General features: G+C 46.0%; 5 protein-coding genes across 7 annotated transcripts in view; 4 read left to right on the top strand and 1 right to left on the bottom strand.

The window, feature by feature from the left end:
* Positions 1-10909: 10909 nt before the first annotated feature.
* Positions 10910-45374, top strand: LOC135810139 (uncharacterized). Its single transcript, XM_065323604.1, has 19 exons — positions 10910-11288; positions 12062-12400; positions 14735-15067; positions 19364-19563; positions 20205-20379; positions 21042-21491; positions 22865-23203; positions 28008-28340; positions 31360-31559; positions 32287-32461; positions 33113-33562; positions 34936-35274; positions 36299-36631; positions 39534-39733; positions 40460-40634; positions 41700-42149; positions 43133-43335; positions 43916-44100; positions 44376-45374. Exons 1-19 carry the CDS (start codon positions 11120-11122, stop codon positions 44410-44412), a joined length of 5085 nt encoding a protein of 1694 aa, XP_065179676.1. The 5' UTR covers positions 10910-11119; the 3' UTR covers positions 44413-45374.
* A 4088-nt stretch (positions 45375-49462) lies between these two features.
* On the top strand, positions 49463-75663 carry LOC135810140 (uncharacterized). Of its 2 annotated transcripts, none has more exons than XM_065323605.1 (13): positions 49463-49966; positions 50753-51178; positions 52371-52567; positions 52767-52956; positions 68628-69196; positions 70678-70876; positions 71366-71482; positions 71829-72115; positions 72409-72605; positions 73722-73762; positions 74008-74104; positions 74557-74668; positions 75131-75663. In XM_065323605.1, exons 1-13 carry the CDS (start codon positions 49690-49692, stop codon positions 75230-75232), a joined length of 2811 nt encoding a protein of 936 aa, XP_065179677.1. In that variant the 5' UTR covers positions 49463-49689; the 3' UTR covers positions 75233-75663. The 2 variants fall into 2 exon arrangements, with proteins under 2 accessions (XP_065179677.1, XP_065179678.1); XM_065323606.1 differs by lacking the exons at positions 49463-49966; positions 50753-51178; positions 52371-52567; positions 52767-52956 and adding exons at positions 63103-63596; positions 64369-64794; positions 66148-66344; positions 66550-66739.
* Positions 75664-76235: 572 nt separating this feature from the next.
* Positions 76236-93664, bottom strand: LOC135810141 (macrophage-expressed gene 1 protein-like). Of its 2 annotated transcripts, XM_065323607.1 has the most exons (15): positions 93322-93664; positions 92779-93005; positions 91704-91870; positions 89898-90035; positions 88765-89004; positions 87629-87789; positions 87141-87300; positions 85455-85550; positions 83920-84058; positions 82395-82531; positions 80723-80969; positions 79275-79351; positions 78186-78464; positions 77566-77603; positions 76236-76990 (listed from the first exon to the last, which is right to left on the bottom strand). In XM_065323607.1, the coding sequence occupies exons 2-15, from the start codon at positions 92981-92983 to the stop codon at positions 76858-76860; spliced, it is 2217 nt and encodes a 738-aa protein (XP_065179679.1). In that variant the 5' UTR covers positions 92984-93005; positions 93322-93664; the 3' UTR covers positions 76236-76857. The 2 variants fall into 2 exon arrangements, with proteins under 2 accessions (XP_065179679.1, XP_065179680.1); XM_065323608.1 differs by lacking the exons at positions 91704-91870; positions 92779-93005; positions 93322-93664 and adding an exon at positions 91208-91321.
* An 11444-nt stretch (positions 93665-105108) lies between these two features.
* Positions 105109-121101, top strand: LOC135810143 (uncharacterized). The gene is made up of 13 exons (XM_065323609.1): positions 105109-105979; positions 106936-107229; positions 109636-109811; positions 111323-111497; positions 112099-113054; positions 113449-113653; positions 114269-114385; positions 115258-115568; positions 115824-116020; positions 118356-118396; positions 118675-118771; positions 119052-119163; positions 119500-121101. The coding sequence occupies exons 1-13, from the start codon at positions 105877-105879 to the stop codon at positions 119734-119736; spliced, it is 3021 nt and encodes a 1006-aa protein (XP_065179681.1). The 5' UTR covers positions 105109-105876; the 3' UTR covers positions 119737-121101.
* Positions 121102-128363: 7262 nt separating this feature from the next.
* The window catches only part of LOC135810144 (E3 ubiquitin-protein ligase RNF123-like), a 40534-nt gene continuing 36770 nt past the window's right edge, over positions 128364-132127 (top strand). Inside the window, exons 1-3 of the mRNA XM_065323610.1 lie at positions 128364-128729; positions 130785-130863; positions 131387-131460. Of these exons, the coding sequence (XP_065179682.1) occupies positions 128591-128729; positions 130785-130863; positions 131387-131460 (292 nt within the window). The 5' untranslated portion in view covers positions 128364-128590. The remainder of the gene's footprint in view (positions 128730-130784; positions 130864-131386; positions 131461-132127) is intronic.

Consider the following 132127-nt stretch of genomic DNA (forward strand, 5'->3'; position numbering starts at 1 on the left):
ATGATGATGATGATGATGATGATGATGATGATGCTCTGTGTTCATTGCTTGTTTTTGTATTGATTTACTTCCTTGACTGCTTTTGTGTTTCATCATTTTCCGGTTGGTTTTGTGTTGATTTCCCCTGTTCACTTTACATAATATTGTAATGATATACATTTGCTTTGCCCGTAAAAGAGGCTTTTCTCATGATGATGAAATTGGTGACCTGTTTTCGCGGCTGCCGTAGCTCCTACCAGAAAAAGTCAGTCAAGAATTTCAGGAGCTATTGTTTGATGGGTCGTTAGATAGAGGCCGGTGTTTGTGAGACTGCAATCATTTAATGTTTCTTCCTTAGTGGTGTAGGTAGATTCTGTTTTGTAAGCATAGTAGGACTACTTTTGTTTTGTAAGTCAATCTCATTCTCCACGCTTTGCTGTCTTTTGGTTATGTTTTAAAGTAGTTTTTATGACCTGATGTTTGTTTTTTATATTTGTAGTTCTATTGTTGACATCTTTTGTCTTTTCTTTGGGTTTTAAAAGGTTAACTTCATCCTCGTGTTCCTATTGCCTTGTATTGGAATTTGCCCATAAAAGTGGCTACGGTGTGATAATGCATTTCTATAAATTATTTCGTGTTTTAACATTATTTTCAGAAAATTGCTCTTACAATACCTTGCGTTTCATATTCATAATATTGTTGCCCGTAAAAGCGGCTTGGCCACATGAAATTGGTTATCCTCCATGCCGTCTTTCATAACGCCCAGTTCAATCCTGAACAAATCGGAATTTCGTGATGCTGTTTGTATTCGATATGGTTTGTCATTGGAGGGAGTGTCCAGTTCCTGTATTTGTGGGCAAGACATGACAATAGATCATGCCATGAGTTGCCCGGCGGGTGGTTACCCAATTGCAAGACATAACGAGATCCGGGACATTCTGTCAGAAGCTATTCGGGAAATACTACCAGATGTGGAGAAGGAGCCTCTTCTCAAGCCGTTCGAAGGAGAAACACTACCACATCGAACTGCGAACCGGTCTTTGGAGGCGCGTCTGGATATCAGGGCGCGGGGCTTCTGGACCCGGCAGCAGGATGCCTTTTTTGATGTACGGGTAACACACCCGAAGGCAAGCCTGCTGTCGCGTACAGACGTCCTGCGTCAGCTGAAGACCCATGAACAGGCCAAAAAGAGAGAATATTGTGCCCGTGTAAATATTGTAGAGAGAGCATCATTTACACCGTTAGTTTTTTCAACTTCAGGCATGTGTGGGCCAGAGGGGTCTCGTTTTTTGAAAAATTTGGTATCGCTTGTTGTTGAGAAAAATCCTGAGTTACATTATTCTGTAGTCATGGGACAACTTCGATCTGTATTGTCGCTGTGTTTGCTCCGCTGGTGTATTACCTGCATACGTGGTTCGCGGGCATCATACAAGCGCCAGCGCCACAGCTTTTTAACAAGCTGCCATACCCTTAGAGCACGTTGATGTGTACGGGTGTCTTATGTTTGTTCTTTTATTTTCCATTATGAGCCGGTCTTCTCAGATTGGTGGCCCCATGCCCCATGCTCATTGTGTTCAACTGCACTTTGCGTTCCTTTTTATATTGAGTTCCAGTGCACTTTGTGTTCATTTTCCTCTCTTTTTTCATTCTATTTGAATTTTGATGTATTGCGTTTTTGCTTGCCCGTAGAAGAGGCTGTTCAAATGATGATGATGATGATGATGATGATGATGATGATGATGATGATTATTACTCTGTGTTCATTGCTTGTTTTTGTATTGATTTACTTCCTTGACTGCTTTTGTGTTTCATCATTTTCCGGTTGGTTTTGTGTTGATTTCCCCTGTTCACTTTACATATTGTAATGATATACATTTGCTTTGCCCGTAAAAGAGGCTTTTCTCATGATGATGATTATCGCTGGCTCGCTGGTTATGGGTCGATTGCGGTGCCTGCTCTCGTTCACTTTACTCCGTTGGGCAGTGACCTGTTTTCGCGGCTGCCGTAGCTCCTACCAGAAAAAGTCAGTGAAGAATTTCAGGAGTTATTGTTTGATGGGTCGTTAGGGGTCGTCCGCAATTATCGAAAGTTTTTTCCAATCCGTAGTAGCTTCGAAAGTGGGTGGGTGGGTCAAGGACAGTTACGGATTGAAAAACTTCCGAAATGACACGTGCGCGTGCGCGTGCCACGTGTACGTCTACGTGTAGCCCCTGTTTTCCACGCGCGGCTAGCTGCGCGCGAACTGTCTACTACCGTACTGGCAATATATGTTGCCGCGTAACGCGTAACGCAGGGGGGTGCGGCGTAACGCGCGACCAGGCTAGTGCGACAAATTTTCGTTGAGTTCGTAACGCGCGTCCGGCGGGGTGCGGCGATCTTTTCATTGCAGTTTGCACTGCACAAGAAAAATGATGCGGCAAAAGCAAAAAAATGATGCGGCAATAGCAAAAAAAGTGATGCGGCAATAGCAAAAAAAGGACTGCGGCAATATAGAAACCTGTGTAACGGCTCCTGTGCGACTTTGCATGTAACGCCCTGCGTGCGGCAAACATGTGCCAATGTAACGCTTCATGGCCTCACTGCGGCAACATATATTGCCAGTACGGTACAAATATTTTTGTAGTTCTGGCAGTTTCTGCGCCCACGCGCGCGCTTCCTTGGCTGCTCCTAGCTGGGCCGGGGATCATAAAGTTCGGCGCATTCGACGGCGAGTCGACACTTTCTATTTTTGAGTTTCACTGTCTCCTTCGTCCAGAGTACCGTCTTCCATGCACTCCTTTGAAGTCCTTCCGTCTAGCGCTGGCGCTGACGACTGTTATTGACTATGTCCAGACAGGCGACGTTGTTTGGAAAGGCGGTGAAGAAGCATCCCTTTTTCAAAACCGCTGGTGACTCTGATTATTACAGAACAATAAATTGCTTGTGGCAGTTGTCCAAGACGACGAACAAGGATGTATTCTTTGCCGAAGCGAAAAAGGAATGGACGAGTTTGTTCCATATGTGTTGGGTTGTGTGTCCATCAATAATATTTTATTACGGACTGGGGGGCCGGGGGTGGGTGGGTGGGTGAGGAAAAATTTGAAGCTACTACGGATTGGAAAAAACTTTCGGTAATTGCGGACGACCCCTTAGATAGAGGCCGGTGTTTGTGAGACTGCAATCATTTAATGTTTCTTCCTTAGTGGTGTAGGTAGATTCTGTTTTGTAAGCATAGTAGGACTACTTTTGTTTTGTAAGTCAATCTCATTCTCCACGCTTTGCTGTCATTTGGTTATGTTTTAAAGTAGTTTTTATGACCTGATGTTTGTTTTTTATATTTGTAGTTCTATTGTTGACATCTTTTGTCTTTTCTTTGGGTTAAAAGGTTAACTTCATCCTCGTGTTCCTATTGCCTTGTATTGGAATTTGCCCATAAAAGTGGCTACGGTGTGATAATGCATTTCTATAAATTATTTCGTGTTTTAACATTATTTTCAGAAAATTGCTCTTACAATACCTTGCGTTTTATATTCATAATATTGTTGCCCGTAAAAGCGGCTTGGTCACATGATGATGATGATGATGATGATGATGATGATGATGATGATGATTTCTTGTTGAAATCGCGTCCGAAAAGGGAGTATCGTCATGGTTGACTGTTGCCCCGCGGTGGCAAGATGGAACCATCCTGAAGAAATCCGACTTCCGTGATGCCCTGTGCATCCGCTATGGGCGAAGGTTGAGTGGGCTACCCGATTCATGTGTTTGTGGTGTGCCTCTCAGCCCCGCTCATGCACTTACCTGTGCCACTGGCGGCTATACCATTGCCCGTCACAATGAGGTGCGGGACTTGGTTGCTGGACTACTGAGGGAGGCTGGAGTGGTGGACGTAGAGACGGAGCCCCGGCTATTGCCCTGCAGCAGTGAGCATTTGCCTGGTGGTCGTTCCCTCAACCGATGCGCAGAAGCTCGTCTGGATGTGCGGGCTCGCGGCTTTTGGTCGTGGCAACAGGACGCTTACTTTGATGTGCGGATCACTCATCCCGCAGCGTCTGTGTTGTCTCGATCACAAGCCCTGAGTCAGCTGAAGTCTCACGAGCGAAACAAGAAAAATCAATACGCCAGCCGTGTGGTTAACGTGGAGCGCGGCTCCTTCACGCCACTTGTGTTCTCGACGTACGGCTTTAGTGGCCCAGAAACTACTCAATTCCTGAAATCATTGGCCTCCCTGTTTGTTGAGCGCCATACTGAACTGAAGTACCCACTAGTAATGGGCATACTACGCACCCGTTTGTCTTTCTGCTTGCTGCGATGGGCAGTCACCTGCTTCCGCGGTTGCCGCGGTTCGTACGGCAAGAGGCGACAGCCGAACTCATTTCTGGCCCAGTGCCGCCAGGCGGAGTAGGGTGCTGCCTTTGGCCTCAACTTAATATAATGCTATTTGGTTTTTCCCCTTTTATTACTCTGTGTTCATTGCTTGCTTTTGTATTGATTTACTTCCTTGACTGCTTTTGTGTTTCATCATTTTCCGGTTGGTTTTGTGTTGATTTCCCCTGTTCACTTTACATAATGTAATGATATACATTTGCTTTGCCCGTAAAAGAGGCTTTTCTCATGATGATGATGATGATGATGACATCCTCTCAGATTCAAGGTGATGGCCTTGGCACCTCACGGGCTGGAGCGTCAACATCCAACATTCATCCCACAGGTTCTCAGGTGGAGCTCCTGGCTACCCTAGATGCTTCGGGTCCTGAGTCCTCTGGACAAGCGGCAGACAGCGGTGATGCCGGCACCTCGTCATTACCGGCCGGCGATTTCGGAGGCGCGGTTGGTCGGCCGGCTCATCGCATTGGTGGGCGGAGCGGGGTGGATCCTGCGCCCTCCCTGTTGCCAGGAGCTGCTGCTGTGGGGCAGGGCTCGGCCCAGCCTGCTGCTGCTGCTTCTCCGGCTGCCGCGGTCGCTCGGCAGACTTCTACATCACAGGTCTCTCCTGCGGGTGCCAGAGTTAATACTATGAGCAGTGATGATTCCCTATCTTCGAACACCTCCCTCAACAACGACATATCCCGAGCGTATGAGAAGGTGGTGACCTGGCGGAGAAACTTATTCAACGTTCCATTGGGCTCGGCTGGTGGTGATTTTGTTGACGTGCTCACTGGGCTCATCAAGGGTTTCACCAATGGCTCCTCATTACGACCAGTTGCATGGAAGGCCGTCGGTGTTGCCTGCCACCTGCTTCTCCAGCGTCCGCATGATTCTAAGATGATGTCAAACTATAGCGACCATTTACGGCGTCGACTCACTCTATGGAAATCTGGCCGAATAGATGATCTGACTACTGAAGGAGAGTCCCTTCAGGATCGTCTCAAGCCCCGGTACTCTACCTCGTCTGGTGGAGGAGAGAAGAGTGATATCACATTCAGCAACCTGGTATTTTCGGGAAAAATTAAGTCTGCCATTCGCTACCTGTCCAGTGATTCTTCCAATGATGTGCTGGGTATGACAGATGTAGTGGACGAAGAAACTGGAACTACCGTGAAGGAGGCACTGTTGCAAAAACATCCACCTGCTGCCGAGCCCCCGGTTTCGATACTTCTCGCCGGCGACCCGGAGCCAATCAACAGTATAGTGTTCCAGAAAATCACACCGGAGCTCATCCGACGTCTGGGCCGACAGATGAAGGGGTCCTCGGGCCCATCTGGTCTGGACTCTGACGCGTGGTGCCGGATGCTAACCTGTTATCGCAAATCGTCAGATGGTCTCTGTACTGCTCTTGCCAGCTTTGCCCAATGCCTGTGCTCGGAGGACTTGGATCCGGAACACCTATCCGCATTTACCGCCGCTAGACTTATTCCATTGGACAAACACCCAGGTGTGCGGCCGATTGCGGTGGGTGAAGTGTTCCGCCGGCTTGTGTGTCGTGCCGTTATGCGGGTGCTTGAGTCCGATGTACTGCGTGCTACTGCTCCCATGCAATTGTGCATTGGGGTGCCGTCTGCCTGTGAGGCAGGGGTTCATGCAATGCAGGAGTTGTTCGCACGAGAGGACACGGAAGGCATCTTGTTTGTAGATGCTACGAATGCGTTCAATTCATTGAATAGAAACGCGGCCCTCCATAACGTGCCCTATGTATGCCCCGCTATGGCAAAGGTGTTCCAGAACACGTACAGTTCTTCAATTCGTCTCTTCGTCTCCGGCGGCGGGGAGATTGAGTCACTGGAGGGTACTTGCCAGGGCGATCCGCTGGCCATGGCTCTGTATGGTATCGCTACAGTCCCGATGATTCGGCGCCTCCAGGAATCCAATCCATCTGTGGCTCAGGTTTGGTACGCGGACGACGATTCTGCAGGTGGCCGCGTTTCTTCATTGTCCACATACTGGGGAGACATAAGCCAACTGGGCCCTGACTATGGATACATTCCAAACCCACAGAAATCAGTGTTGCTGGTCAAGCCGGAGCATGAGGAAGAGGCCCAGCGCCTCTTCTCCGCCACTGGAGTTACCATCAAGACCAGCGGCAACCGTCACCTCGGCGGAGCGATTGGCAGTGAGGAGTTCTGCTCTGCCTTCATGGCCAAGAAGGTGGATAAATGGAAGCAGGTTCTGGATTCCCTGACGGGGATGGCTGTCACTCAGCCTCAGGCCGCATACACCGTTTTTACGAAGGGTCTGTCATCCACATGGACATACCACTTGCGTTGCTCACCTTGTTCGGCTGAGATACTGGCCGAGCTTGATGAGAGGATCAATGATTGCCTGATACCTGCCCTTCTGGGGGATGGCGTTCGTCCTGGTAGCCCTGAGAGAGAGCTGATGTCATTTCCAGTGCGTCTTGGTGGTTTGGCCCTCCCTCTGTTGCAGGATAGTGCACCAGCAGAGCTCGCAGCATCCTTGAGCATCACAAAGCCTCTTGTTCAGCTACTGTTGACTGGCACATATGCGAACCCTCCAAGCGTGCCTGGTGATATGGCAAGGAGCGATTTGTCGGATACTGCCCAGTCAGAGGGCTCCGGTGATACAACCCAGGAGGTTGCCGACCGAGTGAGGCTCTCCAATCATGATCCCGTCCGCGATGCTGTTGGGGACACCCGCCAGCTGGCACGCTCGACTCGGACAAGCAAAATGCGGAGCCTATGCAGCCGGCAACAAGACATTAAGGCGGACTTGAGCTCGGAGCAACAATTTCTTGTTGAAATCGCGTCCGAAAAGGGAGTATCGTCATGGTTGACTGTTGCCCCGCGGTGGCAAGATGGAACCATCCTGAAGAAATCCGACTTCCGTGATGCCCTGTGCATCCGCTATGGGCGAAGGTTGAGTGGGCTACCCGATTCATGTGTTTGTGGTGTGCCTCTCAGCCCCGCTCATGCACTTACCTGTGCCACTGGCGGCTATACCATTGCCCGTCACAATGAGGTGCGGGACTTGGTTGCTGGACTACTGAGGGAGGCTGGAGTGGTGGACGTAGAGACGGAGCCCCGGCTATTGCCCTGCAGCAGTGAGCATTTGCCTGGTGGTCGTTCCCTCAACCGATGCGCAGAAGCTCGTCTGGATGTGCGGGCTCGCGGCTTTTGGTCGTGGCAACAGGACGCTTACTTTGATGTGCGGATCACTCATCCCGCAGCGTCTGTGTTGTCTCGATCACAAGCCCTGAGTCAGCTGAAGTCTCACGAGCGAAACAAGAAAAATCAATACGCCAGCCGTGTGGTTAACGTGGAGCGCGGCTCCTTCACGCCACTTGTGTTCTCGACGTACGGCTTTAGTGGCCCAGAAACTACTCAATTCCTGAAATCATTGGCCTCCCTGTTTGTTGAGCGCCATACTGAACTGAAGTACCCACTAGTAATGGGCATACTACGCACCCGTTTGTCTTTCTGCTTGCTGCGATGGGCAGTCACCTGCTTCCGCGGTTGCCGCGGTTCGTACGGCAAGAGGCGACAGCCGAACTCATTTCTGGCCCAGTGCCGCCAGGCGGAGTAGGGTGCTGCCTTTGGCCTCAACTTAATATAATGCTATTTGGTTTTTCCCCTTTTATTACTCTGTGTTCATTGCTTGTTTTTGTATTGATTTACTTCCTTGACTGCTTTTGTGTTTCATCATTTTCCGGTTGGTTTTGTGTTGATTTCCCCTGTTCACTTTACATATTGTAATGATATACATTTGCTTTGCCCGTAAAAGAGGCTTTTCTCATGATGATGATGATGATGATGATGCTTGTCCTACTGGCGGCTACACCATCGCACGCCATCATGATGTTCGCGATTTGCTGGCGGGTGTACTGTCGGAGGTATTGCCTGACGTGGAGGTGGAGCCGGTGCTAGCGCCATTTGATGGGGAGGATCTTCCCCATCGTACAGCCAACAGGAAATTCGAAGCTCGCCTCGATGTGAGGGCGCGGGGTTTCTGGTCCAGGCAGCAGGAGGCTTTTTTTGATTTTCGGGTGACTCACCCAAAGCCAAACCTGCTGTCGCGTCCAGAAGTCCAGCGCCATCTCCAAAAGCATGAAGGCATGAAAAAGCGGGAATACGGAGCGCGTGTTGTGAATATAGACCGAGGCACATTCACCCCGTTGGTTTTCGCCACGAATGGCATGTGTGGCCAGGAGGCAGACCGCTTTCTCAAGTGTCTTGCAGCCCAGTATGTCGATAAACACAGTGACTTGGCCTACTCGCTGGTTATGGGTCGATTGCGGTGCCTGCTCTCGTTCACTTTACTCCGTTGGGCAGTGACCTGTTTTCGCGGCTGCCGTAGCTCCTACCAGAAAAAGTCAGTGAAGAATTTCAGGAGTTATTGTTTGATGGGTCGTTAGATAGAGGCCGGTGTTTGTGAGACTGCAATCATTTAATGTTTCTTCCTTAGTGGTGTAGGTAGATTCTGTTTTGTAAGCATAGTAGGACTACTTTTGTTTTGTAAGTCAATCTCATTCTCCACGCTTTGCTGTCATTTGGTTATGTTTTAAAGTAGTTTTTATGACCTGATGTTTGTTTTTTATATTTGTAGTTCTATTGTTGACATCTTTTGTCTTTTCTTTGGGTTAAAAGGTTAACTTCATCCTCGTTTTCTTATTGCCTTGTATTGGAATTTGCCCATAAAAGTGGCTACGGTGTGATAATGCATTTTTCTATTTCATGTTTTAACATTATTTTCAGAAAATTGCTCTTACAATACCTTGCGTTTTATATTCATAATATTGTTGCCCGTAAAAGCGGCTTGGTCACATGATGATGATGAGGCTGTCTTTGGGATGGTGATGCCAATGGCTGGATAGTGATGAAGAAAATGGAAAATTTGAATGATGCTGATGGTGGAGATGATGCTGTCGCCATGGTCACAGTGGGAGCAGGACTGGTACATGTATGTCAGTGACTCAATGTCCATACAACTCTGTGTGTAGTAATGCTGTTGACGATGATGAAGACGAGGCGACAGCAGCTCTGGCACTGGAGCAAGTCACTCGTCCAGCTGTTCCAGCTGCTTGTACGTTCCAGGAGTGATCACGGTGCCTGTTTTCGTTCGGTATGTTTGATGCTGGTGAAGCACCGCCGTAAACTCAGATACATACTTGGAATCATCTTTCCCAATAAAATTTCGAATAATGCTCTTTATGCTAAAACTGCTCAATGCCCAATAAGTGCAGTCTGTAGACGCCGGCGCTTATTATGGTGTGGACATGTCATTCGTGAAGGGAAGGACGCTGTGTCCTACAAAGCCCTTCACATTGGCAATGAATATAACAGATATAAAGAAGCCCAGAGGTCGCCCAGTGACCAGATGGGTAGACAACATTAGGAATGACCTTTTACTTCGCTGCGGCTGCGGACTGTGGGCCCTGACACAGCAACTCAGTAATCGGCTGGACGCATGGCACCGCAGAAAATTGCGGTACCTGCTTGGTGTGGTGTACCCTCACCACATGTCGAATGCCAAGGTGTACGCCTCAACGCGACAAGGCCCAGTCAGCACTACCTGTCGCAGACGTCGGCTGCTCTGGCTGGGCCATGTTGTTCGCGAAGGACGTAACTCAGCATCCTACCAAGCACTGGAGATGGCAATTAATACCCGGGACATCAAGCGCCCACGTGGCCGACCCCATCTCAGATGGATTGACAATATTAAAAGTGATCTAAAGCACGCCAATATTGATATTTCTGACTGTTTTGAACTGGCTCTAGACAAGAAAGAATGGCTGATGCTTGTGGAAAAATGTGCTGCGCTTGCGTAGTTGTTCTTGCTGCGATACGTTCTAACAATAATGAGATGCCTTTTGTCGGCTCTTCTGCCTGGATTTCGTTGACAGATGCGTTAAGCCCATGGATCCTTCCATGAGTGACATGCGAACTGTAACTATTATTATTATTATTTTACTTCTCAATATGTCTCTTTTGGAAGCGGAGCAACTTGCCTCAGACAGAACGCACTGGCTCGACGTTGTCGACAGATGCATGACCCTCATTGGATTTTTCATATGAGCTATGCGTGCTATATTATTAAGCACCTAGGTGACATCTAGCCTCTAGCCTAGGTACAATTCCCCTTTCCTGCTCAATACGAGCCGCGATGCATGTCGCCAACAGGCCAACAATCTGCTGCCACCCTACCACCAAGACTGTCAAAATGTCATCAGAGACTGGGCAAAAGTGCTTAGTGGTATGTCATGCAGTATTCAAGTACAATGTAGGTGTGTTGCGCTAAGGAGGTAGTAGCCTGAGTACTACTGTCTGACTCAGAGTAGGGATAATCCCTGTGACAGGGATCGGTGGCATGCAACTGTCGTCATCTGTCGTGCCTCATGATATTCGCTCTTTGCCGTACTATACCGTGTGGCCATCAGGCATCATCTGTTTACGGATGCTGTGTTCATTTACGCTAGTCGTGATTCGTCTGGAACTGACTTCGTTATGCCTACTACAACTTATTACTTACAATGATGCTACAGCATTTTGGCAACAATACGCGTACGCGTAACAAACAATACGCGTACGACCTATAAAACAGAGTGTTCAGGGGAAGAAACACAAAGCACTCGTTGCATGGGTGACTTGGAAGCCATCACATCCAGGATTACTATAGTGAAGTTCAAGAAACCATTCGTGGTGATATTCTTGGCCATTCCCACTGGTTCCCCTAGCCAGCGCAGGGCAGAGCTACTCTCAATTTTCTTATGGTGGAGGACTGTCGTGCGAGTGAGCACAGAGCGCCTGGCAGCGGCAGTATGGCGGTACGGAATGCCTTGTGCAGGGCATGTAGGGTGTTGTTCTACGTCAATGTCCTACTGTGGTCACATGGCAGTCTAACCTCCGCGGGCGACAAGGGCGCATGTACTGACCAAGGTAACTTGATGTGAATTCTCGAAGTGCATCTGAATTTAATAGCGGCTCGGGGAGTGCTACATAGCACTCAGTCCCAGTGAGGCTGCAGTGAAAGCCTCTTCCAAGGCATGCTAGACCTTTGCTCAGAAGAAGGAAAACCACTACTAAATTGTTGATTGCATGTATATTATAGATTCAAGCAATAACATTATTTTTGGGAAGGAATGGGAGAGTTTGGAATCCAAAGGATCAGTCGGGGAAGTGAACTGCCTGGAAAGAGACGAATATGCCAACTTCTAGTTTCGGTCTGGTGGCGCTGTTCCCATAGCTCAGATGGTCAGAGAACTGCTCGTGACAAGCAAGGCCCCGGGTTCGAGTCCTGGTGGGACTGGCATTTTCTTCTCTTTTCAAGCAGTTCACTTCCCCAACTGATCCTTTGAACAATATTATTATTATTGTTGCTTGAATTTCTGGATGGTCGTGTTGTCGTCCATCCATTCATCATCGATACTGGTACAGAAATCTACAAAACATTGTTATCCATCTACATAACAGCTGTTTACTCTCCGAAGTATTACACTGTATAGGTAAGTGAATGGAAGCCTTGGAAGGAATGCCCCTGATTTCTAACGTTACCACATACAGCAGTCGGCGGACAATGTATTTGCATATACATGTACTTGTACTGAAGTATAATTATGACACAGTATCTCTATTCAGGCTCAACAAGCTTTACTCGACTTATATAGTCATGTGTTGACTATAGGTGGAATCTTGGTATTGTTTATGAACAGCCAAGTCCTGGCCATCAGGAATCTCGATACAGACGAACAGGGATACGGATTGGATGAGCTTTCACATCGGCGAGAAGCTTTGCCTTGTGTGCGCAGTTCATCCTAATCCGTACAACGAGAGCGTTGTTCCTGTTCTGGAGTGGAGTTTGAACGGCAACACAAGTGCCTTGGCAAAGAATACACAGCAACTCGCCGCATCGTTCAAAGAAACGGGAAAGAATGGATGGCTGTCTGTGGTTCAGATCGATTCTTCAACAGACCAAGACATAGGAGTATACGTGTGCAAGGCGTCCTTTCCTTCCCTCCAGCTCCAAGCAAATGTTACACTTGAGCAAAAACGTGAGTTGACATGTGTTTTAACGCTTGTGGCTGTACGTAGAAAAAGTGTATGAATTTTAAAAACATTATTTATATTTCATGATTCGTGTATAGACTCGTCGCACGGCGTTTTCGCGTCCGTAGGAACACCAGCACCCATAAAACGCAAACCTGCTTTCAAAAGCAAGTTTCATTCAGGCAGCGCATGTACAGCTTGCAACTATCTATAATATGTTTGTAGCCATGTTGGCCATCATGGCAATTGCATGCCCAACCCAACCCTGTGCAAGACCACCAGACATAAACCTCTCAGCAACTGAGGCCACAACTACTAGGAATAGCCCATAACAGATTGTCTAGCCCACAGTTGTACCAAAAATCACGAAGTTTTTTCAAGAATGCATGCTAGATAGCCTAGAGCCTATACTAGATGGAAGCTAGAGCCTATGCTAGATGGAACCTAGAGCCTATGTCAAAAAAGTATTCTTTCTAGACCAAAGAGTGGTATATTTGATAACATTTAATAACGATAGAAATATTTACGATACTTCTCCAGACGTTTCGTTGTTCTGAACAACATCGTCAGTGGATAAAGAAAAAGGATAAAGATTCTCTATCCACTGACGATGTTGTTCAGAACAACGAAACGTCTGGAGAAGTATCGTAAATATTTCTATCGTTATTAAATGTTATCAAATATACCACTCTTTGGTCTAGAAAGAATACTTTTTTGATATTACAATGAGAGTGAATAATCAACGACTTGTCCACCAACTCTTTGACTAGAGCCTATGCTAGATGGAACCTAGAGCCTATGCTAGATGGAACCTAGAGCCTATGCTAGATGGAACCTAGAGCCTATGCTAGATGGAACCTAGAGCCTATGCTAGATGGAACCTAGAGCCTATGCTAGATGGAACCTAGAGCCTATGCTAGATGGAACCTAGAGCCTATGCTAGATAGAACCTAGAGCCTATGCTAGATGGAACCTAGGGCCTATGCTAGATAGAACCTAGAGCCTATGCTAGATGGAACCTAGGGCCTATGCTAGATAGAACCTAGAGCCTATGCTAGATGGAACCTAGGGCCTATGCTAGATGGAACCTAGAGCCTATGCTAGATGGAACCTAGAGCCTATGCTAGATGGAACCTAGAGCCTATGCTAGATGGAACCTAGAGCCTATGCTAGATGGAACCTAGAGCCTATGCTAGATAGAACCTAGAGCCTATGCTAGATGGAACCTAGAGCCTATGCTAGATGGAACCTAGAGCCTATGCTAGATGGAACCTAGAGCCTATGCTAGATGGAACCTAGAGCCTATGCTAGATAGAACCTAGAGCCTATGCTAGATAGAACCTAGAGCCTATGCTAGATGGAACCTAGAGCCTATGCTAGATGGAACCTAGAGCCTATGCTAGATGGAACCTAGAGCCTATGCTAGATAGAACCTAGAGCCTATGCTAGATGGAACCTAGAGCCTATGCTAGATGGAACCTAGAGCCTATGCTAGATGGAACCTAGAGCCTATGCTAGATGGAACCTAGAGCCTATGCTAGATGGAACCTAGAGCCTATGCTAGATGGAACCTAGAGCCTATGCTAGATGGAACCTAGAGCCTATGCTAGATAGAACCTAGAGCCTATGCTAGATAGAACCTGGAGCCTATGCTAGATGGAACCTAGAGCCTATGCTAGATGGAACCTAGAGCCTATGCTAGATGGAACCTAGAGCCTATGCTAGATGGAACCTAGAGCCTATGCTAGATGGAACCTAGAGCCTATGCTAGATGGAACCTAGAGCCTATGCTAGATGGAACCTAGAGCCTATGCTAGATGGAACCTAGAGCCTATGCTAGATAGAACCTAGAGCCTATGCTAGATAGAACCTAGAGCCTATGCTAGATGGAACCTAGAGCCTATGCTAGATGGAACCTAGAGCCTATGCTAGATGGAACCTAGAGCCTATGCTAGATAGAACCTAGAGCCTATGCTAGATGGAACCTAGAGCCTATGCTAGATGGAACCTAGAGCCTATGCTAGATGGAACCTAGAGCCTATGCTAGATGGAACCTAGAGCCTATGCTAGATGGAACCTAGAGCCTATGCTAGATGGAACCTAGAGCCTATGCTAGATGGAACCTAAAGCCTATGCTAGATGGAACATGCTGGACAAAGTCAAGCACATGTATGCATACATGCACAAAGGTCATTTAAAAACTAGTGACCTGTTTCATAACCCTCTGCATGGCTTCATGCATGCACACTCGTACTACCCCCCCCCCCCCCCTATACACCATTGTATGCATGTTGCTTATGAAAAGCTATGTCCTTGTGACATGCCATTACCTGTTGCAGAGTACTACTTCAAGGAGGGATTGCCCAAATCGTACTACATTGGGGAATACGGAGACATACAGAATATCACCTGCCATTCGCAACATGATCTCTTCCCCGTTTGGTGCAAGCTCAGGAAGCTCAACCTAGACTTAAGCGAAACAAATTGGGCAGTGCAGTGTATTGAGCACAATCTGCAGTACAATCGCCATGCTTCGCACAATCGAGCAACATTCCCTGTTATTGTCAATGAGAGGACTGCTGGCTGGTGGAAATGTATGCTGAGCTTTAGCCATCAACCTTTTGTAACCCTTCCCCCAATAACCTATGTGCCAATCCAACTCAAGATCAAAGGTCAGAATTTGTGTAATGGTTAACTGAAGTACTATGATATTATGATGTTGCTTCTTCAAAAGAACAGGATTGATACCTTCTCACCAGACCATTGGCCTGGCTCTTACAAGATATGAAGAATATTTTGAAAAGGTTAGACCCTGTGAAACAGAGAAGATGAACAGAGTACATTACATGTATGTAGTTCAGTAGTCCAGAGTAGACATATTGGAGCATGTCAGGTTTCACATGATGTGTGAGAAGGATAAGACAGAGGAAGGGAGGAGGGGCAGGATAACGCGCGGGAAACGTCAAAGCGCGCGTCGCCACAGATGCAGGATGACAGCAAATGCTCCGGCACCCAGCCATAGCGCAAACACGGAGCATCTCTAAACTCAGACTTGGAGAGACGAAAGCCATGACAGGATAGAGGACGTGACATTTTTGTTGTTGTTGATTTTTATTTTACTTCGCAAGGCCAAACGGGCAATGGTGCCCAATTCTATGGAAGTGAATTTCAAGGGTAGAGAGCTACGGGGAGAGAGCTACATGAAGAGAGAGAGAGAGAGAGAGAGAGAGAGAGAGAGAGAGAGAAAGGGGGAGAGAAATAGAGAGACACAGAGAGAGAGAGATAGAGGGAAGCAGTGAGGTTAGGGGCATCGGAGGGTGGTGAGCGCATCAACGTGTGGTTGGGGGCAGCAGCGAAGAACAAATTGCTAGCGATTTCGTCAGCCAAGCAGAGCTACCACGCACGGAAGCAAGTTCAAGCTGAGCCGCATGTATTGCGCCTTCACCGCTCACAAACCCACAAACCCCTCCTTCAGCTGTTGCTGTGATGCCCGAGCCGCAGTGCGGACTTGACGTTTGGCGGTCTTGGTACGTCTGCCACACCAACTAGCGAGGGATCTGCCTTAACGATCGTTTCCCTGAGCTCATTAGTAACAGCTCGGGAGTGTGCATAGTGCCGTGGTGAGATTGGGCGGTGGGAATCGAGAAGCCCAAACCGCCATCCCGACAAGCGAACGAGAGCATATGTCGCTCCACACTGGACGGAGGGAGTCGACCAGCGAGGGCTGGAATGAGGCGGTCCCTGATGACAGCTTCCAGACTACCAAATTCCTCAGATGACATCTCCAGGGTCCGGAACAAGAAGCACAACTTGCCTTGTAGACCATGGAGAGTTGAAGTCCGGGCTTTGTAGGTTTAGACCTATCATTACTACACTTCATTCGCTTAGAGTAGTCTCGCTGGCCGAATGCTGCTATATGCAATCTGTCAGATTGACAGCATGAAACAAGGTGAAGGACACTGTGTTCGGAAACAGTGACCTTACTACAACCTTCTGCGGTTGGCAGAGCCCCTGTCCCTGCGGACCATTTGAACCATATGGGTGTTGAACCCGGTTCTGACCCTCATTATGCTAGGGGAATTTTAGACTTCTCCTTACGTTCGTCGTGTATTCTTTGATCGCTCCTGGATGTCGTCCTGGTAGTCATGTAGCTACTTAAACCTGAACTTTTTTGAAACTTCTTTTTTTCCAACTTCTGCCCATGGCGTCCTTCTCTCAGCTCGTCAGCTGTCAACGGTATCCTGCCACCACCATGACACTGTCGCGAGAAGGTGCTCTCTATAGGCGGGGTTGGTGACGTCCCGACGCGGCCATTGGTAGGCCTTCACCACGTCGTAACACCCCGGCTACACGTTGGTCACGTCAACTAGTTTTGTTTGTAAATCACTTGTTTGTTGATCTTGTTACGTAAACTGGTATTGGTCAAGAAGATTTGAATGTACAAAAAACCTGAGCAATTGCAAGTGCCTCATTTTTGCTACACGTTGGTTACATTCTTTGGTACAGCTGGTGACTAACCTGTATGTTCATTATCTTGTCAAGGCCTACCCATGGCCGCGTCGGTACATCACCAACCCCGTCTATAGAGAGCACCTTCTCGCGATAGTGTCATGGTGGTGGCAGGAACTGTTGACAGCTGACGAACTGAGAGAAGGACGCCATGGGCAGACGTTGGAAGAAAAGAAGTTTCAAAAAGTTCAGGTTTAAGTAGCTACATGACTACCAGGACGACATCCAGGAGCGATCAAAGAATACACGACGAACGTAAGGAGAAGTCTAAAACTCCCCTAGCATAATGAGGGTCAGAACCGGGTTCAACACCCATATGGTTCAAATGGTCCGCAGGGACAGGGGCTCTGCCAACCGCGGAAGGTTGTAGTAAGGCCACTGTTTCCGAACACAGTGTCCTCCACCTTGTTTCATGCTGTCAATCTCACAATATGCGTGAACTATAACAAGGTTTATCTCATACTGGTTTTGAACTAGTATTAGGTTATATAGTACATGTACCGGTACATGTAATCTGCACAAGGCCGAATGCTGCTACATCTACTCAGTAACTACTTACCGTTGTTTCCCATGAAATGTGCCATGGCATACCTGTTCATGGCATACCTGTTCTAGTTTTGTAAACCCAGTTGAATTTCTAACTATAATAATACACAAGAGAGAGATTGGAAGCTGTATCGCAACTCTCAGTTTCATGTAACGTTATAACTCTCAGTTTCATGTAACGTTATAACTCTCAGTTTCATGTAACGTTATAACTCTCAGTTTCATGTAACGTTATTACTCTCAGTTTCATGTAACGTTATTACGACGAGCATCAGGCAACTTGGCTACTCATGCTGCCCTCTGTTGCCCCGGCATGCGTTCAACCAGATACAACAGCAACTCGTAACAGTATGAGACCAAGAACTTTCTCCTCTGAGATAAAACTGCAAGAACAAAAACTGTAAACTGCTTCCTACAGTTCAAAACTGACAACTAAAAAACTTCAAAGGCATGGAAGTATACATTCTAGAATGACGAAAGCGAGAGCGCAATCGCAGCCTCCGAGTATCCACAGGACTGGGCACAAATGCAAAGACGAGTGAATATATTACGACTAGATAGCATGGAGACAGCACATGCATCAAACGATACGCTACTAGAATCTCAGACAATGCAAAGGTTGAGACTGGCCTGCGGTAACAATAGTCAATACATCAGGCGCCAGCAGCATGCACTAGAATAAAAGGAATGAAACCTGAGTACAATGAAAGGTCATGCAAGATTCACCACAAGCTGGGAATATTCCAGAACATATCCCCCTTCACTCACGAGCACAGGGTCAGCAAACAAACTGTGACGAGTGAGTACTACTACGGTACTGTATGATGAAAGAAAAACTTCATAGGTTGAGAGAGAGAGAGAGAGAGAGTACTGTCACAGGGCTGCCTGTAGCACTTCAGATACACAAGGCACAAACTACTCGGTGTCCAGAATAGGTACTAGATGGTGGATAGACCGTCGGTAGATCTTGTCGCCGATCTTAATATCCACTACTCGGACAAGCTTGTCTGCACCAGGATGCACTGCTGTGACTCTACCCATGGGCCATGTTCCACGGGGAGTGTTTGATGTAAGACACAGCATGATGTCACCTACGGCTACATTGTAGGGCTTGGCGGATAATGCCGGCAGAAAAATTGGCAGAATTCGGTACTTTTTCTGGTAAGTTTCATGCATGTTTGGTATGTGGATAAAGAAATGGAGCAGAATTCGAGGAATTGCCCGCCATAAGGTTTGTATGGTTCTGCCAATTTCGGAGCAAAAAAAGCAGAATCTGCCACCTTTTCGAGCATTATCCGCCAAGGCCTACTACATTGCGACCTTGACGTTGCCACTTACGACGGACATTCAACAAGGGAACATACTCATCTCGCCACCTGTTCCACACGTCTGCTACAAGCCGCTGAACATACAACCAACGTTTGCGTGGGTCTCTGCTGGGGTGCTCGTCTGCTTTCACTTCCAGAGCCATTGGTGGGTCGAGTCGTCCGACGAGGAAATGTGCTGGTGTTAGAGGCTGCAAATCAGCTGCATCGGCACTTACAACTGTCAGCGGGCGCGAGTTCATCACAACTATAATAATAGTTAGAAGTTTCCGTCTGAAATGGAACAGTTGGTGGGGTGCTTGTAGAACGTTCAGAGCCTTCTATTTTGTTCGACTTTGGAGTGATTCATGTTGCCTGAGATGAGGAGTGCTAGGCATGAAACTCCGAGTTGCAACAAAACTCGTTGCAACAAAATTTGTTGCAACGAGTTTTGTTGCAACTCGGAGTTTCATGCTAGTTGTGCTCATTGTCATTCGGCCGAATTTTGTGATGATCTTGAGATAAAAAGATTTTACCAAAATGCAAAAGCCAACAATGTTCAATGTCATTGCTTCTGTTCGTCACTAACACTGATTGCACTGTCCACAGAAATACAACCAAAGTCTGCATGGATTGAAGCAAGGGCAACAGCGTATGTGGAGGGATCGTCGGTTGTCCAGCAACACCTACCCATTGCGATGGATGATGAGACAGATCCGAAGATTGTCTACCTGGTGGGCTGGTCAAGCAATATCATTGCCATCAGCATATCTTGTACGCCGAACATGGCCACATACCCCACCCCAGAGGTGTGTATGACATTATTCCTTTCATATACCGTACTGGCTTGATTATACCCTTTGATTTCTTTCTCGAATAGTCAGCGTCTAGTCTAGAAAATGCTCTCTCTTGAATAGTGCTCCCCCCCTCTCGTAACCAAGCAGATGTGCAAGTTTAGTGTTGGATTGCTAATGCTCTTGCTCATGTCACTGCATTGTTGGTTTCGGGATCAAAATCGAAGTTCTTGTTGCAGTTTCTGGTGAGTCGTGATAGCTTTTAAAAGGGCCATCCGTAATTATCGATCTTTATCATGAAGAGAAAAAGTTTCTTCCATGGATATGGCCGGGTGGGCTGAAGAGAGTTTCGTTATGAAAAATATTGATAGCTGAAACATCAGTCCATTCTAGCTGTCAAGTCATATTTTTCGTTCATGGGGGTGGGTGGGTGGGGGAGCTGGAGGGTCATGACTCAACTTTTTCGTTTCGCGAAAAATATCGATAATTCCGGATGGCCCCTTAGTAGAGTAAACTTTAGACCTGTTCTTCTTTTACTTCTCCATTTTATGCTACAAGACGTTTAAAGTACCCGCATTGAAATTAACTCCTAAATCTGCGGAAGAACAGTATACCAAATATAATATCCTTTGTCTTCGACGTGTTCATAACAACAGGTGCGGTTGAGTTGGAGCAAGCTAGAAGTGTTCAGTGACTCTGAAGTCAGCGTCACAAGAAATCTGACCAAAACTTTACCTCCAGGTGGATATCTTCAGCCAGGCATACTACTGAGCTGTGAGATCGAGAACAAGCTCGGCAAAGCGGAACGCACGGTCGAGCTAAGAGCAGGACGTAAGTGTAAATAAACTACATAAATAAACAAGAGTCAAGAGTTTCGGAGACAGCAGTTTGAATATAGCGACACAGACGACTAGTTGGACTGTAAGCATTAATTTCCTAAATGTCCACGTGTATGAGTAAAATGTGAATCGATGATCGCAAGGCACACAACGAAAGGGAAAGAGAGGATTTGTTCAGAAATATTTTCTTGTTACATTCATCAGTGAATCTACATTACTATGGAATGGGGATTACTTGGAACAAATCTTATATGCACTTGATAATACCGCCATTCTTATATGGACAAATAAAAGTGAAAGAAGGGGAAAATAGAGCTAAACAAAAATGTAATTATTCCAATTGTCCCGCGCTGAATACATGACAATCCCTGCATAATGCCTTACCGACCTGGACAATGTGATCACGCCTGCCCAGTCAGCTGGCGTGCCCCCTTTCGAACCCAGACAATCTTTTCAAGATTGGTCTATGTTAGGTGTCTTGCAGAGGCAGAGGTTTTTGGTTATGCTTTCCGTTCCCGTCCTGTCTCCTTCATGCTAGGTGCAACTGACTACCATGCTCTGTGTACTAGTCTGCGTATAGATTTATAATAGATGTGTGTGTTTGTGTATGCGTGTGTGTGTGTGTGTGTGTGTGTGTGTGTATGTGTTGATCAGGTACACCTAGTTTGTCAGTTCAGGAAGCATGGGTCAAGGATCGGCCAGGAGGGAACACCACCGATACCAAGATTGTTCTGCACGTTTTCGGGGAGCCTCTGACTGAAATCACGGCCTGTGTAAGGATGAACTTGCTAAGCCATGCGTCGCGCTGTCAGAAGAAACTGACAGGAAGCACGACATACGCAGACCTGCCTGTTCACAATGCAGATGACCCAGTCAAGATCTTCTTCTCCTGGACTGCAGGCCAGCAATGCCAGTACGAGGGACATCAGTATGGCATTGCAACATGGAATATTCAGACAAAAACGCTGCAAAGCGGCGGAGTGAGCCGAAACGACACATTCATCTTGCGTTTACCCAGTATAGTACCGGGAGCCAAGAAAATAGTCAAGCTTGCGTTTACTTTCGGTGCTGCTCTTGACGGATCAATATACAGATCTCTGCCAGGTGAGCTTTTTAAATGATGTTGACAAGCAGGGAAGTTGCTGGAGTACAGGAGGGTAGCAACAGTTATCTTGCCAATACATTGAATGTACTTGTCAAATTGAGAATAGAGTGACTCTAACACAGCTCACATGAGCACCCCAGCAATGATGTATACAAGTGATATGCATGAAAGCCAGCTGTATACCATGGTATACCGTATCGAACTGTAGATGTGGGAGTTCACCCTTTCCTCACTAGCTCAACACTTGCCATCTGCATTTTGGCAACAGTACGCGTATGGCCAATAAAACAGAGTGTTCAGGGGAAGAAACACAAAGCACTCCATGCGTTGCATGGGTGACTTGGAAGCCATCACATCCAGGATTCAAAGTTCAAGAAACCAGAATTCATTCGTGGTGATATTCTCGGCCATTCCCACTGGTTTCCCTAGCCAGCGCAGGGCAGAGCTACTCTCAACTTTCTCATGGTGGAGGACTGTCGTGCGAGTGAGCACAGAGCGCCTGGCAGCGGCAGTATGGCGGTACGGAATGCCTTCTGCGGGGCATTTAGGGTGTTGTTCTGGGTCAATGTCCTACTGTGGTCACATGGCAGTCTAACCTTCGCGGGCGACCAGGGCACATATACTGACCAAGGTAACTTGATGTGAATTCTCGAAGTGCATCTAAATTTAATAGCGGCTCGGGGAGTGTTACATAGCACTCAGTCCCAGTGAGGCTGCACTCTGCAGTGAAAGCCTCTTCCAAGGCATGCTGGACCTCTTTGCTCCGAAGAAGGCAAACCACTACTAAAATTGTTGATTGCATGTTTGTGTCTTTCCCTCAAACTAGTAAAGAGATGAATATGCCAACTTCTAGTTTCGGTCTGGTGGCTTTGTTCCCATAGCTCAGATGGTTAGAGCACTGCTCATGACAAGCAAGGCCCCACCAGGACCGGGTTCAAGTCCTGGTGGGGCTGGCCTTTTCTTCTCTTTTCAGGCAGTTCACTCCCCAACTGATCCTTTGAACAATATTATTATTATTGTTGCTTGAATTTCTGGATGGTCGCGTTGTCGTCCATCCATTCATCACCGAGAATGGTACAGAAATCTACTAAACATTGTTCTCCATCTACAAAACAACTGTTTACTCTCCTAAGTATTATACTGTATAGGTACATGTAAGTGCATGGAAGCCTTGGAAGGAATGTCCCTGATTTCTAACGTTACCACATACAGCAGTCGGCGGATAATGTATTTGCGTATACATAATTATACTTCAGTACATTGTACTGAAGTATAATTATGACACGATATCTCTATTCAGGCTCAACAAGCTTTACTCGACTTATAGTCATGTATTGACTATAGGTGGAATCTTGGTATTGCTTCTGTACAGCCAAGTCCTGGCCATCAGGAATCTCGATACAGACGAACAGGGATACGGATTGGATGAGCTTTCACATCGGCGAGAAGCTTTGCCTTGTGTGCGCAGTTCATCCTAATCCGTACAACGAGAGCGTTGTTCCTGTTCTGGAGTGGAGTTTGAACGGCAACACAAGTGCCTTGACAAAGAATACACAGCAACTCGCCGCATCGTTCAAAGAAACGGGAAAGAATGGATGGCTGTCTGTGGTTCAGATCGATTCTTCAACAGACCAAGACATAGGAGTATACGTGTGCAAGGCGTCCTTTCCTTCCCTCCAGCTCCAAGCAAATGTTACACTTGAGCAAAAACGTGAGTTGACATGTGTTTTAACGCTTGTGGCTGTACGTAGAAAGAAGTGTATGAATTTTAAAAACATTATTTATATTTCATGATTCGTGTATAGACTCGTCGCACGGCGTTTTCGCGTCCGTAGGAACACCAGCACCCATAAAACGCAAACCTGCTTTCAAAAGCAAGTTTCATTCAGGCATGCGCATGTACAGCTTGCAACTATCTATAATATGTTTGTAGCCATGTTGGCCATCATGGCAATTGCATGCCCAACCCAACCCTGTGCAAGACCACCAGACATAAACCTCTCAGCAACTGAGGCCACAACTACTAGGAATAGCCCATAGCAGATTGTCTAGCCCACAGTTGTACCGAAAATCACGAAGTTTTTTCAAGAATGCATGCTAGATAGCCTAGAGCCTATACTAGATGGAAGCTAGAGCCTATGCTAGATGGAACCTAGAGCCTATGTCAAAAAAGTATTCTTTCTAGACCAAAGAGTGGTATATTTGATAACATTTAATAACGATAGAAATATTTACGATACTTCTCCAGACGTTTCGTTGTTCTGAACAACATCGTCAGTGGATAAAGAATAAGGACGTTTCGTTGTTCTGAACAACATCGTCAGTGGATAAAGAAAAAGGATAAGTATATGTTATCGCATGGTTGCAAGGGCCTTATGGCATATTATTGCCCCAAGAGGTTAGCCCGAGGGCCGTAGGCCCGAGGGCTAACCTCGAGGGGCAATAATATGCCATAAGGCCCGCAGCAACCATGCGATAACAAATAATTTATCACATGGCCCACAGAGCAGACCATTGGGCTGCTGTTGAAATTAGCCCAAATGCCAACACATTATGACCACAATGTAAATTGATGTGCTATCATTATCAAAACAGGAAAAATGAAGATATTTCTCCTACGCCCTAACAAAAAGTCTGCTACAGGCCATCAGAGAGTATACAGTACTGAAAGACGGAGACAGAAAAAAAAGTGCCGGCACCGCATCGTCATAGCAATAGACATGGCAACGACAATAAAATACAGCAGAATCATAATTTCAGTTGAAAAATTAAGAGTGCTACCACAAAGAGTTTCTTCATGTTTACATGTGTATCAGGAAGTTGTCAAATACAGTACTGCAACAAGTGCAAGTATTTGACGACTCCCTGGTGTGTAATTCTGAGGACAATTTTTCTTCTTTTTTTCAGCTCCAGATAGCTGTATTTTTCATTGCAAAACATTCCTGAATTGTTGTGTTTGTTGTTCAAGCAAAGGTGAAGGCAGAGGACAGGTCAGATGAGCCTGGTAAGAGTTTTGCGTGGCACATGAAGACCACACACAGGCAGTGACTTTGCGAGGATTTGAAAACGCGCGACGCTGAGTTGAATTTGTGTTATTTCAAATAATTGTTTGTGATCACAGTACCACTTCGAGCAGAACTGAATCTTATCCACAAGCTTACCGACGGTCAGGCTGCCAACATGACTGAACAAATGATCCCTGCAAGCACCACACGGCAGACGTCCGAGGCCATGTCCATTGCCGGGATGTCCATCTCCAAAAAGAATTCCATCTTCGTCTCAATGCTACACTGCGACTCGTCGTAGAGTCGTGGTCTACAGTACAGAGTCGTCGTACCTTACACGGCTGTTAGCTGCACTTGGATCGCGGCAACTTAGTTTTCTGCACGTGAACCATGAAAAATCAATGCATGCTTATGCATGTTCATGCATAACCAGTCAGCTGGCCTGCTCGCCCACGCATTTGACAGGTAACAATTCCATCAAATTTGAGATATCGCTTCGTTCTAAGTCTCAAAACAGTTCTAAAGTCACCAAACCACGCTGGTAATCGATGGCTATTCAATGTTAACATCTTCAGGAAGACTTCAGCCGTTTCCCGAGAGTTTGGGCATCGTTGCCATTATTTTTCACGGTGTTCTTCTTCCTCCTGTCTGGAGCTGCAATTGCATCCTGGAATTATTTGAAAGGTATTTCGTGCGGGCTGTGGGGGGGGGGGGGGGTTCCAACAGGCATAAACTGACATCGCTATAGGATAACTGGTAACTTTCACCCTTCAAGGAGGTAGAGCAATGAGAATTTTTTGTGGCGGTCGTCCAATTTTTGTGGCGGTCGTGGCTGTATTTATGCACTTCCAAGGCTTTCATTCTGCCTGATACTACTCTCTACTGTATGGGAATCGTTGTTTAGGCACATGTAGCTGTCTTATTTGGTAGATCTGCTGTTTTCAATCACTTGGGACACTTTGTCTAGCCTATTTGTCTTTCGTTCGTGCCATCTATCAGTTTTGTGGGGTGCCTTGACTTGTATTTGTGACGTTCTCGAGTACTAAGTAAAGACCCTAATTTTTGACTGGAGACACGTCTTGAATTGAATTTGCTGGGCGAGCCCTCGTTCACGCAGTTGTCCTTATCGTAATAGTCAATATCTGCTTGCTGGACGGACTAGCGGCTAGAACAGGGATGACCAAATGGTCCAAGTGTGTACTAGTACACGATTATTGTTTCCATCACGAAACGAGCGTTGTGGAATTGCAGTCGTCTGCCTTTGGCACTGAGGACACGGAGGAGAGTTGATTGTTACTTCTGCTCAGCAATGAAGCGATCATCAGCTCTCTTTGTTCTAATTATTGAGAGGACATACCGGCATCGCAATCAAGTAAAGATTAGGCAAACCTCGCCAACCTCCAAAGAGAGTCGAAGATATTTTCTCCAAATGCAAAGACGATCTTTGTGAGTTTGTGACTTGCATTTGCGTGCATACATGAGCAAGTCACGGACCACGGCACGTGCGCGGTTACCATGCCATCTCGAACCGACGCCATCTTTCTTAACCCTTTACCGGCAAGTTACTTTTGTATATGAAATCCATAACATTTAGAACGATACCAACGACCAACGCATATGGCCGATTGGTTTGCAGGCCTGCCTGCGAATCATGAGGTCCCGAGTTCGAGACCCGCGCTGGTAGCAGGGAGCGTGTAAAGAATTTTTACGTGAGTAAAGACTTTTTATGCGTGGTGAACTGCGCCGACACCCACGGTCAACTGGGTACTCACAGCTCGGAGTGAGGGTAACAAGGATGCAGTTTACAGGGTTTATGGGCCGTTACACGCCCGATTGGTTGAGAGACTCACCTACTCTCCCCTGACTCACTTGTGAGGTCTGCATTCGCCACTAAGGTGTGCAAGGCATAGGCATAGTGGTGGCCTGCGGAAGCGAAGGCTAGTTTGTGTGTTTCTGAACATTCAAGCGATGCCAACGCGAATCCCGCGAATTATTATTATACCAATAACTCACAACGAGGCCACATTTTGTATGTGCAAGTTATGTTTTCTTGGAAGTCTAGTACTACTTCTTGACCATGGAAAAATTTATTTTCTCATACCACACACATACGCTGCTAAATTGGCACCTCTACGTCTAAACACGGAAATTGTACACATGCAAATCGTCAGAGTTCCGACATTGACATGATACTACCAAAACAAGTCGACTTCGGAGCGGAAACAAACGCCATAGCCATCACAAACTTCAGTGGCCATGCCTCGCTCGCAAATGAGAGCAGCATCGCCCCAGAATCGCTGTCGGAAAGCTCCGTAAGGTCGCACGCACGCCGCGCTGCGCTGCCGTCACTCAAGTACGTAGAAAGTCGATGGGCTAAAATTCCGTCTCTGGGAGACTGTCGACACGGGGATCGCTCTCCATGGCTTCCCCACCATAAGCACCATCAGATTCTTCCAGGTACATCACGACGACATCGTCTTCAGCGGCTGGCGCTCCCCATATTTGCGTGCGAATTTTCTTGGCGTGCGCACCGCTCCGTAATTTGAAATTCGCTTGCATCGGCGGCTGGAACGAAATATTTTTCTATCTGTCGTCGGTCCCAGAGCGAATGACTGCTAGGTCGTCGTCGGAGAAGTCATCCGAGGACGAAAGGAACTCACTGCGCAAGAGAAATGCACCTGACGATGTTTTGACGGAGGCGGGCGGCATTGTCGGCGCGCGTGTATTTCCGTAAGTTTTCGATCGCGCAGTTCTCAATGAAATCAAATGGGACACGCGTGGATCTCTTCAGCTACCGATAGGATCATACCTAGGCTGTGTGAGGGCCACGGGAAATTCCCGTGGGCTGATGCTTCCCGTCATGCCAGGCATAGTTTTGTATGCCTGTCGAATGCGTCAACGTTGACGCATTCAAGTATGGGGCTGCCGGTAAAGGGTTAAAGTAATAACTATTAGTTGCCGCTTCTTGACAGCCGTGCTTAGTCACGCGATCACTGAAATAAACTATTTTTTTGCGGGCAAATAAACTATTTTTTTGCGGGCAATATCGCATATTATTGCCCGCGGCGCGAAAGGTGCTGATTCGCTGGAGTACGGGCAACAATCACGTGCCATGTGATAAAGATTCTTTATCCACTGACGATGTTGTTCAGAACAACGAAACGTCTGGAGAAGTATCGTAAATATTTCTATCGTTATTTAAAAATGTTATCAAATATACCACTCTAGAAAGAATACTTTTTTGATATTACAATGAGAGTGAATAATCAACGGCTTGTCCACCAACTCTTTGACTAGAGTCTATGCTAGATGGAACTTGCTGGACAAAGTCAAGCACATGTATGCATACATGCACAAAGGTCATTTAAAAACTAGTGACCTGTTTCATAACCCTCTGCATGGCTTCATGCATGCACACTCGTACTACCCCCCCCCCCCCCCCCATACACCATTGTATGCATGTTGCTTATGAGAAGCTATGTCCTTGTGACATGCCATTACCTGTTGCAGAGTACTACTTCAAGGAGGGATTGCCCAAATCGTACTACATTGGGGAATACGGAGACATACAGAATATCACCTGCCATTCGCAACATGATCTCTTCCCCGTTTGGTGCAAGCTCAGGAAGCTCAACCTAGACTTAAGCGAAACAAATTGGGCAGTGCAGTGTATTGAGCACAATCTGCAGTACTATCGCCATGCTTCGCACAATCGAGCAACATTCCCTGTTATTGTCAATGACGTGACTGCTGGCTGGTGGAAATGTATGCTGAGCTTTAGCCGTCAACCTTTTGTAACCCTTCCCCCAATAAGCTATGTGCCAATCCAACTCAAGATCAAAGGTCAGAATTTGTGTAATGGTTAAGTGAAGTACTATGATATTATGATGTTGCTTCTTCAAAAGAACAGGATTGATACCTTCTCACCAGACCATTGGCCTGGCTCTTACAAGATATGAAGAATATTTTGAATAGGTTAGACCCTGTGAAACAGAGAAGATGAACAGAGTACACTACATGTATGTAGTTCAGTAGTCCAAAGCAGACATATCGGAGCATGTCAGGTTTCACATGATGTGTGAGAAGGATAAGACAGGGGAAGGGAGGAGGGGCAGGATAACGCGTGGGAAACGTCAAAGCGCGCGTCGCCACAGATGCAGGATGACAGCAAATGCTCCGGCACCCAGCCATAGCGCAAACACGGAGCATCTCTAAACTCAGACTTGGAGAGACGAAAGCCATGACAGGATAGAGGACGTGACATTTTTGTTGTTGTTGATTTTTATTTTACTTCGCAAGGCCAAACGGGCAATGGTGCCCAATTCTATGGAAGCGAATTTCAAGGGTAGAGAGCTACGGGGAGAGAGCTACATGAAGAGAGAGAGAGAGAGAGAGAGAGAGAGAGAGAGAGAGAGAGAGAGAGAGAGAGAGAGAGAGAGAGAAAGGGGGAGAGAGATAGAGAGACACAGAGAGAGAGAGAGAGGGAAGCAGTGAGGTTAGGGGCATCGGAGGGTGGTGAGCGCATCAACGTGTGGTTGGGGGCAGCAGCGAAGAACAAATTGCTAGCGATTTCGTCAGCCAAGCAGAGCTACCACGAAGGAAGCAAGTTCAAGCTGAGCCGCATGTACTGCGCCTTCACCGCTCACAAACCCACAAACCCCTCCTTCAGCTGTTGCTGTGATGCCCGAGCCGCAGTGCGGACTTGACGTTTGGCGGTCTTGGTACGTCTGCCACACCAACTAGCGAGGGATCTGCCTTAACGATCGTTTCCCTGAGCTCATTAGTAACAGCTCGGGAGTGTGCATAGTGCCGTGGTGAGATTGGGCGGTGGGAATCGAGAAGCCCAAACCGCCATCCCGACAAGCGAACGAGAGCATATGTCGCTCCACACTGGACGGAGGGAGTCGACCAGCGAGGGCTGGAATGAGGCGGTCCCTGATGACAGCTTCCAGACTACCAAATTCCTCAGATGACATCTCCAAGGTCCGGAACAAGAAGCACAACTTGCCTTGTAGACCATGGAGAGTTGAAGTCCGGGCTTTGTAGGTTTAGACCTATCATTACTACACTTCATTCGCTTAGAGTAGTCTCGCTGGCCGAATGCTGCTATATGCAATCTGTCAGATTGACAGCATGAAACAAGGTGGAGGACACTGTGTTCGGAAACAGTGACCTTACTGCAACCTTCTGCGGTTGGCAGAGCCCCTGTACCTGCGGACCATTTGAACCATATGGGTGTTGAACCCGGTTCTGACCCTCATTATGCTAGGGGAATTTTAGACTTCTCCTTACGTCCGTCGTGTATTCTTTGATCGCTCCTGGATGTCGTCCTGGTAGTCATGTAGCTACTTAAACCTGAACTTTTTTTGAAACTTCTTTTCTTCCAACTTCTGCCCATGGCGTCCTTCTCTCAGCTCGTCAGCTGTCAACAGTTCCTGCCACCACCATGACACTGTCGCGAGAAGGTGCTCTCTATAGACGGGGTTGGTGACGTCCCGACGTGGCCATTGGTAGGCATTCACCACGTCGTAACACCCCGGCTACACGTTGGTCACGTCAACTAGTTTTGTTTGTAAATCACTTGTTTGTTGATCTTGTTACGTAAACTGGTATTGGTCAAGAAGATTTGAATGTACAAAAAACCTGAGCAATTGCAAGTGCCTCATTTTTGCTACACGTTGGTTACATTCTTTGGTACAGCTGGAGACTAACCTGTATGTTCATTATCTTGTCAAGGCCTACCCATGGCCGCGTTGGTACATCACCAACCCCGTCTATAGAGAGCACCTTCTCACGATAGTGTCATGGTGGTGGCAGGAACTGTTGACAGCTGACGAGCTGAGAGAAGGACGCCATGGGCAGAAGTTGGAAGAAAAGAAGTTTCAAAAAAGTTCAGGTTTTAAAAGTAGCTAAATGACTACCAGGACGACATCCAGGAGCGATCAAAGAATACACGACGAACGTAAGGAGAAGTCTAAAACTCCCCTAGCATAATGAGGGTCCGAACCGGGTTCAACACCCATATGGTTCAAATGGTCCGCAGGGACAGGGGCTCTGCCAACCGCGGAAGGTTGTAGTAAGGCCACTGTTTCCGAACACAGTGTCCTCCACCTTGTTTCATGCTGTCAATCTAACAATATGCGTGAACTATAACAAGGTTTATCTCATACTGGTTTTGAACTAGTATTAGATTATACAATACATGTACCGGTACATGTATTATATAATACATGTACCGGTACATGTATTGTATAATACATGTACCGGTACATGTATTATATAATACATGTACCGGTACATGTAATCTGCACAAGGCCGAATGCTGCTACATCTACTCAGTAACTACTTACCGTTGTTTCCCATGAAATGTGCCATGGCATACCTGTTCATGGCATACCTGTTCTAGTTTTGTAAACCCAGTTGAATTTCTAACTATAATATTACACAAGAGAGAGATTGGAAGCTGTATCGCAACTCTCAGTTTCATGTAACGTTATTACTCTCAGTTTCATGTAACGTTATTACGACGAGCATCAGGCAACTATAATAATAGTTAGAAGTTTCCGTCTGAAATGGAACAGTTGGTGGGGTGCTTGTAGAACGTTCAGAGCCTTCTATCTTGTTCGACTTTGGAGTGATTCATGTTGCCTGAGATGAGGAGTGCTAGGCATGAAACTCCGAGTTGCAACAAAACTCGTTGCAACACAATGTGTTGCTACTCTAAGTTTCATGCTAGTTGTGTTCATTATCATTCGGCCGAGTGATGATCTTGAGATAAAAAGATTTTACCAAAATGCAAAAGCCAACAATGTTCAATGTCATTGCTTCTGTTCGTGACTAACACTGATTGCACTGTCCACAGAAATACAACCAATTTCTGCATGGATTGAAGCAAGGGCAACAGCGTATGTGGAGGGATCGTCGGTTGTCCAGCAACACCTACCCATTGCGATGGATGATGAGACAGATCCGAAGATTGTCTACCTGGTGGGCTGGTCAAGCAATATCATTGCCATCAGCATATCTTGTACGCCGAACATGGCCACATACCCCACCCCAGAGGTGTGTATGACATTATTCCTTTCATATACCGTACTGGCTAGGGTTTACCGGGTGTTAGCGGCCGTCGTGAGTTCCCTTCGGGAACGGACACGATATTTTACTTTTTATTTATTTATTTTTTACTGGCTTGATTATACCCTTTGATTTCTTTCTCGAATAGTGCAGCATCTAGTCTAGAGAATGCTCTCTCTTGAATAGTGCTTCCCCCTCTCGTAACCAAGCACATGTGCAAGTAGTTTAGTGTTGGATTGCTAATGCTCTTGCTCATGTAACTGCATTGTTGGTTTCGGGATCAAAATCGAAGTTCTTGTTGCAGTTTCTGGTGAGTCGTGCACGCGTGATAGCTTAAGGGCCATCCGTAATTATCGATCCTTTTCACGAAGAGAAAAGTATCTTCCATGGATATGGGTGGGTGGGCTGAAGAGAGTTTCGTTATGAAATATTGATAGCTGAAACATCAGTCCATTCTGGCTGTCAAGTCAATATATTTTTCGTTCATAGGGGTGGGTGGGTGGGGGAGGGTCATAACTAAACTTTTTCGTTTCGCGAAAAATATCGATAATTCCGGATGGCCCCTTAGTAGAGTAAACTTTAGACCTGTTTTTCTTTTACTTCTCCATTTTATGCTACATAACGTTTAATGTACCCGCATTGAAATTAATTCCTAAATCTGCGGACGAACATTATACCAAATTATCCTTTGTCTTCGACGTGTTCATGACAACAGGTGCGGTTGAGTTGGAGCAAGCCAGAAGTGTTCAGTGACTCTGAAGTCAGCGTCACAAGAAATCTGACCATAACTTTACCTCTAGGTGGATATCTTCAGCCAGGCATACTACTGAGCTGTGAGATCGAGAACAAGCTCGGCAAAGCGGAACGCACGGTCGAGCTAAGAGCAGGACGTAAGTGAAAATAAACTACATAAATAAACAAGAGTTTCGGAGACAGCAGTTTGAATATAGCGACACAGACGACTAGTTGCACTGTAAGCATTAATTTCCTAAATGTCCACGTGTATGAGTAAAATGTGAATCGATGATCGCAAGGCACACAACGAAAGGGAAAGAGAGGATTTGTTCAGAAATATTTTCTTGTTACATTCATCAGTGAATCTACATTACTATGGAATGGGGATTACTTGGAACAAATCTTATATGCACTTGATAATACCGCCATTCTTATATGGACAAATAAAAGTGAAAGAAGGGGAAAATAGAGCTAAACAAAAATGTGATTATTCTAATTGCCCCGCGCTGAATACATGACAATCCCTGCATAATGCCTTACCGACCTGGACAATGTGATCACGCCTGCCCAGTCAGCTGGCGTGCCCCCTTTCGAACCCAGACAATCTTTTCGAGATTGGTCATTGCAGAGGCAGAGGTTTTTGGTTATGCTTTCCGTTCCCGTCCTGTCTCCTTCATGCTAGGTGCAACTGACTACCATGCTCTGTGTACTAGTCTGCGTATAGATTTATAATAGATGTGTGTGTTTGTGTATGCGTGTGTGTGTGTGTGTGTGTGTGTGTGTGTGTGTGTGTATGTGTTGATCAGGTACACCTAGTTTTTCACTTCAGGAAGCATGGGTCAAGGATCGGCCAGGAGGGAACACCACCGATACCAAGATTGTTCTGCACGTTTTCGGGGAGCCTCTGACTGAAATCACGGCCTGTGTAAGGATGAACTTGCTAAGCCATGCGTCGCGCTGTCAGAAGAAACTGACGGGAAGCACGACATACGCAGACCTGCCTGTTCACAATGCAGATGACCCAGTCAAGATCTTCTTCTCCTGGACTGCAGGCCAGCAATACCAGTACGAGGGACATCAGTATGGCATTGCAACATGGAATATTCAGACAAAAACGCTGCAAAGCGGCGGAGTGAGCCGAAACGACACATTCATCTTACGGTTACCCAGTATAGTACCGGGAGCCAAGAAAATAGTCAAGCTTGCGTTTACTTTCGGTGCTGCTCTTGACGGATCAATATACAGATCTCTGCCAGGTGAGCTTTTTAAATGATGTTGACAAGCAGGGAAGTTGCTGGAGTACAGGAGGGTAGCAACAGTTATCTTGCCAATACATTGAATGTAGTTGTGAAATTGAGAATAGAGTGACTCTAACACAGCTCACATGAGCACCCCAGCAATGATGTATACAAGTGATATGCATGAAAGCCAGCTGTATACCATGGTATACCGTATCGAACTGTAGATGTGGGAGTTCACCCTTTCCTCACTAGCTCAACACTTGCCATCTGCATTTTGGCAACAGTACGCGTACGGCCAATAAAACAGAGTGTTCAGGGGAAGAAACACAAAGCACTCCATGCGTTGCATGGGTGACTTGGAAGCCATCACATCCAGGATTCAAAGTTCAAGAAACCAGAATTCATTCGTGGTGATATTCTCGGCCATTCCCACTGGTTCCCCTAGCCAGCGCAGGGCAGAGCTACTCTCAACTTTCTCATGGTGGAGGACTGTCGTGCGAGTGAGCAAAGAGCGCCTGGCAGCGGCAGTATGGCGGTACGGAATGCCTTCTGCGGGGCATTTAGGGTGTTGTTCTGGGTCAATGTCTTACTGCGGTCACACGGCAGTCTAACCTTCGCGGGCGACCAGGGCACATATACTGACCAAGGTAACTTGATGTGAATTCTCGAAGTGCATCTAAATTTAATAGCGGCTCGGGGAGTGTTACATAGCACTCAGTCCCAGTGAGGCTGCACTCTGCAGTGAAAGCCTCTTCCAAGGCATGCTGGACCTCTTTGCTCCGAAGAAGGCAAACCACTACTAAAATTGTTGATTGCATGTTTGTGTCTTTCCCTCAAACTAGTAAAGAGACGAATATGCCAACTTCTAGTTTCGGTCTGGTGGCTTTGTTCCCATAGCTCAGATGGTTAGAGCACTGCTCATGACAAGCAAGGCCCCACCAGGAACGGGTTCAAGTCCTGGTGGGGCTGGCCTTTTCTTCTCTTTTCAGGCAGTTCACTCCCCAACTGATCCTTTGAACAATATTATTATTATTGTTGCTTGAATTTCTGGATGGTCGCGTTGTCGTCCATCCATTCATCACCGAGAATTGTACAGAAATCTACTAAACATTGTTCTCCATCTACAAAACAGCTGTTTACTCTCCTAAGTATTATACTGTATAGGTACATGTAAGTGCATGGAAGCCTTGGAAGGAATGTCCCTGATTTCTAACGTTACCACATACAGCAGTCGGCGGATAATGTATTTGCGTATACATAATTATACTTCAGTACATTGTACTGAAGTATAATTATGACACGACATCTCTATTCAGGCTCAACAAGCTTTACTCGACTTATAGTCATGTATTGACTATAGGTGGAATCTTGGTATTGCTTCTGTACAGCCAAGTCCTGGCCATCAGGAATCTCGATACAGACGAACAGGGATACGGATTGGATGAGCTTTCACATCGGCGAGAAGCTTTGCCTTGTGTGCGCAGTTCATCCTAATCCGTACAACGAGAGCGTTGTTCCTGTTCTGGAGTGGAGTTTGAACGGCAACACAAGTGCCTTGACAAAGAATACACAGCAACTCGCCGCATCGTTCAAAGAAACGGGAAAGAATGGATGGCTGTCTGTGGTTCAGATCGATTCTTCAACAGACCAAGACATAGGAGTATACGTGTGCAAGGCGTCCTTTCCTTCCCTCCAGCTCCAAGCAAATGTTACACTTGAGCAAAAACGTGAGTTGACATGTGTTTTAACGCTTGTGGCTGTACGTAGAAAGAAGTGTATGAATTTTAAAAACATTATTTATATTTCATGATTCGTGTATAGACTCGTCGCACGGCGTTTTCGCGTCCGTAGGAACACCAGCACCCATAAAACGCAAACCTGCTTTCAAAAGCAAGTTTCATTCAGGCATGCGCATGTACAGCTTGTAACTATCTATAATATGTTTGTAGCCATGTTGGCCATCATGGCAATTGCATGCCCAACCCAACCCTGTGCAAGACCACCAGACATAAACCTCTCAGCAACTGAGGCCACAACTACTAGGAATAGCCCATAGCAGATTGTCTAGCCCACAGTTGTACCGAAAATCACGAAGTTTTTTCAAGAATGCATGCTAGATAGCCTAGAGCCTATACTAGATGGAAGCTAGAGCCTATGCTAGATGGAACCTAGAGCCTATGTCAAAAAAGTATTCTTTCTAGACCAAAGAGTGGTATATTTGATAACATTTAATAACGATAGAAATATTTACGATACTTCTCCAGACGTTTCGTTGTTCTGAACAACATCGTCAGTGGATAAAGAATAAGGACGTTTCGTTGTTCTGAACAACATCGTCAGTGGATAAAGAAAAAGGATAAAGATTCTTTATCCACTGACGATGTTGTTCAGAACAACGAAACGTCTGGAGAAGTATCGTAAATATTTCTATCGTTATTAAATGTTATCAAATATACCACTCTTTGGTCTAGAAAGAATACTTTTTTGATATTACAATGAGAGTGAATAATCAACGGCTTGTCCACCAACTCTTTGACTAGAGCCTATGCTAGATGGAACTTGCTGGACAAAGTCAAGCACATGTATGCATACATGCACAAAGGTCATTTAAAAACTAGTGACCTGTCTCATAACCCTCTGCATGGCTTCATGCATGCACACTCGTACTACCCCCCCCCCCCCCTATACACCATTGTATGCATGTTGCTTATGAGAAGCTATGTCCTTGTGACATGCCATTACCTGTTGCAGAGTACTACTTCAAGGAGGGATTGCCCAAATCGTACTACATTGGGGAATACGGAGACATACAGAATATCACCTGCCATTCGCAACATGATCTCTTCCCCGTTTGGTGCAAGCTCAGGAAGCTCAACCTAGACTTAAGCGAAACAAATTGGGCAGTGCAGTGTATTGAGCACAATCTGCAGTACAATCGCCATGCTTCGCACAATCGAGCAACATTCCCTGTTATTGTCAATGACGTGACTGCTGGCTGGTGGAAATGTATGCTGAGCTTTAGCCGTCAACCTTTTGTAACCCTTCCCCCAATAAGCAATGTGCCAATCCAACTCAAGATCAAAGGTCAGAATTTGTGTAATGGTTAAGTGAAGTACTATGATATTATGATGTTGCTTCTTCAAAAGAACAGGATTGATACCTTCTCACCAGACCATTGGCCTGGCTCTTACAAGATATGAAGAATATTTTGAATAGGTCAGATCCTGTGAAACAGAGAAGATGAACAGAGTACATTACATGTATGTAGTTCAGTAGTCCAAAGCAGACATATTGGAGCATGTCAGGTTTCACATGATGTGTGAGAAGGATAAGACAGGGGAAGGGAGGAGGGGCAGGATAACGCGTGGGAAACGTCAAAGCGCGCGTCGCCACAGATGCAGGATGACAGCAAATGCTCCGGCACCCAGCCATAGCGCAAACACGGAGCATCTCTAAACTCAGACTTGGAGAGACGAAAGCCATGACAGGATAGAGGACGTGACATTTTTGTTGTTGTTGATTTTTATTTTACTTCGCAAGGCCAAACGGGCAATGGTGCCCAATTCTATGGAAGCGAATTTCAAGGGTAGAGAGCTACGGGGAGAGAGCTACATCAAGAGAGAGAGAGAGAGAGAGAGAGAGAGAGAGAGAGAGAGAGAGAGAGAGAGAGAGAGAAAGGGGGAGAGAGATAGAGAGACACACAGAGAGAGAGAGGGAAGCAGTGAGGTTAGGGACATCGGAGGGTGGTGAGCGCATCAACGTGTGGTTGGGGGCAGCAGCGAAGAACAAATTGCTAGCGATTTCGTCAGCCAAGCAGAGCTACCACGCACGGAAGCAAGTTCAAGCTGAGCCGCATGTACTGCGCCTTCACCGCTCACAAACCCACAAACCCCTCCTTCAGCTGTTGCTGTGATGCCCGAGCCGCAGTGCGGACTTGACGTTTGGCGGTCTTGGTACGTCTGCCACACCAACTAGCGAGGGATCTGCCTTAACGATCGTTTCCCTGAGCTCATTAGTAACAGCTCGGGAGTGTGCATAGTGCCGTGGTGAGATTGGGCGGTGGGAATCGAGAAGCCCAAACCGCCATCCCGACAAGCGAACGAGAGCATATGTCGCTCCACACTGGACGGAGGGAGTCGACCAGCGAGGGCTGGAATGAGGCGGTCCCTGATGACAGCTTCCAGACTACCAAATTCCTCAGATGACATCTCCAAGGTCCGGAACAAGAAGCACAACTTGCCTTGTAGACCATGGGGAGTTGAAGTCCGGGCTTTGTAGGTTTAGACCTATCATTACTACACTTCATTCGCTTAGAGTAGTCTCGCTGGCCGAATGCTGCTATATGCAATCTGTCAGATTGACAGCATGAAACAAGGTGGAGGACACTGTGTTCGGAAACAGTGACCTTACTACAACCTTCTGCGGTTGGCAGAGCCCTTGTCCCTGCGGACCATTTGAACCATATGGGTGTTGAACCCGGTTCTGACCCTCATTATGCTAGGGGAATTTTAGACTTCTCCTTACGTCCGTCGTGTATTCTTTGATCGCTCCTGGATGTCGTCCTGGTAGTCATGTAGCTACTTAAACCTGAACTTTTTTTGAAACTTCTTTTCTTCCAACTTCTGCCCATGGCGTCCTTCTCTCAGCTCGTCAGCTGTCAACAGTTCCTGCCACCACCATGACACTATCGCGAGAAGGTGCTCTCTATAGGCGGGGTTGGTGACGTCCCGACGCGGCCATTGGTAGGCCTTCACCACGTCGTAACACCCCGGCTACACGTTGGTCACGTCAACTAGTTTTGTTTGTAAATCACTTGTTTGTTGATCTTGTTACGTAAACTGGTATTGGTCAAGAAGATTTGAATGTACAAAAAACCTGAGCAATTGCTAGTGCCTCATTTTTGCTACACGTTGGTTACATTCTTTGGTACAGCTGGGGACTAACCTGTATGTTCATTATCTTGTCAAGGCCTACCCATGGCCGCGTCGGTACATCACCAACCCCGTCTATAGAGAGCACCTTCTCGCGATAGTGTCATGGTGGTGGCAGGAACTGTTGACAGCTGACGAGCTGAGAGAAGGACGCCATGGGCAGAAGTTGGAAGAAAAGAAGTTTCAAAAAAGTTCAGGTTTTAAAAGTATCTACATGACTACCAGGACGACATCCAGGAGCGATCAAAGAATACACGACGGACGTAAGGAGAAGTCTAAAACTCCCCTAGCATAATGAGGGTTTAGAACCGGGTTCAACACCCATGTGGTTCAAATGGTCCGCAGGGACAGGGGCTCTGCCAACCGCGGAAGGTTGTAGTAAGGCCACTGTTTCCGAACACAGTGTCCTCCACCTTGTTTCATGCTGTCAATCTAACAATATGCGTGAACTATAACAGGGCTTATCTCATACTGGTTTTGAACTAGTATTAGATTATACAATACATGTACCGGTACATGTAATCTGCACAAGGCCGAATGCTGCTACATCTACTCAGTAACTACTTACCTTTGTTTCCCATGAAATGTGCCATGGCATACCTGTTCATGGCATACCTGTTCTAGTTTTGTAAACCCAGTTGAATTTCTAACTATAATAATACACAAGAGAGAGATTGGAAGCTGTATCGCAACTCTCAGTTTCATGTAACGTTATTACGACGAGCATCAGGCAACTATAATAATAGTTAGAAGTTTCCGTCTGAAATGGAACAGTTGGTGGGGTGCTTGTAGAACGTTCAGAGCCTTCTATTTTGTTCGACTTTGGAGTGATTCATGTTGCCTGAGATGAGGAGTGCTAAGCATGAAACTCCGAGTTGCAACAAAACTCGTTGCAACACAATGTGTTGCTACTCTAAGTTTCATGCTAGTTGTGTTCATTATCATTCGGCCGAGTGATGATCTTGAGATAAAAAGATTTTACCAAAATGCAAAAGCCAACAATGTTCAATGTCATTGCTTCTGTTCGTGACTAACACTGATTGCACTGTCCACAGAAATACAACCAATTTCTGCATGGATTGAAGCAAGGGCAACAGCGTATGTGGAGGGATCGTCGGTTGTCCAGCAACACCTACCCATTGCGATGGATGATGAGACAGATCCGAAGATTGTCTACCTGGTGGGCTGGTCAAGCAATATCATTGCCATCAGCATATCTTGTACGCCGAACATGGCCACATACCCCACCCCAGAGGTGTGTATGACATTATTCCTTTCATATACCGTACTGGCTAGGGTTTACCGGGTGTTAGCGGCCGTCGTGAGTTCCCTTCGGGAACGGACACGATATTTTACTTTTTATTTATTTATTTTTTACTGGCTTGATTATACCCTTTGATTTCTTTCTCGAATAGTGCAGCATCTAGTCTAGAGAATGCTCTCTCTTGAATAGTGCTTCCCCCTCTCGTAACCAAGCACATGTGCAAGTAGTTTAGTGTTGGATTGCTAATGCTCTTGCTCATGTAACTGCATTGTTGGTTTCGGGATCAAAATCGAAGTTCTTGTTGCAGTTTCTGGTGAGTCGTGCACGCGTGATAGCTTAAGGGCCATCCGTAATTATCGATCCTTTTCACGAAGAGAAAAGTATCTTCCATGGATATGGGTGGGTGGGCTGAAGAGAGTTTCGTTATGAAATATTGATAGCTGAAACATCAGTCCATTCTGGCTGTCAAGTCAATATATTTTTCGTTCATAGGGGTGGGTGGGTGGGGGAGGGTCATAACTAAACTTTTTCGTTTCGCGAAAAATATCGATAATTCCGGATGGCCCCTTAGTAGAGTAAACTTTAGACCTGTTCTTCTTTTACTTCTCCATTTTATGCTACAAGACGTAAATGTACCCGCATTGAAATTAATTCCTAAATCTGCGGAAGAACAGTATACCAAATTATCCTTTGTCTTCGACGTGTTCATGACAACAGGTGCGGTTGAGTTGGAGCAAGCCAGAAGTGTTCAGTGACTCTGAAGTCAGCGTCACAAGAAATCTGACCATACCTTTACCTCCAGGTGGATATCTTCAGCCAGGCATACTACTGAGCTGTGAGATCGAGAACAAGCTCGGCAAAGCGGAACGCACGGTCGAGCTAAGAGCAGGACGTAAGTGAAAATAAACTACATAAATAAACAAGAGTCAAGAGTTTCGGAGACAGCAGTTTGAATATAGCGACACAGACGACTAGTTGGACTGTAAGCATTAATTTCCTAAATGTCCACGTGTATGAGTAAAATGTGAATCGATGATCGCAAGGCACACAACGAAAGGGAAAGAGAGGATTTGTTCAGAACTATTTTCTTGTTACATCCATCAGTGAATCTACGTTACAATGGAATGGGGATTACTTGAAACAAATCTTAAGCTCGGAGTTGCACTGATGAGGCCTCATTGGCCGAAACAGTCTGGCTGTCTGCATCATTGAGTATTTCGCTCCTCGATTTCGATCTTGTAGAGCACTCTTAATAGGACGCACTTGCGCTGGTTAGCTTTATGCTTTGCCCGCTGCTTCTAGTAGTTTGAGCACTCTCAGCGCTAGTACATCGAGCTGTCCTAATGTCTGTGGTTCTCGTAGCCATGGCTGGCAGTTCAATCCTATTTCAAGCTCGGAGTTGCACTGATGAGGCCTCATTGGCCGAAACAGTCTGGCTGTCTGCATCATTGAAACAAATCTTATATGCACTTGAAAATACCGCCATTCTTATATGGAAAAATAAAAGTGAAAGAAGGGGAAAATAGAGCAAAACAAAAATGTGATTATTCTAATTGTCCCGCGCTGAATACATGTATAATCCCTGCATAATGCCTTACCGACCTGGACAATGTGATCACGCCTGCCCAGTCAGCTGGCGTGCCCCCTTTCGAACCCAGACAATCTTTTCGAGATTGGTCTATTGTTAGGTGTCATGCAGAGGCAGATTTTTTGGTTATGCTTTCCGTTCCCGTCCTGTCTCCTTCATGCTAGGTGCAACTGACTGCCATGCTCTGTGTACTAGTCTGTATAGATTATTATATGTGTGTGTGTGTATGTGTGTGTGTGTGTGTGTGTGTGTGTGTGTGTATGTGTATGTGTATGTGTGTGTGTGTCTGTGTGTGTGTGTGTGTGTGTGTGTGTGTGTGTGTGTGTGTGTGTGTGTGTGTGTGTGTGTGTGTGTGTGTGTGTTGATCAGGTACACCTAGTTTGACGGTTCAGGAAGCATGGGTCAAGGATCGGCCAGGAGGGAACACCACCGATACCAAGATTGTTCTGCACGTTTTCGGGGAGCCTCTGACTGAAATCACGGCCTGTGTAAGGATGAACTTGCTAAGCCATGCGTCGCGCTGTCAGAAGAAACTGACGGGAAGCACGACATACGCAGACCTGCCTGTTCACAATGCAGATGACCCAGTCAAGATCTTCTTCTCCTGGACTGCAGGCCAGCAATACCAGTACGAGGGACATCAGTATGGCATTGCAACATGGAATATTCAGACAAAAACGCTGCAAAGCGGCGGAGTAAGCCGAAACGACACATTCATCTTACGGTTACCCAGTATAGTACCGGGAGCCAAGAAAATAGTCAAGCTTGCGTTTACTTTCGGTGCTGCTCTTGACGGATCAATATACAGATCTCTGCCAGGTGAGCTTTAATGATGTTGACAAGCAGGGAAGTTGCTGGAGTACAGGAGGGTAGCAACAGTTATCTTGCCAATACATTGAATGTAGTTGTGAAATTGAGAATAGAGTGACTCTAACACAGCTCACATGAGCACCCCAGCAATGATGTATACAAGTGATATGCATGAAAGCCAGCTGTATACCATGGTATACCGTGTCGAACTGTAGATGTGGGAGTTCACCCTTTCCTCACTAGCTCAACACTTGCCATCTGCAGAACATAATCCACATCTGATATCATCAAATCTTTGATGCGGCATTAGGCCTGACAGAGTGTAAACACTTCCGGATTACTACTCCATGGCAATGATGGGGAATACCTCAGATACCATCGAATTTGTTTACAGTGTGGCAAATCCTTCAAACTTCAGACCGAAACAAGTCAGTGCAGCCGAAGTAGGCAAAGAACAAGTGCTGAGGACTGTTGTGTGCTCCCAGGTCTATAACCTCTGAACCCATGAGAGTGGCCAGCCAACAGTGAGCGTAATGGTACAGTATAGTGGCAGTGCATTCGGCAATGAACCAAAACCTGTTGAATTCCGAGCAACATACCTCAAGTCCAACAGCTACATGTATGTACTGGGCGGCAATAGGTCTCAGTATCAACAACAGAGTGAGCTATGCCCTTATTATGATTCAGTCACTGTGCTGGTTGGCTGTTTCAAGCCTGTTTGCATGGCGATTTTCGATTTTCCGTCCCCCAAGAGGCGGCAACATGCACTGGTGGTGGTGACGTTTCAAATTTACTTAATAACCGTGACCTGTTGCATGATAAACCTGAAATGAAATAGACTTACTTGTAGTTGGACGACAAAGTGATAATGGATAACCCGGTCCACACATTTCAACTAATATGTGGCGTAAGTTATTGTCCTGCGAAGGATCCGAGGCATGGGTGTGTTTAAGGAAATGTTGTGTGTTTCTGTTGCCTGTATTTATTTGCAGAAATGAGACCAAGGTCAGCGTGGATTGAAATGAGGGGAGCAGGAGCATATGTGGAAGGATCAATGCATGTCCAGCACCGTCTGCGGGTGGTGATGGACGATTATACCAATCCCAGTATTTTAAACATGACCGACTGGTCAAGCGATACCAGTGTGATCAATCTCTCATGCACTGCGGACATGGCAACACACCCCACTCCAGAGGTATATCTTACATGCAAGTGCAATGTTTCAAGTTAGTGTAGCTGTGAAGCTTCAATGGGAATTCTTGTCCGACCACGGGGCTATTTAAAAAATCTTTCCTACCTTGCTAGACTGCCGTGGCCTATTGATCATGTGAGAACCTGGGTTGAATTGAATGTATTCTCTGTTACATTTTCTTTGATACACGGTTGGCGCGAGCTCCCCCCCCCCTCCCCTGTCATTTTGTTAATGGTGTGGTTATTGCCCAAGTATGCCTGTGACAAACGTTTCTCTCTGCATACTACTCTGGCACAAAGTCTGACGTTGATAGAGGCCTGGAAAGTATCGCAGAGAAGGCGCAATTTCGTCCTCGTTTTGTGTATACAAAATTTGAAAATCTTATATCACAGTACCATATACATGTATTTATTTTATTTTATTTATTTAATAATGTAGTTATATGCCGTTCAAACAATGAGAGGACGAAAAAATGTTTTAACACACTAACCGATCATCAGAAAACAGTTTTGTGGGCAAAAAAAGTGCAAGCATTATAAATCAGGCATTATTCATTATTACTTCAATGTGTTCATGACAACAGATACGCCTCAGTTGGAGCAAGCCAGGTGAATCCGAAGAATCTTCTATAACCAGTGTTACAAGAAACCTGACCAAAACCTTCAATTCGACCAGTCATCTTCAGCCAGGTACAATAGTCACATGTAAGATCGAGAACAAGCTCGGCAAAGTGGAACGCACCGTCGAGCTAGTAACAGGATGTAAAATGTAAGTAGGTATGGCCTTCATGACATTGTACATTGTACATTGTACATTGTACATTCTTCTGCTTCCAGTTTGTCCTGTGTGGTGGCTGTTGGTGCAATCTCCACTAATGACGGAGTTTATCAATTTTTTAGCGCTATAGCTGCAGAATAACATGGGCAATCAAGGCTTGTTTGCTGCTGCTTAAAAAGTTTCATCCTCTCGCAATCATCAGGCATCGCAATAAAATGTAACTAGCACGGTCTTTGTGTCAATATCTACTTTTCATGCTAATACAGGGCAAACTGCTACGACGGATTTGCCACAGACAAGTAGCATGTCGTTTTCCACGTCTGGCTCAATTCTGCCAGTTGGCGGACAAGCCAAAGGAACTGGACTTCACCCGGTCCTAGTGGTCAGTATTGTTATAGGATCGATTACTCTCGCCGTAATTACAACCATCGCGGTTTTGATGTTCTACAGATGCGCGCAGAATTTACCTGCCAAAAACTGACAGTACGTTCTGGATTGTAAGGAAAAATTCCCGATTTTGCCTTTTTTCTGGCAGCGTTTATTCTCCGCAATTCATTTATATATTTTTTGTTCTCGGATGGTGAGCCTTGTCCTTTTCCTTTCTTCATCATATTTTTTGTTATGAAAAGTATAAATGCCGCAGACATCACCACGCAACATGACAATTTGTTCAAGTGTTCATGAGTTGTTTCTGCACTGTTCATGCCCATTTGTCACACTTACTCTTTATCTTAGTTCTCACTTTTTGTAATACTTACGCATCATGTGTCACACTTCTTTGGATTTTTAACCTTTGTTTTTCCCTTGATCATGTTAGTTCTGTATTTCCACTGATGATCGGAGCTTGAAAATCGATTTTGGAAACACACAAAACCAAACCTTGAACAAATTGTCATGTTGCGTGGTGATGTCTGCGGCATTCATACTTTTCATAGCTATTATTAAACTTTTATCTCCACGTAGATTATTTGTATATTTTTTGTTGTTTCACTTTTCTGGCTGTTCGCTTCCCTAGATCCCTGGTAGTTTACATGGTTTACTTTATCCAATTCCCATTTCAAATCATCCATAATATAGCCTTTTGTAATAATGACGTCAACATTCACAATATCTTTGATTAAAAATGATGATGTAATGAATCACATAGCTAAGCATGTTCTACCAACAGAAGGATTTTTGCCTTAGGAATTTTTCTAGGCATGCTGCCCAGTTAGTTGGGAACTTGTGGCCTGACATGAGGTAAATATGGATGCAGTGAATGAGAATTTTGGTCTTTGACAACTTGGTGGTGGGTCTGATCTACTCACCTACATGTACATGGATAAGCTGAGTCTCACTCGAATCGTGAAATTGAAGAAAAACGTATGAACGTTTCCGAATGAAGTGTCAGCACTGATGCAATCCTCACAGTCAAGTAAAGACAATTTAGTAACCGAACGAAAACCGAACGAAAACGTTCGGTTACAAAAATGTTCTGTTACTAAATTGGCTTGACTTGACTGTGTGGATCGCGCCGGTGCTGACACTTCTCGAAATTGGATACGCCTCCAATTCTTGCCTTGAAATCCTTTACACAAAGTTATTCGCTCTGCTCAGGCTCGGGAAAAAAAGCCCGTGCCGAGCGGGAAAGTTCACTGCTCGCTTGTTGAGAAGTAAAATGAAGAAACTGACTGTACGAGTATTAGAGAATATGCAAGTACTTTCATGGTTGTGGCCTTGTGGGCCAGTGGATTGCATTATGGGGTCGTTTAAAAGTACAGTATACAACGTGAGTCGGCGATTTTACTTACGCTAGCTGCCACTCCGTAATAATCTTTATATTAATTTAAAAAGAATCTCTACTACTGATGTAATCATGTACCTAAAATACCTACTACAAGTACTAGGCCGGATTACTTTATAAGAAAGGGACCAAATAACTACAAGTTACGCCTGAATGTCCGCTGACACCACCCGTTACTTGACAATCAGCTCATGTAATAACATAATGCACGATACTAACCGACGGTGTTGAGGTTCTACACGTACCGTAGTAGCTGTTAATCAGGTCTGCCAGTGCCACGTCTTGGAAGAGCTCAGTCTCCAATCGCCTTTCAACTTAGATGGTTCTAAGAGTAATAACATAGGAGGGGAAGGTGCGCGCAATCAAGACAAGCACAAGCTGAACGTTTCAGCTGTGAAGGACGTTGGCGGATGTACATGCATGTCGATGACGATACTGGCAAGACCATTGGACAATACTTGGTCAAATCACGATTCACGGATGCAAAGCAACCTAGCACACAACGTATGTGTCTCTTGAAGAGTCACACAAGTTGTATGGTATGCTTTGCGTCCTTGAATCCTGGTTTGACGGTACTGTCCAATGGTCTTGCCAGTATCGTCATCGACATTACAGCCCAATTTGCAGTTCCTTGGTCCTTTTCTTTGCTATAAATTCATCCTTGGCTCTTCATCTTAGGCCATTATTAGTTTCCTTCTGAAATCGAGGTTGTGGTCTTAGCAGTTTCCCTCTAACCATTGATTTCCGGCATTATCTTTGAGGGAAGCTATCTATACGTGGTCCAGCTTATCTTTTAGCATCTGGAACTCTCTTGCTTTTGTGATTAGCTGCTACATTGCAATTCCCTACATTCATGCAGAGAAAGCCATTGTGCAAGTTACATTCCAAGAATGATCAGAACGGCTATTTTTGCCTTGTTTGTTTAGTGCTGGGCAAGGTAACATGCAGGTGCCACTATCCAGTTCTCTTCATGTACTGAAGTGTACATGTACATGCATGCACGAGCGGAGTCGTTAACCCTGACGCAGGTTAGCCCTTAGCGGATATAAATGTTGGCAGAAAAATGGCATAATTATTATTTGGTGCTTTTTCTGGTATGTTTCATGCATGTTTGGTAGGTAGATAAAGAAATGGAGCAGAATTGAAATAAGTGCCTGTCATAGCGGTTGTTGGATTTTGTCAATTTCACTGCTTTTCGAGCAGAATCTGCCAAATGTCGAGCATTATCCGCCAAGGCCTGGCGCCGAGTCATCGGTCAACTGACTTGTGATTGCGGGAGGTGTATATGGTATCGGTCATGAATCATGATCTAGACAAATATCACCCTGTGGCGCTGCATAATCGTCTTTTTACTCTTAGCGCACGTTTCCCTGTCTTCCATCACCGTCGGTCATGAATCATGATCTAGACAAATATCACCCTGTGACACTGCATAATCGTCTTAGCGCACCTTTCCCTGTCTTCCATCACCGTCAGGCATGCGGAAGTGAAGTCTGCAGCTACAATGACTTATGTACATTGCCCTAGCCACCCTACTGACTGTACAGGCACAGCTGTCCTCCTACTCCTAGCACAGTACACTACTACTACTAGCACAGTACACTAGTCACTACTACTAGCACAGACAGTACACTAGTCACTACTACTAGCACAGTACACTACACTAGTCAGGACCCTGTGTTCAGGTGTTGCTCCTACTACACTGTCTACAGTGTAGTGTGTGGTCCTGTGGATCACGTATCATCCTACCCACTATACATGATACATACCGCTGCTGCCAAAGCTGACAAACTGCACTGCTGAAGGGGCTAGTCTCGGGCACCTTCCACCAAGATTGTCAAGATGTCAGCAAACACACAAAACAAGACTGCACGATCTTCAAGCTACCCCTAGCTACTGTACTGCAAATGTCTACAGTAATGCTACACATGACTACACAATGTCATGATGTGCAGCCGGACAGCGTTCGTCCATTCCCAAATAATTAATAGGTCAGGTGTATGCATGCACTGTACTAGTTGCGTCCTCTACACCGAATAATTATTAGTTTTGCAAAATAAAAACAATGCACCGGTAGTAGATGCACACACGTTAGCAGTGGAACGAAGTTGAAACAATATTTATGGTTGTTAGACTCGGGTGGAGAGCCAATGATCTATAAACAATGTTGTTGCTCAGAGCTTCATGGGTACCAGTATTCATCTCAGACACCAATCATACATCTAGCATGTACTAGGCACCGGCGGATTCTGCCGGCAGAAAAAATTGGCAGAATTCGGTGCTTTTTCTGGTACGTTTCATGCATGTTTGGTATGTGGATAAAGAAATGGAGCAGAATTCGAGGAATTGCCCGCTATAAGGTTTGTATGGTTCTGCCAATTTCAGTGCTATTTCACTGCATTTCATTTTCATTTTTTACTCACAAAGACAATTGCCTCAAACTTTTAAGTAAGAGTCAAAGTAAAAAAAGACAGCCGAAATTCGGTAAATAAATAGAACACTCATTTGCAGTGTAAGATTGAACAAAAAAGCTTGACAACATGATGGTACCATGTACCGAGAGAACGGTTTTATTCACAACATCAACTGGGCCCTTCGCGTAAAACCATGAAATAAGAGTCAAAGCAAAAAGACAACCCAATTTCGGAAATAAGTAGAACACTCAATTGAAGTGCCAGTGGTAAGTAAAGACTTTGTGGAGAAAAGGTCGCACGTTCTCGTTACCACCGACTACACACTCTGACTCAGTACAGTACAGCAAAACTATTGCCGTGGTAACCTGGTAACCCACTAGCCACTGCCGGGCATGCACTAGGGTTACACCATAGGCATAGGCATAGGAGAGGCGCGAGACAACACAGGCGCGGCAATAGCCCGGCTGCAGATGGATATTGAGCATGCACCTGTGCAAGGATTTACATGTAGCAACATTGCTTGTACACGTACAGTAGATCTACGTGTACATTGTATCTGCGGGTAATTCAGGCTTCAAAGGCATGTCCTGGACTTTGAAGACCTCAAGCAAACGATGACGATGTACGTCAAAGACAAGTACATGATTGTAATGATGTGCATGTATGCAGGCGGGTCCGGGGGGATAGTCGTGATGGGTGGCATCGTCCCATGCCCAGGAGGAATCCGCACTTACGCCTATTGTACTTGTAGTCTCCGGCGGCATGCACACGACTGGTCGTGTAGCACCTCGATGCTTGACAAGCGGTGGATACGACTAGTAGTCTAGGGCTATAGGGCCAGGAGCGTGCCAAAAATAATTGTCTCTACGATGTCATGTAGAGTTTATTGCATACGATGTAGCCAGCTTCATTCACTGGTTATCATGATTCATGGAATTCATGTTGCCCAGTGCAGCCTGACTCGATCGATCGCGCGATGCTCTGTGGTCACATGGCTCATGCATAATGAAGATGATGAGGCTCTAGGTACCAAGTCACAGACTGAAAGCGGATGGTGAGTAGTATGATTACCACTCCACCATCTCTAAAACTAAAAGCGTGGATACCCACACTGGGCCACAGCCACACTCATGAAAAAACACCACGCGCATACTTCTCTCCGGCAACCTGGATCATGGAGCAACGCACTCTTCTCCGCTGCACCGTGTTTGTGCATTTTTTGGTTTTACAGATTCCGTGTCGGTATGTTAGTCTCTGTTGTTTCCCAGGACTTCGTTATGACTGTTACAAGTAGACGGGCACGCAGTTCGGTAGCAGCATGACCTGGGAGAGTGTTCAAAGGAGGATTTCCGAAACGCAAAACATTGCATATGCGTTACGTGGATGTTGGAAGCCATCGCATCGTTTGAAGCCGTGGTTCGTTGTGATATTTTTGACCTAGCCCACTGGTTCCACAAGCCAGTGCGGAGCAGAGCTACTCTCAACTTTCTCATGGTGGAGGGCTGCCGTGCGAGTGAGCACAGAGCGCCTGGAAGCGCCAGTATGGCGGTACGGAATTCCTTGTGCAGGGCATGTAGGGTGTTGTTCTGGGTCAATGTCCTACTGTGGTCACATGGCAGTCTAACCTTCGCGGGCGACAAGGGCGCATGCACTGATGAAGGTAATGTCGCAGAATTCTCTATGTGCTTCGAAGTTCAAGCACAAATATTGTTCCGCATGGTACAATCCAATTGATGCTTTTGGGCAAACTTCCTCTATGGCACGGACTTTTGCTCCGAAGAAGCCAAACCGCTAAATCCGTTGTATGAGTGCTAAAGGATCGAGTTGCTTGATTCCAGGAGTGTCTTGTTGCCAACCTTTCATTCATCACAAAGAGAACACCAAATCAAGAAATAATAATTATTGTGCTGCCTCATGACATCATTGCAGCCGGTTGCTCTGGAATAGTTTTACTTGTCCCCGGCACAGTTGCTGCCATGCACTCCTGCTGTTCAAAGTGTTTGTTGCTGCCATGCACTCCTGCTGTTCAAAGTGTTTGGTGGGATAGTTTTACTACTGAAGAAATACACATTCACATTCGCACATACTGCGTATCAGAGGAAAATTGATTCCTCTCATCCCCCCTCCCCAAACACACCCCTCAGCCTACCACTACATGTACGGCCAAATTAGGGTGATACACAAACCCGTGCATGTTTCATGGCTAAAATGAGTGTATGAATGTCCAGAATGCTGCCTTGCTGCTTTGTGCCGTCAAAATGGTGTGTGGGTTTTTTGTAAAGAAAAAAATACAGGCGTACATATTATAGTATGGGTAGGTATGAATGTGTGGGCACATCCATTGTTAGATGCCTACACATATCAGAACTACTTCGGTGTAGTGTCCTAGTGGTGTGCGGCTCATACCCTGAGATTGCCAAGGTTATTCTCTGTATCTCTTCACTAGATGCACCAAAGATTCGTATGCTGAAAGCTGTTGAACTTGGAGACAGTCAGCAAGGAGCGATGGGTGTATATGCCATCGGAGAAGGAGTAAACTACGATGAGATAGACTTTACAATATGCTATACAGCATGGCAGACTACTAGGTGCACACCGTCCAGCGGTGTAAACAAAAATGTCACAATTGCACTACCTGGAACAAGCGTAACCGCATCATGGCAGCCCAAGCCTGCCAACTACACCAGCAACTGCATCGGTACAGCATCGTGGTACGTCCGCGGCTCCAAATCCACACTGCTCCAAGTTAACGCATCGATCACTCTAACGATATCCACCAAGTATGGTGGCTGTGCACAATCCCCCAGCCTAACGTTCAATCTTGCTGAGTACTTTGGCCCAGAGCAGCATTCATGCCAACAGCTCAACTCAAGTAAGTGATAGTTGTTATTTTGTATTGGAAGTGTGTATGGTGAATACGGTACAGGTTCTTTGTTCCCATAGTGAGTCCGGGGTGAATACGGTACAGGTTCTTTGTTCCTATAGTGAGTCCGGGGTGAATACGGTACAGGTTCTTTGTTCCTATAGTGAGTCCAGGGTGAACACGGTACAGGTTCTTTGTTCCTATAGTGAGTCCGGGGTGAATACGGTACAGGTTCTTTGTTCCCATAGTGAGTCCGGGGTGAATACGGTACAGGTTCTTTGTTCCTATAGTGAGTCCGGGGTGAATCCGGTACAGGTTCTTTGTTCCTATAGTGAGTCCGGGGTGAATACGGTACAGGTTCTTTGTTCCTATAGTGAGTCCGGGGTGAATACGGTACAGGTTCTTTGTTCCTATAGTGAGTCCGGTTAATACACACACAGTGACCCCCGTTAGTAAATTCAAATCTGAAATCGCCGGGCGAAGCCGCGATGGTATATACAACTGTTCACATGTCCGATTCAGGACCACCGAAAGCAGTTTTTGATAGGTCCGGCCATACCATAGCCTTTCATACAGTTTGTGCACTTCAAGTATGATATAGTGTGTATGCTATAGTGCATGGGCACACATACCCTCCTCAGCAGTAGACATGTGGTGGTGACCAACGAGTTGGTCCGGTGATGACCTGACCAACCGGACCAATTCTGGCAGGCCTGCGGTTACAAAAAATACCCGTTAGTGCATAAAACTCGTTGCAACTACCCTCGACCTATGTCCCTGGAGTGCCGAACCCTCAGTATCAGATGATATTGTCCACGAAGGACAGATGTGTCAAAATACACATGACGAAGCCGAAAGACACAATGTATTCCATCTAAATACGGTGTTTTGCATCTAAGGAACGGCCGCGTTGGGGATTTTCAATTATCTAGTAACGAGTTGAAGTGCCGATATTTTATGTTCGGTAGTACATGTAAGAACGAATCAGTGCTTCCTTCACCTTGAGTTGCAAATTCTGTTACAAGATAGGTCTTGTTATAAGATAACCTATGTGTTGGCCCAAAGGTCATCTACGGATGAGGCAGGACCTGTATCAGCAACCAGCAGAAGGTTCAGCGAGATGACTAGGGCCATTTCAGAAGCAATCTATTTCGATACCCAGAGATTAATTATAAATGGATTTGTGTTTCCTTGTGTACAGAGTCTTTATTCTCAAGAGCTCCTGGTTCTCTAACGGTGAGATCGAAGCATCACCTTCAATTCAGGAGACATGACCATAAGCATGGGAGTATTCCAAGGATCAACTTTGATGTGAGGGTAGTTGAAGACAACAGCAAAGATGATGTAATTGAAGTCACCTGCACTGAACATGCGTACTGGTTGCCGCTCAGTTTGAAGGTGGGTTTTCCCTGTGAACTGAAAATGATCAGAGTGTCGAACTTATTCAGTATTGCCGCGTATGGCACTTCAGGAATTTGACAGAATTTGTTCTGCTTTGTATTTCTGGTTCAATTCTTTGAATATTATGCTGCTTGTTTGAAGGTTCCATACCCAACAGTGCACCTCCCCCCCCCCCCCCTCTGTGTAACCATTTCAGAAGGATGTGGACTGGCCCAAAGTTTATGTAATCCCGCCTCCCAACTTCACCATTGAGGATCCGAAGATACTGAAGGCGCAGGATCAAATTACGCTTAGGCTGGTTGCGTCAAAGATCCCCAGCGGCCTTTCTGTGAGATGCGTCGTTAGGGATCCACCCACTGGGAAATGGCGACTGACAGTAAAATTTTGTAAGTACACTTTTTCTTTTCTTTTTTTGGGCCTCTTTCGCGGGCAAATTAACACAATGGTTTAAAATGCAATAAAACATACACTGGAGAAGAAATCAGAAAAATGCATGTGTAAAATAAAGAATTTCAAACCCCAAAAAAAACTTCAAATCATTTTTTTATAATTAAGTTCGGATGGAGAGCCAAGGATTGAAATTAAAAAAGAGGACCAAAAGTTTACAAGTTATCCGTTTTGTCCAACACTAACGGTTATAAGCAGAATACTGTTGAGTCAAAAATGTGCAACAATTAGCACAAAACTGACTGATGAGATCATGACATTCAATGACCTGATGCTTAGCTGCATCACGTCTAGAATGCGCAAACCAGCAGCCTTCCAACTTGGAAGGTTCTCAGTTACGAAGTAACGTAAGAAAGGGGGCTGATTTGCGCATTCTAGACGTGATGCAGCTAAGCATCAGGTCGTCGAATGTCATGATCTCATCAGTCAGTTTTGTGCTCAGATTTGTTGCACATTTTTGACTCAACAGTACTGTAAACCGCCCAGTGACAATCTGGACGTGATAACAAGTGACAAAATACAGCTGACTTTTTGCTCACGTCGCTCTCTTCCGTCTCATCCCGCTCCTTTCCTTCGACCTCCTCCGCCTTATCCTCGTCCTCCGTCTCATCTTCATCATCATCGTCCCCACCACCACCATCATCATCATCAGTCACTTCCTCATCATCCGTTTGATGCTCAGTCTCACTGCACTCCTTATCAGCCTCCAACATGGCTCCATCATCTCCACCAGCATCACAAGTCGTTTGACCGCTGCTCCGCGTCACCTTTGCTGGGTTCTCTGCTACTGCACACCCATTTCCACTGTCCATTTTGCGTGGGCCAAGTCCATTCCGTGCATAAATTTCAAGTGAATAGTTTGCTGTGCTTCTTCTGGGTCTATGGGTGAGGATATTGGTTTCATTTTGGTTTGTCGATGATCTCCCTCTCTGTCCAGACCCAGTCGGCACCGTGGATCCCAGCACCGGGGGGACCACCGTCTCGGTAGTCACCAAAGGTAAAGGTTAGCACTATGTTTGACACCTATTATGTAATGCTGTAGCACTTCCTTTGTTGTTCACACTTTTAATTAATTATGCTGTTATAAAATGTTCTATTTTTGTACGCAGTACCCTCAGTTCCGATACTATTCACTGATGAGCGGAACACGAAAATCGATTTTGAATAACATAAAAATCCTTAAAAATTCCATGAACTCGTTGTTGTCTGGCCATGTCTGCATCGATTATACTCCTAATTGCACTAATAAAATTGCTTTCTCCACGCCGACTCTTTAAACTGTATAGAAGATGAGAAAATTACGTAACAAGGCGAGACTCAGCCACCACGACGGAACTATCCACAAAACGTTGGACACTGCTAGCTTACTGGCCCATCCATATTTGTCACAATGTCATTGCTGTGTGTTGGGGTGGGGGAGGGGGGGGGGGGCTGAGGGAAATGTACATGTAAGTAGGTATGGCCTTCATGACATTGTACATTGTACATTCTTCTGCTTCCAGTTTGTCCTGTGTGGTGGCTGTTGGTGCAATCTCCACTAATGACGGAGCTTATCAGTTTTTTTAGCGCTATAGCTGCAGAATAACATGGGCAATCAAGGCTTGTTTGCTGCTGCTTAAAAAGTTTCATCCTCTCGCAATCATCAGGCATCGCAATACAATGTAACTAGCACGGTCTTTGTGTCAATATCTACTTTTCATGCTAATACAGGGCAAACTGCTACGACGGATTTGCCACAGACAAGTAGCATGTCGTTTTCCACGTCTGGCTCAATTCTGCCAGTTGGTAGACAAGCCAAAGGAACTGGACTTCACCCGGTCCTAGTGGTCAGTATTGTTATAGGATCGATTACTCTCGCCGTAATTACAACCATCGCGGTTTTGATGTTCTACAGATGCGCACAGAATTTACCTGCCAAAAACTGACAGTACGTTCTGGATTGTAAGGAAAAATTCCCGATTTTGCCTTTTTTTCTGGCAGCGTTTATTCTCCGCAATTCATTTATATATTTTTGTTCTCGGATGGTGAGCCTTGTCCTTTTCCTTTCTTCATCATATCTTTTGTTATGAAAAGTATGAATGCCGCAGACATCACCACGCAACATGAAAATTTGTTCAAGTGTTCATGAGTTGTTTCTGCACTGTTCATGCCCATTTGTCACACTTACTCTTTATCTTAGTTCTCACTTTTTGTAATACTTATGCGTCATGTGTCACACTTCTTTGGATTTTTAACCTTTGTTTTTCCCTTGATCACGTTAGTTCTGTATTTCCACTGATGATCGGAGCTTGAAAATCGATTTTGGAAACACACAAAACCAAACCTTGAACAAATTGTCATGTTGCGTGGTGATGTCTGCGGCATTCATACTTTTCATAGCTATTATTAAACTTTTATCTCCACGTAGATTATTTGTATATTTTTGTTGTTTCACTTTTCTAGCTGTTCGCTTCCCTAGATCCCTGGTAGTTTACATGGTTTACTTTATCCAATTCCCATTTCAAATCATCCATATATACTTTTGTAATAATGACTTCAACATTCACAATATCTTTGATTAAAAATGATGATGTAATGAATCACATATCTAAGCATGTTCTACCAACAGAAGGATTTTTGCCTAAGGAATTTTTCTAGGCATGCTGCCCAGTTAGTTGGGAACTTGTGGCCTGACATGAGGTAAACATGGATGCAGTGAATGAGAATTTTGGTCTTTGACAACTTGGTGGTGGGTCTGATCTACTCACCTACATGTACATGTATAAGCTGAGTCTCACTCGAATCGTGAAATTGAAGAAAAACGTATGAACCTTTCCGAATGAAGTGTCAGCACTGATGCAATCCTCACAGTCAAGTAAAGCCAATTTAGTAACCATGGTAACCGAACGAAAACGTTCGGTTACTAAAACGTCCTGTTACTAAATTGGCTTGACTTGACTGTGTGGATCGCGCCCGTGCTGACACTTCTTTCGAAATTGGATACGCCTCCAATTCTTGCCTTGAAATCCTTTACACAAAGTTATTCGCTCTGCTCAGGCTCGGGAAAAAAGCCCGTGCCGAGCGGGAAAGTTCACTGCTCGCTTGTTGAGAAGTAAAATGAAGAAACTGACTGTACGAGTATTAGAGAATATGCAAGTACTTTCATGGTTGTGGCCTTGTGGGCCAGTGGATTGCATTATGGGGTCGTTTAAAAGTACAGTATACAACGTGAGTCGGCGCTTTTACTTACGCTAGCTGCCACTCCGTAATAATCTTAATATTAATTTAAAAAGAATCTCTACTACTGATGTAATCATGTACCTTAAATACCTACTACAAGTACTAGGCCGGATTACTTTATAGCAAAGAAAGGGACCAAATAACTACAAGTTACGCTGTAATGTCCGCTAACACCACCAGTTACTTGACAATCAGCTCATGTAATAACATAATGCACGACACTGACCGACGGTGTTGACGTTCTACACGTACCGTAGTAGCTGTTAGTCAGGTCTGCCAGTGCCACGTCTTGGAAGAGCTCAGTCTCCAATCGCCTTTCAACTTAGATGGTTCTAAGAGTAATAACATAGGAGGGGAAGGTGCGCGCAATCAAGACAAGCACAAGCTGAACGTTTCAGCTGTGAAGGACGTTGGCGGATGTACATGCATGTCGATGACGATACTGGCAAGACCATTGGACAATACTTGGTCAAACCACGATTCACGGATGCAAAGCAACCTAGCACACAACGTATGTGTCTCTTGAAGAGTCACACAAGTTGTATGGTATGCTTTGCGTCCTTGAATCCTGGTTTGACGGTACTGTCCAATGGTCTTGCCAGTATCGTCATCGACATTACAGCCCAATTTGCAGTTCCTTGGTCCTTTTCTTTGCTATAAATTCATCCTTGGCTCTTCATCTTAGGCCATTATTAGTTTCCTTCTGAAATCGAGGTTGTGGTCTTAGCAGTTTCCCTCTAACCATTGATTTCCGGCATTATCTTTGAGGGAAGCTATCTATACGTGGTCCAGCTTATCTTTTAGCATCTGGAACTCTCTTGCTTTTGTGATTAGCTGCTACATTGCAATTCCCTACATTCATGCAGAGAAAGCCATTGTGCAAGTTACATTCCAAGAATGATCAGAACGGCTATTTTTGCCTTGTTTGTTTAGTGCTGGGCAAGGTAACATGCAGGTGCCACTATCCAGTTCTCTTCATGTACTGAAGTGTACATGTACATGCATGCACGAGCGGAGTCGTTAACCCTGACGCAGGTTAGCCCTTAGCGGATATAAATGTTGGCAGAAAATGGCATAATTATTATTTGGTGCTTTTTCTGGTATGTTTCATGCATGTTTGGTAGGTAGATAAAGAAATGGAGCAGAATTAAAATAAGTGCCTGTCATACCGGTTGTTGGATTTTGTCAATTTCACTGCTTTTCGAGCAGAATCTGCCAGTTGTCGAGCATTATCCGCCAAGGCCTGGCGCAGAGTCATCGGTCAACTGACTTGTGATTGCGGGAGGTGCATATGGTATCGGTCATGAATCATGATCAGGCGCGTGCACCGTATGAGTTTTTTGGTGTCTGGAAACCACCTTTTTTCGGGCAATCTTGCCGAAGGAAAAGCGCGCCTACTGGATTGGTTATCGTGCATACGCGTCGATCGACGGGCAGTTTACAGTACAGTGACTATGTCCTTATTTCGAAGTGAGAGAGAGTTGCTTTGCATGTAGTTCAAAATACATTATTCTCTCTTTCTTCAGTGGAGAGTAGCGACAGAGAGATCGATCTCTAGCTCTGGTTCGCTCCTGGATTGGCGATGACGTTCAAGAAATCCGTTCTGTCTCGAAATTTAAGTCAAGCACGCGCGATGCAAGTCAGTTCAAGGATATGATTGACGATATCTCCTTCCAAAGTGTTGACTCAAATCAAGATCTCCACAGCCTTTCGTTCTCGCTCATGTGCGCAGCAGATATGTTCGTCAAAAACGTTGTCGACTGGAAGATGTAAAAATGTGCGTCCATGATCCACATGCGCTGCTTCAGAACGAAGCGCTGCTCAAGCCGCGACTCAAGGACGCGGGGCTCTGCTTTTCTTCCGCGAGCTTCCATCGAAGCAAGGCCAATAACTCTTTATTAAAATCATGTTGAACATTGCCAATACATGCTGAAAACTTCGTCATAAGAACAGAAAGAAAGATCCGTCGAATGTATTAGTGTTATGATGAAACAAACATGCCTGGACTGGAGTGGACTGGTGAAGTACCATAGACATAGTGTTATACTAAGTCTTATACTGAGCTGATATACAAACTCCCCTCTCCCCCACAAGGGTAGAGATTGGAATTCCATATTGGTTTATATTTCCCATATAATCAACTGAGTAGGTTATATTATGCTTATACTGAGCTGATATACAAACTCCCCTCTCCCCCACAAGGGTAGAGATTGGAATTCCAACCCACAACCATGGCTCGACGAGTCTTCCTTTCACCAACCCAGTGCGGATCAAGTACAAGACTACCACTGACTCTGTGCAGTACATGCAGTGCAGTACCATCACACACTCTTTGTGACTTCAGTTTAGTACTGAAGTACTAGTTACATCGGAAGTAACAGCTATGCGCCAAGTAAGTTAGTTTGAACCTCACAGTGCTAGTGACCGTTACCGCGCGCAGATCTCACCGCGGGCTCTGTAAAAGAACCGTTTGCTCATTAGACTTTAGAGACATAGAGTTCGTCTCCTTTCCAAAGTAAGAGTAAAATGAATCAGCACGAGCCTGTTGAATCGACTCCCAAACGTTTCTTCTGAGGACGACCACGAATCACGATGTCATTATTCAAGCAGCAGTTTCTAAGAACACTGGCAGTGCCACGGATTATGGCTGCGCATGTTCCGTCCGCTCTGCGAGGGACGCGGAAAGGAGAACATCGATTGGAAAACCATCAGTAGTGAAGTTCCGTCGCCCCTGCTATCTGCATTCTATGTCCATGCAAAAACGCAGGAGGAGCGGCACGCGGGCCGGCCGCGGGGCTCTTCAGCCGCACATGTCGAGTGCTGCGCTTGACAGACGGAGTGCTGAAACAGCGAAAGAAGGACAGCCTCGAACGTCAGGTGCAGCACATGGCACATGTTACAAAGGACGACGTTGTATTCTTCATCGTTGACGGGAAAGAGATCCTGAAGTTGGGACCGTCGTGCATGTCGAAAAACCATCAAGGCGGACTGCAGGTCACTAGTGTAATCCTAAAAAAAAGGAGTTTATATACCAGTTTATACACCAGTTTATATACCAGTTTATATACCAGTTTATATACCAGTTTATATTCTCGTCATCGAAGTACCTGTTATATGCAAAATACAAGTCTGGAGTGTTGTGTGGGGAGAGATGGGAGTTTGTATACAAGCTCAGTATAAGCATAATATAACCTACTCAGTTGATTATATGGGAAATATAAACCAATATACAAACCTCGGCTTTGCCTCGGTTTGTATACAGGTTTATATTTCCCATATAATCAACTGGTTAGGTTATATTATATACTTATAGACTGTAGTGTAGCCTGGGCGGCTAGGCCTATCAAACTTTTACGTGTTCAAAACTTCAATATGACAAATATGTGATTGTATACAAGTACATTGACTTTTGCACCCTCTTTGCAAATGCTTTTTGAAGTGCTGGTATGTAAGAGGTAACCCGTTTTATCCTGCTACCGGTTACACATGTACCAACATTTCCATGCAACATCGTCCCCTCCCTCCATAGGGCTTGAAAGTGATGACGTCAAAACGGCCAGGGAGTAGAAAGTTGACATCAGATTTCTATTTTTGGATCCACTAAGCTTAGTCTAAGGTGTGACTTTGCTTTTGCCTACAGTCCATTCAGAAAAAATGAACTTCTAGCTTTTGGCCCTAAATGGGTCAAACTTTGAGTTTTTTTATAATTTTTTTTGGCAATCCCCTATGGAATCCTCTTCCAATTATGTTTCTGAAGTTTTTTTGTCCAAAAAGCAAGCCATAGCAAGAATAGGATTTCGGCCAGGTTTTGCCCCAAAAGCACAGAATTGGGAAAACCATCAAAATCCAGGCCGTTTGACCCCGCCTGGCAACAGTGCATTCTGCGGTTCGAACCCCAGTTCAGGCACCCTTTTTCAAATTTCAAAGTTCGCAGCACTGCACTGTGTACGATGAAATCACGAAAAACCGCCAAATACGGGAGCTCGCCAGAGCCAGAGCCCATCTTTTTATGAATGGACTGTAAGTATGTGGGTGCATAGCAACCCACTCATGTCGCATGCAGGTGTGACTTTTATTTCGCCACCAGTTGTAACCCCGCCCCCAGTAGCCAAATCAGTCAGTTTCACTGGCTACATCACCATGCTGTGGGTAAGACCGCTTGAAATGTGCTTGGATCCATACAAAAACTGGATCCAAGTGGATCCAGTTTTTGAATTTTTGAAATTGTTGCTATGCTGTGACATACCACTTTCAAGCCCTATTCCTCTTATTTCTGTCCTTTCTACCCCTGTACCTGGTTCCCTCTCTGACGCGTTTGTGCCGGCATGATCTGATGATAGCAGTCGGACAAGCCCCGCATCTCATCAGCACCAGTGTTCATTGGTGCCCTGCACCCCTGATCTCCTGCACCCCTGATCTTGAGTCCCCTCCCCCTCCCTCCTCCCTAGCCATTATCTCCGACGGGATGTTCCGGGGATGCGCATGTGCACAGATACATAATTATACAGTGGGTCTCCAGAAAAAAATTACCAACTCTAGAAACCCCCCTTTCAAGACTCGGTGCACGCCACTGATGATCTAGACAAATATCACCCTGTGGCGCTGCATAATCGTCTTAGCGCACCTTTCCCTGTCTTCCATCACCGTCAGGCATGCGGAAGTGAAGTCTGCAGCTACAAATAATGTACATTGCCCTAGCCACCCTACTGACTGTACTGGTAAAGGCACAGCTGTCCTCCTAGCACAGTAGTGTCAGTACACTACAACTAGCACAGTACACTACAACTAGCACAGTACACTAGTCAGGACCCTGTGTTCAGTGTGTTCAGGTGTTGCTCCTACTACAGTGTAGTTATATTAGTGGATCACGTATCATCCTACCAACTCTACACATGATACATGCCGCTGCTGCCAAAGCTGACATACTGCACTGCTGAAGGGGCTAGTCTCGGGCACCTTCCACCGAGATTGTCAAGATGTCAGCAAATACGCAAAACAAGACTGGAGCTTCACGCTCGCACGATCTTCAAGCTACCCCTAGCTACTGTACTGCAAATGTCTACAGTAATGCTACACATGACTACACATGATGTTCAGCCGGACAGCGTTCGTCCATTCCCAAATAATTTTAAATAGGTCAGGTGTATGCATGCAATGTACTAGTTGCGTCCTCTACACCGAATTAGTTTTGCAAAATAAAAAAAACACGATGTACTGGTAGTAGACGTACACACGTTAGCAGTGGAACGTTAGCAGTGGAACGTTAGCAGTGGAACGTTAGCAGTGGAACGTTAGCAGTGGAACGAAGTTGAAACAATAATTATGGTTGTTAGACTCGGGTGGAGAGCCAATGATCTATAAACAATGTTGTTGCTCAGAGCTTCATGGGTACCAGTATTCATCTCAGACACCAATCATACATCTAGCATGTACTAGGCACCGGCGGATTCTGCCGGCAGAAAAATTGGCAGAATTCGGTGCTTTTTCTGGTACGTTTCATGCATGTTTGGTATGTGGATAAAGAAATGGAGCAGAATTCGAGGAATTGCCCGCTATAAGGTTTGTATGGTTCTGCCAATTTCAGTGCTATTTCACTGCATTTCGAGCAGAATATGCCACCTTTTCCAGCATAATCTGCCGGTGCCTAGTAATATGTACTTGAGAACGGGGGCATACTCACAAGGACAATTGCCTGTATACTCACAAAGACAATTGCCTGTATACTCACAAAGACAATTGCCTCAAACTTTACAGTAAGAACAAAAGTACAAAAAGACAGCCGAAATTCGGTAAATAAATAGAACACTCATTTGCAGTGTAAGCTTGACAACATGATGGTACCATGTACCGAGAGAACGGTTTTATTCACAACATCAACTGGGCCATTCGCGTAAAACCATGAAGTAAGAGTCAAAGCAAAAAGACAACCCAATTTCGGAAATAAATAGAACACTCAATTGAAGTGCCAGTGGTAAGTAAAGACTTTGTGGAGAAAAGGTCGCACGTTCTCGTTACCACCGACTACACACTCTGACTCTGTACAGTACAGCAAAACTATTACCATGGTTACCTGGTAGCTGACTAGCCACTGCCGGGCATGCACTAGGGTTACACCATAGGAGAGGCGCGAGACAACACAGGCGCGGCAATAGCCCGGCTGCAGATGGATATTGAGCATGCAACTGTGCAAGGATTTACATGTAGCAACATTGCTTGTACACGTACAGTAGATCTACATGTACATGTACATTGTATCTGCGGGTAATTCAGGCTTCAAACTCAAAGGCATGTCCTGGACTTTGAAGACCTCAAGCATACAATGACGGTGTACGTCAAAGACAAGTACATGATTGTAATGATTCGCATGTACATGTATGCAGGCGGGTCCGGGGGGATAGTCGTGATGGGTGGCATCGTCCCACGCCCAGGAGGAATCCGCACTTACGCCTATTGTAGTCTCCGGCGGCATGCACACGACTGGTCGTGTAGCACCTCGATGCTTGACAAGCGGTGGATACGACTAGTCTAGGTATAGGGCCAGGAGCGTGCCAAAAATAATTGTCTCTACGATGTCATGTAGAGTTTATTGCATACGATGTAGCCAGCTTCATTCACTGGCTATCATGGTGATGCATGTTGCCCAGTGCAGCCTGACTCGCGCTCGATCGATCGCGCGATGCTCTGTGGTCACATGGCTCATGCATAATGAAGATGATGAGGCTCTAGGTACCAAGTCACAGACTGAAAGCGGATGGTGAGTAGTATGATTACCACTCCACCATCTCTAAAACTAAAAGCGTGGATACCCACACTGGGCCACAGCCACACTCATGAAAAACACCAAGCGCATACTTCTCTCCGGCAACCTGGATCATGGAACAACGCACTCTTCTCCGCTGCACCGTGTTTGTGCATATTTTGTTTTACAGATTCCGTGTCGGTATGTTAGTCTCTGTTGTTTCCCAGGACTTTGTTATGACTGTTACAAGTAGACGGGCACGCAGTTCGGTAGCAGCGTGACCTGGGAGAGTGTTCAAAGGAAGATTTCCGAAACGCAAAACATTGCATATGCGTTACGTGGATGACTTGGAAGCCATCGCATCGTTTGAAGCCATGGTTCGTTGTGATATTTTTGACCTAGCCCACTGGTTCCACTAGCCAGTGCGGAGCAGAGCTACTCTCAACTTTCTCATGGTGGAGGGCTGCCGTGCGAGTGAGCACAGAGCGCCTGGAAGCGCCAGTATGGCGGTACGGAATGCCTTCTGCAGGGCATGTAGGGTGTTGTTCTGGGTCAATGTCCTACTGTGGTCACATGGCAGTCTAACCTTCGCGGGCGACAAGGGCGCATGCACTGATGAAGGTAATGTCGCAGAATTCTCTAAGTGCTTCGAAGTTCAAGCACAAATATTGTTCCGCATGGTACAATCCACTTGATGCTTTAGGGCAAACTTCCTCTATGGCACGGACTTTTGCTCCGAAGAAGCCAAACCGCTAAATCCGTTGTATGAGTGCTAAAGGATCGAGTTGCTTGATTCCAGGAGTGTCTTGTTGCCAACCTTTCATTCATCACAAAGAGAACACCAAATCAACAAAACAGTAATTATTGTGCTGCCTCATGACATCATTGCAGCCGGTTGCTCTGGAATAGTTTTACTTGTCCCCGGCACAGTTGCTGCCATGCACTCCTGCTGTTGCACGCCTGCTGTTCAACGTGTTTGGTGGGATAGTTTTACTACTGAAGAAATACACATTCACATTCGCACATACTGCGTATCAGAGGAAAATTGATTCCTCTCATCCACCCCCCTCCCCAAACACACCCCTCAGCCTACCACTACATGTACGGCCAAATTAGGGTGATACACAAACCCGTGCATGTTTCATGGCTAAAATGAGTGTATGAATGTCCAGAATGCTGCCTTGCTGCTTTGTGCCGTCAAAATGGTGTGTGGGTTTTTTTGTAAAGAAAAAAATACAAGGCGTACATGGGTATGTATGAATGTGTGGGCGCATCCATTGTTAGATGCCTACACCTATCAGAACTACTTCGTTGTAGTGTCCTAGTAGTGTCCTAGTGGTGTGCGGCTCATACCCTGAGATTAGCAAGGTTATTCTCTGTATCTCTTCACTAGATGCACCAAAGATTCGTATGCTGAAAGCTGTTGAACTTGGAGACAGTCAGCAAGGAGCGATGGGTGTATATGCCATCGGAGAAGGAGTAAACTACGATGAGATAGACTTTACAATATGCTATACAGCATGGCAGACTACTAGGTGCACACCGTCCAGCGGTGTAAACAAAAATGTCACAATTGCACTACCTGGAACAAGCGTAACCGCATCATGGCAGCCCAAGCCTGCCAACTACACCAGCAACTGCATCGGTACAGCATCGTGGTACGTCTGCGGCTCCAAATCCACACTGCTCCAAGTTAACGCATCGATTACTCTAACGATATCCACCAAGTATGGTGGTTGTGCACAATCCCCCAGCCTAACGTTCAATCTTGCTGAGTACTTTGGCCCAGAGCAGCATTCATGCCAACAGCTCAACTCAAGTAAGTGATAGTTGTTATTTGGTATTGGAAGTGTGTATGGTGAACACTGTACAGGTTCTTTGTTCCTAGAGTGAGTCCGGTTAATACACAACCCCCGTTAGTAAATTCAAATCTGAAATCGCCGGGCGAAGCCACGATGGTGTATAAAACTGTTCACATGTCCGATTCAGGACCACCGAAAGCAGTTTTTGATAGGTCCGGCCATACCATAGCCTTTCATACAGTTTGTGCACTTCAAGTATGATACACAGTGCTGCCAAACCGTCTGATTTTTCGGACAGTGTCCGATTTTTGAAGGCTCTTCCGGAAACCGGTCCGAAAAGGGCAACGTCCGAAAAGCAGCCAAAATGTTGGAGATCATTACTTTCCTATGCAGAAGTCCTGTACTTTCACTTTTCAGCGCAACTGAAGGCACGCATCACTGTACATTTTGCTTCTAAAAGGGCTAGCGCTTGGCTGTGGAAGTGCAAAGTAACAATTACATGCCTGGATCAGGCTGGATGGGATGTAGACTGACAGTCTGTACAGAGTCAGTGTGCGACCACACTCATCATTACAAAATTCATGACAACTCTGGGGTTACCATGGCAACGAAGCGAATTTTCCTGGTGTTTTAGGCGATATTTTGAATTCTCTGTAAAGAATTTGCCGAGGAAAAATATTCGCACCATGTGGCCAGCCTTGGCGGTGAAGGGTGTCCGATTTTGGACGGAAATTATTTGGCAGCACTGGATATAGTGTGTATGATATAGTGTGTATGCTAAAGTGCATGGGCACACATACCCTCCTCAGCAGTAAACAGGTATTGGTGGACAACGAGTTGGTCCGGTGATAACCTGACCAACCGGACCAATTCTGGCAGGCCTGCGGTTACAAAAAATGCCCGTTAGTACATATAACTCGTTGCAACTACCCTCGACCTATGTCCCTGGAGTGCCGAACCCTCGGTATCAGATGATATTGTCCACGCAGGACAGATGTGTCAAAATACACATGACGAAGCCGAAAGGCACAATGTATTCCATCTAAATACGGTGTTTTGCATCTAAGGAACGGCCGTGTTGGGGATTTTCAATTATCTAGTAACGAGTTGAAGTGCTGATACTTTATGTTCGGTTGTTACATGTAAGAAGTAATCAGTGCTTCCTTCACCTTGAGTTGCAAATCCTGTTACAAGATAGGTCTTGTTATAAGATAACCTATGTGTTGGCCCAAAGGTCATCTACGGATGAGGCAGGACCTGTATCAGCAACCAGCAGAAGGTTCAGCGAGATGACTAGGGCCATTTCAGAAGCAATCTATTTCGATACCCAGAGATTAATTATAAATGGATTTGTGTTTCCTTGTGTACAGAGTCTTTATTCTCAAGAGCTCCTGGTTCTCTAACGGTGAGATCGAAGCATCACCTTCAATTCAGGAGACATGACCATAAGAATGGGAGTATTCCAAGGATCAACTTTGATGTGAGGGTAGTTGAAGACAACAGCAAAGATGATGTAATTGAAGTCACCTGCACTGAACATGCGTACTGGTTGCCGCTCAGTTTGAAGGTGGGTTTTCCCTGTGAACTGAAAATGATCAGAGTGTCGAACTTATTCAGTATTGCCGCGTATGGCACTTCAGGCATTTGACAGAATTTGTTCTGCTTTGTATTTCTGGTTCAATTCTTTGAATATTATGCTGCTTGTTTGAAGGTTCCATACCCAACAGTGCATCTCCCCCCCCCCCCCCCCCCCCTCTGTGTAACCATTTCAGAAGGATGTGGATTGGCCCAAAGTTTATGTAATCCCGCCTCCCAACATCACCATTAATGATTCGAAGATACTGAAGGCGCAGGATCAAGTTACGCTTAGGCTGGTTGCGTCAAAGATCCCCAGCGGCCTTACTGTGAGATGCGTCGTTAGGGATCCAGCCACTCGGAAATGGCGACGGACAGTAAAATTTTGTAAGTACACTTTTTCTTTTTTCTTTTTTTAGGCCTCTTTCACGGGCAAATTAACACAATGGTTTAAAATGCAATAAAACATACACTGGAGAAGAAATCAGAAAAATGCATGTGTAAAATAAAGAATTTCAAACCCCAAAAAAAACTCCATAATTATCATTTGTTTTATAATCAAATTCGGATGGAGAGCCAAGGATTGAAATTAAAAAAGTGGACCAAAAGTTTACAAGTTCCCGATTTGTCCAACACTAACGGTTATAAGCAGAATACTGTTGAGTCAAAAATGTGCAACAAATAGCACAAAACTGACTGATGAGATCATGACATTCAACGACCTGATGCTTAGCTACATCACGGAATGCGCAAACCAGCAGCCTTCCAACTTGGAAGGTTCTAAGTTATGAAGTAACGTAAGAAAGGGTGCTGATTTGCGCATTCTAGACGTGATGCAGCTAAGCATCAGGTCGTTGAATGTCATGATCTCATCAGTCAGTTTTGTGCTAATTGTTGCACATTTTTGACTCAACAGTATTCTGCTTATACCCGTTAGTGTTGGACAAAACGGATAACTTGTAAACTTTTGGTCCTCTTTTTTAATCTATAATTTTTAATCTATAATTCGTGAGTTCCCTTCGGGAACGGATACGATAATTTACTTTTTATTTTATTTTTTAAATCTATAATTAAGTGAGAAAGGGTTTGCTCCCCACACTGGAGCTCGCGCTATTCCGCCGACTTTACTTGACACTCGGCGGGATAGCGCGAGCTCCAGTGTGGGGAGCAAACCCTTTCTTACAAATCATCGCCGAAGTCGCAACCACTACTTCGTATAATTAAGTGTCCGAGTTTAAAAAGAACTCAATCAATAAACTCAATTCAAAAGGAGAAAAACAAGAACAAAACAAAAAAACATTGTGCTAATTAATAAGAACACCAATAACTTCATCCGGAAAATTCAAAAACAAAAATAAACAAATAGGCACTGTATAGAAGATGAGAAAATTACGTAACAAGGCGAGACTCAGCCACCACGACGGAACTATCCACAAAACGTTGGACACTGCTAGCTTACTGGCCCATCCATATTTGTCACAATGTCATTGCTGTGTGTTGGGGTTGGGGGGGGGGGGGGGGGAGGGGGGCTGTGGGAAATGGGGTTGGGGGGGGGGGGGGCTGGTACAGTGTATTAAATGGGTTTAAGTCAAAGTCACTACTATCACTCATGTGAGCATGGGGCTCTACGGAGGGGTGGGACCGTTCTGAGCCTGTCTAGACTTTGTTTGGCGATACTAAATTGCGATGATTATAGATGGCCCCATAGTTGTATTTTAATTGTAGAACCCCCGCCCATTCCCTCCACAATCCATTGTATGACACTTCAACGAAGTATAAGTAATTTAAAAGTTCACGAGGTGTTTGTCGTTCTAATAAGTATATTATACTCAAATACAGTTTTATTGATACCTTAACTCGCGCGATTAGATCCCTCTCTTGAATAGTGTCCTTTCTCGAATACCGCCCCAGTCTCTAAGAGCCAGTGAAAGAATAAAGCTCTCTTTTGAGTAGTGCCCCCCCCCCCCCAACTGGTAACTAAGCGCATGAGCAAGTTAGGTGCTATTTTGCTAATGGTCTTGTTCATGTCACTACACTGGTGGTTTCAGGATCAAAATCGCAGTTCTTGTTGCCATTTCTGTTGATTCGTGATAGTTTACAGTAAATTTTGGCCTCTGTTTTGCCTTGTTTTTATCCTGAATCATCAGCATCATCATTAGCATCACCATTCAAGCTCATTGTACAGTTATAATTTTCATAGTCGGGTTGTGGCGTAAAACTGGTAAGTTACCGTGTGTTTTGCTTCTCGTTGCGTGTTTCTGGCTTCCTCCTGCAGATCCGGTCCGTCAAAGCACCACACCTCCTCTGATTACAGACAGAAAGGTTTCAATATATGAGACCAGGGGCAACTCAATTGACCTAAGAGAGGAGACATCAGACGCCTCTACATCGACTCGATATACTCAAACAACATACGGTACTGAACCCGGAAGCAAGTTATACGTGAACATGGAACTTGTGTTTAGTATGCTAGCTAACGTTATATTCTTGACAATTATCTCCATTGGTGCAGCGAAGTATTGTGTGGCAAAACGCAAGAAAACGAAGAAGAAAAAGCTGTGTCAGTGCCACTTGGCATATGTTGACATTACGGCTTCAAACCCTGCTACTCGTGATGATGACAGTAGCCCTGGTGGCACTGATGATGCATCTGACGGCCAGCTGGCTGGTATTAATACTTCCTCTGATGTCAGACTACAGTCTGATGTGAGAACTCTCTCGCTGGACCATGGTAGTGATGACAATAAGGATCTCGATAATGACAGTGTTGATGATGATGACGATGATGACGATGTCTTTGACGTCGATGATGATGACGAACAGGTCTCTGGGGAAGAGGGAGAGGTAAGTTTGTTACTCCACACGATTGCCTATGTGATACTGTAAAGCGCTGTCTCTCGTTAGAATTCATTTTTCATTTTGTGCTAGGAACACAACTTGTCACACAAGTATTTTGCGTTGATTTCCAAACAGAGATTGTGAGCGTGCAAAAACTGTTATCTTTTCTCCCAATTATAATTAGGGGCAAGCTTGCATTTCCTCGCGATGTCTTACAAATTTCCTGCAAGTTACGCACAGAGTCCAACCATAGGTGTGTACTGATACAATAGTTGCGTTTGATCTGAGGTGCAAGGGAATTCTAGCTTATTCTGGACACTTGACTCGAGATCGGCGGCTAGAGTGATGAGGCCACATAGTACTGTATTCTCTTGGTTGGGATGTTAGATTTTGGAGAGGAATGTGTTTAAAGAAGAAGTCATAAATTAATCAGCCGGAATCAGTAGTATTAGTAGTAGTAGTAGTATTGGTAGTAGGAGGGATTGTTTTCTGCCCGTAAAAGTGGTTTGGGCAGTAGTAGGAGGGATGGCGGGGCCGTACTCCTCACGATTCCTGGCGACCCTTGCCGGTCGGCTCGCGGAGCGCAATAAACACATCCGGTATCCAAGCATTGTTAGTGCCTTGCGTGTTCGGCTGGCGTTCTGCATTCTTTTGCATTGTTTTTGCTTACTGCCATGGCTGGCTATCGCCCCCTCCCTCCATATTGGCCTATATTCCCTGGCCACGGGAAGATGAAATAAATAAATAAACAAATAATTCCTTCTCTTGATATACTAGTACTCTTCTCGGATTGCTTTCTCTCTTTCTTTCTTGATTTCTTGCTTTCTCTCTTCAATTACTTGTGTGCTTACCGTGGAGTTTCTTTCTGCCCGTGAAAGTGGTTTAGTCAGTAGGAGGGTGGGACACTCAGTTTGTTTTCGAATGAAGGCAAAGTTCAGTAGCAGGGTGGGAGCAAACAACTTCCTTAGTAACAGCAGTTTTATATTTTATTTCACTAGGGTAGTCCCAATAGGCTACCGCCAATTTCCTGGGAAGCCTATGTGAAGCTTAACCATGTGGAGGAACAGGGCAGGAAACTGGGTCTGTCGGCAGTCAACTGGAAGACCATTCCGTCCGCTTGCCACCTGAAAAGGGATAGGGTGCACGCCATACTGCGTAGAAACTAAATATTGCTTGTAAGAGCATTGGTATTGTGTCAAAAACACAGACCGTCTAGTGAACTCTAAGAAAAATACAGTAAAACCTGTCAAGGTGACCACTCGGATAAGGCGACCACCTGTGCTAGAAGACCACTGAAACCAGGTCTAAGGGATGATATCTCCAGTCGAATGACTCTGGTAAAAGAGACCACCTGGTAACGGAGACCACGTTTTGAAGGTCCCTTGAGCGGTCGTCTTAGACAGGTTTCACTGCAATGTTCTTGTCGGAATGCAGTGGCACTTCACAGTGCTAATGATGTCACGCACAATTGTTATGTTTGCTTGCAGGTTTCATCGAGCGAGACTACATCACAAACCATGATACTGAACATCAAAGACGTTGAGGAGTATCTTGTAGATATCAATCTTATCCAGATTGAGAAAGAGATTGGCCATGGTGCTTTTGGAGTTGTTCACCGAGGTGTTGTGCAATCTGATAGCGGTGTGCTTGGAGTGGGAGATGAAGTAGCTCTAAAACTGACCAAAGGTAAACTACCCCGCATGATGCCTTTGTGGCATTCACTCTGTGTGCATGCCAGATAGTGATTACTTGTGGTAACCACTGCTGCTGATCCTGCTGCTGTTGCTGTTGTTGATGCTGATGCTGATGCTAACAATACTGCTTCTTCTGCGGGCATCACTGCTGCAGTAGATCATGCTGCTGCCACTTTTGCTGCACTCAGTGTTGCCATGGTTGCTGCTGTTGTAGTTGCTACCAGAAACCAGTCAGTGATAAAGGTTTGTGCAGCAATGTGTGTAGTGGGACTGCAGAAGAGCCTACTCGCTCTAGTCCTATGATGCTTCAAGTGCTAATGCATATCTGTGCATGCAGTAATCCCGTTTGTGTATTCTTCATAATGATCATGATTTCTGCGGGTGTGGCGTTTCATACATTGTTGCCGCCTCTGTTTGAAAGATGAAATACATGTACATCGAATAGGGGGTGTTTCTTCTTTTTAAATTGCTCTTTTTACAGACAATTCCCATGTGTCATCCACCGTTGAGTTATTGAAAGAAGTCACTGCCTTGAAGGCCATTGGTCGCAAGCCCCATCCAAACGTGATGAGCATGTTAGGGCTCAGCTTTATGGAGGGTAAGCATCCACTTAATGTTGCTGTGGGTCAGCCCATCTTTGTGGCGTATGTCGGAGGATATTATTCATTTGACGTTCCTATGCTACACTAGCTGCTGGGGTAGATATCAATTATTTCATCCAACCACCAACGTTACCATTAAATAAGAAATAACATGGTACAGCAAAGAATGGTATTGGACTAACCAAATGCTGCAGTATCTCGTGGTGCTGGACATGTTAGTTTTGTGTTGCCCATTCTGCTACGTGGATACATGTTCTCTTTGACTGTAGCTCATGTTCTTGCTGCGGTGTCAACTGGTGCATCAATACTGTTTGTACTACCCCCCCCCCCCTCTCTCTGCAGAAACGCCTATCATCATACTGGAGTATGCTGCCCGGGGCAACCTGCTGAACACATTGCGCCAGCGTAGGGGTGCATCGGATCGCCTGAAGCGTCAGCTAAGAGAGCTGAGCAGCTTCACGTCTGACGACGGCTATAGCAGTACGCAGAAGGGACCGCGCAAGATCACCTACCATCGCTACACATGGCATACGTCTATGCCCAAGGCAGCTGACTTGCTCAGACCGGATCACGTCTACGAACTTGCCAGGCAGATCGCGCGTGGAATGGCATTCCTAGCATCACAGAAGGTACGAACTGAGTTGAGTGTCTGCAGCCATATAACATAACCTTGTTTCCTATAAGAAATCAGCAAATAGTGTCGGTTGGCTCAGAGCTATATCTGCCTTTCACTTGTGCTTTGGGGCAGAAGTGGAAAAGTGGAGTAGTATTATAACCAACTATTAACAACTATGCACACAATGAACACTGATGGTTTACTCTGTGTCTGTTGAGTTTCACTAGCCCATAACTTTAAAAATCAGTGCCTTTGAGTCGAGTATCAGCTATTGTGCCACTTTGTACCTTCCGCACTCTCCTGTAGGTGGTCCACTGTGACTTGGCGGCTCGTAATATCCTAGTGACGGCAGACTATACGCTGAAGATATCCGACTTTGGCCAGTCGCGAGCGGTCAGCAACACGCAGGGTGTCTACCAGAGAATGAGCAACAGGCAGATACCGATCAAGTGGCACGCCGTGGAGTCGCTACGCAGTGGCATGTACACGACAGCCAGTGACGTGTAAGAATTGCATCTGCATGTATGATAGCTTGGGGGGGGGGGGGGAGGGCCACGTTAATCAGTCCAGAGTTGAGAACGTTAGATCGCTGACACTTTTTTTTTATAAATTTTATTTGGAACACAGCCCTACCAAGAGACATGTGGAGACAAACACAAAACAAGACACAGGGGATGTAGACGACGTACCTATGTACAGGGAGCAACTCGACCGACCAGAGGTCTCGGCCTTAGCGTAACTTGTTTGGTTCAGGCCTGAAACCAGCTCCTGAGGCCGGGGGTGATGTGGCCCCAGGTCGGTGTAGGAATCACATCTTTTTGTTTCAGCTACACATTCCTCTACCAACAAATGTGCCACTAGCAAATTATCCTTCACAGAGCATAACGAACAGTTTCTGAGGGAGAGACTCAGCGAAAGGTGTGGGAGGATAGGCCTATTATTACTTTCGCATACCGTAGCCTAAGTTCATAGCACACTGAACATTCTATGAGTGCTGGAGTTGGTAAGAACTCAGTGCCACGGTCATGGCTGTGCACACCGTACCAATGGCACACAGCACTGGGGTATGCGGATGATCAGTAGAGCCTAGGCTACCCGCTGTTAGTCATGTCTGCCCTGAAAGAGCCAATGAAGATACTGCTGCGATTCCATATTCAAACTTCTTTTCGGAGATTCAGCATAGCACTTTGCATAGAATTGTCCTGGAAATGTTTTCAATCTTGCTCAGTTTTGTGTATTACCGTAAAGTACTGTCAGAGCGCCGCCTTTTCGCGAGAGCGCCCCGCCTTGTTTTTACAGCCAGGGAAAAGAATATCGTAATGCAACGAAGTGTGTACAGTGTGAGAACCATAGTGTACGAAGGTCACACTTATCCGGTTTTTGTGTGGAGCTCGTGTCCGCTCGAAGGTACGGATTGTCTGCACAACGTGCAATATGTGTACAAAGTTCGTGTTGTATGACCTACAGGCAGGACACCACCTCCACAATACGACCACGAAAGGACGAGATGGTGGGGCGCTCTGGCGGTACTTTACGGTAGTAGCAATTCGAATGCTATCATCACATGCAAACAGCCTTTTAATCATGCTGTTTTCTTGTGCATGTGTACATGGTTGCAGGTGGTCACTTGGTGTGGTTCTCTGGGAGATCGCTACACTAGGTAAGCAGTTCTTACCATTTCTGGCCGTCTTCTTTTAAAATACATTGCCTGGAGCTTGTTGCTGCGGATGTTGCACGGTGTGTTGTTACCTAGCTGTCCGTGTTTCATGCATGTAGGGTACTGTCACCGTCCCACTTGTGCATGATGCATGCATGTAGACCAGGGTTGCCTTTTCACGACGTGTTCATGATACATCCTCCTTCTCTTGTTGCTACTGCCGCTGCTTTGCGGCATGATATCTGCAGGCTGCACTCCATATCCGGAGATTGAAACCAAGAATCTCTATCCATGCATTGCGTCCGGCTATCGTATGGATGAACCCAGGGCGTGTCCGGAGGGCCTGTAAGTCACTCCTTCAGTCCAATGCACTCATGTTGAACTTGACAAAACAAAATGTCTCTACTGCATACTGCACCAATGCTGGGTCATGATTGACATCACCTCTGTCATTCCATAGAAGGGTTGACGGAAGAATTTGAATGGTTCGCAAGCTGGATGATATTGTTATAAATGCACTACCGTCGCTTGCGGTTCAATTTTCAGATAACCATGATCCTTTTTGTCTACATTGAAGTATCATCCTTATTAATTTTTAATAGCATTAGTGCCCTGCCCAGCTGTACATCAGTACCCTGTCCAGATGTACATGTTTGCCCTGCCCAGCTGTGCATTTTTGCCCTGCCCAGATGTATGTCAGTGCCCTGCCCAGATATTCATTTTCGCCCTGCCCAGCTGTACTGAATACTATGCTAAGTGCTCTGGTCTTCATATCTTTTCTCACGTCCAATTTACAGCTATGACATCATGGTTGAGTGTTGGAATGACACGCCGGATGACAGACCAAGTTTTGTAGAGCTGGTGGATGACCTGGAGGACCTGATGCAAGAGGAAGCGAAAGCTAATCGGGTAAGCATTTCACCGAGGGAGACACACATGTGGTCTGAACGCTCCTCAAGTGATGTATTTTCCGTCTTACGAAGACAAATCCATTTGTGTAGGAGACTTCTGATTTGGTGTATTGTTTACTCATATCGCCTGGATGAGACTAGCAGATGATTCTCTAAGTAAAAAGTTGAACAAGTTTGGTGACCTACAGAAGAGTGTTGGAAATGATTCATCCTGAACAGCACTGCACGCCTGGTAATGGTCATGGACTACCCCTCTGTTGTATATTTTATTTATAGTGGAAATCAAAACAGGCATAATGCCTAATAACATTGGACCCACTGTGAATAAAATTTTACTATTTCCCTTTAGTCGTGTACTGTGTGCATCAACTTCAAGCTATGATCATTCAACACGTTGTGTGTACCCGACTGCCAGCCGGCATGTGAGTGAGTATTGCTGTATGTTGTGTGTCCTCAATAGGGAGTGGAATACCTCAGCTTGGATCTGGCCGTCATAGCCAGGCCCAAGGCCCGCATATCCACTTGTAAGGAAGACGTACAGCCGCAAGAAACAGACTTATAACCAGTGCTTGCTTGACCACTCGCCTACTTCGAAGACACTACATGTATAATACTAGCACTGTCAGCTGCTGGCACAGCTGGCACAGCTGTCACAGGACATAGATATTTCCATTTCGACGTTCTCAACTATTATATGATGTAGCCCAGATAATCTTGAAGATGAATATACATCTACACATCTATTTCAAGTACTCTTTTACTCTTGACTGACGAAATAATCTTGAGATTACTTAATCCGTTATCGAATCCAACCCCACTCTACCAATGTTGACCCTGTAACATGACTTTCACAGTTTTTTAATGTCAGATTAGAAAATTATGGCGCAGGTCTTGCTGTGCATCGTCAACCATAGTCATGTCTGCGAGTGCTGATTCATAGACTCTATTATATAATAGTATGAACAGGTTGCATATTTCAAATGGTGAACGGTACTATTCGGCCAATAAAATGTAAAGAACTCTTCCTCTCCTCTCCTCCATGCACTCTCACAGCCGACTCATTGCTACCCTCGGTAGCCATCTACCTGCAACCCTTCCTTGTATGGCTGTTGGTGTGTGTAATGGCTACCGAGGGTAGCAGTGAGTCGGCTGTGAGAGCGCATGGAGGAGAGGAAGAGGTTGCATATTGCCCACATAAACAAATCATACGGGGTCATGCATCTGTCAATGATCGTTAACCAGAGTTGCTGGTTGGCGGCGAGGTTTAGGCATTCGTGAATCAGCACATTCAGAGGCTTGAGGTCTTCTTTGATGTTGTCGACCCCTCTCTTGTGGGGTGGTCCACGCCGGGGGCGTATAGCGCGTCGACTCTATGCTGATTGTTTCAATAAAATACAGTGATGCTTAGTTGAGTCTTATTACAAGAGTCAATGTCACCTTGGGCGCTCAGTGTGCGTCCCCGGACCTACAAGCACCGGGCTATGTGCTGGCGGTGCGGGGTGCACACGAAACCGTGCAGCAGACATCTCTCGTTGGACACGTCTTCAAGTTTCGTGAACCGTTAATCGTAGGAGGAAGACATTTTCAACATTTTATTCAGTGGTGCAGAGAAAGGAATGAAATTGCAATGCCAATCGAAACTGGACAACGACGAAACAACGATCCGTTCACTTTGATAAAGTCATTATGTGAATATGACTGCTAGGAGAGCTATACATTATTCACATGTACCTGCTGATCTGATTGCTAGGAAATGACTTCTTTGTTTACTGGTCAGTTCATGGACAAAATCGATCAGAATGTGTAAGAACAGCTTGCCTGTCAACAGTGCTGCATGTAGATGTATGGTTGCCATGGGCACCCAGTGTCATAGCAACCTGTCAGCACCCTCTACAGGCTGTAAGACTTAGTCATTCTATGCATAAGCGACTACGTTGATAGGACGATGGTACAGGAGGAAATGATTTTAAATGTCGCTAGTCTTAGCGGACAAAACAAACACAGTTGAATGTCGAAAGCAGGCTTAACTTGAAGATAGTCTTAGAATTGATGTCTGGAAGTATATATATATTGTGGTCTTGAAGGCATAATGAGTACAATGTAAAAGAGCCCCGAGTGCGTTCTCTGTCAATAGCAGAGCATCAACACTGGCACTCTAAGGAGAACTATGCCTCATCGCATGCCAAATTATTGTAGCCGGCTCCATTGCACAACTACTCCAGCTACTAGTAATCCCAGTACAAATGCAGAAAGTACAGTCGCCTGTGAATGTGTGGTCTTGCTTTTGTCATCAGCACTGGCCTGAGATTGAGAATCGAGTCTAGGCATACAGTAAATCAGTACAAAAACACATGTATACACACACGCACACACACCATGACATATACACACATGTGCACGCACACATACACACACACACACACACACAGGCACATGAACACGCACAGAGAGACAGACACACACACGCACAGCATAGTGCCAAAGCTCCTATACAGAACCTAACAACCCTGCACCGGTACGATGTGTAGACGATCATCACTTTAAAGTTACATGTATGTTAAATGCATAACGTGTCATACATTTCATTTGGCCCTTTTTCTACAACGGGTTTTCATTTGAGTGAAGGTTCTTGAACACAAGCAAGAATGAATGGAACAGTGCATGCGCCTAATTCTGGATTTGTAACATTTGATGCATATAGTGGGGGGGGGGGGGGGTGGGAGAGGGAGAGAGGGGGGGGGGGGGGGGGAGAAGAGGGAGAGAGGGAGAAAGATACACAGAGAGACAGAGACAGGCGGACAGAGACACAGGAAGAAAATATCGATTGCAATCATAATGGCAGGGTAAAGACAAGGGAAAGCATGTTGAAAAGGTACTTCAAAGTATACACATTACCTGCTATCATTGATAGGTATTGGCTTGAAGGGCAACAGCTAGGACACAGAGGCAAAGAAACAGAGATACTAACTATCAGATATCAACTCAAGTACACAGATACGTAGGATGATGTGTTTCACACAGAGCAATGCAAGGCTCTCGCATTTGACAACTACGGCGAGAAAATGTCGATTTGATCCTCACCAAAGCACACAAACATCACATGACAATGTCATGTTTGTGTGCCAAGGCTATGGTATGTCAGAGTAGCAACCGCCATCCGGCTTGTGAGTCATCGTACTGATTGCTTTTCAAGTCGGGTGATGAAAGAATGCATGAGAAAAGTACTAATCAAGTAGTGTGCTTCACTGTCCGAAGAGTACTCAACACCCACATAGGGCACAGCCTTGTTTTGGAGCCATCAGTTGCCTGATGATGGTAGTAATACGTGAAAGTCAGAGTTGCGACACAGCTTCCAATCTCTCTTGTGAGAGAAGTACTAGCATGCTCGTGCTCCGAGACTCCATGCTTAGACTGAAGCATTAAAGAGCCCCGGTGAAGTAATGTGCATTTCCACTGACTACCTCTACAACAGCAACAACAACACGCAGGGCAGTTGCTATGATTGAAGTTCTTACGTGGAACTCTTGCCAGGTCATGTTAGTGTCATTCCTGAACCAGGCACGGCCGTCAACAGACTCTGTGACTATGAGCAGGTAGGAGACGTTGCCTTCGTTCGGCGGTTGCTTTCCGTATGGTGGTCTGTTCAGCAGAAGGGCCGTGGGCTGGTCGAAGGCATGCGCGATCACGCAGTAGTTGATCTCGCACGACTCGTCAATGTCAGCCAGGTGCTGAGCATAGCCGTGTGGACAGAGGTGCGGCCACGACTCCGGTCCGAGCCACAACCCATAGCCAACCTGGGCACCCCACACAGCCAGCAAACACACACAAAGACCATATTCTACAAAATAATCTACTTGCTGCAACAGATTGACAGATGCACGTTAGTCCTGTGCAGTCCTGTGCAGTCTGCTGGCAACACAGTATGCATTTACAGTCCATTTCAAAACTATAGACGCGTACCTAGGCAAAAACCGTTATGCCAGCTTCTATACCACATAAAATCTGTGATCACTTTGTGCATAAATTTTCCAAATTGGGCGTCTGTTATCCAATCGTTTAGAAACTATATAAGAGTAATTGTGGAGTGGACCTGAGCAATATTCCGAAAACTATTCTCAAAAAGTTCCAGCCAAATTTGAAATATTTCAAAAACACTGCGCGTCTAAAGTTTTGAAATGGACTGTAGGAAACTTTCTTCCCCGAAGAGGACCGCAAAAGGAACAACAAACCCGTGTCTGGGACAAGTTCTAACGTTGCAGGTGTATCCTGGGCTCCTCAAAAAGTACTTCTAGATACAGACCATAGATTTCAGAGTTTCTGTTTTTTTTTAGAGTGTGCCAGATTGGCTTTGCACATCCATTGGAACTCCGCCGTACTCTCACGGATCCAGCTGGATGCACATACAGCTCCTAGAGCAGTGCATGGTGAGTAGGTGCCTTCAAAGATCCAACTTGAATCACATCCGCTACATGCACAGCCCACTGCATGGGTGGTAGATGAAGAGCCAGTCAACTGCAATTCCCAGAGGCTACTAGTAAAGGCCAAACGACCATATTATTTCCACGCAGTCTTCGATTTTCAGGAGCACCTCTCCGTCATCCTACCTTGTCCAGAGGTGTTGCCTTTTCACTGGGGCTCGGCAGAATTGCCAGCGGATTGCCAACCTGACAGCTGAAAAACCCTGATAGCAACGAAAGCAATCGAGAGCAATGAATTTGACAAAGAAAAGAGAAGCAGATTAGCCAGGACAAAATCGGTTACAAGTACTTGTACCAAATGCTGTAGACAGCAAGCTGTTTGGGCCGCCATACATGTGTGACATTGTAAAGTACGTGTAGGTCCTGGGTACCTGGGCAAGCAGGTACAGTACTTTCTGGAGTACAAGTTCAACTTTCCCTCTCAAAACACCTGCCACGACTTCAAGTGTCCGTCCTGCAACTCTGAAGCTTCGACACAGTACAGAGAAATTCAATTTTAAATGTAGTGTTTGCCTCGGTGAAGTGGGGTAACCTTTAACTGTTACAGTGAAAGTGCAGCAGTCCAGTAGACTATGGGTACATAACACGAAGTACAGGCTTCTCCGGCACACAGCCTGGACTCTACACATACACCAAACAGTGGGTGTAGCCTGCACAGTGCAAATACATCAAGAAACTACTGCATTCCACAGGAACTCTGAATGGTATCTGAAGTTCGAGGAAAACTGGAGTCAGACCAGCTGCTCAGAAGCTGTATCCGTGAAGATTCCCACAAAGGTAGTCACCAGGCAAACACATCACCGTGATCATGAGCCTAGTTTTGTAAGACCAGTAATGTTAACGAAAAATTTATAGGATCAGTCAGGGAAGTGAACTGCCTGAAAAGAGAAGAAAAAAACGCCAGACCCACCAGGACTCGAACCTGGGACCTTGCTTGTCATGAGCAATGCTCCAACCGCTGAGCTATGGGACCAGGCTGAACCTAGAAGGTGCTGACAAGTGTTTCACTCCAAAGGCAGCTCACAACACGTGCCACACATACTGATGGCACTTGGGTCTTTTTCCCTCCCCCAGGGGGCCAACCACGGTCAGTTTCTGGAAACTACCAGAGGCACGGTGAAAGAGAGTGATTAATTTTTGAAAGGATTGGGAGAACTTCAAATTCAAAGGATCAGTCAGGGAAGTGACTCAGGCAGTTCACTTCCCTGACTGATCCTTTGAATTTGAAGTTCTCCCAATCCTTTCAAGAAAAATTAATGCTAACGATTTAACGAATTTGAAAAATTCGTTTTTACATTTGAAGTCGTTACGTGCAAAACGATATGTACATGTACAGACATTTTCCGATTCTGAGACAGAATTCGTTTGAACTTCACCTCGCTAACCCACAAAAGTCGGGAGATTGCTAACATTGATTGACGTTAAAATATCTGGTCTTACAGTGCTTGTAACTACTGGTTCCAAACTTAGAAGCTGGTTTATCACCACTGTCCACGTGTGTCTTTTATTAATTTTCATAAGATCAAATGAGCAGTGCTCCTCTAGGCTCTAGAATTAAGTACTAGGAAGCATACCGGCAAAAGGCACAGAGAAGGCAGCTCCACGTTCATAATCGTTGCTAACGCAGACTTTGAGGTCGTGGCCCATGAGTAGAGGAATGAAGAATTGTGGACAGCTTTGACCACTCGACACAGGATTCGGTGTGCTGTTGCTGTAAACACCTCCGAAGAGAAAGCCGTGTTGTTTCGGCACCTTCCCCGTGGCGACACACCAGTACGTCTGATAGGTAGCGGTGGCCGACACACCCCGGCTGTGACATACCTGTATGCCAACAAAAACAGATAGTGACCATAAAGGATGAAGCAGTGCTGGTGAGGTGTTAGGTCACCGAATGTCTCAGTACTCCTTGTCAGTTTTGTGCCATTTTGTCGCACTCGCTGACTGTATAAGATCTGGTTACATTGGTGGACAGTTAGTCATAACTCGTAACATTTTGTCCTTCTCCTTTTTCACCCGTGCTGTTGTCTTCATACTGACTAAATGCGAGCCTGCCAGCTACACACAGGTAAGGCTGTCCAGGTGGCTTACATAGTGTTCAATGCCACACAGCTCTACAGGACTGTCTACACACTGGGAGCAGAATGGGAGGAGATATACCCATGTATTGTGGTGGCAGTGTCATGCTTAGAATGGGAGGAGATATATCCATGTATTGTGGTGGCAGAGTTATGCTTAGGTGATTGTCAAACAACAATACTAACCACTGGCACTGGATGATGGGTGGCACCTGAACTAAAACACGGAAACTGAAGTTCCCTTGCCTGCTAGCTTGGACATGAGCTTAGCTGTGACCATGGCTACAGCCTCTGTGGATGTAACTGTAACCATAGAATGATACTGTATGCATGGTGTAAACATAACTGCAACCATGGTTACACACACTGTGCATGTCACTGTAACCATGGTTACACACACTGTGCATGTCACTGTAACCATGAATGCACATGCCTTGATGCAACTGCAACCATAGTTACACACGTTGCAGATGTCTGAATTGCCAACACTCTTGGTGCTAACAATCAATACTAGTAGTGATAGTGACTGCGTTGTTCTTACACCCGGTGACTTCAATAGCTGTCATAAGTTGCATTCTACACATCACTGCATGTGTCACGGTTTACTCACACCTTCATGATGTGCTACATTCACACTGCTGTATGTTATAGTCTCTTGTTACTCCAGTAATCATCACATTCTGGCCAGCTCCCTACACAACTCACGTTCAAACTTTAGGCTGTGTGTTGCTTAAGAACTTTCAAACCGGATCGAGTTCAACCCGGCTTGAAAGTCTGGATGGTGGAAAATAGGTGGGTGATGCTATACATGTGCATTAAGAGGGATGATGCAGGGAGATTCCTGATTTGCCACCAGAAGTCAATTTCTGGAGTCCTGTTTGGTCTAGTGACAATAGAGCGGGAACTCCCTCCTCCCCCCCCCCCCCCCACTCTTGGTGCATCTAGGTGGCCATGAAGTTGAGACCTTAGGTCGGCGGAGCTCCCTAAACCTCACCACCACTGCCACGATTCAGGTTGTGCGTGCTTCCCATAGCTGCATCTCATGGAAGGTTGGCTCGATCCGGGTCGAACTCTGGGTCCAGAATATGTAATGCAAGGCACACGGCCTGCTGCAATCTGAATGAGGGGTGGGGTGGGGGTGGGGGGTACTACCTAAACTCCCAGTACTTACACGTTTGTAGCAAGTATCTATTCCCCAGAAGCCGCAGTCATACGAATGGATGTGGCAGGATGGAACCGTCCAAGACTCCGTGTAAGTGCCTTCGTGCAGGTACACTGGTTCATAGTACAATGGACAGGAGAAGTCGCCTGTGAAGAGGGAACAACACATGTGCATGCAGCCAGCCAGAATGGTTCATGGCCTTCATGAACAATATGTATTTACAGGTTACTACATACATTGCAGTGGCATGGAGAGCTTTATGGTTTGTTACTTCCCGACAGGTTGGCCCGAGGACTGTAGGCCCGACGGCTAACGCGGAGGGCACTAACAAGCCATTCATCGCCCTTGCTCGAAAATTGGCAACCGATGTTTCTGCTAAAAAAGCAATGAAATTTGCAGTGCCATATAAACCCTGGCACTTCCTTGAATCCCCTCTATTTTGTTTATCTACATACCAAGCATACATTAAACGTACCAGAACGTGCCGGCATTAAATATCCGTCAAAGGTTACGATCAGGTCCAAACTGTCATGCACAAGCTATTCCAGAACAAGATTACTATAGCATTGCCGTATTTTTCCGGTTGTAAGTCGACCTTTTACGATTAAAAATAGAAGGAGAAAGGGTGGGGTCGACTTACAACCAGGATTCGACTTATAACCGGGAACTATCAGTATCTTACAAAAAATGACCTGCACTGTATGCACGAGTGCATCATGTGTACACATTTTTGCCAGTTTATTGGCCTTTTTCAAGGATTGGGACGTTATACCCTCCACTAAGGGATGTTCACATGATTTGTTAATGGGTTAGTAGCAGGGAGTGGTTAGTAGTTCTTCTTTGGGTGAAAACTTGAAAACGCAGAATTGAGACCTCCGAATACGGGGGTCGACCTATAACCGGGGTCGACTTACAACCGGTAAAATACGGTATACCTTAATCACGCTGCTTGTCACAAAACGGGCATCACTGATGCGTCTGCCTCCAAAGTTCATGATGTGGATACCAAGTACAAGTATCCTTTGCCAAAGTATAGCTATGATGGTAAGGACCTCGGGGAAACAGAATACTGTGACCTCGGTGTATGTGAGTGTTGCGGGAGAATCCAAGTCAGCTGGAGGGCAGTTCACTCATTGTTACAATGTGCATGCTACATTGATTCGCCAGGAGTGGTGGAAGCAGTGTTTTGATTGGTGCAGGCATACTATAGCCATTCATACCTACTGAGGTGTTGCGAATTCGGTGGTAGTTGTAGAGTGACAAGGTGGCTGCTCCAAACAATGGAGCTCGCATTTCCTGCCAGTCAGTCAAGTGCCAGTCAGTCAAGTGCCAGTCAGTCAAGTGTCAGTCAGTCAAGTGTCAGTTAGTCGGCAGAAAACAGTCATACCTAGTGTATGCTATTGTGGGTATGCAATGCATGAACTCATTACTAGCAATAAATACATGCCGGTGGCCTAAATGTTGGCCTGGCCACGAGCTGGTCAAGCGGACTGGTTCTGCCGGGCCTTGTCTGCATGCACGTTGCACGACTCACCAGATAATGGATTCTTTTGCAAGAAACGTGGGCACAAGTCGCGGTTGTAGGAGTATGTAGAGGAGCAGTTCTGGAATACGCCTGCAAACGTGTAGTTGTTGGATGCATTCTTGCAGAGCGATGCTTCGCCAGAGTTTGCCTTACGTGACATACAGGAAAATTCACAAACACAAGTCTAATTAAGTCTGAATCCCCACATACTGTGTGTTGTACTCCTTGTATCACTAAGTGACTCATGAGAGTGCAAGTTTGAGAAGCGCTGAACTCTAGTGTAAAGTAAGACTGTGGTTATGCTGCAGAGGAAACAATACATACTTTAAAGGCATGCACAGCCGTGCACATTGGTTTGGCAAACACACACACATAGCTGTGGTGAGCTTGTTATGCTTGTAGACGCAGTAAGAGATTCCGTGAGAGATTTCACGCGTTCGTGGAATACCAGCAACAATGTGACATAGAACCGTTAGGATACCTACGTTTTCTAAAAATCGGGCAGAGCGGCCAACCTAAATGTCCTGCTAAAAGTTGAGCATAGTTCACCCATAGTTGTGCCTACGTTGCAGCTTTCTTATACGTCTAGACCTATGTTTTTCAGAATTTTCGTAGTTTGGAGAGTTACATCTTTCCCTGTATTCGGAATGTAGGTAGCAATATCGTATGCATCACATGAAGTAACCACCTGTGGACTATGAAGCCTGTAATAATCAATATGACTCTCCTGAGGTGACATCTCAGTGTGCTGTGTGCTGTTGTTCCTTGCTGTGTGCTGTTGTTCCTCGCTGTGTGCAGTGTGGACATTCTCATGCATGTTTACTTGTCTGCTTGTCTGTGTCATGAATGATCATTAGTTCATTACCTCCTAGCATGACGTTATTGCGCGCCAAATACGGTTTACCGTGTGCATGCGCGCGCTCGTGCGCGCGCGCCAATGATGTTGACAATGCTAAGCTTGCATGCGTGACAAGTGGTTCTAGTAGTGGCAGTTGGGAGAGACATGAGGTTCTTGATGGTTTGATCAAGGTGTTCCCGGTTGGCGGTTTTTTGCTCTTTACTCTAACTTTAGTCTAAGCCTTTATCGTAACTATTCATTACAACCCAGAGCCGTGTGTGTTGGCTGGTCTGCCACGAGGTTGTGTGCGGGGGTAGTTGGGAGAGAGAGAGAGAGTGTGTGACTATTACAAGCCGCTGCCAGTATTTAATAAGCTAAGCGCTTGTTGACTCTTTACAACATCTTTCGGCAGGCTCTGATACATTGCTCTCATAATTATACCTACCATTTTATGTTATTAAGTATTAAATTTTATATTCATTAAATACATTCACTGGGTTGCAATCAGCGAACAACGACCCTTAGAGGTTTCGCAATATCGCTAAGCAAAAATGTCAATTTCTGACGTGTGTACTACAATGGAATTCCCGATTTCGGCGTACATATAATTGTGCAAGATTGTGGATGCTTGGCAGCCCTGATCAGATTGTTCATTCATACAAGCAACAAGCATGATACTGCTGCTGTTGCTGCTATCATCGTTTACCTTATAGTTGAAGCTTGGTGAGTTGACGTCGGTGCAACCTCTGTGCGTGTTGCGGGTCATATATTCCCTTGATGCAGTCGCCAGCCTTGACGCAATCTGTGCATACGTGAGTAAGCGAGAGAGAGAGAGAGAGAGAGAGAGAGAGAGAGAGAGAGAGAGAGAGAGAGAGAGAGAGAGAGAGAGAGAGAGATGGCGTTGTAGAAGACGAGAAATTAAGCTGAACAGTTGCATTCCTGATAAGCCATGGATTGGATAGGACACACATGGAGTGGTGTGTTATCTTGTCACAGCTCAGATAACGGTGGAACAAGACTGCCATACACAAAATACACCAATGCCCACGCAATGAAGCACAAGGGTTCTAGAATACCCAATCTGCTACTCATAGTACATGTATCTGCTATCTGTGGGGTTTTAGGGGGCGTTCGAATTGTCTTCATCAACTGCTCGAACAAATTGTTAAAGGGGAAGTTAAGGCAAAAATTTAAATTTCACCAGTTGTAGTCTTCGGGGTGCTGAGTCGAATGGTCTTGGTCCGAGGAAGCTGAGACGCTCCCTTCCTACTTGAATCCCAATCGAACTCGCGCACTTCCACCGAAACTGGGTGACTGCGCCCTTCTAGATGGGGATTTGTATGCAAAATCTCACTAAAAGCGTCATTTCGTTCTTATAAAAGCACGGATGACCGCGATTGGCCCATATGTTGTAGTCTTTTGGACGCTGAGTCGATTGGTTTTGGTCCGAAAAGGCTGCGATGCAGCGTTCCTCCTTTATTCCCAATCGAACATGGCTGAACAAGTGGTCACGTGCTCCTGGGTGCCCAAATCATCTGGTCACCACGCCAGCAGGCGACAACTTTCACACCAAGGTTCAACTCAAGTGACAGGACTGCACCCAAAAAAGGTCAAACAGGCTAGTAAGTTGTACCCTGCAGGCACGGTGACCAGGTGACTGGTGTACGCATTAGCACGTGACCGCTTGTTCAACCATGTTCGATTGGGAATAAAGGAGGAACGCCGTATCGCAGCCTTTTCGGACCAAAACCAGTCGACTCAGCGTCCAAAAGACTACAACATATGGGCCAATCGCGGTCATCCGTGCTTTTATAAGAATGAAATGGCGCTTTTAGTGACATTTTGCATACAAATCCCCATCTAGTAGGGCGCAGTCACCCAGTTTCGGTGGAAGTGCGCGAGTTCGATTGGGATTCAAGTAGGAAGGGAGCGTCTCAGCTTCCTCGGACCACGACCATTCGACTCAGCACCCCGAAGACTACAACTGGTGAAATTTTATTTTTTGCCTTAACTTCCCCTTTAAAGGAGATTAGTTGAGGTGTCCCAATAGAACGGTTTCTATCATTTTAGAGTTTTTCAGAGGAATTGTCATGGGTATAATGACGTCCGATCGGATCGACCATCTCTACGTACCGACTCCGAACTCTTCGGAACTAATCCACCTCTCCCATCGGATGAGGTGGAGTTTCGAGGAGTTTCGTTTTTCTGAAGAGGCCAATAGGCCACCTCTTCAGAAAATCGAAACTCCTCGAAAAGTCAAAGAGTGACAATTCGAACGCGCCCTGTAAAGTGGCATGATGCTGTACGGGAAACGTTGCAGCATTCCCATTTGAAGTTTACTTTCTCCATGCTCAATATGTCCTTCTCTCAGGCTATCAACAGCTATCCCCACCTCAATGACTGTAGGTGCAGGAAGCTCTGGCAGTGCAGCTGAGGTGATCATAAACTCGATTGGGTCACCCTGCTTGTCCACCGCGACCAAGTTGTTCATCAGACCTTGTTCCCAGTCATTCACAGAGAGACCAGGTGCATACGGAGGCCCGCCGAATGTTCTGCACATAAACACATGGCACATTAATTAAAGAGACTGAGCAGCCTGTTAGCTTTTTAGGCTCACTACCGGTGCAAAGTCAAAGACCGGCGCATGCCCAATCTCTGGACAGGTAGCTGTGTCCATCTTTTAAGGTCTCCTTGGCGAAGGTCATAGCATACCGCTTGTCACACACTCTCCTTGGCGGAGGTCATAGCATACCGCTTATCACACACAGACTGAACATTATGGATTTGGACAAATTACAAACGTACCAGGACTGAACAACACATACTTCTCACTAGCACTAGCACTACAATGAACGTTGAACACCTTCACATAATATTCACCTTGTTGTCGACTGAGTCCTGTTGGCCTGGAAGTTTTGAATCTCCTCGTTGCTAACGGTGTAATTGAACTGGAAGCCGATTGATATCATAAATCCGGCGGAGGCAGATGCCTTCACTGATGCTTCAGTTTGCGACTTGCTCTCGACAAACTTATTTGTGACCTTAGATGCAGAACGAATGGAGGAACAAATTAATTGATGAACAAGTGGAAAGTAGCTGCTTGCCCTCATGTTATCAAGTACTGTGGAGGAAATTCATAACTATTGAATTCAGAAACTGGTGCTAGCAGAATTCCTACTTCTACAGTCAAATCTGCCGTTAGCGACCTCTGCTGTAGGCGACCATCTACCGTTAGCGACCGATTTTCAGTGCACCGACGGTTTCACATACAAACTGATCTGTCCAGAGCGACCATCTGCAGTGCGCGACCAGCGACCGCGATTTCATGCACGGTGGCTGCATTCAAATCTGCTGTAAGCGACCGCGACCCAGGTTCAGTCAGGTGCGAAACTGTACTTGCCAGTGCGCTGTCAACTGCAAAGTGTGAAAATGCGCTGTCTTGCAAGTGCGATCGACTGGCGCCTGGCCTGTACTGAGGCTGTGCTGTAGCTCTCAAGTCCAGGCAGTGTCGATCCACTGCCGTGTCGCATACGCGTAATACGGGTATGGTCGTCGTTGAATATCCAATAAAATGATATTAAAAATCACATTATTCTCGTCGATTTGAGTACATAGAAGCATATACCTGGTATGCCGGATTTACCATACATCTGCCGTAAGAGACCATCTGCCGTAAGCGACCGCTTTTTCTTGCACCAAGGGGCGGTCGCTTACGACAGATTTGACTGTACCATCATAATGCTATTGGTTATTCTTTTTAGAGATTTTTAGAGCTGTACTATCAAGTTGTGCCTGTGCAGGCTTTTGTGAACAAATTCCTCAGATTCTCTGAGTAAAGCAAATAATTACCAGAGAAGCAAACGTACAGTCCATTTCAAAAAGATTAACATTCAGGTTGTGGTCTGAAAAAGCATGAAGATAAGGGAAATTCGGACAACAAAGTACATAGAAGGACTAGCTTGTTAGGGGGAGAGAGTATGTTTTGCACATGCCTGTTGACATGAAATATCACCCACCTGGGTTTCCTGGGTGAATGCTCCGCCGACTATAACCGATCTGATCATGTACGTTCCATAGTCTCTGATAATCAGCTGTAGCTCATAGTCAGCCATGCGTGATTGGTTATTGTGGATCATGTCGGCAATCAGAAGCAGACGCTGCTTCAGTGCAGGGGCCAGAGTTGCATCCGGCTTGATATCCACCTCATATATCTGGTGTCGCAGTGACGCACGCGTGGTCGTGGATTTACTCTTGACCTACCAAGCGTACAAGTCACAAGATCATATGTGTCTATTTAATTACAAAACAGCATTTTTGCCACTACAGTAAGACCTCGCATAACCGCACACGTCCGTTTTTCACAAAAATATCCAGATAGGAGAGGGAACCGGATAATCGAACACACATACTGTATGTATGCACGGCATATGCTGTAAATCGGTAACCAGCGATTTTCGTCCTTATGGCGAGGGATCCGGATAAAAGAGGACCGGATAAGCGAGGTCTGACTGTATACCAAACCAAGATCTGGAAGAGCATAATCTCGTAAAACCTCAATACAGACTGATAGACTATGGCAATCAGTGATGTAAAACCTCAATACAGACTGATAGACTATGGCAATCAGTGATGTGCCTAAAGATGCTCTGAAGAATCCAATTAGCCAAGACCTCACATGGTCTCTTGGTACATGTGCAGGCAAATCATCACCAAAGGAAACCATGTCTTTGGAAAACTGTTCATGGTCTGTCTTAGCCTGCTGGTGTTCTATGTTCAAATAACATTTACAAAGGCACTGTGTGAGAATGTGCATGCTGGTGGCTTGCATACAGAAAACAATTGATCCCTTGGGCCTAGTCATTACTATTGCACGTACATGTACTAGAATTTCTTCGAAGTCCAACAGCAGAAGGTGAGCCATGAGTCATTTTAAAAGTGCTGATCAGGTGACAGGACAAGCAAGCCCTGTGTTGGGAGCAGCCACTTTCTTCTTCTACTACACCTTAGGTGCAACATCTCAGTTTCATGACAGGATCTTGAGAACTGTACTATGCCATTGAAAGCACTATGCACTGAAAACACATGCCGACAGTGGACTGAATACACATGACAGTATCGGACTTTATACACATAACGACGTAGGACCGACCTGGTTAGCTTTGTTACTTTGATACTCCTCGGAGAAGCTCCCGCTTATCATTTCATAGGACACGTCCAGCTTCATGGACTGGGAAGTGGTACTGCGATACTGGCGGAAATCCGAGTACATATCCGAGAACTCTTGTACCTGCAGGGAATAGCGTGCAGGGAATAGCGTGCAGGGAATAGCGTGCAGGGAATAGCGTGCAGGGAATAGCGTGCAGGGAGTAGCGTACAGGGAATAGCGTGCAGGGAATAGCGTGCAGGGAATAGCGTGCAGGGAGTAGCGTACAGGGAGTGTGCAGTGTACTTGAAGTAGATGAAATGCTGAACATCCTACACCAGTATACAGTCATGCATGTAGCCTTTCTTGTCATGTTGATAACCAGTCATGGTATACTAATTATAGACAAATCCAGTTTATTGCCATGGTTGAACTCATGCATACTATGCAACACAACGAATGGCCTTTCGCTCCATCATCCATTGTTCTATGATCTTAAAAAGGGCTCAGGCTTCCTGCAGCTTCACCTCGGAAAGGAATTCGGGTGGACACACCCATTCCCATAGCGATGCACATTCGAACCTTGTAAGATAACGGAACTGGTTTGGTTGTGGAGCGCTATGGGAATGGGTGTGTCCACCCAAGTTCCTTTCTATGATCTTGCTACCGAATTGCAGAACACGTGGCTCTGGTAATTGCGAAAAGCTGCCCTATCCGTAGTGTGTGTCCAACACTGACAGATATAAGTAAGATGTTGTGCAGTCAGAAGGTGCAACAGCTAGCATAATACTCACTGATGTGATACTGACATTCAACCACCTGATGGATAACATGGACAACACGTTACATTTTGGTCCTTTCTTTTAAATTAAATTTCTTTTAAATTTCATCCTTGGCCCTCCAGCTGAGTCTAAAACTAAGATTAGACGAACAAAAAGGTTTTTGCCATAAAAATACTCACGATAACACTCATAGGAGGGTCACTGGTTCTGTTCTGTGGTCCATAATTTCTGCATGACTTTTAAATGAAAAAATATACTGGCCAACAACCCTTGCTCAAAATCAGATTACTAGTACACGGGGGTAGGCCTTTGCGGATAATGCCGGCAGAAAAATTGGCAGAATTCGGTACTTTTTCTGGTAAGTTTCATGCATGTTTGGTATGTGGATAAAGAGATGGAGCAGAATTCGAGGAATTGCCCGCCATAAGGTGTGTATGGTTCTGCCAATTTCACTGCTTTTCGAGCAGAATCTGCCACCTTTTCGAGCATTATCCGCCAATGCCTGGGGGGGGGGGGGGGGAGTGAAGTACTGACGTGACTAAGTTTCAGCGGGATGGTGAGGACATTGTCCGGAATGAGAAAATTGCCGTCCGGTGTGACCCGACAGGTGTTGTAAGACATATCGGCAAAAAGGTTGAATTTTTGCCATAAAAATAGTCACGATATCACTCATAGGAGGGTCACAGGTTCTGTTCTGTGGTCCATAATTCCTGCATGACTTTTAAATGAAAAAATATACTGGCCAACAACCCTTGCTCAAAATCAGAATACTAGTACACGGGGGGGGGGGGGTAGGCCTTTGCGGATAATGCCGGCAGAAAAATTGGCAGAATTCGGTACTTTTTCTGGTAAGTTTCATGCATGTTTGGCATGTGGATAAAGAAGTGGAGCAGAATTCGAGGAATTGCCCGCCATAACTTAAGGTTTGTATGGTTCTGCCAATTTCACTGCTTTTCGAGCAGAATCTGCCACCTTTTCGAGCATTATCCGCCAATGCCTGGGAGGGGGGGGGGGGGGGTGAAGTACTGACCTGACTAAGTTTCAGCGGGATAGTGAGGACATTGTCCGGAATGAGAAAATTGCCGTCCGGTGTGACCCGACAGGTGTTGTAAGACATATCGGCAACGTATCCCATGTTCTTATTGTTAAGATTATCCCAGCCGGTTCCGGGCAGCGCTTCTAGACGCATGCTCACACCTTTAGTTCAGGATAAAGACACAAAGTTGGACTGTGAGAGTTAGACAAAGGTCTCTACAATGTGACTTGGAATGTTATTTGCACATGAATTCTTGCCGAGTGTTGACATGCACGCACAGTAACACTTTCTTGGTTTAATGGCTTCAATGTCTTCCTCCATGCAGCTTAAATATGCTCTCATTCAAAGTTTGGACTTTCAAAACGATTTCCTTGCTGTATGCAGCTGAAGTCAATAGTTGTATAGCTACAAATGCCTATGATCTCAGTGCCATGGCGCCAGCACTTCAGATACACATCAGTGAACTGCATGTGGCGGCGCATGCTTCGTCTTAATACCCACATTCTTTATTTTGCGCTGCATATTATTATTTCGTTGGCTCGTTAATTCGCAGATTTCATCGCTCCGCAGGTACCCTCAACCTCAGTTACTCCAGTCTTTGTGCAATTGTTAGTTTTGTTGCTGAACTGTCCTCCCTGTTACTTTGCTACCTTCCTCCTCCTTCCTACACCCGATTTCTTTAACTCCTTTATCACATTCACTTCCATGTAATTGGGCCTGTAGCCCGTGTGTACTTGCGAAGTCAAATAGAAATATACATACATGAACATACATAATATACATACATGGAAATTTTTATTTTCATTGCTACAGTATCAGGTTCGGCCTCATTTCCTCTGTGCTGCGCTGATGAGTTCACAAAGAACGAAACAGCATGCTGTCCGCAGATTGAGTACATGTACATACCCCAACTCAAATCTGTGGACAGCAACTGTTTCGCTCTGTTAGAGCTCCTCAGCACAGCTCAGAGGACCGAAGCGCAGCTCTTCGCAACGAAATACGTTTCCGTGAAGCAAAGCATTTTTATAAAGAGCTGCAATCTGCAATCTGCAATCTGCAATCTACATACCTGTTGCTTCAGCACACACCATCCAGTCTGGCTTCACGGGCAAGTTGGCTGTGTTGATCCTGCTTGGCACACTCCCAGCAGCTGCCCCTGTACCAGCTGTCTGCTCTACTGATGATTGCTCTTGGGAGTGTTCGCCTGTCACCACAGAGGCGCCTAGCACAGCCATTGATAGTAGGTATGTGATCCTGAAGGGGCCGGCTGCCATGACGCTGGTTCTGTGTTGTTTGCTAACATATAAATAATTATGAACGTTATCGAAAGGGAGAAATTAGAAAGAGGACATTTTTGAGATTGGACTTGGTTAGATGTACAGTCATATTTTTACATTCGCAACAAAAGCGGTCACTGTAGGCTGCAGCGCTGGCTGGCAAGGACAGTACTTTCAGCTTGCCGGTGGCAAATACATGAACTGATTATACCCACGTACTGTCCATCCATACATGGCCGTTACGTGCAGGTCCTAGCAGAATATTTTACAGCCTTGAAATGAGAAGCACACCTCGATTGCCGTGATCATGTGTGCACGGTCCGTTCACGACATACCTTTCTAATCGATGCCCTCTCCTGCAGTCCTGGTTTGGCTTTTGTCTTCAGCACATAGACAGAGAGCAGAAGTCAAGATCGAATTGCGGGCAGGCTTGGTCGGCGAGGAAGAATGATAGTGGTGGTGGTCCGAGGCCAGAAGACGGCAGACGCGATGGTTCTGGTCCAGATAGAAACGTTTGATCCACTTTATGTCCAGTGTTGCGTCCTTCAGCGGATCGGACTTGTGTAAACGGGCCAGCTGGAGTCGTTCAGCACCCACTGGCCCAGGCCTGAGGCTGAGGTCCGCCGCATTGTGCGTCTCAACGATCCCATGCTATATCCGAAGGTCGGGCCGTATAGCAAACAGAGAAAAGGCTAAATAATTAATTAGAGACGGAAAGTCAGCTTGTCAACTCACTGTGTCCTCAGTCTTTCTCGGACCGGCTGGATGCAGGATATCCTCAGATAGGATGTGCATTCAGAACAGCCATCTGGTTTTTGGACCCGTAGACTGCGCATTCCCGAGGAAAACATCTAACCAAGCTTTGCAACACGACTTGGCACTTTATGTCGTGACGTCAACGCAAAGCCACATCCTTTCCCATCCGAGCACGTGAACGCAGGGGCATTATACCGCTGTAGCGCATGGTGAAGGCTTGAAACCGAAAATATTACGGCGTCCTTGACATAATTTTTTTAATCAAATGACAGGTACGTAGATCTAACAAGATGTCAGGAGTCAAGACTCCGACAACAGAAGCCCTGGGGTAAAACTGGAGCACGGAATGTCATGCATTGCACCAGTCCACATCGAGCTTGGCAAACAACAACAATAGTCAATAGTTTCAAGTGAAACAGCAAGGTATGGTATGTGCACCATGCATCTACCCACCGATCAACATGAGCCTCCCGCCACGGTGGCGGTTTCTGAGGCAGCTATTGTTGTCACAATGTGTAGTAACGTTTTTAAAGATTTTTATTATCCAAGTGTGCCTGCGCAGGTTTTGTGGCTGGTTTTCATCGGGTTCTCAACACTGTTTGTATTGTACTGAAAAATGAAACAGCTGTACAGTATCTCCGACCTTGTGATGTGTTGTGATCAGCTGACATGCAGCATTACGCCAATATACCATCGGGACTTTACACGACATTCTCCACTGTTTTCGTCGACAAACCCACTCTGAGGCTGCGAACCATGTACCCATTGTGTCAAGAGTAATAGGCGATTCAGACTGAGGCCAAAGTCACGTGTAAACTTCAATTTCCATGGTGATGCAGTCGTGTTTCAAATTCTATGCGCAATCCCTGATCAAATAAGTCTGAGTCGTAGAAACGTGGTCACAGTCACTGTTGGCCGTAGTCTAAATCGCCTATAAAGAAGCTCCCTGTGTACTCTTGACTGTACAGAGTTCGTTCTGGTGGAGACTGTCGGTGTACATGTAGACTGCTGGCTAGAAGGTGTGCTGATGATAAACCACACAAGCAGGTGTTGGCCGCGATGTCAGACTGTCTAATCAACTACTTCTGCGTGCAGCAGTATGGACTATGCAATCATTCGGGGGTTCAGCCCCTTACACTAAGTTATAGCCTGGTCCCTGATACGGCTGTGATCGCTCTCAGCTCAGTCCGATTTCCTAGTCCTTGATTTGTGACACATACTAGTAGGTGACTGGTGAATGGTGAATAGACATGATTCTACAGACCGCCTTACGGCTACCTGCATGGCGGTCTGGGACCGTCCACGAATCTCTCATCAGAGCGGATGTGCTTCAACAACAGTGAGCAGGGGACAACAAAGTACACATTCCTCACAATCTTCAGACTTGACTGGTAGGTAGTAGACAGACGGAGAGCGAGGGAGAGAGAGAGAGAGAGAGAGAGAGAGAGAGAGAGAGAGAGAGAGAGAGAGAGAGAGAGAGAGAGAGAGAGAGAGAGCGTGTGTGTGTGTGTGTGTGTGTGTGTGTGTGTGTGTGTGTGTGTGTGTGTGTGTGTGTGTGTGTGTGTGTGTGTGTGTGTGTGTGTGTGTGTGTGTCCCATATGGTGCAGTGGTATGTGCAGCGATTTCTAATCGATAGGGTGCGGGTTCAATTCCCGACGATTATGGTCATACGCGTCTTTCTTCTCTTTCTCAGACTCTTTCTGACTTTTCTTTCATTCTCCTGGGTGGTTACCAACAGCCAGTGCATGCCGAGTGTGTGGTGTGATGTATGTGCGGGAAAAAAATAAAAAAGACCAAAAAGTAGGGATTCACTGGCCAGAAAAAGCCACTTCATAGCTGTGTGGTGTAGACCAGGCTGAATAGTGGCGGCCAATTCTTCAGCCTGGCAAGCTGTTGAATCCCAGCACAAGTTGCTATGGCTTCAGCTGTAGCATCGCTATCATCGCCTCCGGCGATGGGCGTCCAATGGTCCAATGGTGTGTGTGTGTGTGTGTGTGTGTGTGTGTGTGTGTGTGTGTGTGTGTGTGTGTGTGTGTGTGTGTGTGTGTGTGTGTGTGTGTGTGTGTGTGTGTGTGTGTACCAGCTAGTTCGGTTGGTGGGTACACTTATGCCAGATAGTGTTGGGCCTGTTGCCAACGGGCTCGGCTGCTTGAAGGTGTATTGTTGTACCTACCACCTTTGTTGGTTTCACGGTTCATATACTTTCCATTTGAAGTATACATACCTGTTAACCATGGACTGCTTCTGGCTAGATTAAGTTAACTCTTGTGTAATCAATGGTGCTAGTGAAGCTTATATCAGATCCACTCTGATTTAGCCACCCACTCTAGTACCAAGTATTACCTTCACTGGGGGCAGGGGTAACTGCAGTTGGATACCGGGACGACGGATACCCTGATGCCGTCAATCCTTTTTCTGCACCTTGTCCTCACCCACTTACTGAGGTGTGGTGAGCCCATAAGTGGGATCATTTCAAGTCCACCCTAGTTCGGGGATTTCAGGGGGTGTCGGCCGTTGGGTGGTTCAATGGCCAATTGAGTCATCTTTCCAAGATTCCTTTTGCGTCTCTCTCCCCTCTCTCGGGGAGATCCACGTGACCAGTTTTGGCAGTGTGCAAGTACAAGTACAAGTACAAGTGTGTGTGTGTGTGTGTGTGTGTGTGTGTGTGTGTGTGTGTGTGTGTGTGTGTGTGTGTGTGTGTGTGTGTGTGTGTGTGAGAGAGAGAGGGGGAGAGAGAGAGAGAGGGGGGGGGGGAGAGAGAGAGAGAGAGAGAGAGAGAGAGAGAGAGAGAGAGAGAGAGAGAGAGAGAGGGAGAGAAAAAGAGAGAGATAGCAGACACCTGGCATTGAATGAGCCATTCTCGTCTCCGGGCAATACACGTGCAGTCAAAAGATATACTTCAGAAGTACATGTAGAGCGACGGGTAAGTAGGTATATATACTGTGAGTGTTGTCTGAACTCGGAGAGCGTTAGAAGGTAAGTTTAGAATTATTGAGCAGTGCTCTCGGAGCACAACGTTCATTAGCAGTCACACGCTCGACTGATGAGGGGCGGATTCTCCGAAACATTATGCCAGTTATTCCTGTAACTAACATTAGTAACATCCAGCCACTGGGCAGTTGGGGCCAAAGCAACGGTCTCTCAGTGGCAGGTGGTCTTTGGTTGGAGGTTTGAACCACTTGACCATACAGTAGTACTGATGGATCTTTAGTTGCTTGCATAACGCAGTGTAACTATATCAACGTGTGGTTATGCTATTTCCACTTTTGTTTTGTTCTGTTTGCTTTCATCACAGCTGAACAGGCCAGGATGCTTGAATGTAAACAACCTTTGTTCCGACGCATGCTGTAAGGATGTTGTAAGGCTGTACTTGCGCATGTTCAACTTGTAATGTTCCTAACAACCACATGACACATGTATGTACTCAATCTGCGGACAGAACTGTGCCGTCCTTTGTGGACTCATCAGCGTCGCACATCGGAAATGAGGCCGAACCTGATTATTATAATATTATTATTATTTTTGCTTGTTCGCGTTGGCATCAACCTGCATAAAGCAGGTATATAGCCTTCGCTTAAGCTGCCATAAAAAAGAAAGCTCATCCTAAGCGAGAGGGCTAGAGGGAAATATAACGATAACGAGATACAGAATACAAAGAAATCCAATGAGTTCAACATACAATTCAAAACAAGAAAGAAAGGAAAGAAAGTCGAATCTACCGATTGATCCATCAATCGACAAACGAACCTGATAGCAATGAAAATTATATTTTCCAAGGCCAGATTTAAACCAGGCCCGGACGTACTTTGCCAGAGTACTCAAACTGACAAGTCAGCGACCTCTGCATAACACAATCATGTACATGTATGTACATGACGGTACATGTGCTCAATCTCCTGTCCCGGACACCTAGCGTTTTCGACCTACACCGCCTGTGCCTTCGAAACAACACCCTCAGCTGAGGAACCCTGCATGTAGTTTTTATCCCAAGATGTTGTTGTTGTTTTTTATTTGAATTCGCAATACCAAACGGGCAATAACTTTGCCAATATTAAAGCCCAATTACATGGAAGCGAATAAAAGAATGCTAAGAATGAGGCACTGGGGTGGATATTATTTCAAGTGGAAAAATACTGATCCCGGGAGGTACTACAAATAGGTACATGTAGAATGAAAATCTGAAAAGGCCATGGTACTGTCAGATGGTAGTCGAATAGGAACACTTTCCTTTCCTCATGCCTGCATGATTGAGGGTCGGTACACTCAAGGTTGACTGTGTTGTGCAATATGTGCCCTGACGGCTAGGTACTAAACTAAAGCAACATTTACTGTGAACGTAACAAGACTCCATGCTGCGTTTCAACTAACTATGTATCATATGAACTAAGATGTTGCGAAATCGGCAGTGAACGTGTCTGCTCGAGCTCCAGGACCAAACGTTGGAGCTCGCGCTTCTTGCCGACTGGGACACTTGATCTTGACTCACTCACGACTGCGTCTGGAGCACACGAGAAGCCGTCGAACCTTCCACTCAGCCACTTTTACTTTTTCCTTCTGCTGCTTCTCCTCCGTGATGTGCTAGTTGCGCCTTTTCTCTCTCTCTGTCATACTAGGTGACATAATTCGCATCTTTTTTGGCGCTACACTCTTTTTTTTTATTTTTTTTATTTTACAACGTTTCGGCACTTGGCCATCATCAGGTAATAACAATGAATACCGTGGAAGCCACACAAGAGCAGTATATACGCAGAGTGTAGCGCCAAAAAAGATGCGAATTATGTCACCTAGTATGACAGAGAGAGAGAAAAGGCGCAACTAGCACATCACGGAGGAGAAGCAGCAGAAGGAAAAAGTAAAATAACGGAACTGGTTCGGATGTGATATGCAGCGCTATGGGAATGGGTGTGTCCACCCGAATTCTTTTCACAGATGAAGCTGCAGGAAGCCTCAGCCCTTCTTCAAACATAGTAATTGTTAGTAGTATTACTATTAGTATTACCATGATTACAGTAGTAGTAGCGACTTTAATCACGTGACCAAAAGGCAGCAATCCTTCGTCGCACGAAAGTATGGTGCAAGCATAGCGAACTGATGGTGGTGGTGGTGAGAAGGAGAGCTCTGTGCCAGAACTAACTGTTACTTTGCAGCTTAGAGAGCGTGTGTGGGCAGGCGTGTGTTTACCGCCATATTGCCAGGTGTGTCTTTACCACCATATTTATCAACCATAAGTACAGCTGCAGTGGTGTCTTCAACTTCATTCACCCGAGTCAAGCCCAGTATGAAGACATCCAAGAAGAAGATTGCCTGATGAGTCCAGCGGGGACGAAACGTACGTCGCAATCGAGCTATGTCGTTGCTGTGTCATCTTCTATGTGCCATGCGCTACTTGATGTACCAGCCTGCTATGTCGGATACCGCCAACCATCCATCGACGAGGCGCCAGGCGCGAACCGATGGTGGTGGTGGTGAGAAGGAGAGCTCTGTGCCAGAACTTTGCAGCTTAGAGAGCGTGTGTGGGCAGGCGTGTGTTTACCGCCATATTGCCAGGTGTGTCTTTACCACCAGATTTATAAATCCCAAGATTATGCCAAATATTACAGTGGCGAATCCAGGGGGGGGGGGGGGGGGTTCCGGGGGTTCCATGGAACCCCCTAAATTTTGCAAAGTGTGCGGCTGAGAAATATCGAAAAATATCATGTGTACTGTCACAGTCAGTGCAGTCACTGAGTCAAGGAGCACAGACTGTCATGTCAGTGCACTGCATGCGCGTGCGGTAGATCGCTACTGTATGGATAGTACCGTACTGGCAATATTATGTTGCCGCGTAACGCAGGGGGTTCGGCGTAACGCGCGACCAGGCTAGTGCGACAAATTTTCGTTGCGTTCGTAACGCGCGTCCGGCGGGGTGCGGTGATCTTTTCATTGCAGTTTGCAAAAAATGATGCGGCAATAGCAAAAAATGATGCGGCAATAGCAAAAAAATGATGCGGCAATAGCAAAAAAGTGATCCGGCAATAGCAAAAAAAGGACTGCGGCAATATAGAAACCTGTGTAACGGCTCCTGTGCGACTTTGCATGTAACGCCCTGCGTGCGGTAAACATGTGCCAATGTAACACTTCATGGCCTCACTGCGACCATATAATATTGCCAGTACGGTAGTCTGTACTGTACTGGTGTTCACGTCCGTGATTTACAAACGGACACTGTAGACAACATTGGGTGTTTGTTTCCTTTTTGATCTTTCGAAACGATCCAAACTTACCTCCATTGGCGCTGTCATTCACTGCTGCTCAGGATGGGTGTGGTGTGGTCAGTATTCCTTGGACAAGTTTTTTGCAGAAGAGAAAGGATGTTCCGAGTACTGACACTCTTCAACGAACTTCGAACCGTACACGTAGAGTTCAAGCTCCTCAGAAGATGAGGGCTCCGACATCCAAGTCAGTAATCTCTACCTGCTGCAGCATGCAGTAGTGACTAGTTGTTCCTCCGCAGGAACGGCATGCTGCGCCAGCGATGTGTTTTACTTCTCAAAATAAATTCGAAAAATCGCTCTGGGAAGCGACAATTTTAATGACGCGGAGGAAGTAGATGACATTGGAAGGATTGTATAATTGTCGACACTGCTTCGCTGTTGTTGTTTCTGTCACTGAAGTGAAGACGATGCTCTTGTCCTGTGACTATAGAGCATTTCGCATCGTAAAAATGCCAAAAGTTTCCGAAAGTACAAAATTAATGGACAGGGAAAGTAACTTAGTTGTCATTTCGGCATTCCTGGCTCTCAACGTTACCATGGCTTGCATATTCGATCTTTACAAGAAGTAAGTAAGTAAGTTGAAAGGGTCTTCAAGCCCTCACTGAACCTGTAGCTGTGTGCCAGTCGATTGCATACAATGTACATGATTATGTGTCCGTACTGAATAATAATTTCAAACATATCACGTGCTTGTTGCCATCCGACGGCCAATCAGCATCGACTTGTACCAGGGCAGAAATTGTGTGTATTGCCTGGACTACGGCATGGCAATGCCCTGCTAGCATGCTACGGAGTACGGTGACATCCAATGCCCTGCATGCATGCTAATTGCTATGCAAATGCCAGGCTATGGTGCCATCTATCAGCGTAGCTTGGCAAGGGTCTGTGGCACTGGCAGTTTTTCGTTGTCAGCTCAGTTCGCATGTACATTCGACTGTGAACTGACGTTACTTGCTCTGGTAAGCGAAATAAAAGAGCATGCACCTATCTATCTGCTCTGAACCTAGCAAGCCAAAATAAGTAAAGTGGCAATCACCGGGGTCAGTTTTCCAGCTGTTCCAGCTCCGTGCGCTCTCGGGCAAGCCCTCGAGCGCACGGCTGAAGTTTCGTTCTGAAGTTTCAGCTCACGAAGTATCAGCTCCGTATGCTCTCGGGCAAACTCACAGTCACAAGCTGAAGTTTCGTTCTGAGCTCCGTACGCTCAAGGGCTTGGGAGCTCCAACTCACAAGCTGAAGTTCCAGCTCCGTTTCATCTCGAGCAAGGTGAAGTTTCGTTCTGAAGTAACCGTTCGTTTCATCTCGAGCAAGGTGAAGTTTCAGCTCCGTACGCTCTCGGGCAAGCCCTCGAGCGTACGGAGCTGAAACTAACAAGCTGAGTCCTCCACGTCCCCGACCACCACCCCTAGAGGAGTCTCGCTTTTATACCTTCATGCCCCCGTGCTCATTTTCAGCTCCGGACGTTATCAGGACGTGCTGATCGGTGATTGGTGTTTGCTTGTTGATGTATGCGGTATGTTTGAAACACAATCAAGCATGGTAGGAAGGTCTTGATGGAAAATGCGTACCCTCGTGCGTAGCCCTCGGGCAAGCCCTCGGGCATACGCACTCGGGCACTCCATGCCCTTGTGTGTACGCTCTCGGGCAAGCCCTCGAGCGTACACACGCGGGCATGAATTTTCCACCAAGCCCTTCCTTCCATGCTTGATTCTATACTTATACTGAGCTTGTATACAAACTCCCATCTCTCCCCACACAACACTCCAGACTTGTATTTTGCATATAACAGGTACTTCGATGACGAGAATATAAACTGGTATATAAACTGGTATATAAACTGGTATATAAACTGGTGTATAAACTGGTATATAAACTCCTTTTTTAGGATTACACTAGTGACCTGCAGTCCGCCTTGATGGTTTTTCGACATGCACGACGGTCCCAACTAACTTCAGGATCTCTTTCCCGTCAACGATGAAGAATACAACGTCGTCCTTTGTAACGTGTGCCTTGTGCTGCACCTGGCGTTCGAGGCTGTCCTTCTTTCGCTGTTTCAGCACTCCGTCTGTCAAGCGCAGCACTCGACATGTGCGGCTGAAGAGCCCCGCGTGCCGCTCCTCCTGCGTTTTTGCATGGACATAGAATGCAGATAGCAGGGGCGACGGAACTTCACTACTGATGGTTTTCCAATCGATGTTCTCCTTTCCGCGTCCCTCGCAGAGCGGACGGAACATGCGCAGCCATAATCCGTGGCACTGCCAGTGTTCTTAGAAACTGCTGCTTGAATAATGGCATCGTGATTCGTGGTCGTCCTCAGAAGAAACGTTTGGGAGTCGATTCAACAGGCTCGTGCTGATTCATTTTACTCTTACTTTGGAAAGGAGACGAACTCTATGTCTCTAAAGTCTAATGAGCAAACGGTTCTTTTACAGAGCCCGCGGTGAGATCTGCGCGCGGTAACGGTCACTAGCACTGTGACTGTGTGAGGTTCAAACTAACTACTTACTTGGCGCATAGCTGTTACTTCCGATGTAACTAGTACTTCAGTCTTCAGTACTAAACTGAAGTCACAAAGAGTGTGTGATGGTACTGCACTAGCACTGCATGCACTGCACAGAGTCAGTGGTAGTCTTGTACTTGATCCGCACAGGTTGGTGAAAGGAAGACTCGTCGAGCCATGGTTGTGGGTTGGAATTCCAATCTCTACCCTTGTGGGGGAGAGGGGAGTTTGTATATCAGCTCAGTATAAACTTTTCTAAGCACTCGCAGACTCCATTGCAGCCATTCACACATTATAGGGTACCTCACTTCAAACTCTCCAACTACGGTCTCTTCGCTGCATATGTTCACTTCACTTCCAAAAAAAAACAAAATTATAATTATTAGATATAAATTGAATGCACCAAATTTTCGGGCATGGCCCATCTTCAGGGTGAAAAAGAAAACCATTCAACTAAAGCTAACAAAAACTGAAACGAGTATATATGCTGTGTGGTGCGGTAGTGCTGGGAATCTTTGTATGTGTGAAGGGTAGCAGCAATGGTGAAGTGTGTTGGTAGAAAGGGAAGGAGCGAAAGAGACCAGTGGAGAGCTGTGTCTGTAAGTGTGAATATGTGTTAGTGCGATGTGAAGGGAAAGCACGAGAAGTGTGGTTACCAGCAGCAATGGTGAAGTGTGTTGGTAGAAAGTGAAGGAGCCAAGCTCAGTATAAGCATAATATAACCTACTCAGTTGATTATATGGGAAATATAAACCAATATACAAACCTCGGCTTCGCCTCGGTTTGTATACAGGTTTATATTTCCCATTATTTTATTATAATCAACTGGTTAGGTTATATTATATACATACAATGTAGGGTAAGCAGCAGCATTTGGCCCTGTAGGCTGTATACAGGTTTTCCATCGTCCACCACACCACAACTGCGCTCCGACTCAGTCTCCAGCGATGGTGGTGTGCTGTGGCAACGTGTCGAGGCCGGCTGGAGAGCGCAGTTGTGGTTTGGTCGATGATGGAAAAATTATATTAAATAATATTATGTCCGTAGTGTGTTTTAAAAGCATGCGATTCCCACTTACACAATCGGATTGTCGTTATTACAAGTGTCAACGGCACATCTGATTCCATAATATTTTGGCTCTTCACTTTTGGCTCAACCGGAACCCCCCCCCCCCCCCCCCTTGTAGAGATCTCTCGATCCGCCCCTGTATTATGCCGGCATAATCCGCTAAGGGCTAAGTGTGGCTGGTGCACTGTTCGTGCTATGGTCTGCAAGCGTCGTGTGGTCTCGTCGGGTCAAATGAAAACCAGTACTACTATTTGACGGACCTATTGAAGATGGCAACAAAGAATTAAACCCACTTTTGTATTGTACTTGAATAAAATTCTATTTTTACCTTTCAAGCCAATCAAGGTATCTCAATTTTGTTCACGTCTACACTACAGGACTTTATCTTGCCCGTAAAAGAGGCCGTTACCCCGCCAAAAAAAAAAACTTTTGTGCCATTGCTCTGCATACAATTGCATACATGGCCTCCGACGATTGCATACCAACTAAATACTTTGGGGCCTGATATCTCCGGTTTGGGGCAAGATATACCCATGAAATTTTCTGTTTGTGTTCTGCAGAGGTTTCTCTTTCCAGTCGTGTTGGCCCTAATTCCGATTTTAGAATTTTGGACTGAAGTCGCTACTACTAGTACTAGTACATGATTGACTCCTGATAATAATGATAACGAACACCATTGTGCAATAGTTCATTGTAGCCACGGGAATTATTCAATATACCATGTATACCCACCACCACACTCCATTATTCACCCCAGTGTCTGGAGATACAGTAAATATCGGATATAACGTGCCCCTTTGATTTTCGAAAATGTATCACTATATCCGGTGCATCACTATAGCCGATTTGCATGTTTGACCGACACATGGCACATGACTGCACATGAAATGATGCGTACACGCTGGAAAAAGCATGCTGAAAGTGCATGCATGCTCTGCGGACTGTGTGAGAGGCAACACAGCCAGAAACAGACAAGAGCATGCAGAAAGATACAGAAAAGGACAAGACCATACAAAGGGAGCGAGGGGTAGCGCAGCCAGAATAGGACATGTGCATACAGAAACGGACAAGAGCATACAAAGGGAGCACATTGCGAGGGGTAGCACAGCCAGAAACGGACATGTGTGTGCAGGTAAAAATGGGTTGGTGCAAAAAGAGATCATGAGTACGTCGAGTGACATTCGTGACCACAGCATACAGGGACACCTGTCTAAAATTGAGAATTTTCTCTCAGCCACGTCTGCTGCCAGATGCAACCAGGCAACACTGGATCAGTTTTGGAAGAAGTGAACTTTATTGAAAAAACAATTGTTTTGTGATCATCACTCTTGATCATTATATGCGATATTTTCCTGTACATTTGATATGGTTTGCTTCCTGAAGTCCATCACAATAAGCGATATATCGGTATAGCCGATAATAGTGTATATAGTGATATTTTAGCTGTATTTTTTCTGATTTGATTTTGATTTTGACGTGTTCTATCACTATAACCGGTATATCATTATATCCGGTCACTTTATAAACGATACTTACTGTATGTGGATTTTGTAGAAAAAAAAGAAAAAAATACGACGTAACCACGTGTATGATGCCCCAGGGCCAGGCCAAGACTCAGCAAGAGATCAAAAATCGAACAGCTGCAACACATATGATTGGTCCGAAGACGTTCTTTCCTTCTTGTTCCCACCGCGCTGTAGCAACTGCATGGACTTGGGAAACGATGCGAGAGTCTGCTAACACTGTGATGCACGCATCTGTATTCAGCCTCTGAGAGTGACTGGTGTTGTGTGGTTGCTGACTTTGCCATGTACACCACTGTCACCCGTGGCTGTGTTCACTGGCTTCAGTTCGAGCGCTCGGATCGATTCGACACTCAGAACTAAACCGCTCGATGGCTTCCGGAAACATCCTGAATTCTTGGACGTCCTTCAAGCCAGTCACTATTTTGGTGAATTCGAGTCCTACCCGTAGGTTTGAAATATAGCTCCCCGCTCGAATCCACTCGATTTCAGCCAAGGATATGCACAAGTACGAGGCTCGTAGTTGTAGCCTCGTGACAGGCTGGAGTGTGGATGGCGATGTGTTTGCAGAATGTGGAGTTGCCGCACTACTTCAGCATTTTCCCAGAACATGTCACGAACAAAAACCTGACTCGCCGTCACTGCACTGTAAAGTGCGGAAGACCCAAAATTATTTGGTCGACAGCCTGTAGCCTGTGCAGGGATGCTGCCTGGCAAGCTCAGCGAATCACCACCAATTCTACGTGAGCTGTGTGGCTGAGCAAGCAGAGACTGAGAGACAGAGGGCCCACAATGTCTGCCTGGCTGCACGAAGCACTACTTGGATTTCTGGTATTGCTGGTTGGTCCTGTGCTGCTGCAGTGTAGTGGATTCTCAGAACCAGCCTCTGAAGACAGTGAGTACCCACATGCACCCAAGCAGTACTACTAGTGCACTGGGTTCATGCAATGTACTATGTATACTGAGCCTGATCAGCTGGAGTTGTGCAGCTTATACAGTGCTTGCAACTGAAATCCGACCCCCTGGGCGGCGCGGCGCGCCGCCCAGGGGGTCGGATTTCAGTTGCCAGCACTGTACTTGAAATATGTCATTGCCGTATTTTCCTGAGTACAAGCCGCACATTAACCACCAGTAATTCACCCAAAAAGAGTCGGTGCGGGGGCTTATCATGCCTACGACGGTCAAATGAACGGTGATGAACAGGGTAGATGTCTGTACTTGGTGACAAAATGTCTAGGTGTGGCTTATACTCCAGTGTGGCTTATACTCCGGAAAATACGGCACTTGTTTCAGTATACACTCCCACCCAGTTACATTGCCCCCCCCCCCCCCCCCCGCCACATGCAGCACTTCTCTTTCTGTAATTAATACATCTTCAGAAGCAGAAAAAGAAGGATGAGAGCAGCACATGCACACACCCATATTGATGATATACACGCACACACACACACACACACACACACACACACACACACACACACACACACACACACACACACACTCACACACTCACACGTACGCAAAGTCTCGTCACTTCAAACATAAATGCTAGCAAGTCTGTGTCACGATTTCGTGGGGCAGTGGTTCAGCAGGGATGAGTGCACACTCTCCGTGCGCCTACACTCCAGTCCTTGTTCACGCACGTGGACACATTGCAACGCACTCATGTGCATGTGCGTGCAAACACACACTCGCCTAATTGCATGCACACGGACACATGCGTGCGTGAGCGAGAGCTTCGGCATAGTAGCTGTGCTTCACGATTAGTTGGTCAAGAACATTCTGGATGCCACACCAGGAAGACACAGCTAATAGAGCGCACTGTTACTGTCTCCGCTCTGTCTTCTTCAGATCCGTACTTTGCTTATAGCTATCCAGAGCCATCCTACAGTCAGTACTATGGGGAGCCTCTGGACATCTACTGCTTCTCTACTGCACAAGACATATTAGCACGGTCCACGGCGGTGAGCTGTCATGCCGAGGCTGTTCCCGATGTGCCGGGCCGGGGCTTGACCTGCTCTGGCGGGGCCAGCGAAACTGCTATACAGTTCAATATCGATCGGCTAAGAGAGTTCCACAGTGGCCTGTATCGCTGTAGAACAGTGGGCCACACATCCTTCGCACCCTTCCGTATCATTGGCAGCCGTAAGTCACCTAAGACTTGTCCGTGTTCACAAAAACATTGCAAGCTTGCTATCACCTGAACTCCTTGTTTTGTGCGCAGCGGAACTGTCAAGTTCACATAGCTATTCTCCACAGCCCATGCTATTGTGTGAAATGTGTGTGATGAATCACCATGTATGACTGCTGCTCGCAATCCTATTAATTCCCAGTGTTCTTGACCATGGCAGATCATGGATACTCATCAGAGTTAAGAATGATTATCATGTGCATTCCAAGGTACAGTCAGACCTCGCTTATCCGGTCCTTTTTTATCCGGATCCCTCGCCATCTGGAAGAAAATCGTTTGTTACCGATTTATACTGCATATGTCATGCATACATACAGTATGTGTGTTCGATTATCCGGTTCCCTCGCCTATCCGGATATTTTCGTGGAAAACGGATGTGTGCGGCTAAGCAAGGTCTGACTGTGACGGGTGGTAACAAAACGATGTTGCCTTTGCCAGGCTATGTGCTATGTGTGTTGCCATGTTTGGCGGTGTGTGTTACACTAGCAATGCTGTCTTACTGCTGCGGCATGTTACCAGGTGACTTCCTGGAGTTTGTTGTTCTGGTCAGGATGTGTTGCCTCTTGCCATCCTGCTGGCCAAGTGTTGCACACGGTGACCCAGCACAGCTCTCTCACTGGCCTCAGGAACTGCACTGCTGTCTCATTGACCGAAGTAACTGCACTGCTGTCTGATTTACCTAACTGCACTGCTGGCTCACTGCTTTCCTGGCCATGCAGCTGTGCTATTATTGGAGTGTTTTTGAATAAAGTCACAGTGGCAATGTGATACTGTAGTGCTATGGCATGCAAGCACTGGTTTGCCACTCAATGAACTAGCACTGGTTTCATGGTTTGCCACTCGGTACAAATTTGCCATTCACATCTCACTATCATTATGCGAGCAGTGTTAGGCACCCAATACGGAACTAGCTCTGGTTTCCACGCCATAAAAGCTAGCAGTAGCTTTCACTCCATTCAAGCCAGAACTGGTTTCCACTATACACAGCATACACTGCGATATCATTCACATAACTTCTGTACTGACACAATGTACTAGCACCTCTGCAGGTATAGTAACTCGGTGGCAGCGAAATCCTCTTTCCATCGTAGCAGTAGAGTTGAATGTGGTGATCAGGTCGCCTTGCCGCATATGGACAAATGAGGTTCGTTGCAGCCACGGTCCTGTCAAGTGCTATCGCTAGAGACTGTAGTGGATTAGGGGTGTACTGTCAACTTCGCTTATAACGACACTTGGCGGGGCATCAGAAAAGTGTCCTTATTCGCGAAGTGTCGTTATACCCGAAGTCTCATGTATTACAGTTACATGGGACTTTGCTCTGGGCATGGAAATTCTGTCGTTATTCGTGAATTGTCGTTATATCCGCAGTCGTTATTAGCGAAGTTGACTGTAGCCGCTTGCACATCGGTGGTGTGGTGACCATGTACATATAGTCATGTGACTAGAGCATATCTGTGGTGTGGTCACCATGTACATATGCTTGAGCATATCTGTGGTGTGGCGACCAGGTGCCTCACACATGTATTCGCCAATTCAAGTTACCTATTTTCACTGTGTAGACACCCATGCCAGCCATTTGCAGGTGTGATGACCGAACTACGCTGACTCAGACTACATGTACAGTGGAACCTGTCTAAGACGACCGCTCAAGGGACCTTCAAAGCGTGGTCTCTGTTACCAGGTGGTCTCCTTATCCAGGGTCATTTGACTGGAAATGGCATCCCTTGGTCCTGGTTTCAGTGGTCTTCTAGGACAGGTGGTCGCCTTATCCGAGTGGTCTCCTTGACAGGTTTTACTGTATATACGAGCTACACACCTGGTGGATGGTCACACAGCCTGGCTTCTTCATGTAGTTGCTTATCAGGATGGCCTGCTCCACAGTTATAGGCTATTCATACTACGTTACAATATGCGTCACGTTTTTGGAATACGACGTACTGGCAGACGTCGTTTTCATGCAGGTGTATTCACACAGGCACCCACACGCTGCTCGTACAGCTGTGTGTACAGCTTCTTTTGGACACAAACTGCTGGGAACGACAGAACGAAACTCGGTACAGGGGTCTGGATACGTCGTCTACGTTTTCGTATCGGGGGTACGATTTTCCCGCCACGTTCCATGCTGTCATTGCTATCCGGACGAAAACGTCACGTACGCCACGTTTTGGGCGTAGTGTGAATCAGGGAGTAGTACAATACCGGTATTGTACTACTCCCTGGTGTGAATGGCCCATTACACAGTAGACTTATGTGCGACTCAGTGTGGAATAACAGTAATGTCCGTGATCCTGTTTTCCTGCAAGTTGTTTTTTTAAAATTCAGTATATTTCTGTTGATGTTTGTTTGTCCTGACACTGCAGATCGCATCCCCAGTGTTTCGATCACTGCCGTCGTGCCAACTCTTACCATGGCAACGTCCGAACGGTCCGAGACCGTTTACCTGCTGCACGACACCGGCATCACAGCTGACGCGGAGCTCATATCTGTTCACTGTCGCAGTGCGGTTGTTACCGGTAGTGCGTCTGCTGTCCGTAAGGTACTGCAGCGTACTAATACGTCCTGGGGTTGTGGTTATTACACAGGAACGCATCGATTTTCTAGTACGGTATATTCCGGAGTGTCACTGGAGCACTACTAGTATAAGCCACACTGGAGTATAAGCCATACCCAGATTTTTGTCACAAAGTACAGTCATCCACCCCATTTAGTCATTTTCCACCGCAAATTTTTGACCAAGAGAGTGCTCAATAATACCGAGTGGTAGACCTGGTTCAAACAATAGGAGGACAGAGAAAGTGTTTTTACTCCGAGTTTCACGCACTAAACGATCATCAGAAAACAGCCGTTTTCTGATGATCGTTTACTGCGTGAAACTCGGAGTAAAAACATTTTCTCTGTCCTCCTATTGTTTGAAATTTTTGACCATCGTAGTATAAGCAGCACCGACGTTTTTGGGGTGAATTGCTGGTGTTAACAAGTGCGGCGTACACTCCGGAAAGAAATACATGTGGTATGTGCAGGCCTCAGTAGCCCAGTCCTCTTTTATCCAGCTCCTGCCAGCCGAGATGGTGTGTCAGTTGGAGCAGAGTGATGTACTGCTAAAATTTGGAATGCAGTGGAACCAGTTTTGCTTTCCTTGCCTATCCAAGATGGAGAACTTTTGGCTCCCAGCCACTTTCGGCCATGAGCTGTTTAAAGCCACTAAGTGGCTTGAACTGAGTGCATTTTTAGCCACGTTCAAAGGTTGCAGGTAACATACCATGCTAAAAGATGTTTCATTAATGTTCTTTTGGGCATGTAGTGGAAAACACCACTCTCCGGACTGAGTTGTCATTCAAAGTGCGATCGTATCAGAGGCCAAGAGACACCCTTATGATACCTCTCCTCATGGTCTGACCCCTCCGGTTCCCTCAATGTAGCGCAAGCCACTTTCAGAACAAGCCACATTTGTATTTGTATTAATTTTATAGATTCTCTACGGCAAGCTTTAGCCTACATCAAGGGAGTCTCCGCCGTCCCATTCACCACAAGCCACATTCAGCACAAGCCGAACATAGGACCGTGGCCTAAGTTCGCTAAATTGGACAAATTATTACAGGGGTGGATATGGGATGGGAAGGGTGAAAGGTGGTACTATAAAGCAGAAATTTTCGGTGGTGTAATATTTTCGGTATTCTCCAAAATCGGCGGTTCAGTGGAGGGAAATTTTTCTGTAAACCCGTTTTCCAGGTAAGTGTACTAGTACTAAATGTATACAGTACCGGTAGTACCGAAATTTTCGGTGCGTTTTATTTTCGGTAAACATTGTCGGCACCGAAGTTACCGAAAATAAAACACCACCGAAAATTTCTGCTTTTACAGTATATTTGTAAGAGATCATGTGTTACGGCAATAACTAACGCATGGTGAGGCCAAATGCCACCTGCTAAACAGCCACAGCCAGTCTCATTTTCCACACATTAGAAAGACTATCATCCTGAACAAAGATTAAATAACCTTTTTTTTACCTGCATTGTCCTATCTTGCACCACTGGTGTGTTGTTCAAGGTGACATGGGATCTTCTTGACGAACCGTATAACCCTGATCAGCATCTGATATCGACTGCTACCCATGCGAACATCTTGGTAAACCAAACAGACTTGGAGCCATACCAGCACCTGCGGTGTACTGCTCACTACAATGCAATCAACGAGTCGTATGACATCACTCTGGTCAGAGGAGGTGAGCACACTGCGCAGTATTGAGACTAGAACACTGGATCACTGTTCGGTGTTTACTAGTACCATGCTGCATGCTAACCATTGCATTGTCAGTCTAAGTGTTTTCACATATAAACGCACATATTTATTCACTTTAACACATCTCCTGGCTTTCCGTTAAACTGCCAATAGTGAGAATGAGATGAAGGGTGCCAACCAACCACGGCTAACTAAAAACTACATTTAACTTGCTGGAAGCACTGCATCTGGTGTCCCATCGGATGAGCCATGGTCACGCCCAGTCACTGAGTGCACTCGATCACTCCACGCCAACTACATGTACCGTAACTGATGCAATGCCTTTTTTTATCATTCTCACCACTAGGAAAAGCACACGCCAGTGCTGGCTAAACCTCCCATGCAGAGAACTCTTCATGAATGATACCCTAGTAGTGATACGATGATTATAGTCCTTTGTGTGCGGAGCGTGCGATTCCAATGAAATGTGGTCACGGTTTTCTGATGTGCGAAATAATTGTGTGTGTGTGTGTGCATGTGTGTGTGGGGGGGGGGGGGGGGGGGGGGGATGTGCGGGGTGTGTGTCTGTCTGTCTGTCTATGTAGCTGAACCAGAGATTCAACTTCTAGCCTCATCTTCCAGAAGAGCAGAACTGCAAGATATTGATACAAATCAAACAGTTATGGCAACACAGTTCATTTTCATCATGGCCGTTTCGGGCGCCCCAGTTGGTAACTTCTCCGCTTGCCTTGCCGTTTTGAACAATCAAACATGCACGAGATATTTGGACTTGGCTCAGGAAAACAACGAAACACTGGAAATAGGTACTGACATGGCACGGGCGACTGTCACCTGGAACCCACCTTCCTTTCCTGGATGCAATGCTCTAGTCAGGGCTGAGATTGTACTCAAAGTCAACAGAAGCAATGGCGAACAGCAGCCCGGTAATGGCTATTTCACTCTAATTGCTCCAAATCCTTGGAATAACCAGCTCAACACCACCAGCACTGTTGAAGAGGTATACTCTTTTGACAAAAGGAACACTCCAACGAAAGAAAATGTGCCGCCAGGCTGTTCCGCAATTGTGTTGCCAACAGAGGCAAGTACATCTCCTACGACCAGTTTCAGTACCTCGCAATATGAATCAACTTTGATATTGGCTCCGGCAACTGCTTCAGCGTTGATGATTCTGGCCAAGAAGTCCACGAAATCCATTGCAAGTAGTGCGCAAACAGGCGTTGTGACGTCGACGTTCGGAGATGCGGATGCTTCCCAGAGTGATCGACTCTTTAGCAATCCTCTCGTCATTGCCCTGGTTGCCATTATTTCCTTGTTTGTTGCGCTCGCCACTCTTGCATGTCTCACCATCATTATACGCACCAGAAAGGCAAGGGGCAGGGCTCGCCGCCGCGGTGGCAGAGCACGTTTTGCAACAAAGAACGGAAAGCGGAGAGCTGGCCAGGTTGATTTGTCCAGCTCGTCCGCGTGCCTGAAGTCTGGTTCCACTGCAAGCCTCTCGACTGGACCGGATAAACGGCAGCATTGTGCAGCCATCATGCCTGTGAGTTATACTTTATGCCATGTGTGTATTGCTGCGTTCAGACATTCATATATTTTCCAGGGCTTCTACCAAACTTTCTAAATTGCAGTGCCCTCGCCTCATCTCACATATCCTCCTCCTCTTCATCTTCTCTCTAGTTCTCTCTCTCTCACACACACACACACACACACACACTCTCTCTCTCCCTCTCTCTCTCTCTGCCTAGCTCTATCTCTCATTTTCTATCCCCAGTATCATGTCATAAGGGAAAGAACAGCCTCAGCGTGTATACTACAAGAAGTTCCAGGACTCCTTGAACACACCTGAGGCAGCACTCGGTAAAGCTGAAAGAAATTGTCCAATTCTATGTGTGCTCATTCTTTTGTCTGTATTCTATGTTCTCATTCTGTTGCAGTACACGCAAGTCGAAAGTCTGCTACAGTCGGAGTTGGCGCAAGTGGTGAATGCCGATTACCTGGCGGAATTCATTGTGGACATCGGTAACATTCGCATTGCGGAAGAGGTCGGACAGGGTGCGTTTGGCATAGTGCACCGAGGGATTGTTCACGACCTCGAACCTGGACAACGGCAGACCGATGTGGCGCTAAAATTGACCAGAGGTATGTTTTTTTTTGTCTTTTTGATGACTCTCTATCACATCCTATATGCCAGTAAAATGGACTCGGCCAGTTGATATTCACTTACTGTATTTTCCAGGGCATGCGCCGCACTGGAGTAGAAGCTGCACCCAGATTTTTGGCACGAAATACTGTCATCCACCCTGTTTATCGTTGTTAATTTGACCATCGTAGTGTAAGCCGCACCGGCCCTTTCGGGTGAAATACGGGTGGCTATAGTGCAGCGTATACATGTACTCCGGAAAATACGGCATCTGGATCACAGGTGTGCCAACCCCGTAACACCTGCCTAATATTATATACTAGTATGCAATTGCAGTTGCTTTCCCGTTACATAATACTATTGGCTCAACATCCGTATTTATTAATTGCTGTTGCGCTATGCATGTCTGCACTTCCTAAGCTACTGACCGTGAGGACTCTTCGCTGTATCTGTACGCTTGATGATGAGATCTTTGACCAGTTAAACCATCATGTTTAGAGGAGATGTCTGGCGAGCCGCGTGTAAACGTTATTGTACCTTGTAAGAAAGTTTCTTGCCATTATTTTGCCCATACTGACTCGGTAAAGCCAGTTTTGGTGTCCTATTCCTGCTAGATGAATCCGAGTACTCGTCGGTGAGGGAGATGAGCAAGGAGATCAAGGCGCTTGTGGAGCTTGGCCGCAGGTCACACCCCAACGTGCTCAGCCTGCTTGGAGTCTGCCTCTCCGCATGTAAGAGCATGTGTGTCTCAGATAACGAGGGTCACGTTTTGACGGGCATGATTTGATTGGTGCCTTGCGCAGCTTCATCCTTTGTGATTTCCATGTGTATGTAAAAAAACTTTGAACTCTTGCTGAGCAGGACACTGGTATTTGCATACCTGCCAAGTATCCCGATTGTTTCGGGATTATCCCGCAATTGTGGATGAACTCCCGTGATCCCGAAATTCCTGTCGATTATCCCGAAATTACTGTACAAGAAACAAGCTTGATATTGTACTTGGAGCACTTCAAATGACTTGTCACAGGCCAGTAGTTGTCCTTATTGATTCCGGACCACCATAGCCTGCAGTACCAGTGGATCTACTACTAGTGCTTCTTCCTTGAACAGTCCCTGAAAAACCTCCATTTTTGAGTCTTGAACATGCGTAAGTGTGATCCGATGATCACCATCAGGCATCTATTATCGAAATGTTGGTGCCATCAAAAGTTGAAAAAGGGGTTTTTTGGAAAAAATACGACATATATCCCGAAAAACCAAGGCAAGTCCCGAGATTTTGCCATGGCGATCCAGGAAAATCACTCTCAGTACTTGGCAGGTATGCCGGTATTGCATGTAGTCATGTTCATGGTCTTGTGCCACCCAGCAGCTCACAATGGTCTGTGGGGTGAATAGCACAATCTACTGCTAGCAAAGTAGCTCATGATGTCATTGATTGTAGCTTGGTTTCTGGGGCTTTCCTGCATAGCGCTGTCTCCCACGTGACACTACGAAATACACGACATGTGCTGCAACACCTTGATGCAGAGATAATAGATTTCGCTTTCTGTTGGAATTATCAGTGCCGGTATGTTCTTTGCGTTTTCTGCTTGGTTTTGTCTAGCATCTCCTATACTCATCCTGGAGTTTGCATCCAGAGGTAACTTGCTGGCCATGCTGCGATCACGGCGCGGTGTCTCGAAGCGATGCATGAAGACACAGCTGAAGAAGCTGAACAGTTTGGCTAGTGACGATGGGTATGGCAGCACGGCAAACAATCTGCAGCAGCAGCAGCAGCTGCTGCAGAGCCAGCGACAGACTCCCCACAGGGCGTACACCAGTATGCCCGACAGTGAGGATCTCATTCGGCCGGAGAACGTCTTGAACTTCTGTCGGCAGATTGCGCGCGGAATGGAATTTCTGTCCTCTAGACATGTAAGCAAGCACAGCAATGTCTTGCCTAGACGCAGAGCGCTCTCGGCTTTGAACTCCAACTCATCACTTGAAGCATGTATTTCTGTCGCCCCCCCCCCCCACACACACACCAATTTGCCTCTTTAAAAAATTTCCGGCTGTATGTTGGCAGTTGAACTTTTATAAAGACTTGGCTGTAGCCAACACTCGCCTGCAAATGATCATCAACTGAACTGCAATACATGCTGCATGTTCCCTTGTCTTCCTGGCTGGTAGCTTATCCATCGTGACTTGGCAGCACGCAATGTCCTGGTCACCGACAACTTCACGCTGAAGATCTCTGACTTTGGTCACTCGCGCGGTGTGGAACTCAGTGATGGTGTGTACCAGCGCTCCACGCACAAGCACATCCCGGTCAAGTGGCACGCCATCGAGTCCCTGCAACGCGGGTTATACACAGTCAGCAGTGATGTGTAAGTGGAGCGGGCTCACGCTGTAGCTAGGACTCTGTGTTGTATCTTTCTGTACTTAAACTAGGGGTCAAACGGGTGTACCTTTAACTAACGAACGGGTAATTTTCTTAACGGGCGGGTTAACGGGTACCCTTTAGCAGCCATATTATTTTTTTGCGCATTTCTCACATAAATCATGATTTTAATTTGTATATTCTCAGGTTGTATTTTGATACTACATTATGATTCGCAATTGATTCGTGTATCATAATATTATTATGGCAATGAAGGTTCCAAATGAATGTCATCCGTGCATTTGCCCATGTACATAACTTCACAGGCAGTAACTTACAATCGTACATGTAGATGGTCCTACAAGCTACATGTATTTTGATACATGTACGCAAATCAACTGCAGATCGATGTGATTCGAGCCACGCAAGGACAGAGTGGTTTAGCAAAACTTCCGTGATCTCGCGCAATCCTATTTGCTATGTTCGCAGAGAACTGGTACTCGTTGCATTCAGAAGATGTTCGCGCCCATAGCTAGCTGGGGTGCCTGACACAGCTGATGTGCTGCTGGTCAGCTAGCTGCTAGTGCTAGCTTGTTGAACTCGTGAAATGAATCTTCACAAATCCGTAATCTTGTATGCAATATTTCGAACTACTTTTCAGCTCGTCGATTGAAGGAACAAACTACAACCATGAGTATCATACATGTAGCTACCACCTACGGACATCACCGTTTGTGACACTCCGACTGGTCACTCAGCCTGGTGACACTAGTTCATCAAGAGTACTGTGGCAGGTTTGATGTCGGAGAACCATCGTAACTTTCTAGTTACTCAGCTGCCACCTCGAACGAGTTTCAAGTCTTGCATTTTCTCACATCACAATCAAAAACCTCCAGTACGAGGATTTTTACTTGCACTAGAGTGGAGAGAACAACTGTCAAGTCTGTCTTTCAGCCTGCTCCTGCCTGATAAAGTCGAAAGCGGGAATGCACAGGAAAAAGGAAAAGAGTATCCGCACTCCTATTTTGAGTCTTGGAATACGATAGGATCACCTTTTTTTTTTTTTTTTTTTTTTACAAACGGGTACCCTTTTACTAACGGTACCTGAGATTACCGGGCGGGTACCCGGGTACCCGGTACACCCGTTTGACCCCTAACTTAAACAGTCATTATTTATTAAAGGGGAAGTTAAGGCTAAAATCAAAATTTCACCAGTTGTAGTCTTCGGGGTGCTGAGTCGAATGGTCGTGGTTCGAGGAAGCTGAGATGCTCCCTTCCTACTTGAATCCCAATCGAACTCGCACACTTCCACCGAACCTGGGTGACTGCGCCCTACTAGATGGGGATTTGTATGCAAAATGTCACTAAAAGTGCCATTTCGTTCTTATAAAAGCAAGGATGACCGCGATTGGCCCATATGTTGTAGTCTTTTGGACGCTGAGTCGACTGGTTTTGGTCCGAAAATGCTGCGATGCAACGTTCCTCCTTCATTCCCAATCGAACATGGTTGAACAGGTGCTCCTGCGTACACCAGTCACCTGATCACCGTGCCTGCAGGGTACAACGTACTAGCCTGTTTGACCTTTTTTGGGTGCAGACCTGTCACTCGAGTTGAACTCGAGTTGAACCTTGTACACGTGACAGCTTGTTCAACCATGTTCGATAAAGGAGGAACGCTGCATCGTAGCCTTTTCGGACCAAAACCAATCGACTCAGCGTCCAAAAGACTACAACATATGGGCCAATCGCGGTCATCCGTGCTTTTATAAGAACGAAATGGCGCTTTTAGTGACATTTTGCATACAAATCCCCATCTAGTAGGGCGCAGTCACCCAGTTTCGGGGGAAGTGCGCGAGTTCGATTGGGATTCAAGTAGGAAGGGAGCGTCTCAGCTTTCTCGGACCAAGACCATTCGACTCAGCACCCCGAAGACTACAACTGGTGAAATTTTGATTTTAGCCTTAACTTGCAACACAGCGTGCACGTTCATGTTGTTCTTTTGTTGACTGCATGCTTCCCTCTCGTCTTGTTGATTACTGGTACTTTGAAAAGTGACTTGCGTGGTAGCTCTGACTGAATGTTGTAGAAACTACAATATTCTGGGAGTCGTACAGGCTAGTGCCATGATGTACGGAGTGATGAAAGTGCGATGCACAGTTTTGCTGTGCCGATTCCATGTCCCTTGTTAGCCAAGAACAAGTGCAAGGGTGTTACGCCTAAGTATGACGTTTACCCTACTTGCGGGGACTCACACATTTTCTCGATTGTGTAGCTATGGTAATGCAGTAACTAAACAGCTGGTGTCCGTTTTTGTGATTTGATCTGTATTGCTGAATGTACAGTTGGTCTTTCGGTGTTGTCATGTGGGAGATAGTAACACTTGGTAAGTGGGGAGCCTGCATGATCTTGCTTGTAGGATGACTTGCAGTGTGCTCTCTGTATGCATATCTTATCTTTTTCTAGCAAGTGCATAGTGCCAGTGTCCGTTTAGGGTCAATTATCAGGGTTTGGCAACTCCTCTCTTGAATAATGTACACAATGCAGTGGAGAGAGAGAGAGAGAGAGGGAGAGAGAGAGAGAGAGAGACAGAGGGAGGGAGGGAGGGAGGGCCGAGGCATTTACGATAATCCAGTACACCTGTTCTGCTGCTTATATTTGCAGGGTGCACACCTTACCCGAGTATGGATACAAGCAGTCTGCTTGCCTCCCTGGCAGCAGGACACCGGATGGAACAGCCACCAAACAGTCAGGACGACCTGTAAGCTAAGACATGGGAGCTAACTTTCAAAATATCACATTTACATGACCGCTGCCACCCTGAGGATTCGAACTATGGACCCCGCTTATGGGCGGCTATGTTTTACCACTAGGCTCTGGATTAATATTCTTATTGTGCAAGTGATATCCAGCCTGAGTTTTTCAAAAGTGTCTTACATTGTCAATCATGGCGTGCCAATATGCCAGTAGCAGCTATTCTGTTTAAGGTGCCCAGCACATAACTGCATGATTGTATTGACCTTGTATGACTGTGTTATTAGGTATGACATCATGAGAGATTGCTGGCTGCATGAGCCACAGAGCCGTCCTACTTTCAGCGAGCTTGTCGAAGATATCACTGATTTGCTGGAGGATGTTGCCAAGACAACACGGGTAAGAAAACTGCAAACGAGAGAGAGAGAGAGAGAGAGAGAGAGAGAGAGAGAGAGAGAGAGAGCTGCCAGCTCAGGACCCTCCAGTTATGCTTGCTCTTCACCCAGGACATTACCCAGTGAGTAACTTGTTCTTTTACAGACGTAACTTCCCTTTACATCGGCTTGGTGTGCTGAAAAAAAGTGACAGCCCAACTTAAGTGGTCCTTCGCCAATTTTGTTCTATCCAACTTTCTTGACGTCACAATAGGTTCTAGACTTCTAGTACTTCTAGTAGAAAGTGATTTGAATGTACTGTGACTATTTGTTTTACCTTTCATCTTGTTGCCGATTGCAGGGCGTGGAATATCTTTGCCTGGATGTTGATGAGTTGTCACCCGCTTCGGAGTTCACGGATAGTAGCAGTGACGCTGCATCAAGCAGCAGCAGCAGCATGCCCGATGCTATCAGTCCCAGCATAGCCTTGCAGATAGTCACGCGGCCTCAGCCGCCGATTCAGATAACGGAGAAGAGTCCCCGTGACAGGCAACCGCACCCCCTGAGCACCGACCGGAGAAGATCGACAGCCGTGTGAGTGCACCTATCGCTATGACAATGCCGTCGCCGCTTACTGGCATTCCTTGCACCAGCAGTACTGGGTCAAGACTGGACGTCAAGTGCATTCACCGGATGTCACACACGGATCTAGTAACTGTGCGCTGGACGTGAGCATTCTTGCGCTAGCATGCATGCAGTGGGTGCAGCTATTCACAGCAAGATGACAGCCAAGTATGAACTTTCAATGGACAACACCAATGAATGCCGAACAAGCAAGAGTTAAAACCGAAAAGAATCCGAGCAAAGCCGAAAAGAAGCCGAGCAAAGCAAAACAGTCCAGTCAATCTAAATGAAAATGGTCACAGGTCAATATTTCCCTGGTCAATATCTCCTGTTTGTTTTGAACTATGGTCCTACTTAAGTCTGGGTCAAGTTTAAGACCCCCTCCTCGTACATCATGTACCACATGGCTACAGACTCTGTGGGCTGCTATCATCGCCTCAGGACTACTGCACAGAAAGGGGACGTACAGTTTGCAGTAAGCAAGACAGTTCTAATCAAAGTTCACATACAATGTACCAGTTGAAGCTACACATTTTCCGCTATTTATTCAGTATCACTCTTTATTCAGTATCACTCTGTTTCTGTGCAATGCACGTATCCGGTCAAGCCCCGGAGTATGAATGTATTTTAATTGAAAGAAATATTCCTTTTTGGCTCTCTTTCTGCCAGATTAGTCCCCTATCTCCTCTCCGCCCCCCCCCCCTCTCTCTCTCTCTCTTTTCATCTCCATCAACCTATCTAGCATCTATCTCGTATGTCACTGCGGCATTTTCTGGTTGTTTGGTCCCACTGCTCGACACATCCGTAATTATACTGGCCAAACGTATCCAATATTTACAACTACTTCGAAGTAGCTACTCAGTAGCTGCCTCTACCGCCATAGCCTACTCACTCCTCTACTGCCATAGCCTACTCACTCCTCTACTGCCATAGCCTACTCACTCCTCTACTGCCATAGCCTACTCACTCTTCTACTGCCATAGCCTACTCACTCCTCTACTGCCATAGCCTACCCACACCTCTACTGCCATAGCCTACTCACTCACACCAATCCTACAATCTCGCGTCTGCACCCTGTATGCATATCAACTATCCACATCATCAGCAATCCCTGAATACTCAGCATAGCCATATCACTGCTAGTGACACCAAGAGTTCATGGGGGTTATGAACTCTTGGTGACACCCATAGCGACCTATCATGACTCACACATCTTGACTCCGCACCCAGCCCCCACACAAACACCATTATCATGTTGTCTGAGGATTGCATGGTTGTGCATGAAACTCCGAGTTACATTGTAGTTGTAACAATCCGATTGATTATAGTTTATACGTTATAGCCTTCTGTCCACTGTTTGACTATTTATAGCTTACAATAGTACAGTAACAAGACTGTTGTTGCCGCAGGCTGATGATTGTGAAAGCATGAAACTTAAACGTAGCGACTAACAAGCCTTGATTGCCCTTGTTGTGCCGTGTAGCTTACAATACAAACTTGCTGTAGATCTACATGTACATGAACAGTCCAGTGGCGTAGCTCGGGCAATATTTGTATGGATACTGGACATCTTTTGGCCACCCAAGTCTAGATGTATTCGAGGTCCTTGATCAAGAAAACGCAATCATGTTATTCCACTAGAGGCTAGGCGAAATATCTGGCAGTTGCAATGTACAATACAGAAGCGTGTACTTGATAGCAAAAAAGTTAGTGCATTGTTTCAATTTATATAAATAAATACAGCCTCTGTGCTACGCTTATGAGTCCACAATGGACGAAACAACAGTTCCGCCCGCAGATTGAGTAAATTACAGGTTATGTAAGCAGCATTAGCAACAAATACAACTATGATACTGGTTCAGAGTGGCGTGAGCCGTGGTGTTCATACAATATTTGGGAGAGTGTCATTATGATGCTCCGTGGTTTAGTTGCTGGCGACTAGAAAACAGCTGACCTAGTTGATGGCCAAACGTGTTGCTCTGCCCTCCAAATAATGTGTATGTGAAACAAAACCCATCACTCACACACTTAGAAACGGTCAGCCAGGCGTAGGTTTCCAGCCAGTAGCAACTGAACCGTATGTAGATCCACTGGCCACGTACTTTCATCGCCAAGAAGCCATGCACATTGCCTTTGGGTCATTTCATAATAATAATAATAATAATAATAATACTGTATGCATGGACCCAGGTACAGGTGGTCGGAAATGGTGCTGCAGTAGCTCAAACGTCTCCCTTGACCTTAGCGGAAACTGCCAACTTCAACCACGAGCCCTGCGCACTAGCCACTGTCCTTGCACTTCTCCCTGTTTCCGGATCATCAAACGTTCACAAAACGCCGGCATTGTGAACCAGTTGCTAAAGAAGAGTACCCGCTTCAGGTCACTGCAGGTTCCGGAGAATCACCTGAAGCGAATTCGCCGCCAGAGTCGACAGAATCGGGCACCGAGACAGCGTCAGCGCTCGAAGAGTTGTCTGAACAATCGCTATCATGACGTTTGGAAGATGTCACTGAAAACAAACCTCCAATTTTCGTTAGGTGTAAGTGCTTCAGTCACACATATACCTGCCACACTGACAGAACTTGGAAATTGGTGGCGAAGAATAAAAGAAAATGGAAACAAACTGAAAGGTTTCGAAACAAAAAGACTGACTTTCCGACTTCGATTTCGACTCCGGTTTTGCTAGTGCAAAAAGTGGATGTGAATCCGCACTGCACCGGTGCTGTGCATGCAGCACTGTTGCAGTGTGGTTCACACAGCGAACGCGAACAGCGGTTCAAAGAAGTGCAACTACTTAACAAGCCTATCCTCGAGCCTCACAAATGTACATAGACTACAATATTATTTAATTTTAATTTTAATTTATATATATTTTTTTTTCAGTTTCCAAAAACAACAAAATAAATAACTCCAAAGCACGAAAAAGGCCAAAAACTAAACCAAGAACATGATTGTGCAATAACATGTTATTTAGAAAGACAGGACAAGTGAATAATTAGTCAGTCCATTGTTCATGATGGTCTCCGACGGTTACGTCGGCAAGCGAGCCTCCGCCACTGCCAAAACAGCATGGGCTCCTACATGTAGATCCTGCGAACTCTTCTTCAATCAACAATAGACTCCACACGTGAAGTCAGTGCCTGTAGACACTTGTGCATGAACTGGTACAGTGCATGTCGACATGTCCTGGCCAACCACGTATGGGTACCTGACTGCAAAGTATCCACTCTGGCTACGCGCCTTTACTGCAGAACATGGCGACGCCACACCGTGACAGTATCTCCGGAAGCAGAGCTAGAGGCAAGTGCAGAGCCTTGGCTTGGGTCGGGAAGAAAACTATCCTTGCTCCATGATACTCATACACCACACTCGCACAGGTACTTGCTGATGCTGCCTGCTGGATCCGATCAGCAGCGCAAAGCTCTGATGCCGGTCGACGCTGGATAGAGCTGCTAGTCGGATTTTTCTACTGAAGACACAACCTACTCGTAACGAAGAGAGAAGTAACACTGAGGACAACACAACAATGGGAAGAGTGGGGGCTCCGAGAAGGAACCTGTGCTGCATGGTGAGGCAAGCCAACAACGCCGACCTGTTGTCTCGGCGTTACCGCGAGCTTGCGCACCATGCGAGTTTATGGGGAGAGGAGAGTAAACAAAATGGAGAGGGGATTATTGTGAAAGAGAAGACGGAGTGGAGCTAGATGGGACTATTGTGAACGATTACTCGGATTAGGATGAGAGTGCAAAGATGTATGGGTGACCTGGGTAGAGGGCAGGAGCACATAAATGCCAAAAGGGAAGTAACGTGTTACGCACCCTGATCATTTTTGGTTCTTAGAGAGTCAGTGGCCCAAAGCCAATGGCTACGGCGAAGATAGTGGTGCCGATTTTCCTTGAAAGCTTGGAGGCTCTAGTCTTGAGGGATGGCGGTTTGGTGAAGCCGTGAGCGTGTTCCAGGTGTCAATGATGTTGAACGGAAATGTACCCTGAAGGGAATTCAATTGGGAGCAGTTGAGGGGAGAGTGTTAGCAAATTGCATGGTATGGGTGACCAGCGGTTTACCGATATTGCCTGCGAGTTATGGGCTCAACAGGGGCATTGATTGATAAGATCATAAGGGGGGGGGGGCTGGCAGGCAGCCAGGCACAGCCACGTGTACAGGAATGAAAATGCTGCCACTGTCCGCCTTGCCTCGAGGCTCTGCAGCAGCACGTAACGCCGTTGGGCCATAGCATACCCATAGCCGTAGGCTCCGGCCCAAGGATTTGCAGGGCCCTCACCATGCTCACTGAACACGCCTTAGCCTATTACATGATTGCTACCAGTATTAGGCTTGGGTGCTCGAGCGAGGAGTTTGGGCGGGTCACTGAGGCACAGAAGGTTGCCTAGACTACAATGTAGATCTACCAGGCACATGACTTTTAATAATAATAATATTAATAGCCGTCTGGCATGGTACAATAACATTTTTCTTTTCTTTTTTCTTTTTCTTTTCTTTTTAATGGCTTTCTCTTCTACCTGAGCTGAATGGTTTACAATCTTATCTGTATCACAATTATTTGTGGGTTCAGCAATAAAGAATGTGTGATACTAGTACTAGTACTAGTACTAGTACTGGGCCGTGGGAGTGGGAGCCGTGACTTTTGCTCATAGTCATACTTCATAGCGCGAGCGATAGCATGCTTCGGCTATGATCACGATGAGCGTGATTGTACACTGCGTGTATGTGAAGCAGAGAGCCGGCGCCAGGTCAACTCCCTGACATGATGTGTCCAGAGTCCTGTGGTAGTCGGTCGGTACTTCATAATGATACCAAGACTGGCAAGAGGCTTGATGATACACGGAAAGATTCTTCACGTAGGGCTGCGCTTCTCCCGGGTTCCTGTGTTTAGTCAGAAAAATAGTCTTTTGTTCTTGTCACGTCTTGCTGCTGCTGTTGCTGCTGTCACCCATCATTCGCCGGTCTTTCCTCTTCTTGAGACTGTACTTGTACTAAGTTGTAGGACATACTTGTCTGCACGTAACGCGCGCTATGTCAATGCATGGCATGTGGCCAATAAAGACAAAACGTACTGCATGCTGCGAGACTCTGGCTGATGTCAGGAGTCAGATATGACATACACGATCAATCCCGCGACCGCACAGCTTGAACTAAGTTGAAGTTGATGTAGCTAGATCTACGAGCTAGCACTAGTAGTAGACTAGTACTAGTAGTAGTACTAGTATTACTTCGAAGTAGTATCAGGCGCACATCATGTAGAGCTACCAGGTTATGATGGAGGTGTAGGAGGTGACTCGAACTGCATGACTTGTACGTGTAGCCTGCACCATGCCATGGCACTGGCATTAGCCTGATCTGCTGAAGGCTGAAGCTCTTCCTCGGTCCCAACCAGTGATTATGACACTTGCTCACGATTGGGTTGTGTTGAAAAACTCAACCGGCTTAGAAACTGAAATGGCCTGAGGCTGAGTGCCAACGTTCAACTGCTCCCCATCTCCGGTAACTATTGATAGTGCCCTATTGCGCTATTGGGCTATGTGGACGAACAGCCCCCCGCCCGTGACTGAAAATCTGAGGACATCCTCTGGCGACAAAGAAAGTAAGTCGGTTTCCGTCAGGGATCTTTTTTTTTTTTTTTTTTTTTTTTTAATTTCGGCCAGTCGGCTACTATCATTTTCGTCTTGGGGGCTAGACAAGGGGAAGTAGCCATGTCGGGGCATGAGCCCGCCTTTCGGCACCGGGAGTTGCAGGTCGCTCGACTTGACTCTACTGAGTGCAGAGGAGGGATCTTGCCTAGGCTAGAGAGTCGGTTGACGGGTAAAGCGTATTTGTAGTAGAAGGTCGGTAGACCTGGATGGAAACTTGGAAACTCAAACCGAACCTAGCCAAAACGGAGGCTATGTTTGTCTCCCCCTCCCCAGCCCGCCAAACCTTGCATTGCCCTGGTGTCACTATTACACTCGTTACACAGCATAAAATTATCTTGGTGTAATTCTTGACTATAGCCGAAAGCGTGCTAGCGCTGCTCCAGGCTGCAACCTCACTGTCGCCACTTGAACGATGGCTGCAAAATCCTATTAATTACAAGGCAAAGTGTCTGTAGTCTTTGCTGCAAACAGTGCTCAATACCTCAAAAAGGGGCAGAGCTTACCACACAGGGCAGAACAACAGAGACCAAAAATCCTTCTCCTTTTGAAACACGAAACTCGGAGTCACGAGAAGGATTTTTGGTCTCTGTTGTTCTGCCCTGGCATACAAAAATCCTATTTTACAAGGCATACACAGTGTACATCCTACCAATCTTTGACTACTGTGACACCCCCATGGTCTGGTGTATCTAGCTCTTAGCGACTCCTTGCCCTTGAAGATTCACCACCGACTGCTTCTGAAGATCCTATTTGGAAAAGAGCACATGCACCCCTCCCAATGTTTGTACAACCTTTCCCATGCCTCCCCCTTTCAGCTCAACGCGAGCGTCATCTTTGTATCCTAAATACATCTTTGCAAGGTTCCGCAGCATCTCACGTTATACAATTATTGGTTTGGTTTTATTATTAATTTTCAGTTCGTTGCCTGAACAGTACAAAGTACAAAATATCTAGAGGGACGAACAAAAAGAGAAAGTAAAACAGAGCAAAAAAGGAAGATGCAACTGGAAGGAAAGAAAAACGGAGAAGAAATCACGATGGACGTTCGTCCTCTAGCCAGTTATTCCTTAACCCAGGCTACTTAACCTAAAATCCCCTACGTTCTCTGGCTATGTCCTTTGGAGTAAATTGTCCTCCCAGAGTCCCAGACTAAAACCGGCATCTGACACGATAAGCGAGTTCACGATTCAGCTCTCCCTGGCGAGCATGTGAAGCTAACAAGACCACATGATGCACTTAAGTGACCCTCTAGCTGAAGTTACTGCCTAGGACACCATAACAAGTATGGTTCAAGACTTCAAGTTATTGCTTGTCTCTTGTTATTATTTTTTATTTATTTTTACTAAGTACACAACCTACTCGTCAGAAGGGGAGAAGACAACAGAGTATACAATAACAAAACAGCAGGGAGAGTAGGGGCTGCAAAGCAAGCCTGTGCTGGTGAGGCAAGCCCACAACACCGACCTATGGTCTCGGCGTTAACGTGAGCTTGCGCACCATAGCCTAAAAGAAGGGGGTGATTTAGTGCGATAAAGACAACGGAAGGTGAGAAAATGAAAGAGAGAGAGAGAGCGCGCGCTCGCGCGCGCGCGCGCGAGAGAGAGAGAGAGAGAGAGAGAGAGAGAGAGAGCCGGGGTGGTGGGGGTGGAGAGAGAACACGACTGGCGAGAGAGAAAAAATAGATTCATTCAAAGGCAGTTCAGTTGCAGTGAACATGATGCAATGCTTGGGGGGGGGGGGGGGGGGGGGAGGGGGAGCTTCAAGATGGAAATTGTTCTGAACTGTTAGAGGGAGTCTGTGGCCCAAAGCCCCTGGCTTCGGCGAAGATGGTAGTGGACGTTCGCTTTGAAGGATTGTAGGCCCTTAGGAGATGGCGGTTTGGTGAACAGGGGGCCGGGATTATTTATTATTTTTATTATTTATTCATATTTTAATAGGGCAGTCCCCACCACTCAAGGTCTTCTTACGGGGTAACCTAAGAATGAAAGTAATCCGGCATGGCGAAATAGGGATGGCGATGCAGCAGTGCGGATATCAGATGGAGCACTATTCCATCTGTCTGCAGCCACTGAGAAAACAGACCGTAGCGTGAATAAACTCGGGGTAAAACAAGACCATTGGAGGAGTGAAGGCGGGTCCGACATTGCCAAGTGTTAGCTGCTGAAGAGCGGAGTACAAAGAGGATGGCAGCGCGTCACCCAGGTGTTGCCTGATGATGATGTTGCATGGAAAGGCGCGTCTTACTAGTAGTGAGTTAGGAGCGCCTGGAGGGAGAACATTTTCCAGTTGGTAGGGGTGTGAAGCAGATTGTTGGCATTGTTGTTGCACTCTAACTAGCTTTCTTCTTTTATGACACCATACGGTCGATAGCCCTTGGCGGATTATGCCGGCATAATATTTGGCATAATCTTGGGATTTCGTCCAAAAATTATGCTCCGGCATAATATACGGATTCCAACGTGTAAGGTCGGCATAATCTTTCGGTTTAGACAAAAAATATGCTTAGGGGCATAATACAGCTTTGTCAGTATGCCTGCAGACGTATCCATGATTGATATCTCACAAGGCCGTGGAAGAAAAAAATTCGCTAAACGCTGCCGATGCTTACAAACTACAATACAATGGCAACCCCACACTGTGTCTCTCATGTTTGTGGTGTTCGGTCAAGAAGTCCATCATGGATAGAGGACATACATAATGACAGAATGAGACCATGCACACTTCAAAACTCGCCAGGGCAACGGAATGATACTACAGTAGTGTAGTAGCCTTTTTTACTTTCATGTAAAATTATTACAAATCACCTCGTATGGCATATATGGCGCCTATGCCATGGCCAAACATTCTTTTTTCTTCTTTTTCTTAAAAAAAAAAGAGAAAAAAAGAACGACGTCCATACGCCCGGGCCGTGTACCGGTCGGTCAGTGCAGTGTTCAATGCGTTCAATATTGAATACCCTGAAGAAAATAGAAATTTCCCTTTTCAGCTGGCTGCAACAAGTTGTTTTACAGTCGTGTTTGACCCCGTCTGTTTCCCCAGAGGACCGAGGTTCTATGTTTGCGAGGCCCGTCGAGGTCCTGTCTCACTGCCAAATGTCGGATTGCAGAAATTGAATTTGCTCGTCTGTAAAAGAGTCTGATCTCACGAAGAAGACTTAGTGAGGCTTCCTGTGGAATATGTCCAGCGAGGAGAGGCAGTCTGCCCTGTCTCGTAGTCCAATAGCACCTAAAACAGATCTCCCAGTAGGCTTGGAATGTATGCTGTATAAGCGTGATGGTGTCGTTTCTCAAGGGTCCACGCCACAGTCATTCAAAGGTACTGAGTATTGTGCGAGTGTGAAGACCAGGGTTGTTATTCTTCACTGATCATACTCGCTCCTGGTCACCCTGGATAGCTGTCTCAAATCACACAAAGAAAATGACCGTCTGGTTATGCGAATCACCACTCACACAATGCACACGTTCCACAACAGAAAATCCTGGAACCCTGAATATTTTGATCATTTTCAATTATTTGAAAGCACAAGATGCAGTGCAACATGCGTGTACTGTACTATACTCTCGGTGGAAAGTGTGCATCATACGAATGTGAAGTATAAAACAAGTCTCCACGTGGGTATCTGTTTGCTTCATGTAAATACAGGACCGGCGGAAGCAGTTTTTGAATGGTCCGGCCATGTCCTAGTCTTTCATACAGTTTGTGTATGATATGGAGGGTAGTCACATGACTTTCATACAGTTTGTGTATGATATGGAGGGTAGTCACATGACTTTCATACAGTTTGTGTATGATATGGAGGATATACACATGACTTTCATACAGTTTGTGTATGATATGGAGGGTATACACATGACTTTCATACAGTTTGTGTATGACATGGAGGGTATACACATTTTACCTCATCAGCAGTAAACACACGTTGGTGGCCAAAACGTTGGTCCGGCCTTGGCCTGACCAACCGGACCAGTTCCGCCGGGCCTATAAAAGAAATAAAGTACCGATAAGTTACGAGTTGCGCCTCCCTTCCCCTTATTTGAACTTTCCGCTCCTGAGTCTTCCAAGTTGGAAGATTGTCGGTTTGCGCTACGTAGATGTGTTGGAGCTAGGTGTCAGGTCGTTGAATGTCTCTGTAGTCAGTTCTGTGCCTTGTTGGCGCACTACTGTAAAAGCCATTATTCTAACGAGGCGCATACCGTAAAGTCGCGGATAAAAGCCGGGCTTATAAGCACATAAGCTGCTTTCTGCATCAGGCTTTAATGCAAACCATGCTTATATGCACCACTGATGTTTTTGCCAGGCTTGTATGCATAATAGAAGCCAGACTTCTACTCGCGACACGCGTAGATCTACCACTGACTACCGGTATGACGGCAGTTTTACTATGCACTGTACATAGCGCATGCACTCTTGACCTACCCTATCCGCGCTTGCATAGAAGCCAGGCTTCTACGCGCGACAGGCTTATCTGCATTTGACCCGTTTGATTTTCTGGCTTCTATCCGCGATGTGCTTGTATGCAAACCCGGCTTTTATCCGCGACTTTACGGTGTATAACGATTTCCCAAAATTGACTAGTTTATAAGTACCAAAGCAACGATTCTCACTCATTCTCACTCATTCTCACTCATTCTCACTCATTCTCACTCATTCTCACTCATTCTCACTCATTCTCAACGCTCAATAGGACAGTATATGTGTCAATTTCTGTATAACGATTTCTATTTTAACGACAGACTTCTCCTCGTTAACTCGTTAGAGTTAGCACTTCGTTATATATATATATGGCTTTTACAGTATCTGACTGTATATGATCTCGTTACCTTTGTGAACTGTTAGTCATAACTCGTAACTTATTGCTCCTTTCTCTTTTACAGCGTTAAATTAATTTAAATTATTACACAATTTTTCTCAGAAATTGCGACTGTTGATCCTGGAGTCTTCATATAGAAGCATTAGACTAGTGGTGTTTGGAAGTACATGTATACCAATCAGGCTGGATTTGGTGCCACTCTCAGCTGGATAACAGGAAATTTGCTCTCTCTCTCTCTCTCTCTCTCTCTCTCTCTCTCTCTCTCTCTCTCTCTCTCTCTCTCTCTCTCTCTCTCTCTCTCTCTCTCTCTCTCTCTCTCTCTCTCTCTCTCTCTCTCTCTCTCTCTCTCTCTCTCTCTCTCTCTCTCTCTCTCTCTCTCTCTCTCTCTCTCTCTCTCTCTCTCTCTCTCTCTCTCTCTCTCTCTCTCTCTCTCTCTCTCTCTCTCTCTCTCTCTCTCTCTCTCTCTCTCTCTCTCTCTCTCTCTCTCTCTCTCTCTCTCTCTCTCTCTCTCTCTCTCTGCACGTGTGTTTGTTTATCTATGTGTGCTGCTGCTGCTGCAGATTGCAATGCTGCTGCCATGGATCAGGTACTGTCGCATGTGCTAGCACCGCTACTCCAGTGTTCCGACAATCCAGACAGGTGTGTGTCTTGTGTATCGCTTTATCTGATTGGCACTGTGGGCTGCCTGTATGATCGTCCTGTTAACTACTTCATTACCTACTAACTTATTACTTGCAAGCTATGATATTGTGCATGTCTGCAGACCAGGGAGTCGTAGTGTACAGGAAGATGACACAGGCGACTGTTATGCTAAACGAGGGGGTCGACCTCGAGCTGCCCATCGCAGTCGCCCTCGGGGCAGGGCCGGTTTACACATTCTTGCATATGGCATCGCTTGTCTGGGCCGCGCTTGGGGACAGCAGGCCAAGGGTGCGATCGCGAGTTGCATGGACCACAGATTGCATAGGATTACCACTGGTCTGGTTCGGGTGCCAACTTTGTTGTATTGTTGGTGGATCAGGTATTATAACTAAGAATGGTGCATTTCAACATGCAATCATGTGTGTGTGCGTATGTACGTGTGCTTGTGTGTGCGTGCGTGTGTGTGTGCGTGTGTACGTGCATGTGTGCGTGTACGTGCATATGTTTCTTGTTTATGAAGGCCAGTACTAAATTTGCTGAACTGCTCTGGGCACATCACCCGTCTTGTGCACCTTCTACTGGAGACTTGTCATGGTGAGTAGTGTGGTGCACAAAGTACTAAATTATGCACCTGCGGTTGTTGCTGCTGCTGCTGCTGGTGGGGCTCGTGCTGCTGGTGGTGCTGCTGGTGCTGCTGCTGCTTCTGGTGGTGCTGCTGGTGATGGTGGTGGTGGTGCTGCTGCTGGTGGTGGTGGTGCTGCTGCTGCTGCTGGTGGCGGTGCTGCTGGTGGTAGTGACTACACCCAATTTCTAAAACTTGCTCCGATCGCTTCGATTTTGGTCTCATTCGATTCTCGCAGACGTAGTACATAGGAAATCTGCAAGTATTATTCAAATCGGCCCAGCCATTCTTGAGTTATAGTGATTTGAAGTGCACCAAGTTGGACTTTCGCTGGAAACAGAAATGAATGGGAGTGATGGGAGAATCGAGAACGACCGCACAGTCAGTGCATGCAGTACAGTGTACAGTGCACACGCCTCGTCACTCGAACTGCGCGTACAAAATTGCATACTTTGGTATGCTGGCGCAGAACAAATTCGCTCGTAGAGGAAGACGAAAGCTTCTCACCATCTTGTAATTTCACATGGCCTGTAGTTTTTCGACGCTGAAGACGATGGAATGGTCCGCGACGCTGCGACCCGACCAGAACAACCCGAAATCCATATTCTGAAAAAGCGCTGAGCGCAGAGCTCCTAAATT

The sequence above is a fragment of the Sycon ciliatum genome, chromosome 2 (assembly GCF_964019385.1).
Source record: "Sycon ciliatum chromosome 2, ocSycCili1.1, whole genome shotgun sequence".
NCBI classification, from domain to species: domain Eukaryota; kingdom Metazoa; phylum Porifera; class Calcarea; order Leucosolenida; family Sycettidae; genus Sycon; species Sycon ciliatum.

What these genes read in the sequence shown, in the direction of transcription:
- LOC135810139 (XM_065323604.1), top strand. Translation starts at nt 11,120, where the DNA reads ATGGTGGAGGACTGTCGTGCGAGTGAGCACAGAGCGCCTGGCAGCGGC. An exon ending in AATCCAACTCAAGATCAAAG is followed by an intron (nt 15,068 to 19,363) that starts GTCAGAATTTGT and finishes CACTGTCCACAG; the next exon opens with AAATACAACCAAAGTCTGCA. An exon ending in GGTCGAGCTAAGAGCAGGAC is followed by an intron (nt 20,380 to 21,041) that starts GTAAGTGTAAAT and finishes TGTGTTGATCAG; the next exon opens with GTACACCTAGTTTGTCAGTT.
- LOC135810140 (XM_065323605.1), top strand. Translation starts at nt 49,690, where the DNA reads ATGTTGGAAGCCATCGCATCGTTTGAAGCCGTGGTTCGTTGTGATATT. An exon ending in AGCTCTAAAACTGACCAAAG is followed by an intron (nt 70,877 to 71,365) that starts GTAAACTACCCC and finishes CTCTTTTTACAG; the next exon opens with ACAATTCCCATGTGTCATCC. An exon ending in AGGGCGTGTCCGGAGGGCCT is followed by an intron (nt 74,105 to 74,556) that starts GTAAGTCACTCC and finishes TCCAATTTACAG; the next exon opens with CTATGACATCATGGTTGAGT.
- LOC135810141 (XM_065323607.1), bottom strand. Translation starts at nt 92,983, where the DNA reads ATGGCAGCCGGCCCCTTCAGGATCACATACCTACTATCAATGGCTGTG. An exon ending in TAGATACTTGCTACAAACGT is followed by an intron (nt 80,970 to 82,394) that starts GTAAGTACTGGG and finishes GTTGGCATACAG; the next exon opens with GTATGTCACAGCCGGGGTGT. An exon ending in ATACCTATCAATGATAGCAG is followed by an intron (nt 76,991 to 77,565) that starts GTAATGTGTATA and finishes CTGTATGCCTAG; the next exon opens with ACTCGATTCTCAATCTCAGG.
- LOC135810143 (XM_065323609.1), top strand. Translation starts at nt 105,877, where the DNA reads ATGTCTGCCTGGCTGCACGAAGCACTACTTGGATTTCTGGTATTGCTG. An exon ending in AATTTCTGTCCTCTAGACAT is followed by an intron (nt 115,569 to 115,823) that starts GTAAGCAAGCAC and finishes CCTGGCTGGTAG; the next exon opens with CTTATCCATCGTGACTTGGC. An exon ending in TACACAGTCAGCAGTGATGT is followed by an intron (nt 116,021 to 118,355) that starts GTAAGTGGAGCG and finishes CTGAATGTACAG; the next exon opens with TTGGTCTTTCGGTGTTGTCA.